Source organism: Strigops habroptila, chromosome 13 (assembly GCF_004027225.2).
Source record: "Strigops habroptila isolate Jane chromosome 13, bStrHab1.2.pri, whole genome shotgun sequence".
NCBI lineage: Eukaryota > Metazoa > Chordata > Aves > Psittaciformes > Psittacidae > Strigops > Strigops habroptila.
In genome coordinates this window covers 6,115,863-6,260,041 of record NC_044289.2, presented here as the reverse complement: position 1 = coordinate 6,260,041, position 144,179 = coordinate 6,115,863, and the positions used below count along the sequence as shown (strand labels likewise).

At 40.3% G+C, this 144,179-nt stretch overlaps 5 protein-coding genes and 1 long non-coding RNA gene across 8 annotated transcripts in view; 3 read left to right on the top strand and 3 right to left on the bottom strand.

Moving 5' to 3' along the window:
• The first annotated feature begins 22,992 nt into the window (after positions 1 to 22,992).
• On the top strand, positions 22,993 to 27,665 carry C13H20orf85 (chromosome 13 C20orf85 homolog). The gene is made up of 4 exons (XM_030503346.1): positions 22,993 to 23,095; positions 23,676 to 23,757; positions 24,791 to 24,889; positions 27,278 to 27,665. The coding sequence occupies exons 1-4, from the start codon at positions 23,034 to 23,036 to the stop codon at positions 27,431 to 27,433; spliced, it is 399 nt and encodes a 132-aa protein (XP_030359206.1). The 5' UTR covers positions 22,993 to 23,033; the 3' UTR covers positions 27,434 to 27,665.
• A 16,706-nt stretch (positions 27,666 to 44,371) lies between these two features.
• Positions 44,372 to 47,131, bottom strand: LOC115615310. Its single transcript, XR_003994016.1, has 2 exons — positions 46,598 to 47,131; positions 44,372 to 45,714 (listed from the first exon to the last, which is right to left on the bottom strand). It is a non-coding gene; the product is annotated as an uncharacterized LOC115615310 (long non-coding RNA).
• A 2,757-nt stretch (positions 47,132 to 49,888) lies between these two features.
• Positions 49,889 to 73,972, bottom strand: LOC115615305 (serine/threonine-protein phosphatase 4 regulatory subunit 1-like). 2 transcript variants are annotated; one of them, XM_030503339.2, is made up of 20 exons: positions 73,765 to 73,965; positions 73,604 to 73,648; positions 68,124 to 68,256; positions 67,669 to 67,775; positions 66,951 to 67,093; positions 66,301 to 66,447; positions 64,470 to 64,577; positions 63,254 to 63,319; positions 62,537 to 62,695; positions 61,848 to 62,041; positions 61,057 to 61,493; positions 59,845 to 60,077; positions 58,746 to 58,838; positions 58,082 to 58,267; positions 57,670 to 57,831; positions 56,924 to 57,024; positions 55,653 to 55,773; positions 54,846 to 54,980; positions 53,996 to 54,137; positions 49,889 to 53,040 (listed from the first exon to the last, which is right to left on the bottom strand). In XM_030503339.2, exons 1-20 carry the CDS (start codon positions 73,769 to 73,771, stop codon positions 52,886 to 52,888), a joined length of 2,874 nt encoding a protein of 957 aa, XP_030359199.1. In that variant the 5' UTR covers positions 73,772 to 73,965; the 3' UTR covers positions 49,889 to 52,885. The 2 variants fall into 2 exon arrangements, with proteins under 2 accessions (XP_030359199.1, XP_030359200.1); XM_030503340.1 differs by lacking the exon at positions 73,604 to 73,648 and having other exon boundaries at positions 73,765 to 73,972.
• Positions 73,973 to 74,116: 144 nt separating this feature from the next.
• Positions 74,117 to 114,980, top strand: RAB22A (RAB22A, member RAS oncogene family). 2 transcript variants are annotated; one of them, XM_030503343.1, is made up of 8 exons: positions 74,117 to 74,199; positions 75,991 to 76,070; positions 79,966 to 80,047; positions 83,750 to 83,821; positions 83,947 to 84,053; positions 85,873 to 85,982; positions 87,215 to 87,345; positions 114,899 to 114,980. In XM_030503343.1, exons 1-7 carry the CDS (start codon positions 74,164 to 74,166, stop codon positions 87,310 to 87,312), a joined length of 585 nt encoding a protein of 194 aa, XP_030359203.1. In that variant the 5' UTR covers positions 74,117 to 74,163; the 3' UTR covers positions 87,313 to 87,345; positions 114,899 to 114,980. The 2 variants fall into 2 exon arrangements, with proteins under 2 accessions (XP_030359203.1, XP_030359204.1); XM_030503344.1 differs by lacking the exon at positions 114,899 to 114,980 and adding an exon at positions 92,862 to 94,244.
• Positions 97,905 to 129,499, top strand: VAPB (VAMP associated protein B and C). The gene is made up of 6 exons (XM_030503342.1): positions 97,905 to 98,264; positions 114,899 to 115,051; positions 122,806 to 122,909; positions 125,165 to 125,245; positions 126,386 to 126,562; positions 128,286 to 129,499. The coding sequence occupies exons 1-6, from the start codon at positions 98,207 to 98,209 to the stop codon at positions 128,442 to 128,444; spliced, it is 732 nt and encodes a 243-aa protein (XP_030359202.1). The 5' UTR covers positions 97,905 to 98,206; the 3' UTR covers positions 128,445 to 129,499.
• Positions 129,500 to 137,837: 8,338 nt separating this feature from the next.
• The window catches only part of APCDD1L (APC down-regulated 1 like), an 18,303-nt gene continuing 11,961 nt past the window's right edge, over positions 137,838 to 144,179 (bottom strand). The window contains exons 2-4 of the mRNA XM_030503341.2: positions 142,993 to 143,122; positions 141,944 to 142,502; positions 137,838 to 139,951 (exon numbers count right to left, since the gene is read on the bottom strand). Coding sequence (XP_030359201.1) covers positions 139,187 to 139,951; positions 141,944 to 142,502; positions 142,993 to 143,122 — 1,454 coding nt within the window. The 3' untranslated portion in view covers positions 137,838 to 139,186. The remainder of the gene's footprint in view (positions 139,952 to 141,943; positions 142,503 to 142,992; positions 143,123 to 144,179) is intronic.

Below are 144,179 nucleotides of genomic sequence, written 5' to 3'. Positions count from 1 at the left end.
CCTCTCCAACTATCACTAAAAGGTTAACTTTGCTGCAAAATGCCACCCATGGTGGATAACAGCATTCCTAACTTAACTCTCAAGACGTATTTTGTGTACTTTATGAGCACACACATTCGGTACAATTCACATACTTTCCTCTGTTCATAAAAACACAGAATTCATACATGCCCTCAAAGAAAGGACAACATATGAACAGCTATTTAGCAACTGTGCTAGAGTGCTTTGCAAGGAGGTGACAGCGAATTCCATGCAGATTGCACACTAACACTGTAGAAACACAGCACTGAGCTTGAGCTCGAGCTCGTAAGCACTGGTGAGACGCATGTTTATTACTTCACATGTGTTCACACAGCTTCTGGCTCTGAAAGTAAAGCGGCTACTGTAACATACAATGCAGATCCACCATAAGCCTCCGTATGCCTCCATACAGAATAGATGTAAAACTGAATCAACAAACATAACCTCACATTCCTATGTAAGTATGAGACACACAAAGTAAATGTAAGGGAATATTTTTAGTTATCAGCATGTCACACAGAGCAGGATATAGGGCAGCCATCATTTTTACAACAGTCTGAAATGTCCTGTTACACAAGAGAAATAACAAATTGGGGGCGGGAGGGTAAGAACTGAAGTAATTCATAACTGCTGCAAAAGAGTTCTTGGATATCTGAATGTAGCTGACAAAAAGGGGGGTCAAGAAGCATATAGCGACAAAGAAATAAATTCAAGCTTGATCCAATGTTCACTGAAACAGTGGGTTGCGCCTTTAAGATCCTGTACCACCATGAGAGCAAACTTATATCAGGCTATTGTTAGAAATATTTTTCCATTATTGCTAGGAAAAAAGAATTAGCCCCTTCAGTAAAGTTCCCTGACTGCTGGCCAAAGTTAGGTCTAACATATGCATCCATTATCTTCCACTAAAGCACACATATGCACTAGAGAATTTGGCTGCTTGTTGTGAATGAGTAAAATGTTCAACAAAAGGAGCTGCAAAAACATTTAAAAGATTATTAGTTCCATATTCTTATTGAATTAGAAGATGAAACATCTCAATTGACAGGAATACGTTAACAGTGACAGTAACTATTCTGTAAGCCCTTTGCTCTCTAAAGAGAAGAATTCCCATTGCTAAATACTCCCTAGGAAAAAAGTCAACACTCTGGGACCGAGTCCCACTTCTACCCTCATCTCATTGGACAGCATTTTAAAGTCATTAAAGCATTCTGTTTAAAATAAAAAGGAAGCCTATTGCCTTTGGAAATATTTATAGTTTATTTCATGCTGTTCGAAATGTTTATATATACCACACCTTATTTCCTAACAAGAATGTCTTGCAATTGTTTGAAAGGCTTTCAGTATGTATCACGACATTGGTTGCTTTTAAATGTACAAGTAGCATTTCAATTAGCCTAATAATGGTTTCCTAGGAGAACTGAAGATTCACTTAGAAACACTGCACAGAGCAGAACAGCAAGTCTTCAAGCCAATGTGTGCATGTAGGCATGCTTCTGTCTTTCTTCATCAGATAGTCAGAATAGTGTTGTTATTTGCCCATGGACATTTCTCTTCTTAATTTAGCCCTCACATTTCACTTCAGTTTCTGTACCAGCCTTTATTTCTTCATGGCAGTTGGACTGTGTCTGAATGCAAAATTTAAGGCCCACCTTTGTTCACACTGCCTACAGAAAATCCTTGTGGGTTTGTTTTTTTTTTTTAAACAGTAGCTGCAACACAGCTGTGCAAACTGATAATTATAGAGATATTCCCCTTGTTCAACTGCTATGTTTCATCAGATAACATTATAATGCCATTTTATTCGTCCAGCCTTCAGGTGAGATGTGGACGAGCACAGCTATTATCAAAAAACCATCATCCTATCCCACTTATTTAACTGCTGTTACACATGATAATTTAAAAAGATGACCCAGCTGAACACGTTAGACTGGCCCCCCAGCTAAGGGGGCAGTCATATCGTCTTATAGGAAAAAAAAAATAAATCTGACATCCAAAGAGCACAAATAGCACAGTTTGAAGCAGCATAGGCAATGTGGTTTTACCCCAGTACTAGCTGCTGTCTCAAGAAAAGCTAATTTCTGTAGAATAAGCCAATCCTGTAATTCAAAAGGTGAACATGGTTCTGTTCAGAACTACTCCAACTCCTCCCTGGAGTCAGAGGGGCATGTGAAACCATTTTCCCTCAAATGCTGGTTTTGAAGTTACAGAACAAGATGTGAAGAGCGAAAGAAAGACCTCCAGGTTCTGCTCTTCTAAGATCCTCCTGGGGGCTAGTCTCACATGAAATGCCATCCCATTTCTTTGAGGGGCAGAGGGAGGCTCTTAAAGCAGCAGCTGCAAACTCGAGTCTTGAACGAACTGAAGAAAAGCTCCCATACAGCATCTCTACCAGGTGGCATTAGTTTCCAGTGAGATCCAGGCATAAAGAAAAGATACATGCTGTTCTCATCAATGGAGCACAGGGAGTTGTATTTAGTAAAAGTTGTAGAATTGTTTGAACAGCCCAGGAGATATTAATCAAAGACTGATTTGTAGCATCTGCTGTTCCCTCATCTGTCTTGCATAACTGGCTTTGAAGATGGAGAGGGACTTTGAGTTTCTGACATTACTTTCCATTTTATGGCATAACATCACCAGCTGTTTCTACCTTCTGGGCTAACACAGACTAGGTAAAACCTGCCCATGTGGAGGCAGCTAGCTAAACAGAGCCTCCCCTCCATTTACATGCTCCTTCAAGCACACATACTGATACATTCCACAGGATGTCTGCTCCAGGATTAATTTCATTCAACAAGCTCTTTTTGAATCTAATGACCTTCTTACACAAAACAGTGAGATTTCAATAAGCTTTTTCATGTATTCAGAAGGTCTCATGATGCTTAAGATGATCAGGTTTTATTAAAACGTTTAAATAAAACTATGTTATGTTTATTTTACTCAATTTCCAGCTTCTCAATAGCCATAAAGGCTAGAAACATAATTTAAAAGGTAAACTGAAACTACTACTACATGAATGCAGGAGGTTAAGATATGAGCAAAACCTCAAGTATACAAAAAGTGTAATGTAATAGTGACATCACCACAGTATGTTCATATCACCTTGATATTAAAGTATAAAAATATAGTTGAGACTTGTCCATACCACAACTTCTAACCAAGTTTGAATCCAGAAACTGGCACAGTCAGTTTTCTATAATGTTACACTTAATGTGCTGAAATTCTGTGTGTTCCACAGAATATAGCCAAAAATAATCAGTCAATTGTGCCTATGGCCAAAGTAAATTACTAAGAACAAGAGCTGGCATTTGTGTTCATGAGGCATCTAGGACAATACAATCTTAATCCACTGCTAGGGGTTCCCAAACATTACTACATCAGTAAAAATTAGTTTTAAAATGCTTGTGAAAAGTCCAGAGTGCAGACAACACAGGATTTTTTTTCATAGGAAAGGAGCTTACATTTATTCATGAAGACTGCATATATACAACAGCTCAGATTTAACAATGAAATAGAAAGCAGCATCAGCAAGACCAGGGGCAAAAGAAAATTAGTTTTAAAACTCAGTATGGTTTTAGGACCTGATTTTAATTTGCATTAAGAACTCTCTGCTTCATTCCAGCACCACAGAGCAGATAGCATAAAAGTGAGAATTTTGTTCCTACTGTTTTCTCTCACATTCTTCTCATGCTGATTATTCGCAGCTCCCTGAGATTTGAACAAATTGTACTCGATCAGAAAATTTCCAGTTTGCAGGGCAGCTTCCCCCCCACTCCAGTGAAAATTCATGACTGTTATGTTTTCCTCTAGCTTATTCCTGTGCAGTCTACACTTAGCTGTGAACCTAGCCTTCTCACCAAAATGTGATGAGTAGGAATGGAATAAATGGGTCAGGTTTCAAGAAATGTCTAGCTTGGAGTGATATTTGAAGCTCAGGAATGTAAACTGGCAGACAAGCTGTCATGGGAGAAACACAGGAATATCTCTTAGCATATTAAGTAAAAGTCTCCTTAACCGCGACTCTTTCTGCTGTCTTCCCTTGCCTCACCTGCAGCTAAGGAGATATGGTGAATTATAATAACCTCAGCAGTTTCATGAGTGTAATTAAACTTCCAAGTTAGGTGACAAACTCAGAGTAAAGACTTCACTAAATTCTAGAGAGCTTTGTGTAAGTATGTGACTTGGGCCTACTTAGGTGAATTTCAAGGCCTTGCAGTTTTGTGCTGAGTGTACACATGCCTTTCATGTGTACACATGCTTTTCATGCAGAATCGGATGGAAACTTAACTTCTCCAGTTGCATTTTACTTTCAGCCTGAGTCCATTGGAAACGACAAATAATAGTAAAATTCGGTGAAAAAATATTGATGCAAAAGGAATTAATTTACATAATACAGAAACTTAAGGCAACATTTGCACAAGTTCCTCTAAAGCCCAAATCCCAAGCATCACAGAGCACCAGTCAGCATGTGCTGAGAAACACAAAATATTAATGACACTATGACAAGGCTTATATATTTCATCTTAGGAACAGGACTCCTACTGTTTACGTTTATATTTGATTTCTAAAAAGTAAGAGCATGCATCACAGATGTTGGAATTTCTCCTGCTCTGATTTGACTTGGAAAGGCACGATACAAACTGATAGATGAATACCCGGAGACTGATTGTCCCACAGAGACATTTGCATTTTTCAAGACCTATCACACTTTATGGTATTGCATTGTGTAGCATAACAATGCGATGTGTCTGAATAACAAATCTCTGGCTTCCTGCTGAACTTGTAAAGAAATAATAAACATACTTTGCCTTCCTTTTTCTTTGGTACATATTCTTGTGAGTGAAAATTATACGACACTCTCTGAAGTCAAAGGACTGACAAACAAGGCTTCTCTGCCAGCATCCAAATTACCAAGGATGCAAATGTTTCATTTGTCTCTGTTCAAACAAGGCCGGCTGTTTTTATTTTTTAATGCCAGCATAGACCTATTTCCCTGCAACTTTCTCACATGGCTCATCAGATGCATGCTCTACTGAGAAAACCGCCTTCTGATGTTTAATATTGATGTCTCTGCAGACTGCTTTCATTGCACCAATTGGAAAAGGAACAACAAAGCAACCCTTAAATTACAGAATAAGGAGTCTTAAAGTGTATGTAAAGGTAGTCTTGTGAACTGAGCTATTGCGAATGTAAGCAGAGTCCTCAGAATATCAGAAAATAGTAGATCATAAAGTATACAGGTACATATGTACCACAGAACTGGCCACAAATTCAGAAATTGACAATACTGACCAACGCCAGTTTTATTTCTTCAGTCCACAATACCCTTGTAAACAATCACTTGCTCCCTATAGCATTACACCAAGCAACTCAGATGTCAAGCCAAACCTCTAAGCTCTACTCTTCTTCCAAGCCTGTCTTCAATAGGTTATCTGCCTAAAATTTACTATATGGCATCATCCCAGCATCTTACGAAAGCTTAATCTCTTAACTGAGCTACTTGCCTCCCCCCACCCCATATTTTTTGTTTTAAATGAGGACCAGAGAACCAATCAATTCATGCCCACAGAAGAATCAGCAGGGAGGCTTCTTATTGCCATTGTAAGGGATAATTATTGTCATTATAGGAATAAGCAACCTATGTGTAAAGTCTAGATGTAACTGGATTACAGTTCCTTACTGCTTCACAAGGAAATCCAAAGACACTACATTTTCAAACAGCAGTGTCCAGTCAAACTGACTCTATTTTCTCTGGCCCAGTTTCTAAAGGCCACAACCAGCCTTTATAAGCACTAGTAATTATACAAGTGATTTATTTTATACAGTGGGAACAGCATTAAAGGCATTCAAACAAAATTACAAAAACAGTCAATATAAAGTCTTTAAATTCTTATTTTTTATACCAACCACCACTTTAAAGAATCACCGGTCTCCACCATCTGACACCACATAGTACATTAGGATTCTATTACTGTGCTCAAGTATTCTCTTCCAAAGAAAAATACACTGGTTGCAAAGAATGCTTTGGAAAAGACCCTAATCAGGAGCATGTAAGTGTCAAGAATGTGCCATTTACACTATCATCTATGATAATTTTCTAGTCATATGACCTTCATTAAAAATGTTTCTACCCAGTCAAGTGATTCAAGTGATGAAAAGTCATTTAGCACTTTCTACTCCTTGAAGGCACTCAGCCACACTTTGTGCTGCAGAGAGTATTTGTCTTCTCTTAAGAGTGTTTAGCGCTACAGAGATGGCAACCAACATTGCCATGATGAAAGAGTTGTTCATTTCTCTTAAATCAATTACACTTTATTACTAAAAGCTTCTATTAGCTGACACTCTTCATTTCTTGATTACAGCGCAAGACAAATCTTATTCATATTAGTGATGAAAGATTTCTTCAAAGATTGAGTCAGTCTGGCCCTCTTTATTCTTCCACTAGCATCTTACGTAAGCTGTCATAGGGCATTTCCAGTCATAGTACCTGTGTTTTAATATACTTTTACAAATATTGATGCAAACTAAGTTTATCTTGCACTTGTTGTTGGTGTCAACTCTCAAAGCTATCACAAACAATTTTAGACTATAACTACCATGCTGTTTAAAAGAAATCCTCATTTCCTGTGACAGAAAAATAGAAGTTAAGGCCCTGTTCAGCATGATTTCCCTGCCTACAGCATGCTCAACTTCACACTGCAGACAGCCACTCTGAACACAGCATAAGCCCTCCAAATAATCTAGTCATTATGCCCAGATAAAACTTCAATGTCAAATAGAGAACACTCTTCTCTCTAGACATGTTCTTTTCTTTTCAGATTACAGAGAGTAATTGCTGTCTGAGAGACTACATTGAGCCTAATTCTATCATAAATTTGAAACGGGATTTTTCCCTCGATCTTTCCTGGTTTAAGTTTCGGGTTTTTTTTAAAGATTACTTCTTATATTTTAGTTCGTGAATCATGGATTACTTTAAAGCTAGATTAAGCTATTTACAGAAGAATCCTGTAAGTGTGGGCTATATATGAGGCATAATCTTATTCACTTTAAACTCAGTTTTGCCAAGTCATCATTCCAATGGGTTTGTTAAGTAACTGGAGGTTTCTAGGACCGCGGAAACTGGTCGTTATGTTTGCTCACTGACCTTTTCTTTTTCTGCACAAACTGTTCTATTCCTTGGAAAAAATTAATAAACAGATTACAACAAAAAAATATATCTAAATCCATGCTTGAGTACAAACAGTTTCTCAACAACCACCACCGACATATGCACACATACACTGACACAGAATCACAATCTCTCAGCAGTTTCCTACTATTGCAATGCAGCCTCTCCTTGTACGGGACACAGGTAGAGTTAAAAACCATGCAAAGAAGTTCTGATGGTCAGAACTCCAATAATCACTATTGCCAGTATAAAAATACTCTCATGATTTCTACGTTTTATGGTACGTTCAATGTTAGCTTTCATTTTCTAGGAATTAACAGCATTGAGCACAACAGCTTGCAGGCATTCATATGTCATGCTTGTAGGTTCTAAACAAGACAACTTAGAGTTAGGTGGCAGACACCTGTATTCGATGCAGTTTTTGACTCCATCTTTCTTAGACTAGACATCAAATGTGTGCATTCCATACTTTGCTTGCATGATGTGGTTCGTATTTTTAAATTTGAATATCCCTCAATAATGGAGAAATTCTTTTCTCTGAAGGATGGAATTCATCTCAGCTACACAGCAGAAAGCTACAGTTGATCTACACTACAAGATGCAGAAGATACTAATTTATCAACAGAAAGTCTGGTTGATTTCCATGAATGATAGACTTAATCAACAGAAAAATTCCAAGTTCTGTAATGTCTTATTCCATAACATTTATTTGGAAGTCGTTCACCAAAAGTTTCATCAAAAATAGAGGAAATCAAAATGCCAAGTGCCTATGAAGACAGGCCTGTGAAGTAATCAGCACTGCAACTGTTACTGTAACCAGAGTTGGTCACAGCTAGCTTGGTAGGGGATAGATTTTGGGTGCACATTGCCTTTACAGAAGAGGCACATTTTGACTCTTCCTACTGCCAGTGTCAATTGCTACCTAGCGCTGTTCAGGAAAAAAAAAAAAAGGAATGAGGAATCAAAAGTTAACAAAAATTCCTGAACTTGCAATGCACTTGCAAGTTGGAATTTGTTGGAGAGGTATAATGTACATGCCATTCAAGAGGTACCTAAAATGTTCACCCATAGTTAATAGTGCTGTGATAAGCACACAAAGAATACAGTTAGCATGATACAAACCCGAGAGTACCCTGTTCCTTCATAATAGGGTTCAATGTGTTGAGAAAAGGTTTTAGTTTTAAATTGATGGTCTTAGTGCATGTCTTCTCACATATGGTAAAGCATGTGTAAGTGCTTTGGAATCATCCAGTTTATTAACTGGCTTGAATCCTAGAGAGTATGTAATTTCCATTACTGCATTTCAAGGCGATCTCCCTTAGAACGGATTTTAAAGTGTTTTATAAGATAATCTTAAAAAAAAAAAAAAAAAAAAAAGAAAAAGAAAAAAAAGAAATAAAACCCCCAAACACAAGAGAAAACCACACACAAAAAAAAAAAAACCAACAAAAAAAAAAAAACAAAACAACAAAAAAAACCACAAAAACAAACCCACACAGTTATTAAAAGAAAAATACCTACCAGAAAACTTGCAAGAAAAACACAGAAAGGAAGGAAAGAACTCATTCAGTTGAGGGTATTTTCATGTTTTCAGATATTTGCATCCTTTCCTACCTGTTGGCTGACTTGAGCTGCAACATTAAAAACTTTGGCAGAAGAGAGCAGTGCAAACGAAATGTCACCTTTCTTATTACTGCTAGTACCCTGTGGGCCGCACCTCACGAGCATGAAGAACCCCATCCAGATGAAGTACTGTCACCATAGTCAATGACAAAAAAGCCACATCACTCTTGCAAATGAAATTTGGCTGGAGTAGTAGCAAAGAACAGAGTGCCAAGCATATTTTTGTTTTGCAAAATTAAAGGACGTTCTATCATTTCAGCTAGAACCCATATGCCATTCATATCAAGAGATATCAGTAACACATTTTCTTCTGAAGAAAGAACACAATGAACTGATTAATCAAACCTTAAAACTGTGCATAAAATTATTACAGCCATTTGCTAAAATACAAAAGGGCATTAAGAAAACAAAGAGTTCTAATGATATTTGCTATGGTTAATGCAATGATGTTTTCAGCAACCTAGGTTTACAGAAAATCAGCACGTTCTTTCCGGGACTTGAGTGCTTTCTGAAGGAAAAAGTTTCTCAGCACTCTTCTCTGAGTCACTAAAAATTAAGAGATTTATTTTGTTTGTATCTACATGAATCGGGATAAGACTACTGAAATAAGTGTGCTTGATCCTGCACTGGCTCAAGTATTTTCTTATAACTGTGTGTGTCTCAATGAATAAGTTTACTTAAAAGTACTTCCGAATAATGTAACAGTCTCAAAACAGGTCTGTGGCATCAAGACAAGAGTACTACAGAGATAAAGAAGATGGAAGAGGGCAGACAAGGCAGGTATAGAGCCATAAGGTTTCACCTCCCTCATGTGATCAGAGTTCATATTTTACCAGGAAGCACAATAGTTTTTCTGCCCTTTTCATTGTAATTTCAAAATTTTTCACTATGTCACACAAAATCCATGCTATTTCATTACCAATCCTTAGATCTTCTTCCTCAGCAGTAGTAAGGTAAAGTTGAAATGCTTAACAGCAACAACAAGCATGGTGCTGTTAAAAGAAGCACTGGACAGGTCACAGCCCACTGCAGATTAATTTCATTTTATCACAACAGTTTTGTTTAGAAACAGGAGGAGCCCTTCCATATCCTAGCAAGCACTCACCTGTAGCGTTACTGCAACCTGCTGGATAGCTTACATGAGTAAGTACTGATCTGGCCCTTGGACAATACTTCCCTTAGAAGAGGGACTTTCTTATAGAGATATCTACAGAAGCAGATAGAAGCAGAAGTAAAATGAGCCTGTAAATTAGTCCACTCCTGTGCACTACTGAGGCATTTAACCAACAGACTTGAGGACCTTTACACAGGTAGACGTATCATAGGTTTCAGTAGAAAGTCCAGGTGAGTGCTAAGGATTCCACTCCAAAATAAAGAAATTCAAATGAAGGCCCTTATTCCAAGCAGTTAAAACAGTTAAGCATCTGCATGCCTGCTTAAATGAACAGTAAAAGTGGCTAAATGAGATTGCTAAACCTGAAATTACACATGAGCAGAACTCTACAAGAGCTAACAAAAAAAGTAAAATTATCAAACTGGAAACGCAACACTCAGTCATTTAAATTACAAAAGGACAAAACACTAGTGGTCATCGGTTTCCTTATTTAAATGCTGTTCTTCAAAGCAATTAATGAACAGAACTCTGAGATCACATATAATGCTGCCTGGGTAGAATTTCTGTTTCCACACCATACACACATGAAATTCAAAGTGAAAGACTGAAAAGCCTAATGCAGTGAAGACAGAAAATATCAAACTTTTCAAATCCTCATTTCTCTGGCCTTTTCCTCACCCCAGTCTCCTATCACTTTTTTTTTTTTTTCCCCTTAAAAGACATTATGTGTTAGGAGAGCAAAGCAGCCTGGGGAGGTGATATTTTACCATTGTCTGTGCCATTAATGCAGTTAAAAAATCCTCAGACTGGAAAAATCAGACAGATGCATCTTCCAGGTTCACATGTGCCAACTCCATCTGTTAAATCATTAACACACAGGCTTGGCAGATTCTGGAGAAAAAACACATTTGTTTTCACTATAAAGAGGAAGAGTAAACTTTCTTTCTCTTCTTATGATTCTCCCCTCCCCCATAATTACTTTAATGTGAAAGCCTGCATGAATGGATACTATTTAACATGCTACTGAAAAAGGCTTTCATTGAATTGGGATACATGTGTGTTAAATCATACATCAGAACGTGGGTTAGTCAAAGACATGGACAGTGGGATTGAGTGCACCCTCAGCAAGTTTGCTGACAATGCCAAGCTGTGTGGGGCACTCGACACGTTGGAGGGAAGGGATGGGATCCAGAGGGACCTTGACAGGCTTGAGAGGTGGGAACCTCATGAAATTCAACTAGGCCAAGTGGAAGGTCCTGCACCCGTGTTGGAGCAATCCCGCACAAATACAGGCTGGGTGGAGAATGGATTAAGAGAAGCCCCGAGGAGAAGGACTTGGGGCGTTGGTTAATAGGAAGCTCAACATGACCCAGCAGTGTGCACTTGCAGCAACCTTGTCTTAGGAAGTATCCTTAAAAGATCACTTAATTCCAACCCAAATCATTCTATGAATCTATACTCTATTAAACCAAAGTTCATAGCTACATTAAGACGCTTCATCATTTGCCTTTTTATTGCATATATCTTGTTACAGCACCTAGTTAAACACTTATTTTCCTTACAGGAAAGAACTTGTTCAGCGCATGTTTAAAGGCGCAGTTTACATAAGGAGCAGCACATCTGATCAAAGAAAGCTGCCAAACCTTAAACAAAGTAATTGATAACAACCTTTTTCCAAACTTGTGAAGAAAAAAAAAATACCTTTTACTTTCAGGATAAACAAAAGCAGCAAAATCCCAAATTCAATACCAATATCCTGTATTTTCCCAAGATCAATACTAAATTGATTTATGCATTATTTTTTCTACTACAGTCACTGTACAACCATTCTTCACTGTGGCAACATTACCTATAGAGCATATGTCTAAATATTTAGCCTTTTGAATGCAACTAAATATGTCTAAGTTCATCCTATATTGTAAGTAGGACAGTGTAAATATTTTAGATCCCATGACCTCCCACAGCTACTGTTAAAAAACAGATTGCTGCTGAATGCATTTCTTTCTGTGTTCTACAGGGGAACAGAATTTCATTCTCCAGACAGGGCTTTGTATTCTGTTGCGAAACAGAATTTCATTCTCCAGACAGGGGCTTACCCTAAGAGCCTTCCAGACATTAATATTGAGAACATTTTTACTTTTTTTCTTTAAGAGTCTTTCACAGCACATCATTCCAAAAATGATCATAGACCAGTCTATAGTTTCTCTCAGCTAACAATAATTGCTAAAATCACCCTTGACTTTGCACAATGCAGAAGCACAATAGCATTTTTTTGAGATGTACATGGCCATTTCACATAGCCAGAAAGGGCCTTTTCATTTCTTTGAGTAATGATAAATAAAATCATCATGATTTTGGAGGAAACCTCTTCCCACAAGACTACAGTTTTTCTAGACAATAAGGCTTAAAAGTACATAGTGAAGAAGTCATTATTTCTGTGAGCATGTATCTCCTTAATATGAGTATCTACCCATATATTAGAAGCAGTAGGATCCCTTCAAGCTTAGTAGCAGAGAGATTTAGACATAGCTGTAGTGGTTAGAGGGGAAAACAGAAGATTTCGGGGATCTGACCTTGCAGAGCCAAGTTGTGGCTAGCTGTGAGAAAAGGGCTTGGACGTTTTTAGCATGAGAAGGAAAACATTTTCCTTAGGCACAGAGGAAATCACCTTTCAGTATCTGAGTTCAAAACAGTACAAAAATTTACTGCCTTCTCAGCATAAGACTTCTCTCTTGGAAGATCTCACAGCACAGTGACAACTGACCCTTTTCCGAGGGAATTTAAATATAATTGTTTCCAGTGCTTTCTTTTGGGAGTTTAAACTGAGCCTGCTATACTTGACAGCTTTTCCCCATAATGATTTACCTATTTTCAAAAGAAAGCTGCTCAAACTATGCCCTGCTTCCAGACCAAAAGAAGGGTTCGGTAGTTTTATTAGTGGATAAATGAAGAAGCACTGTAAGTGTGTATGTTGTGAAATTTAAATTTATGTAAGGTAATAAAAATTCCATCAGCCCAACAGAAGTGGTTAAGATGTACTAAACCAAACCAGATACCAGCTTGGCTTCTTGAAGCTACACTCTGGCTCAGAATCTGATGAGGAAGCAGTAAAGACAGACAATGTAATACAGCAGCAGGATACAGGCAACTCCTACTCCTGTATTACACAAGCTGATTCAATTGGTTCCATGGCTTCTTTTTAGTAGTTCAGAGGCCCTCTGGAGGTTACATTTAAAATTTAGCCAACGGACTACAGCATTTTAATTCCATAGGTTGAAACATCTCCTATCACAGGCAGTTCCACAGACGGCAATATATAGCATTAGATTTTGTCTTGCGCTGCCTGCAAAGGTTAGCTCAAGGCCAGAAGGCTGTTTAGTCATACATAAATCAAGCTGAACTCAGGCAGTATGAAGGTCTCATATAGGTATTCTCCCCAGGATAAATATTCCCTTGTTAGGGACTATAGAAATTTACATGCTGCGGGTGATTATGTTTGAACTTTCCATGTGGGGCTTCATATGTGTGTAAAATAAAAACATAGCAAAAGACTGGCTACCCAAATTTATGTTGTCAAAACACTGAAAATTATGGTAATTTAAAAAAATGCTTTATAGATTTAAGGGCTAGAGCAAGTGTTTTAATTTCATAAATTAAAATAACCTCAATGACTTCTTGATAGAGAAATTACTCTCTAGTAGCCTACCACATCTATGGGATTTTTAGTTCCTATCATGAGGTGCATTTTTTTGAGGTAAATTTAGATTAAGTCAGTGTATAGAACTACTACATTCACAAAAAATGAAAAAAGGATAGATTAAGTGTTTGCTAAATGGCAAATGAGCATGTATCAACATGAGAAATGGACCCACTGCAGCCTAATGTCAAAACTAGACCCTTCCTGTCTGCACACACCTTTCACAGCAGGGAAGCAATTTTATATCCTGCCCAGAAATCAAGATGTCTTAGCACAGTTCTGGGCATACCCAAACCTCTGTCCTTCAGACAACATCACTAGCTAACTCCATTTTTAATAAATTCCACAAAGAATGAAGCACTCTGCATAGATGCTTACTTTACCACAATGCATGAACAGATCCAGAATCCCAAGCCTTCACCATTCTCAGCCAGCAGCTCAGTAAATACAGTGTGTCATTCTAACTTAAACACTGCACACATTTCACTGCTTGAACACAGAATCAACTTCACTGCAATAAATGTCTTCTTGCTTGGCTGTTACCTCAATGTAACTCCATAGCTATCAGAGTGGGCTAGTAAGAAAGAAATACAGCCAGTACAAAATACGGCTATTGTAGTTGTTAATAAAAAAACAGTATAAAATGCTCCTAGAAATAACTGAGCTTTCCTCATGCTTGCAATATATTAATTGTATTCATAATCTATAGACATGTACTGGAAAAACATTATTATCAACAGTCTTCAGATTCTTCTGAATACCAAGATATTATTTTAATACTTTTCTACTGGAAATGCTGAGTATACATCCAGTTGGTGATTTACTTTCCAATTACAGTTTCCTAATTGCTTCTGGTTTAAATAACATCAGTAATTATAAGCATGCTTTGTTGATAGCTTGAAAATTATTTACTGAGAGGTCATTAAGAAAGAGAAAAACATTCCAATGTTTGCCATTTTCCACTTCTTATTACTTGTTTGGTTTGGGGTTCTTTGGATTTTTTTAATAACTATCTCCTTGTCTTAAAACAAACAATTTAAGGAATTCTGGGAATTTTTATAGACTTCATTGACCAAAAAAAAAAAAAAAAAAAAAAAAATTTAAAGAGAAGTATCATCACATTTATGTAGAAGTATTTAGCACATACCCAGAAGTTCCCTGTACTTTGTTCATTCCCATTTAAGATGTACACATCTGTTCAATCACACAAAAAAATCACATAAACAAAAGCTGAAGTAAATGTGACCAAGAGGCATATCTATCAACCATTATATAAAGTGAGCCTAGAGCAAGTATTATGTACCTTTACTGTCATTAATACACGCTTAAACCAATCTGTTACAAGAGTAGGTAAATTATTGTGTTCCTTGTTCTTTAAAAATGCAAAAGAATAATTTTATATTTGTCCATCTAGAACAAGTCTCTATTAATATTTGAATACATGTCAAAACTTCACATCTACTAGTACAAACAAAAAAAAATGCATTAGTGGTTTGAAAAATTTAGCAGTAGGATTATATAAATTACATTTGAACTGGATTTTGATTCAGTTTTAACTTTCAATAATATATATTCTATTTCAACTCAGCAATTGTGTTTGGAAATTTTATCTGACTTTTTTGTGGTTTCTTGCATTTTTACAGCTATTTCATATCATCATTTTCCCTTTAGCATTCTTAACAGCAAAGCGGAGAAATGAACAGCTACTTCACATAAAGATATCTGCTTTTGCAACAGAAAGGATATGCCACTGCACTATCCTCAAGTTTCAGTAAGTCATCATTACCTGCCATTTTGTGCACCAAGGCTCATAAAACAAACTTTAGCCTTGAAACCAAGATCTTGCTTAATGTGTTACACGACTGCAGCCTTCATTTCTGTCAACAATTCCCACAAAATGGCTGTGGGAACTGCAGTTCTTTCCAAGAAGGGGCTGGAACACTTCTTTGGAACTGGTAATTCTCCTGCTTTGTTTTAATGGGTGAACTGCATTCCCACCTTTCACCCCTCTCCTCCTCCAAAAATCTGAAAAATCTGACAGGATTTATTCTAACCAGGATCTTCACATAGATCTGATGATTAACTATGTTCTCCATCATCAACAACTATAAGTATTATCCTTGTATTTATGCAATCCTAGAAGATTTCTTAGAACCTTGGAAAATTGCAGAACCATTGCTTTGAGTCACAATGTCACAGAATGGTTTGGTTGGAAGGGACCTGTCAGATCACCCAGTTCCAACCTCCTGCCATGAGCATGGACACCCTCCTCTAGACCAGGCTGCTCCAACACTTTCCTAAATATTACCTATGTACTACCTAAATATGGCTGGGGTCTATATAGGGCACTAGTTACAGCTTCTCCAATGAAAATCAACCTTGGTTAAGATTAAGTGGAATAGAGTTTCTCCAATACTGAGCGACAGAATATTTACAATGCATTTACAACCTTATCACTTTTTACAGCATCGAAATAACTTCATTGTTAGAGCTGTACTCAGGTAAGACTAAGCAAGTAAGGTACAACACGAGTGTACCAAGTAAAAAAACCAAACACAGGCATATCACAGAACACAAAACAGAAAGTAGTTTCAGTATTTTACAACAATAAAAGAAGGGGGGGAAAAAAAAAAAAGAAAACCAACCTTACTGTAAGTATGTACTTCGTTGAAAGTATTTTAATGCATGTGTTGAGAGAATGCACAGGGAAGTGTATCTGAAAGAGACAGTGACTTCATCATGTTATGGCTGCAAATATGGTTGCAAATAGCTGCAAATTTGAACTAATAACAAATACTCTCCTAAAGTAGAATACAATTAGATGCTGATATCCATCATTGTCTACAATCACCCCCAAGGGAAGCAAAATTAGATGGGACTAACAAAATATTCACTTGTTTTAAAATTTACAGGAGGCTCAGAGAAGTTTCACATGCATTTTACCTCAGAAACAATGTGCTACTTATTCTTCCTAGTGATGGTATTTTACATAGCATTCCAGGATCAAAATGTAATTTCAACAATAACATTGTCTGACATTCTCCAAGGAAAAATTACTAGTTTCTTCCCTCTAAAAGGATTTCGATGGAATAACATCTGTGTTGAGATTATTGTGAATATGTTAAACTGACAGCAAGTCTCTAAGGGGCACTGCTCATTAATGTTTGTGCATAAAATTAAAACTTGAAATATATTTTTCAATCCATTTTGAATCACTTAAGCAATTCTCATGCAAAAAAACTATTCTGCTGCAATAACATATTTGCAGAGTAGGATATGAAAGCTATTAAAATGTCCTAGACCCCCTGCCTTTCATGCAAAAAAAAAAAAGGCAACTCTTTCTGATTGAAACATGCACCGTATTGAAACAAAAAAATACTGTCAAAGACCATGAAGAGTTTAATTTCAGTTTATACGATGTAACAAAATTCAAAATTAGGTCTTTTTCCTTAATTTTCAATTCATCTTGTGCCTCCGTACTCCAGATTGTATCAGCAGGAGGATTCTGGTAAGTGTTGCACGTTGGCATTTACATGGAATTTTCACTCTGAGCAGGCTACAAGTGGCACCCTGGTTCCCTGGTCTTGACATCGCAATGAGGTGGCATTCTGCAAAGTCTCTGCAGCCAGAGCTGTGGAGTAGTGCTCAGAGACAGTGCCTGTTAATTAAGAACTTCGATGAAAACATGTCCTCCAATTTAAAAGTAACAAACCTCTCCACGGCAGTAGCAGAAATACAATTATTCGGAGGGCATGTACACTTGTTCCACAGGGTACACTACAAATATAAGTGTATCCATCAGATGTTATGTAAAGAGGTGTCTCATAAATCCTTAGTTTGAAACAAAAAAAAAGCAATGAATCGACTCAAAACCAAATAAAACTCCAGGAATTACTGAACGGTATCTAAATTCAATTAAGATTGTTCATGCCTTCCAAGCACTGAAATCTGCATAAGTGCCATTTTACAGAAAGAAAAAGAAAACATATTATTGTTGGGAAAACAGTACCACTCGCTGTTCAAAAGTTACTGGATAATTACAGCCACAATAAGATGACAGTTCTAAGTTTTGCTACAACATATAATGGTTCTAGCCAGGTCATTGGGTTCCTTTTGTAAATGGAAATTCAGGAACTCCAATTAACATACTCTGCATGTGACAGACTTTAGCAGGGGTTTTTGGAACGAAGCCAGTCTATAGTGTCAATTGGACTTTGTTTACTTAAATCACTGCAATCATAAGAAAGCAGTCTACCCTTCAGGCTGCCTACCTCTGAAATACTATTTAGAAACATTAACAAAAGACACTAAAGTTATATTTCCAATATCCTCTATTAGACTTCCACACCTAATATTACAAACCACGGAGCAGCAAGCACAAAACTGCCAGTACTAATTAATATTTTTTGGCAAGTATTTTCAATGCAAGAGCCTAAGCACAGATACACAATTGGATATACAAACGCCTCAGCAAACAGCTTCGTTTTCAGAGGTTCTGAATTGCCGACACTGGAGGGGAACAAGCTCAGTGTAGCTGAAAAAAATATTGAAGCTGCTTTGCAAGTTTTCAGGTGTGAAGATGGCAGTGGTTAGAGTGTGAAGTGCAGGCCTTCGCAAAGCAAACTAGAGAACATAGACTGGTGTAAGCCACTGTGGGTTTCCTTAGGAACATTAGCATTCTCCCCTCCCTCACTGCTATTATGTCCCATCAGTGCAGAGCATTTGTTCTACTTTTCCAGCCATCAAACAACCTAGTCAGAGCCCTGAGAGTTGCCTCTGCAGAGCTGCCAGACATCCTGCAAAAGCTGTAGCACAGCAGGAACGTATAGGACTTATTGGTCACATCCGAGTTAGCAACACAGCTCTGGGACAATTCCCCAAATCACTAGCATGTGCTATTCATGGCACATGTATTACATTGCACTGTCTGAACCTCTCAGATAGAATACAGCATTTACAAACCTCTATCCCAGCAGGTCACGCAGCTGCAGAAGCTGCATGGCCCCCTGTGCTATAGCTGTTCCCATGAAGAAACAATCACTATAATGCTTATGTCTTCACAAGAAGATATATTTCTTTTACATCAGATCTTTACAGTTGCTACTGTGTTGCAAAAGCTTTTAGAAAACAAGTATACAATTCAAAGCTTCATTTAGTGACAAACACTTCTCAGCTTGGAAGCCTTTAGCTCTCAAAGTTGAAAAACAGTGACACTTTTTCATTTGCATTGGTGCTTTCCCATTGACTACAGCAGCTACTACAGTTCATGATACAGCACATTGTTATAATGTGGGGGAAGGACAGAACTGGATGAAGAGTCTCCCAAGCACTTCTATGCTGCTGCACACCTGAGTCTACCAAAAGCCAAGACAGTCCTCACATGGATAAGACGTCCTCTACTAAGCCCAGCCAAGATTAGATGCTCAGGGACCATCCCACTCAACCACAGTATTATGTGCTATAGTGCCCCAATCCAGCCCTGCCTATGCTTACCTTCCATGCATACAGGGCAGTAAAGTAGCAATAGTTTTTTTATGTCACACTGTACTTCTCAGAGAGTATTCTCACCTGTCTTTGGGGGCTGAGTGTGTTTATGTGTGTGCAAATGTCTAATCCAAACAACACAGAGCTCTTCCTAAAGAGATCAAGGATTTAGATCTAATTGTCATTCTGTGATGAATAATATAAAATAACAACTTATGGCCTAAGAACTAGCAAATATAAAAAACCACTCAAAATTCTCTTTACAACAAAAAATAAGCTTTTCCTTTAGCTTTCCTACCCATTCTCTGACAAAAGGCAGAAGGTTCTAGTCTCTAATTGGCAACAGCGTTGAGTGCAACAAACCTGCATAGTTCATAGCATAATGCCGGAATTAGGGACAGCATCTAGGTTTGGCCTTGTAACTGAAAATTACAGAAAAGCTAGTTTAGAGCACCACAAAGCATAAGGTATTTTATTCTTACATCTTAAGCACTTGAGCCCAATTATCATCTAGAATCAAATCTCAGCATATTCAGTGGGAGTAGAGATGCTCATAAACAGCACTTACAAATACTTACATAGAGCCAAAAGAGAACAGATTTGTTCCTTTCAAACAACTTCAAAGATTATCACACAGAAAGCTATTGTGTGCTAATTTGGACATTTTTCTCCATAAATAAGCAATATAAAAATCCATAACATTTTCAGATCAAGGTAGACACATGAGATTTCCAGAAACCAAAAATTAACTCAAACCTTGAAGATCACGAATGACACTAACAAAGCCATCATTGCATGATACAAAGTATTTTGCAGCAATAGAGGTTTAAGATCTCCACCTACCCTGGGTTGTTCATTTCAGCTCACACATTTTTTCCTGTCTCCATTCTGTCTGCTGTCTTGATTGCAGAAGCACAACTGCTTGTGGAGTGTTCTGTGAAACAGATTAAAACAGTGAGCTGACTTTCTCTTTCTGCAGAGTCTAAGTCACTTTGGTTCTCTGACCTATTTTGCAAAGCAGCACCACCTGTACTTGTGTCAACACAACATCCTAAGGCTGTAGCTTTGTAAAAACTAGGACCTAGCATTATCGTCCAGAACTGCCCTCCTCCAAACCCTTGTGCACTGCCCTGCCATGTGCTGGGCATGTACAGCCATGTACAAATGTCAATGGAGGCATCTGTACAGCTACACAGAAAACTCTATTTAGGGTAAAGCAGCTTGTTTTCCACATCGGTAGTTTTAATCTCTATCAGTACCCTAGCCTGCATCAGAACATAGCAACACAAGCACTTCTATCTGCTGGGAGAAGGAAGTACAAGGTCTGTGAAAAAACAAGACTGAAACCACTTCCCCAGTGGCAGGGTTATGTCCTATGCAAGTGAAAGGATATCTGAAGCTTCAGATACTAATCTGCAGCTCTCAAGATGTAAACAGGTTGTAAAATCCTGAAGAACAGTTGTGAGTTCTTAAAGAATAGCCACGTGATCAACAGCAGCACTACTGAGCATATATATTGGATACTGAATAATTGGATAATTCCTAATTGGAAGAGAACAGGAAGCATTAGCATTTCAGCATTTATGGCCATATCCAGGTTAGAATTTACCCATCTTAGAAGATCTGAAGCATCAAGTATTTAAACTTGATTCTGTTTAAACATGTATCTTGAGTGATGAAGTATCTACTTCAACATTTATCATGTGATGACAAATGCTGGTGTAGGTAAGCTACAAGATCCAGACTTTCAGCAAATGACTTTTGAATCAAAATGGACCTGTATCCCCAAGTCATTCAGTATAGTTATTAGCTCATTAAAATCCTATTTCATTTCTTCTCAGCGTGCAAGAGCAATTCTAATATTGTCTTGTGCTCATAAGAGCCTGATAAGACCTACAACTAAATACTGATTTACTGCATCCTACAACTAACTACTCATTTACTGAGTTCCCTTAACTGAAAAATAATTCAGTTAAGTACAAAAAGAGAAAGACTGAACATTATAAAGCTCTATTTTCACAATGTTAGCTTAAGAAGTTTCATTTTCTCTTGACACATACTAAATCCCAACACATACTAAACTATGGATTTCATTGTTTTCATTAACAAACTATTTTTTTTTCCACAGAAAGCATCAGGGCTGTAGTAAGTGGGCTCCTGATACAAGTGTGACTAAGCAGCAGGAATTAATTAAGTAGGACAATGAGTAAGCGGTTCTGGGTGTGAGAGGAGACCCAGCTGATTTAATTGCAGTCTAATTATCAATTACAGCACCAAGAAATGGCATGTGAGTGAAATATGCTATCTGTTGATAGTTTAATGATGTTGAGAGACCCAAAAGCGCAGCATTAATAGCTATTTTGAGACTACAGGAGTTTTTTCTTCTTACTCAAATAGAAGTTCTTAGTACTTCAAAAATGACTAACAAATGTATATACAGCCTTCTCCTACTCGAATGTTTTAGGCCTGTATAACAGATCCTTTGCTCTATTTAAAAAAAAAAAAAAATAATAATAAAAAGCTAGCAATTAAGCATTCAAACACACCACCTATAAAACACTCAGCTTAGGTCAAAACCTTTCTGCATTTATTTTATAATAAGGATAATGACTGTCCAGTGGTGTGAAAGAGTCACATTAACTATTTACAGTGTGTTTGCACAAGCCAGTTTCCAGACAAAAGGAAAGGAAAGGGTCAGGGAACTATTTAAACCCGTAAGGGAAAAGAGCCAGTTGGCTACACTGATTGTTGAAATGTTTTATAAAGCAACTGCAAGAAAATAAAATTACAAAAAAAATTGATGGCGAGCCAAAAATATTAATATATTGGAGCATAGAACTTTTTACAAACTGTAAATATTTTTTTGGGTTCTCACATATAACACATAAAGTATGCTGAGGTCTTTCTCAGAACTTCCAATATTAGCATGCAGCTTGTAAAGGACAGCATCTGCCAGAAAAAGGAGATCACAAAGACACTGTATGTCACAATACCGATGTTATTTGCCACTACAAGTACCAAAAGATAATTTTGGTGTATATTGAGAGGAACTAGGGACTGGAGATAGGTTAAAAAAGTAGGAAACAGGCAAACACCCACCATAGCACACACACTCTGAGCTTTGGACATGTTGGCAAGCAGATCTTCATAAAAATAAAAACCCATCATCCTTCCACCATTTCTCATGTCCATTACAAACAATTAAAAATACTACTAGTTTTCAGCTGTAGTACTGTTCCTTGTCCAGGTTTAAAAAAGACTCCTAACAACTCAGTATCCCAAAAGGTGTCCAAATGCTCGTTTTCTGCTAAGGGGAGCCTTATAGCGGTAAGCTATAGAGTTTAGACAACGCCTCTTCCTCTGAAACACGGCTAACTCCTCAAGTAAGGTACCAGCTTTTCATCTGCTTAACCGTTGAATCATGGAATCAACCAGGCAGGAAAAGATCTCTAAAATCATCAAGTCCAACCGTTCCCCAGCACTGCCAAAGCCACCACTAACCCGTGCCACTGAGAGCCTCATCTACGCGGTTTTTGAACACCTCCAGGGACGGTGACTGAAAACGCGGTTTCCTACCGAAACGCATTTTAAAAAACAAACACACCACAAAAAAATTGGCTGATTTCCTGGGGGACACCAGAAAGCCCCGCGGGGCGGGTCACCCGCTCATCTGCGAGCCGCGGTGGCGGCTCGGCTCCGCGCAGACACCGCGGCGGACGGAAGGGGCGGCCGTGGCGAACCATCGCCTCAGGGGGCGCGCGAGGGCACCAACGGCCCTTCCCGCCCTTTTGCAACGGCCGTCGGCGCGAGCACTGCCCCCTGCTGCCGTCGCCCAGCAACAGCCGAGCCACAGGGCCCGGCGCGGCGCTCGGCCTGGGTCGGTGCTCGGCCCCGCGGCGCCGGCCGGGCTGCTCCGCGGCGCGGGCATGGCGCAGAGCCGCGGCGACCTGGCGAAGTCGTGCAACATGGTAGCGCGGGACAACTGCTGGTAACGGCCCTGGGCCTCCCCTCCCGCCTGCCCGCCCAGGGGAGATCCGGCTCTCGGGCGGGGTGAGGCTGAGGGAGTTAGTTCGTGCTCACTTGGCGTGTGTCCGCACAGTGCATGTGCTCATTCGGGATATGGCAGCTGCAAAACCCGAGGGCTTAGCGCCGGGTTGGAGCGGCGAAGCAAGGGATGGCCGCGGGCTGCCGCGCTCCCCGCCGGGCGAGGAGGGGCCGCGGGGCCGGGCAGAGGGCCCTTCCCCGGTCAGTAAAACCGAGAGGACGCGTGAACGGGCACTGGGGCTCATCTTCCATGTGTGTCATAGCAAATCTGACCTCCTCCGCTTCCCAGGAGGAGCGTAATTTGCAAGTGTTTTCACACCTACTGTTTCATTTCCAACTCACGGAAAATATTTCCCCGTTACCTCCAAGTCAGTTGTTAACTCATGAGTAAACTTGATTCTGAGGTAAATGTCTCAAGCTTCATACTAAAGCGCTGTGCTTTGTGACAGCAGCAGTTGGGTTTGCATTTTTCCCTTTATTTTAATGGAAGCTTTCAAAGTAATTTAAATAGTTCTCTGTTTCAGGAAAAAATACATTGAAACTGAAGTAGAGGCTGCAAAAAAATGGTCTCACAAATGGGGATTCTTGAAAACACCTCTTGATGAGGTAAAAATGAATGGCATATATATAAACATATGAAATTGTACACAGATTTATGTGGACATAAATTATGAGAGCACAAAAGGCTGGAAGAGTACTGAGTATGCTTTACTAAGCTAAGTTCTGAGGTAAGAAGTGCACTACTTTTAAGATGGGTTCAAAGCTTCACTTTTCCTCTGAATAAAATACAGCAAGTGGTAATTTATATGCTGTGCATATTCTGATATATTTCTCTTGAGAAGCATGACTTCCAATAGTGTTAACAAGTACTAGATGCACACTGACAGGAAAATATTTCCCCCTTGTCTATCCATATGGTAGTTTAAAAATCTAGGGGAGAAGGTTCTAGCTAATTAAATTTTCAGTGGGGGAATTTACAACAAATGAAAATATTTGGAGAGATGTCTATTCTCAGCACTGTTTAGATATTAGAATATAGTAGCACATAATGTACATTTGGAATCACAGTATTTCGTTGCTAAAGAACAGGGTTGATGCAGCCCCTGAGTAATTACAAATGTACTTTCCAGGAGGCTAGAAGTACTTAATCTGTTTTAGTTTTTGAAAATTCCTACAGGCATCCAAGTTAGCACCTTGGAAAACTTTGGTCCTCTAGGCTTCAACATTCATCTGTCATGCACACCTCCTTTGCACAGGCTACAGCTGAAAAGTTGACAAGCTACACATTGCTACTATTGGTGAACATGTGTATTTAGCTTGTCAGTCTTAGTTTTGTGGTCATATAAGATAAATGACAAGATACATTTCTAGCCCTTTTTGGGGCAGTAATGTAGTTAAGAGAGTTGGAATCACTCAGCAATATTTAGCCTTTCATCTGAAATTCAGAATTATATTACTTTCTGAAACCAAAAAAAAAATATTACAATGGTTTCCAAAGCACTACAAGAAGTAGCCCTGTTTTACGTGGAAAGAACAGGAAATTCAGATGCAATAGTGAGGAGAATGGTGTCACTATCAGATATTTCAGCATATTTCAACAGACAGAGTCCAATTTTTAACGCTAATGTTTTGGTTTTAGTTGATTCACGATAAAAAGGAAGAAAATACAAGCCCCAAGATAGAGCTTCCAGAACATCTGCAGGTTCGACCTGTGACACCTGTGGAAAAATACATTAAGGTTAGAAAATTAGATTTTAAAATTGCCATGCAGCAATATCCTTCTTAAGAAACCACACAAGCTCTAAAAATCAGTTGTCTTGTAGAGGTGGGCCTTTAACTAAAGGTCAAAGTAAATTGTATTTGCAACCCGAGCAATGCTTTAAAAGCATTCATTTAAGACAAGGAATTGCCCTTTGGATATGGTTGTTAGTTCACAGAGCTTTCACTGTACATAAATCACTGTATATAATCATCTTTCTGTAAAGCACCTCCCCCATGCACTCCATCTAGTATCAGAACAGCCAACTGTGCAGCTCGGTGCAGAACAGTGCTCACAGAGCCGTTGATGGCTGCTGACGAGTCATTGCTGAGATACATACATCTATATTACTTCAAGCCTTATCACAACCTAACTCAGTTTTAACTATTGGCTAAGATGCAGTCATTTTCTGGCTTTATTTAAGACAGTCTTCTTTTTGTCAGAGATAATGCCACCGTCCTCTTTAGTTGCAAAAATCAGTAAGAAGCCAGTTCTAATGGGCCAGTTAATAACTATCTGATTTTATATTATGTGATATATATTCACATATTCAGAATCTAAAAGTTGTCAAACAGCTGGAAATGAGAGTGCAATGTGACTGATGGTTTGATTTAAAAATACACAGTGTCAGAATCACCAGTGCATAGTATAACTACACAGGCAGCTAAATCACTGACATTGGGAAAGGACCATATTCCTAAAAGGGGAAGCAGACTATGCTAACAAAAAGGAAGGTTAGTCCACTTAGAATAGATTAAGGAAACAAAAGAGATTGGAAATTCCTACTTGCTGAACTAGCTTTCTTTCAAAGGATTCCAAGGGTGGGGAAATAAAGCGAGGAAGTAGTAAAAGCTTTTACTGAGATTAAATTGAAACAAGAAATAAGAGTTAGTGCTGAGTGTGGCAGAGAAATTAAATAGCAGCATTTCTGCCATTAGTTCTACTTGTTCTCCAGTTTTGTCTCAAGCCTCCAATTTCAGTCAAGTTTACCTCTGCTTCAGCACAGTGTCTGTGTTAGCAAATCATGCAGACAGCTATCAGCTGCTAAAGTAGCATGCATAGCTTAGTGCATACTGAAACAGGGATCATAGTTTCCATCTCACCTCAGAATCTTTATTTGCTAAGGAAGATAAAGATTACTTGTGATTTAGGTCCCCCTTACATATTCAGAGTGAAGTTTTCTAAGACCTTATACAGAACTGTGTGCCTTTTTGCACATTTACCTTCCTGGTAACAGTCATCATATCTGTTCTCTCTAGGTTAGATTAATAATTGGTTCTTCATAGTCCCTTCCCCCAGATTGCAAGTGGGACATGGTTTCCTTCATTATCCTGCTCAGTGGGTGGCACTTTTGGCCATAAAAATTATCTTTTCAGAGGAACTGCTCCACCTAAGTATCACAAACATTTTCTAATCTTGGCCAAAGAACAAAGTGAAGCAACTCTGGCAAGAGAACTGAAACATTGTTCTCTTGCTGTGTATTTCTCTAAGTCCCCAGATGCTAAAATGATATAATATGCCCAATTGAGATGATTCAGCCAAAGTAAGCACAGCAGTCGGTGAACAGAGTCTGTTGGCTTTTGTTTTGTTTCCTTTTTAGCTAGATTAGTTGCAGATTAACTTGATGCTTACCCATCCTTTAAAGTAGAAAGAAGGTGGAACAAATAAGTAGTTGTTGATGCAAAAGGCAGCTTGGTCAGTAATATCTTTAGCATTTGGCCCCAAAACTATTATTCTGTAGCTGCATTGCTACCAAATACATTACAGCAAGTATAAAATGCTATTTCTCCTGTAGAGAAGTTAACTAAAGATTAATAAAATAATCAAAGATTATTATTATTTAAGGAAAAAACCTAAAGCTGAAGATAGGATTCTTCTAATAACTTAAAGCCTTTAGAAAGATGTGGAACAAACCTTTTTTTTTTTTTTTAAGCATGCTAACATACAGTACTAAATAATATTTTGTGGTTTGATTTCCTGTTAAACATACCAATTTAGATAGACTGGCTTTTTTTAGGAGGGTGGTAAATGAAAGTTACTACATTGGAATTTGGCAGGTTTACTCCTCTCTTTCCCTGTGCCTTACTATAGAAGGGGACCTAAATTATTCTAATGACTTTCTAAATTATAAACTATTGTGTATTATAAATCAAACTTGCTTGCAACTGGGCTTTCAAAGTTCTTATTTCCTAACACTAATGGCAGTGTGTGCTCAGGATATTAATTCAGCAAATTGCACTTAAAAGTACTATTTTTTAGAAGTTTTCATTTCCATCCACAGTACAGCACAAAAGAGGATGTTGCATGACAGAAACTACAATCAAAAACCTTTCAACCATTGAATTCTACATGTTACTTTTATTTTAGGTGCTTCCATCTCCTCCAGTACCTAAGACTACCCAGCGGTTTATTGGTTGGAGATCAGTTGTGCCAGAGTTGCAACTTGAACGTGGTTTTCAAATCCAAAGCTGCAAGGGTTCCTTTTTCAAGGATTTGAAGTGGCCGTGTGAGCCCTCTGATTGAAATTAAGAAATAGCAGCTGGGCACATAGATCCATTTGCATCCCTAAGGAAATGTTCTAAGGTGGACTGTTGGACTGTTAAACACTTACGCTTTAAAAAATCCACACTAATTTTGGTAAAGCGTGAACATTTTAATGTAGCATTTTACTTGTTAGATCTGTGGCATCCAAACTGTTAACAATGCTTTAGGTTTACTTTGAAGTAACAGTGAATAAATTCCTATAAAGATCACAGAGCATGGACTACTTTTATTAGCATTAGTAAGATTATTATTTTTAAATATTTATTGGAAGTCTTTAAAAAAAATTAGTTTGTAATAACAGCACATTTTTATACTTGTTTCTTCATGGAAACCTCCATTCAGAGTCAGTTTCACAGCAGCTTTTTCAAACATAAATACTGACTGCCATGCTCCTGACAATCCTGTGCTGCTGCTCATTCCCAATTCATCACTTACCAGCACTGGAATCAGTGTTTAGAATTAGTTTTCGATCAGCACTCTGGACTGGCCCACTATTGAGTTGCTCAATCGCCTGTGCTAGCATGAAGACATCTCTTTTGTACAGAAAGAGAATGAGAAGAGACAGAGAAAAGTAGTAGGCATGGCTTAAATTGGCTCAGGCTGCCATGGAACTGCATCCTTGCATTTGGAAAGAAGCTTTCCTCATTAAAAACCAAAATGCAACAAACAAATGAACACACTTGCAAAAAATAATTAGCAGAGTTCATTATAGTGCGTCCACTGCAGCTAGAAAAGAAAGGCAAATCAGAAGTATGGTTAAGTCATAATTATTAAATTCACTGAGTAATTTCCAGTGCAGCTGCTGATTGCTATCAGTAAAGCACACAAAGGCCACAGTGACACCAAGTCACTTTCAAAAATCAGTTTTGATACCAAAACAGGTTCTTTCCAATTAGTTGATCAGAATTGAAATGTGTTAAAAAGTATTTATGTTGCTTCAGTTTTGTTTATACCAGTATTTATACCAACCGGGATTGATGAAAGACTCAGAAACAGTAGGGAATTGCACTGGGAGTTACTGGTGTAGCTACCTCAGTGTTATGGAGCTCAGCCTTGCACTTCATGACCTACCTGAAGATTTGCCAGGACTTCTGGAAACTCAGGAGGAGAATCACTTAGTTGCAGCAACTGTTTGCAGGATATAGTTCCTGCTAACATGTAACTGGCTAACATGTTTAAACTAGAAGATTGTTTAAACAAGGAACAGCCGCCAAGAAATCAACACAGGCAGCTCCTTCTAACTGTATTAAAGAGGAAAGACTTTCCTCTTTAATCCTGCTGCAAGGTCTCCTTTGTATTCTGCAGCTAGCAACATCTATTTCTTGAGTCAGCGGTAAGTCCTTGGCTTTCATAGCAGTAGATCAGCAGCTAGTGTTTGTTCTTTCCTTCTTCCCAAGAAATGACTCACAATGATCAACATCCCACCTTTTTTCTTTCTTTTTATTTAACATCCAGTTCCAAATGCCCACAAAATAATAATATTTTACTTTTTCCATATTCTTTACAACTAATGGAGAAGTGACTCATATCCTTTGGAAAGCTTACCCAAGAATAAGAATACATAGCAGAAGTAACTTCAGACATGTTACTTAAAAAACAGAAGAAAGAACAACTTGGAATCAAAGTCTGGAAATTTAAGCTAAATTGCAGTTTAGCTACTAACTGTAACATGTATAAACTATTCTTTGAACAAGCAAGATAATTGTAAGAACAATATTTTAAATCAGTGTGCTTGCTTCTCATTGCTAGCTTTGTATATGTATTCATTTTAATCACAGGCTTCAGTTTATTTTAAGGTCACGTATAGATCCTCTTATTCTTGTCTGATTTGTATAAACAGGTATTGTAAAAATTACCGTGTGATTTAGTAGCAGCAAAATTACATTAATTCAGGCCAAATGAAAGGGGAGCTTCAAGACCACTATTTTTTAAAACCTGTCGTATTGAAGAACCAGAGCTGGCACCTAATATCCAGTAGAGGTTTGTGTGAAGTGAAATCCAAATCCATGAGAGTCATGGCTTGATTTTGAAAACCAAAATAAATTTTGTCCAGCATTTACAGTTGGACATTTCTGAATCTTATTCCCAATGTCTGAATATTAACTCTGTACTAACAGTAAGGGTTTTCAGTTATGCTGCCCATTGTTGAAGGTACCTTCAGGAGATATTTTGATACAGCCTATTGGGATGTGTAAGGAGTATCGTCTAAAATTTGAACTCATTCCTCTAGCATAAATTTGTCAGTTGTTAATTGAGCCATGTATTTGGGGTTTTGGTGTTCAAGAATATATGAACCTATTTCTTTTCCCAATGCTTTTAGCTTGACCCTTTATATCTGAAAAAATTGTGTAGAAGTTGTGGATTTGTAGCTGGCACAGGACTACCCAATGAACAGCCCCAGTTGTGAGTCCAAAAGGCCGATTACAGAATTATTAAATCACCTCGTAATGTTTCAAACCTGCCATTTAATTTGTGGAAATTAACCTATTTATTGGAGCCAAGTTGGGCACATGAATGTCACTGCACACTGTAAAATATCACACCATTTCCAAGGTCAGAATAGCGTTAGTAAACTCAGTGCACACACCGGGGAAACACTTCAAAACACAATTAAATCACTTCAAAAACGCAGCAAAAGTCAAAACAATTTTAATTCTATATAAAAGTCTTAAACCTGCACTTCTGTGCAAGTCAGAGCAGAATGGGCCATTTCTAAACATACAGTGAAACATATGCAGTTTATTTTTAACCAAAACCTGAAAGCGAGATGCAAGTGTATTTAGATGTCTTCTATGCTTCAATCTAAATTTCATTTGGTGTAGTTTCGTAAAACTTTCTGTGGTCTAATGTTCATGTTAGCAAAGTGGTGTGCATGGAAGTTCCTTCCTAGCTGACTCCAATTTTTCAAAACACTGAAGCCATCTTCTTATTGTTGTTTTCACATAAACTAGTCCTTTGGTAACAGGCTCATTTTAAAGAGGAACTACGGATGGTGCTTTCTGAATTGCATAGGCAAAAAATGTGCTGTATTTGATACGCAGTCACCACAGCAAGACATGAAAATGGGTCAGCCATGCGTCTTTTGCCACCATGCATGTGTGCCTGCATATACTTGCCTGGGTGTGTGATGAAACAAGAGAAGAGGCTTAAACAACAACTGTAGTCAAATGGAAGAACTATGAAATCAGAATTATCTTTCTCACAAGCGCTTGCTTTATAAACAACAAAATTGGGTGACAAAAACCTGGTGCATTTTCCTTCACAATGTGTTCTTTTCTGTGCTGTTAGAACTGGCACAGAACTGGCACTTGCTATTTATAATTTCATTAATGTAAGATATTTTACCAGGAGCTCAGAGTTGAAAGTTTATTATTTAAAATGCATTTTGCATCAGAGAATAAAGGGGGGTTTATTAGATAATAGTGAAATGGTGATGCCGAATTAGAAGCAGTGCTGAAATTACAGTAACCATACAAGTATTGCTGTATGTTTTGAAAGAAGCAAAATGAAAAGCAACCGCAGCATGTGCATAGCCAATTGATCCAGCTACTGCGGAAAGAGGCCGCTTCGAGAATAAAGCTAATCACTATTCTGCATGAGACATGTCTACAGCTCCATGCTGTGACTATCCTAATGGATACCTGCTGCAGTCCTAACTTTGTGCAAAAATTACTGCCTCCACTTCCTGCTATGGGCTACTCCATTAGCCTAAAGTAACACTAATTCCAAACTAAAATCATTGCTTACAAAACAGGAGGTATATTATTGTTTCCTTTTTAGAGACCTAAGGCTCCCCATTCACACACATCATTTCCTCCTTTAGTGAAGGATTCCTTGTGGTTTCTTCCACATTCTACAAAGCACCAAAGCAACAAACACTAGTCTAACATAGTCATTGGCAACCAGACCAGAAATCTCTACTCCCATGTGAAGCCCAACCCAGATCACTTCTTGCATGAGGTTCCTAAATGTGTTGTATTTAGTTCCCCTTGAAACCGTGTCAGTGTAGCAAGACCGATAAGGCCCACTCACAGACTATTACCTTCTTCCTGACTCCTGTGGTTTTCACATCCCATCAAATTGTTATTTAACTAGTTGAAAGCATGTCAAACCATTTCATAGGACCATAGTATAATAAATTTAACTGTACTGGAAAATGATACCAGTGTGCTGTGAAACTGATGAGGTTGCCAGTGAACAAACCATTGCCCCTTCAGTCTGCTCTGTCACATGTAAGACCAACAGTATTGAGAAATAAATTCAAAACAAAATCATAAACTTTGTGAAAACAACACAAATCTGGTTATATTGCACCAGTTAAACAAAATACTGGAAAGGGTCATTATTTTTGTCAGATGAATTGGAGGTGATTTTGACCTGAGGGTTTCAGGCTGCTCTCACATGTCTCAGGACTTGTTCTGTTACACAGAGAACAGTTCAAACATATTAAAGTAATGCTCTTTCCTGTATAACTCAGTGGAGGATTTATTTCCATATGGGTTTCTAACTGGAAAATCTCTGATATAACCTGAAGAGTACCACAGGGCAGGTTTTCATCTCAGTGCAGAAAGATGCAGTGTTGCCACCTTTGAAATAAGACACACTAATGAGTCTGAACACTGCGTTTTACAGGCTCTGACAGAGGATGAAATGTCCAAACCCATCCTAGGATAGCACTAAGCCACTGGACATCTAAGCACAGATGTCTTCTTGCAGAGAAATTGGAGGTTGTGTTAATGAAGAGTGTTCTGAAGCATCTGCATTTTCTCTGCACCATCCACAAACTGCCATGGCTTCAGATGGGCACCGTGCAACACTGTAGCTTATGGACAATATCTCAGCATCTATGGAGCCAGTTCACCAGATATTCAGAGAAGGATGAGGTGAGCTCAGACCATCCAATAAGTGCAAAAGCAAACATAGCAGATTAATAGAATTCCTTATCATTTAAGCAAATGGAGTTGTATTTACCATAACACGTGAGGTTCTAGCTGGTCGTGAGGCAATGTATTCTCCAGAACATCATTATGTCTGATCCTCAGTGTAAGATTTTTCCAGCATTTAATGCTTTAGTTATTCTTAAATCAGTACATTGATCTCAACAGTAACATTACAGAGCCTCAGTAAACCTTCTAAAAGTAAAAAAACATTCACTGTGTGTTTAGCAACAGCACAGGAAATTATAGATCAAAGGCTGGTTGTTACTTCTTGGTGCCTTTTTTTTTCCCTCTTTAAGAGATGAGAGCATATGAAGACTTTGAGTTTGGAATAAGCAGCCTTCCTGGTCTTTGGAAATGCATAATAGAGGTTACATTCTATGGAAGAGATGTGCTAGGTACATTACAATACATCGAAGTATCTTTTTTAGACAGTATCTCTAAGGATAATTACCTATAATATCTTTTATATCATTTAAGTTTATTACTCCTGACTTGTGTCAATAACAAAAACCTCAGGATTTTATTGCTAGCTAAGAAAAAGGTAATCATGTTTCACAGAAGTGGCACGTCCAAGTTTTTGCTTCATTTCTCCACAATTTAAAATGATCCATAATAAATAAATCTCAAATTCTAGTTTACTTTAAAAATAATCAGCATAAAGATATTATATTATTATACATTGTGTAAGCTATGGGATATTCTATCCCATAGGCAGAGGGATAGAATAGAAGATTGTTCAAAATACCCTTCCAGTGCTACTTTCCTGTATCTCTGAAAGACCTAAAAGACAGCAGCATCACAGGGTTCTTTACATATTCCTCAGGCATTTTCAGTGTCTCACTGCAAACCACACCTGAAGCATATCTAAAGCCCTATAGCACCCAAACCTTTGAATACTTGGATGCCCACTCAAACTTTAGATCAAACACAGGCAAAAGCTAAGTTTACTCAGCTAAAGCTGCTATGTCTTGCTCTGAATTCACTCTAGGTCAAAGGACCTAAAAATCTATCACCATTCAATGTCCATTGCACACTAATTCCAATAATGATGCAAGCTGCTGTTTCAGGGATTTTCAAGTTTGTATTTATTCATTTAATTGTTTCAGAATGGAGAGACAGAATTACATCAGTAAACCTGGAGCCCAAGAAGTGAATTCTAATAATGGAGATGCAGTTTTACCATTTTTTAATATAAGGCAGCTCACTAGGTCTGTATTCCAAGCTCTATTGTTCTTTCTCACATGATACACATCCTGTTTTAGGTGAGGGGCACGCTGCAGTTGCGCTATGTTGAAATCTGGCTGAAATTTCAAAGTGATTAGTCAGCACAATGTGTTTTTATCAATGTAAATCACACATTGTGGTCACAGGTTGCCCAAGTTTGACTCACCTTTGTATTTGTCCCTTCCCCTCATGTTTTTCCTCTCTCTGCTTTATCTGCTTCAGTAAAGAAGTGAAATAAACTGAAGATTCATTCAAGATTGAAATAAACTGAGAACTTCAAAGCACAAAAAGAGATGCAATCATAAAGAAATAAACAACAGAAAGGACCCTTCATTCCTCCTCCTGGCCTTTTCAGTTAAGTGGCTCCACTGACACCAGCTTCATTGGGAACAGTTGTCAGCAGGATCAGACCTTGCCAGTACCAGACTGGGATTAAACGTGGCTGGGTAGGGCTCCTGTTAAACTATGTTTTTAACACTTCCGATAACAGCATTATTTATCCTTCTAATACAGGGAGTTAGAAGTGGCCATTTTCTCTCTCTGCCTCCTTGACAAAGCCTCTTTATTTGATTCATTTTTCTGTCTGCTTTCCAGAACGATCATTGTTGTAGAGAACAGCCTTGCACCCAAACAAGGCATGGCAGCCTTCACCCCCACACCCCGCACACACACACTTCTGTCTCTTGCTTTTTCCCAGCGATGCCTCCAGGCTGCCGTGTGGCACCCAGCTAATCTGTCCTGCTGAGAGCTCCAGCCTGACCTAAACCTGACAATGCCTTCTCACTTCTGCCAGCCTGAAAGCAGCCCCCCCTCCTCCTCCTGAAGTGAGAGACGGTTAATGCTTTTATTCCTCACCGGGGAGCAAGATGAACCCAGCTATGCTAGTGAATCTCCTTTGCTTGCTGACATGCGTCAGACACAACATTCTCATCCTTAAAAGCTGGAGCAAAAACAAAAACAAAGCAAGAGCCCAAAAAAACCCAGTGAGCTACAGTCCCTGTCTGGAAAAATTAAACAGCCATTATGCTCTTCTTGCCAGAGCACAGTCATGTCCTTTGTTTAAATGAATGCTATAGTAATTTCTTGCGCTCCCCATTATGTGCATTACAGCGTCCATCTTAGCATTATATTTGCTTAATGAACAAACCCCACATATTTAAAGTCTCTCGGTAGAAGACAAGGTACAGCTGACAGGCTGGAGAGAGTGCCCAGGGCACTGGTTCACTGTTGTCTGTCCCCCACCCCATTTCCTTCCAGGCTATAGTCACAGACAAAGCTGGGAGTTGTCTTTGGCAACACATCCTTAGGGGCAACAAAACAGCCCTTCTTGCTTAAACACAAGTCCTGAGATACCAGGCTGGCTGTGCTGCTTCCGTCACAGGAAGAATGAGGGTATATGAGTGCTGGAGCCACTGGGTCAGGGGCTGACTCCCCCAGCTCTTTCCCTGCAGCACAAAGCACCGGGAGATGGGCCCTGAAGCTTGAAGGCAGGAAAACTCACTTTAGCCTACTCTGCTCTGAGGTTTAAGCCACACAGGGCCAGGGTAAAGGGAGCACACTGCAGTGCAAACTAGACAGTAACCTGGCTCTCAAGGAGCACTGCTGATGGGTTTTTTCCTCCTACAAGCTGTGTCCTTAATAATTTGAGTTCCTTATCTGCAAATAAGAAAAGCTTCACCAGTTCTCAGCATAGTTCTGGCCAAAACAGGTTTTTCAATACATTTGTTTGTCCTTCAATTTGGTTAATGTAGGAGTGCTGAGGAAATAAGCATTTTAATGTGATAGCCCCTAGAAACGGACAGCCCAAGACTAACTCCTTCACCTTGGGTCAGTGCTATTTAACTTGAAAGGGAACAAACGTTCATACTCAGCAAATCAGAGTTAAAGTGTCCCTCCTACATTTGTGTGGTAGGACCTAAAAGCCTCAAGAAGGAGAGAAGATTGCCTAAATCTGTTTTTAATTCTCCTTTCAGGATCAAGTGAAGGCACCTCTCCTGATGACTGCAGACTTCTCTATAAAATTACAGCTTTATTATGCATAATTCAATTTCATCAACTGCTTTTATTGTCACTTCTAATTATGCACACATACTTGTTATTTATTGGAATATAGAACCCATGCCCAAAGAACTGCAGGGAAGCACATACACACTTCCTTTATAAGGAGAATGGAAAAATCAGTGAGGCCAATCAGGAATTTCTTTACTCCTTTGTCCCATTCTGGATTTGGAAGCATTTGTACAGTTTACAAACCACCTCTGAATTCTGTCTGAATCTCTCTTTGATTCTGGTCATTAATTAGCTGTACTCCATAATGTATCACAACACCTTCAAATGGGTTTTCTAGCTGAAAAATGAAGCCAGATGCACAAAAGTTTTAGTGCTTCTAACAGCCATTGAGGACAACACAGTAACTCGTTTTGTTGCTGGATTCTGGCTCAGAGAGACCACAGTCAGTGATGTTTGATGTTTCACATGGATTAATTTTAAACTTCTCTGATCATGATTCAGGACTGGAGTCCAAATTCAGACCTTTAAATGATATACAACAGGATCCTTGCTTTCCAAGAAAGCTGCAGAGGGAGTTTGGGCAACAAGGTCTTATCTTTCAACTGCGAAAGCAGTTGTCTGAACTCAGCCAGTGCGGATAACCCCATCAAGGCAGGAGGCCACGGCTGCACTTGTTCCTCCTGAGCCCATATTTACTGTGCTTACCCCTTCAACAACACCCTTCCCTTCAAGAACATCTGCATAGAACAAAACTAAGCAAAAAAACTTCAAATGTATTTTTCTGCACATACCAAATTACCAATAGAATGTACTTCATCTCATCTGTACATCATATCAGCAAGATGTCGAGATAGCACAGAGTCCAGAGGCACTTGTGTACAGGGAAGATGGAATGCCTGCAAGTGTCTCCCAGAGGAGAGAGGCTCGACAGGCCACTGGAATGGATGGTTTGTTTGTGGTATCGATTCGTTAATTTGTTACATGCTAATCATTAATCAGCATCAAGGCACAGACAATACAAGAGGTCAGACAATCAGCCATGCAGTTTGTTACCCACTGCCCTGCCATCTCTTCTCCAGAACTCACAGAGCATGAGATGAATTGAACTTCCTTCAAGCCCAGAAGGAGCTTTAGTTTCATAAACTAAATGCCAACACTGTTTTGCGCTCCTTGGGTTGCGCCTGTCCACGAAAGCATTCCTGAGTAGATTAGGGAGAGCCTGCCTCATGCCCCTAAGGTCAGAATTTGGCTAAACATATGCAGAACATGTTTGGCTCGTTACACATGTGCATATTAAATCAGCAGCAAGGGAACAGAAAGACAGTATATGGTAAAGATACTGGAATTGGACTTCAAAGATCAGGATGCAATTCCACAGACTCCCAGGGTGACTTTGGCCACAACAGTCACTCTCCCCTGCATCACTTCCCATCTGTAAAAAAAGCAGTATAACCATCCCTCATTTTTTACTTCATCCATCTCTGCAATTTAGACTCAGGAGTTCTTTGTAGTGGTGTCTCTCAAAATACATCCAGCTCCCGGCACAAAGTGTCCTCCTCAGAACAGCCCTATGGAAATGCATCCAAAAAGAAAAAAACCCCAAGCAACCTTATAAAATAGCCACTGATGAGATGAGACCACCAGCACAACAATGCAGGGAACAGCTGTAATCTGTGGGAGGATTATTTCCTTGCCATAAATGCCATCTATTTTTCAAGATGCGAGTTACTCCCTTTCATAGCACAGTGAACTCGGTATCTGCAGACAACCTGCCTCCCAACCAGTGCGTTTTTCAAAGATGCCCAGGAGTTTGTGATATTAAATAGAAGGTGTCACATCTTCATGACAAATATTAGTACCAGCCTGTTTGATTAACATAATTTGTTTCTTCGTTGGATCTTTTATTCCAGATGAGCTGGTTTTCATCCATCCCTATTTTCTGGGGCTAAAAAATATGCATTCTGACGTGCAATGCTAATGTGCCTTCTGCAGTCACCTCTTATCTCTAACTTTTCATTCTCACCTCCCATTCTCTTCAGCACATGAAATGAGGTCTAGCAGCAGCTATTGGTCAAGACTCTCATACACTGGATACCTGCCAAGGCTTTTGGGGTGTTTAGCACAGAAAAAGGTCTATTCCTAGGATACACACATTTAAATTTAGCACTAAACTGGTGGGAAAAAAAGAGAAAAATATGTAAAATGTCACTTTCTGACAAGCAGAAAATTAGAATTCATTCCCCTGAGAATTAAATGGACTTTTTTGCTTCCAGTCACTAGCTATGACAAGGTTAACATTTTTCAGTCTAATGACTAAGGACATTAAGTGTGCATGTGAATAAGAAATAAAATTACTAGAGGGTATTAGTAAAGTGTGTGACAACAGCCCAAGCTGACAACAGAACTCCAGGGATCCAGATCCTAAGTAACAGTGACCCATTTGCTGTGGAGAACCAATGGATAACAGAAACACAGGGGAACCAGTACATGAGGTCATCTTTCACTCATCATTATTATTACAACAACATAAGCAATCACAGGAAGAGTTACCTCTCTGGGTGGGGGTAGAGCGCATCTCAAAGTGCATCCAGCAGGCTACCAGTATCCCAGGCAGGGACACCGAAGTGGGCAGCACATTAACTAGAGGCCACAAAAGCCCAAAGGCTGTCTGAAGAAGAAAAATTCCACATCCATCTTTCATTTCCCCAAAGATTATTTCACCACTCCCCCCTCTCCGTTCATGACTCAATTCTAATATGACGTAAGGATTAAGGTACAACATCAAGTCACCATTTGTGACTTGCCTTAGATTCTGCCCTTCCCGGTTCAGTTCTCCCTGCAGCTCCTCATTGCCTTACTCAACTATGGCAAACATAACACATGCAGCTGTGGCTTCTAGACAGTAGTGGATTTCCATCCAGTGTAGCACGAAGCAGGGAGGACTCAAAGAAAACAGAAGCCTGTGCGTTATTGCTATGCCCTAGGTATTGAGATACTGGAAATTATTAAGTATTGGCAATCTTTCTGGACATCAATGAAATTGGGGTAGTAAAAGGTTAAGACAGGAAGATTATATTTTCAATATCTAATTTGTTACATGAAAAGTGTGAAAATGATGTTTAGAGATATGGGTCACCTTTTAGAAAGCACTTTTAAACAGGGGTGGTTAACATGTATCTAACAGAACGAAGAAAGCTGCAAGGACATCAAGCGACCTCAGCGCAGAGAGCTCTCCTTTTATTATTTCTGCCTTTGATTGGGTTTCAAAAGCTACTTGGCCACAACTGAGAAAAATCTAAAGCTTACAATTTAGGGGACAAATGAAACATTTAAAATTAAAATAGGCATTAGAACTAAAAAGGAGGAAAGAAAACCAGAAGAAAACAAGCACTTTCAAAACCACGGAATCTACCTCCAGATTAGCCAACTGGAAAGATTCATCACAGTTTCTCTCTGCTTTACTGTGGCCCAGCAGGGTGCTCATTAGTCCGAAACAATACAGGGGTTTGTTTTCCTAGTCTGAAGTCAGGGTGATGAACTATTAGTTACAAATAGCCCAGTTACAGCTCATGTTTCCTGCAAGACCAAAAGCTGGATTCTCCTCTATTCATCTGCTACTAACAGACATGAATCTTACAGCCTCTGGAGGCTTTTTGCTCGGTCAAACCAGCATGAGAGGATCCCTGCATGTTTTTACAGCAACAGATAAGGCCTGACTCTGTCCCTCTAACTCATGCCAGCATGGCTGTATCCCCTCCATCTACCCCTTTGCTTTGTTTGCTCCCAGAAAAAGGTGCAACTATATTTGGAGATCTTCAAAAAAGAGATCATTTTGAACCCCACTGTCGTTTAAAAGCCAGTTCATGGATTGACAGTGCTGAACAGGAACCTCCTTAGCCATTTCTCACCATGCAGTGAGCACTGCTGCTGAGCTCTGTAGGAGAAGCATCAAGACAGCTTTCACCTTAGACACAACCTCCCCAGTGCTGCATGTGCCCCTTTCCCCATGCCCTGCTCTGTGTGCCACACTGCCCTCACTGTGACTGGAGTCTGGTTACTTTTGGTCCCTGGCCTCATTACCTCACACTTCCCTGCAATAAACTGCACAAGCCACTTACCTGCTGTAATCCTTTTGAATGAGTTTGGTTTGTTCCTCTGTCCCCTACCCTCCTGCCCCTCCAACTTCCTCAGCCTTATTCTATGTCATCGGCATATTTAAGGCACTTTCAAAATTACATTCTGCTCAGGGTCACTGCTCTGAATTTAATTCCTCCCCCCCCCAGCACATCAACGCTTTAACTCCCATCTGATTTATTTATACTGTTTATTATCAGAGACCAATTCAATCAATACGAGCTGAAATTCAAACACACATGCACACATTTGAATTATACATACAAGCACTCATCACGAGATAGAATGCGACTGCTGTAGCCCAGGTAATTCCTCTAACATATGGGCAGCTTATAGGTAAGAATGCTCATAGCACTGAATTTTTATACCTTGACTTTTGCTTGACCCCAGTGGTTGTTTGGTTACTGGAAACCAAAGGAATTGAAATAGCATCACGAATTCCACAGAAGAGGCTTGGCAAGGGATCGCTGCATTTCTTATCCCAAGCCAGTAGGACCATATTTTAAGATGGGCCTTCTGAGTTGACAGTTTCTTTATTAGCTTCTGTACACACAGGAATTCCAGCAGAACACCATCAAACCGTAGCAGACAGTCATGTCAAGCAAACATTGCAAACAGAACAGTATAGAGAACTGGAACTTGAAGGAAAACCAAAGCACTAACCTTAATTGCAGCCTAGGTTAGGCATTAAACCAACCTAAATGCGACGCTGGAAGCACAGTAGAAAGTGAATAGCTTTTGGCTTCCCTCTGCAAACCACTCTCTAAATGTTAATGGTCAGCAGGATTCTCAGACACGGTTCACAACCAACTTCTGGTTGTCTTTGAACACAGCTGGTGGTTACAGCTCCAGGAATGCTGCAAAGCCACAAAATGAAGGCAGAGAGAGCACGCATGCATGGGTTCTGCTACAGACAGACATCATGCTATAGGCACAGGCAGACTATGCGCACTGGATTGCAGCCTTCAGGGATTTGAGGTACAAAGACTGATTAATCAGAAAATTCCAGTGTGGTGCATGAAGTTTGGGAAAGAAGAGCGCACGCTGTTCTGTACAGAAATGGTTTGCATCTGCTTAGTTAACCTCAATGCTAACAGTCTATCATGCCAAGTAAAATGCAATGCAGTGTCCACCATCATCAATTTGGGGGTCTCCCGGACTAGACAGCAGATCCCTGCATAGTTATTACCTTCACAATCCCAATCCCCAGCTGATCTGCAGTTCTTTCCATTTCTCTCTGTCCTTTACTACCTCCTCATTGCTCTTCCCTCTCCACCCTCTCCCTAGCACCGAGCATTCACAACCACATCACCCTCTCTTCCAATCACTCTTCTGGAAAAGTTGTTTTCTATTTCTCGTTACTGAGACCACATCTTCATCACACCAGAGCTGCACTGGTTCATACTGGACAGAGGCACAGCCTGTGGTGTCAGGGATTAAATCCCAGCCACAATGAACTCCCCTGGACTCTGATGGGGTTGAACTTCACCCCCGCACCTTCCCTGGGCACAGCTATGGGAGTTCCAGGAGTCTCTCTGAAATTTTGTTTTAATATTTCACCATTTATGCAGAGAATATTTTGGCTTCTCTATCAATACATTTCTGCTTGGTAACTCCCAGTTTGAATGCTGATTGTGTTTTGCATAAATTAACTAAATTGCAGCCCTTCTGTTTCATTGGTACTTTTTGTCTGCTTCCTTCGTGAACAATGTCAGGGAGATTGCAAGCTGACTACAATTCTCTTTCCTAAGCAAGAGGAAAACAACATCTAAGAGCCCAATCAGTACAAGTTTCCTGATGTCTGTTGGGTTTTATAAGCTACATTGTACTCTGGCATTTAACAATTTCTGTACATTTGCTTCACTTTAAGGAATGAATGTAATGATTGCCACAGTGTTCTGCACTACTGTCGTCTATTGATAAATATGGAACAGGTATAACAACAAGCTTGCTCTTTTTTTCTGTTTAAAAATTCACTGAGCTAACAAGTTATTTGTGTAATGCCAAAGTAATGACAGGTCCTTGCTCCTGAGTTTCAGTACTCGGTTTCCCTACGGAGTTCTACTACAGGCTGTATTTCACAAGTAAGACAAGACCAACAGTGGTGTTGGGCTTCCAGGAGTGTTGATAAAACACATAGGCACAAAACTCCATTTAGGTGTTGCCTGAGTCTAGAGGGGCCCACAGCCATGGAAGTTCCATCAATAAATGGCACATTTTAAAAGAAATGACCTCTCTGTCCTCATTGAAAGAAACTTCTAACGCCAAAGAAGTTTCCAGGCTATGAACTGGGAGCAGAGGGAGAGGTCTGTCTGCTGCCTTGGAGTACGCAGCTCTTGCAGGTGGGACCCAGATGCTACACAGGAAGACACGTTGTTCACCTGGGGGCTTTGGTATACAAAGCAGAAGGTGCTGAAAGGTAATGCTGCAACACAGACCCTGCTGTACTTTACTCTTTTATAGGCACAACTATTCACCACAAGGCACGTCCTCACAGCCCCTCACCTTGGGCAGCAACACCAAACCTCTCTCTTCCACAGCATCCGCATGGGAGGAGCTCGGTGAGACAAAGTCAGCATCAGCAAGTGTAACTCAGGCGAGATGAGACATTTCTAGAGAAAGCGGAAATGTTTGGGGAACATTTCACTACTGTTTGAAAGTACAAAAGTTGACAGTTCAGAGACATCCGCAGCTCTCCCTGGCTACAGCGACTGTCTCTAAAGAGCAGCAGTCACTGTTTCAGGCTTGCTGAGCCTTGTTCTTGGGGCTCTGGGGGAGCAGCAGCCAGCACAATTGCTGCGAGCAATACCAGAGTCTGCCCAGGCAAGGGAAGGGGGGTTTGTGTGTGATAATGATAAAAAGTGTGTGGTTAATTATTCCTGTGCTTGTCATCTCTATTTAAGCTACTGCCATTTGCATCCAGGGGAACCACAGTCCCTCCAAGAGAGTTGTTCTGGATTTCTTAATATTAGGAGGCAGTTGTGATGTTTGTTCTGCCCTGGGCATAATTAGACTGAAGGCATTTTAGTGCCTTTTCTTCTCCATAATGATCTCCCTGTTTCTTTTTCCGAGGAACCCAAAGTTCATTAACAAGTCCTTGCTTCTGGAGAACTGTGCTGTTCTCCGAGAAGAGAAAGTAATGGTTGCAATGCAAAATGGACAAATCTTTTCTTTGCCTGTGTTTCCTTTATTTGAAAGGGTTGTTATTACAGCTTCTCTTCTAGAAATACCACATTGGTGCAATAGAGAAACAACATTTGCAGGGATTCCTGACACTATAAAAGACAGAAATCAAGTTCTCAAGATCCAGTATGAAGCAGCAACCAAGCTGAGCATGGATTTCAGGAATTCAGAGCCTCCATCTCTTCAACAGACACACTTCTGTCTGAACCCTGCATCACAGTCTGCTCTCTCCCCTGATGTTTATATCTGGTGCACACTACAGCAGAGCTGCTTGCTTTCAGACAGGCAATATGATCTGCTTTGTCTACATCTGACTTTCATTCTTCAGAATAGAAACCCTAAACAACAAATACAACATTCAACAAGTAAAATCAGCATCCAGCAATGCTGCCATGCAGCCCAAACAGTTCTCCAGAACTCACACAACAGCACATGCTGTTGCAGGGCTCGTCTCACGCAGATATTAATTCTCTTCTGATTTGCCCCAGTACAATTTTGGATTGGTGCACACCAGTCCATTTCCAAACTGAAACACATCAGTGACTACTGCTCTGTCTTCCTAAAGGATGAGGCTCCAGCTTCCAGAAAAAGAACCTTGATATTTGTGCCTAGCTACATGGTCACGCATAGCACATGATCACCCCAAAGCCCTTTCAGTTTACAAAAGATGCTTAAGTAAGGGACTATTTTTCTTAGATCACTCTAGAGAATAAATTTGTGTTTCTCATCTCAGTCTCCATTCGTGGTTCTCAGCACAGTGCATAGTCTGGCAGCAGGAACATCCAAGGAAGGTGCAAGCCCTGCTTTCAGACCAGGCATCTACCCAGCCCTCCACCTGAGTAAGGCAGACAAGTGCTTGGGGGGTGCAGCTGCATTTTTAAAGCATTCCAGGTTAGTATTTTAACTTCACTAACATGGAAACTAGGCTTAGGGACTTACTTCCAGGAAGCTGAGGATTGTGAGCAGAGAGAAACAATTCCCTGAGCAGACTAAACTGTCTGAGCTAGGCAGCCCCATGCCTGGATACCCGCCATCTCACACTTACTGTGCTTACCCTGAACAACACTCCACATCTCTGCCTGGGACCATCTGCTTAGAAACATACATGGGAACATAATTCAAATCCCCCGATTTTTCCCTGGAATGCAGGGCGCCTTCGCTTGGCAGGATACTACAGCATCCTGCTCCGCAGCCCTTCCCACAGGACTAGGCCACTGTGACTTGCCTCCATTCACACAGTGCACACAAAGTCAAGCTGGGATGAGAGCATTCAACTGAATTCTTAGTCCACATCATTGGCCACAATCTCTGCCTTAAGGGATTATAAACCAAAGGTATCCCAAGTTTGCAGCCAGCATCCTTCTGATCCTTGTTTCACCTACTCAGACAATGTTGCACAACAGGACACTCGATTTCTATTGCATTCTGGCTATGGCTACTCCCAGGCACTGATCTGGAACACAACTGAAGTTCTGAGGCCAAAATTCACTAATTGCCATATTTATGCAGCAACCTTATGTATCAGTTAAAGAAAATGCTCCTACACAAGGAAACAAGAACAACAAGTTCGTTATTTGTCGAGTCTCCCAGCTATGCACAGGGCTTTGCAAGCAAAAAGGCAGTGGGCCAAGTTCCCAGGAGTGCTCAGTTCCCACTGAGAACCACCTCTTCCGCAGTTAATTGGAAGCTCAATGCCAAGCTCTTTGGAAAGGTGTCTCTAAGCAAAACAATGGAAACTGCTCAAGACAGAGTCCTTAATAAGTCCTCAGAAAACAGACCAGGAGCTCTGTTTCCTTCTACTGATCATAGAGACATAATGAGACCATAAGTAGTATTTTTATCTTTAAAGCATCTAAGGAACCTGAGCTAGTGTGAAACTTTGGAAGCAGATGGGCAAGTCCCTTCACCCCATCGCTGGCTTCAGGAAACCCTGACCTTAAAAGCCCTGAGGCTTAAAATGTTGGAGACACTAAGCAAGCACTGGGCAACCATAATTAGCCGCTTACACGCACATCAACCCTGCCTGCACTCTTCCATAGCAGACAAACTGCCCTACTTACAAAACAACCCTTAACTGATCTGCCAGAGGCAATAGAGCCAGTCAGGGCCAGAACTGGATTAAAGATCTAGGGATTTCCAGTCCCCTGAAACACCCATTAAACTGTATCACCCTGGTCTGTTGCCAACTATTAGGAAATTACCCGAGCAAGGAGCATTCCAAAGAGCACTCGCAGACAGGCTCAAGCTCTGCCACAAACCATATTAACTAAATGGACAGTTTGGCTGAGGAACAATGTTATAAATACTTAAGCTACAAATTAAAAGCGTGTTTGAGAGCTGTGCTGTCAAATTAGTTGTCATCTTAGCTGCAGCATCACCAGTACATGAGCTTATTTCATAACTAAACCCTACAAATCCCACGCAATGACCTATATTTGAAGTGTGGGTCTCTGGGAAAGTTACTGACTGCCCCTTGAAATTTGCCAGAACCAAGTGAGTCCATATGTATTTCAGGACAGGGGACCAGGCACCCACTGCGAGGCTGGATTCTCAGTGCTGGAGGGTGGCACAGCACCAGCAGACCTCCTCCTCCCCTGGAAGGGAACCATGGCTTGTCTGTTCTGCTGCCAGCCCCACGGGCAGGCAAGGCTCACCCCAGTTTGTCCTCCGCTGGCCCAGCCGAGGGGGAGGTCAGTGCAGTCACAGGGCCGTGATGGCAGAGGTGAAGGGCTCTCCTTCCTAGCAGGGTCTGAGAATGCAAATCCACACCTGCAACAAACGACACGCAGTGTGAGCGTGACAAGGCATACGAAAGGAGGTAATGCCACCTGCGGGCCACAAGGCACAATTATTTTCTGAAGGCAGATGCAGTTTGTTTCAGTCACATCTAATCAGTGGAATTAACAAACCTGTCTAGTGAATAAATGCTCCTGCCCTCAGCTCACACTGCAGCTGGATATTCTTTATTCCGTTCAGAGGCATTGCCACTGTTTCTGCACTAGGAGCTCTCACTAGGAGAGGACAGTGTCCTTCAACAGGGACAAACTGAGGAGGCTCAAGAACCTGGATTGAAGAGAGCATGGCCAGACAAGGTGAGATTTCCTCCTCAGCACTCACTTTCAACAATAGAAAAGTGATTAACAAATGCCCCTTCATTAAAAAATGTCCTTTCATTCAAGGCAATTGAGCAACCTCAGCTGACCCAAAGGCCTCTCCATTGTGCAAATGCCAGTTTCTGGGGAAAGGGCTTATTTAGTGGCAAAGCAACAAAAAAGCCTACACGTCAGAGCCACAGAACTAGTGCTTACAACTCTTCCTGTGTTTCTGTGGCTGATAAAGCACTGCACAGGCCTGATAAAAGCATTTCCAGATAATGAGAAAAGAGGACTAACTGAATGAGACTTACAACAGGGAAGTAAAAAAAAAATCAGAACCCTGTTTTTCCAATATTAATTTCTTCTACACCAAAAGTTGGAGAAACACTCATGGTGATTTTTGTTGCCAAGTCTGTATCAGAACTAGTGTGCTGAATACATTTCTCCCCTGAAATATGTGAGACCATTTGGGTAGTATTCTGTGGGCTGGGTAAGCAGGGAAGCGGAATGCTGGGCAGGCACCGCCAGAGAAGATCTGTGCTATCCAAGAATATTACCATATCTCAAGAGAAACTTGGCAGTTTCAACTTGACCTCTATGGCTGGCAACAAACTGTGCCTCGGCAGCCTGGTGTGCTGCCTACTCCTTTTTCTGCTCTGGTCCCAGTAACTGCATATGGCATGGTGTCTGCAAAGTCCTCTGTAGCTCCCAGACAGGTTAGCTGCAGAATGAACACAAACTTTTTAGTCTCTTTCAAAAGAGCAGTCTGATTCTTTTTAGGTATCAAAAGTCTCATATCTGTGCTTACAGCATGCTTGCAGACTGCATGAATCACTCCAAGATCAGCTAAATAAATACCTGCTTGTGTCTTACTCTTCTGCCTCATCTTGATCCTCTTCTATCTAATGATATTTATTCATAGCCATCCCTTGGAGCATTAACTTCGGTTTTACTTTTGTATGTAGTTATTAAACACCACAAAATCTTCTAGAAATTCTCTTTACAATCCTTGTCCTTCTGTTAAGTTTGTTGGAAACCGACCTGAGCTTTTGGGGAAGAGGTCAAAGACAGTGTTGGACACATAAACCCGGGTTCCTCAGGAGGCAGAGACTTTGGTCTCCCACACCAGCAGGCAACTCAAACCCATGCTGCCACGGTATCACATTCTTTCCCAGGAGGAGCTTTTTTTGGTAAATAAACCCAAACACATTAGTTCTAAAGTGTTGCTGAGAGGCCTCTTGGGAGCAATTTTCAGGTGCCTCATGCTGCTGTTCTTCCTGAGAAACCATTTCCATGTTCGGTTACATCTTTTGCAGTGCACTGTGGTTTTCTCATCTAGTAAGTGGAAGCACATTATTAGAACAGCTGGGTGGTTATTTCTTAAAAAGAAGGGTTTTTTCATTCGAAAAATCAACAGTGTCAACAAGCTTCCTGTATGGCTCTTATGCCAATGCACCTTTCATTTCAAAGGAGACCATCTGTCTTTGTGGCACATCCTTCTGTTTCCTGCTCTATACCAAGTAAGAAGAATCTTTAATAAACAAGGAACTCAAAATATGGGAGAAAACCAAGTGAAAGCAAACAATTTGCCCAGTAGTAAAACACAAGCCATTTGCAGCACAAGGCAGAACAGCTGCTTGCCAGTGAACTGCAACACTACACAACAGTTAACGGAAGGAAGCAGAGAACCCTGTCGTATCCATTTGCAGTGGTTGGGGAAACACAGAGGAACAGAATGCGATTAGCCAGGCTGGAATTTGGCCAGGGCAATGGAGATAATGGTTCTTTATGAAAGGTGCCAAAGGATATTTCATGAACACATCTGTTCAGGTCTGAAGGGTTACAGTTCGAATCAGCTAGAGTACCTTGCGTTTCTGCTGAGAAGGTATTTCAGACCTAAATCAAGAAAGCACCACAGAAACTATTTGTTCTACAAAAATCAAAGTCTTCTTACTCAGACTTGACTTACTCAGACTCAGGATCCCAAACTCAAGATAGTCTGTAAACTAGCACCAGATAAAGTGGATGAGACAGGGAATGTCTATCATTCTTGATTTTGGTAGTCATGTATCGAGTTCCATTCTTGCTCTGGAGTCAGTATGGCCAGAGGAGGATGGACTGTGGAGAGAGTTTCTACCTCTGGTTAACGGACAAGTCACTCAGCCACACCAGAATCCCCAACAACAGATAGTTTCAACCTTCTAATGGTGTTCTAAGATAACCGAGAAAAAGGCCTTGTTTACATACAGGGACAAGAAAAGTAATATGATAAAGTACACCCAAATCCGTGCTACAGAAAGTTCTAAAACAGTGAGAAGAACTTGCACTCCAAGTGTATGTGCTGTTTACTAGTAACAACAAAAAAGTCTTCATCCTAAATTGAACAGACTGCAGCAGGGATTGAGTCCTTGGATAACCAGCCCCCTCAAAATTACCATTTTCATTGTGAACTGTTGCCAGTACAAGTAACCTACTATGGCAACTCTTCCATTACAGACTTCCCCACTCTCTGCTCTCAAGTCTTACTTTACAAGCGTTCTTAGGCAGTCAGGAACAGCCTTTCAGCTTTTCCACATGCAGTCAGTACCCCACCCAGTCACAGAAGTAACAGAACCAACCTTCATAGTCTCTCCTGCAGCAGCTGCCTTGAGACGCTTCCAGATGTCTCCTCACCAGATGTGCACTGCAATTGTTCCACCAGGGACAGCATCATTGTCCTTAAACATCAACATCTGGCAGATCTACTGTAGGGACTTAAAAGATAAAAGCAAGTCAACATATCCCCAGAGGAGACATACCAGCTTAAATAAAAAAATTAGATGGTGACTGAATTTTTAGCTGTGCTGGTGTTCTCTGACTCTACTGCCCTAATGCACAATAGACACCTCGGGTGCCATGACTGACTGGTGAGCAATGACAGAAGGATTTTTGTTCCTGCCTACCTTTTGATCTTCGCTTGGATAACAAACTTACTTGGAAGACACAGAAGCAGCAAAGCAAAGTAGTTACTCAGGTAAATACCCAAAGCTGCCTGTATTTTATGTTTGTGTTTGCTTTGTTAAGATCTAGATCTCAACACACATGTTTAGTCTAACGTGTAATAAACAGATCATGTAGCAGTTTAATCTGTGTTTCTGGTTTACTACTCAGGGGTCTTGTGCCTCCACTCAAGGCATGTGGGGGGGCTTTACCAGGGTGTGCAGAGACTATTCTCCTCACTTTTCCATCAGCTAAAATCCTGTAGAGAAAGAGAAGAGAGGTCAGATATTCTCCTGCAGCAGTTGGCAGAAGTTCTAGAGCACAGGATGGAGCAGCCAGTGTCTGAAAAAAGGCAACTGCAGCAGTAGAATATATAGAAGACTCCTGAAATTAGAAGCAAAACCAATCAGCCAAGTGTCAATTATTCACATAATCCCCCCCACCCTTCTCTAGGCCTAACAACTACACAGTTTGTTACTGTAGGAAGTCTAAGAGCAACGCCACACCAAAATACAGGCCAAAATGTTACCTCTCCAGGCCAAAGTCTGGAGAGGTAAGGATTTCAGATGAAGATCTGAATGCCAGTCTCACACAGCACACACGTTTTCTTCATTTAATAAATATCTTGTTTAAAGTTCTGACAGAATGATTTTAGCTGCAAAGCACTTTTGGCATGTTCTCCTCAAGGAAAAAGTGCAGGAGAAGCTACTTCAAATCTCTGAACATCTAATGGATTTTTTACTACACAGCATGATGAACTCCACACTCAACCCTGGTTTGACAGATGACAGGATTTATGCCAGGGGGATGTTTCATTACTCAAAAGAACACACGTTTCACCTAAACAAAAGTCATTTACCACACGTTGGTTTATAAAACAGTCACAGGATTTATTGAGATAAATACAAACAGAAAGTTACATAGATTCTCTATTCCAACAAATGAATGACACTTCCAGAGTGTCCCCACTTAACTGGGCTCTAAACAACACTGTGTACAGACACAACTGCCACTGGGGCAGCATCCTGACAGATGCCAAGTGCATATCATACACAAGATACAAGTGAGGCTGAGTTCTAAGCAACATGACTAACATGCTTTGGATTACAAGTGCTTGATGATTTCCTATAGCATCCAAGCAATATTGCACCCACCAGCATTTTCATGTTCCTTAGCTAGAAATGTTTAAAAGTGAGATTCTAGCAGCTGATGTGAAAGTGGCTCAACTACCTAACTTTGCTCCATCTGGCTTTTAAAATACTTGTATTTGCATAATTCAAACAACCCAGAGAACTGTATGTGAACACACCGCTTTATTCATCATTGCATCCATTGGTCTAGTACAAGATGTAAAGTGCAGCCCTTAAACATGCTGAAATCATTTGGTTTAGTTCTAAACTAGAAAAGAGACAAACCTTGTAGAGGGTAAAGCTGTTTAATAGACCTGCATATTGTATACCAAAAACCCCTCACCCCAAAACTACGATGACCCCATTAGAGCATGCAACTGTAGAGTTTTAATGGAGGTTTTTAAATGCTCTACTGAAATCATATCATTTAAGCCAGACATGATTTCTGGAGCCAGAGAGGTACCAAAATACTGTTAAAACCATAGAACTTTGTTTAGTCTTTTAGTGAACTTCTATAGCTGATGGCTTACTGCTTACACATACTCTAATTAAAAACTCTTAGTGAACACTAACCAAACATGCTAAAACAGATGGAAGCCTGTGTTTTCCAGTGGATTATTGCAAGGAAATGGTAACTATTTAAGAATATCTGACAAACAGAAATCTGGGTTGGGTTAATGTTCAAAGGATTTGATTTATATACAGTACATTTCAAACATACTTACATATACACACACTTAAAAAAACTGGTTCAGTGCTGAGAAATTTAATGAACTGATAATAAAAAACAGAAGTAAAACCTTGTCAGAAAGGCCTTAGAAAAGTTGAACTGTTAGAAAATACCAGTATAATGCCAGCATTAGAAAAAAGATATTAGAACTAGAAAAAAAAAAATAAAATCAACTCGAGAGGTCTTTTTGTTAAGAAATTGCAATCATAAAAAGTCTGTACTGAAGAAGCATCTGCTTTAAATTATAAAAAACCTGTAAAAAATCAAATGTAGAATGTTGCAGTTTACACTATTGCTATCCCAGCAGTGATATACTTCTGCCTGCAACTTCCAAAAGCATTTTGTGATCTCACAAGAAAACAATTTGTTACAAATACTGTACATATTATAATACAAGGCTAGTTAAACTTATACAAAACTGAGCCCTCCAAAAACACAGAACTCAGCTGAGAAACCCATTTGCTGTAACTGCAGACAAGCCAGATTTAAAATAGAACAAAAAGGAAAACAGTAATTTCTGTAAAAACCTTCACCCATGTGAACTACTCACTAGTATAATAGTGAAATTAAGGGAAATACTTACACAGGTCTGTCTATAATAAAGTATCACATTCCCAGAGAGAAAGGAACTGTTATTACATGAAACCATTCTTTAGTATTTAAGCATTTTTGAACAGGACAAAGTTCCAATCCACAACCTAAGAAAATAAGACTTGTTTTTTTCAGGCCCCACATTGTCTGCAGATTTGGGACAAAACAGAAGTCAGGATCCACCAAAAAGTATCAGTTCTGTAATTTTCCAACTGGTCAGAAGCTACCCAATTTCACTAACAGAACTTTGTTCTACCTGTATATTCTTTCTCCCAAAGCACCTGTTTAAACACACAGGAAAAAGTCCTACTTAAGATTACAGATCTCTGAAACCTTCATTTGTCATTTGCCCCAAACCTTGTCATACAATCAACAAGTTCTAGAGCAAACTGCATCACCACCTTTCCCCTGAACATGTTAGTTGGGGTTTTTCACAGTTTAGAGGTCCTTTTTTCCTTAGGAATACAGTAGTGGCCAGTTTGGCATTTGAACACTGGACCAGCTAAAAGGTGGGGTTTTTTTTCAAATGAGGTGTATGTAAAAAACAACTTAATCCTGTAAAATTCTGTAATACCCTTCGACAGACACAGCACATGCACTGAATCCCTTAGACGAGCCGGACTTTGCCAGGGCAGGATGAGGAACTTTCAGTTTGGGAAATGTACAGTGTACCTATCACTAGGAGAGCCAGCAGTCAGGAAAACAGACATGTTAACACCCGTAAGGGCATAGCTCAGAAATCACAAATTAATAGAAAAGTCACAATATACAAAGAATCTTGAGCTTTCTGTGCTTTGAAAAGTATCACATTAAGGAAAAATGAACCATGCCTTAATTCTAGCAGAATAAAACAAAATGACTTTGGAGCTTTTTTCCACCGATACAGAATTAAGTTCTTCATTGTTTTTTCATAAAATTCAAAACTATTTACATATATACATTTTTTTCAGTTAAAATGCAATATTTGAAACAATACAAAAACTACAATGAAAGTGAGGAAAAAGTATCTTCATGGAGGTTTGCTATAAACCAGGTTTTCGGGTTTTGAAACCATTTTAAGCTTATAGTAGACTGCTCTACTACTGGAAATGTTTCGTTAAAAATGAAATATGAATTTCAATTACACTGAAACACTGAGTATGGTGTTGGACTTGACATAAAATACTTAACTGCAGGTGAGATCAGTTGTCACCCACATTTACAAAGAAAAACCAAAAGGAAGTACTCATGCATGAGACAAACACACAACCATAGATGAAACACAGTCATGAAATGAAGACCCTAACAGTTCTAATACAACCTTCCAGCTCAAGTAGGTAACAACCACCTTCTTGTTTGTCCACATTATTCATACTAACTGTGAACATAAGGTGAATAACCATTGTGACGTTCAGCGTTTACTGCAGAACGCCACATTAGTTTTGTTTGTCAATGGTAGTATTGTCCATGCTACCCTGCTTTAGTTTTATGGTGGCAAAGAAGGACACATCTTGATCTCTGTCAGACTGCAGGGCTAAAACGGTCTCTTCTGCAGCTTCTAGATGAGGATTGCCAACGCTTTTAAAATAAGCTAGAAGGAGAGAAGAAAGAATTTTAATCAAAGCCAGAAGAATAAACTCTAGGGCATAAGAAACACAGACGATGCCAAAAACATCTGGGGTAGCTCATCCAATGTATAGGCTCCCTAGAAAAACTACAGGAAGCTAAGTGAGGCGACAGAGAAATATGCTGCTTCTCACTCACCTTATCAGGTACTTAAACATTTCTAAGAGAAGTTGTTTTTGCTGAGACCTAAATCAAAAATGTATCAACAAGTAAAAGCAAGCTCAGAAAGCTCCCACTGTACAATGCGCTATAAAACACTCTCCATATGTTATTCTGGGAAAAAAAGATAGGAGAGCAGATCTCTGTGTATGTTCCTTTGAATAATTTGAGATCAAATGATTTTTTTGTTGCTGTTTTTAAAGAACTGTGGTACAGGAAATTGTAGCAGCACAAAATTACATTATTTCCTAGTACAACTGCTAGCTTAAGACTAAAATGACAAAGCAAACCATTTCAGAAGAGGTGTAACACTTCGCCTGAAGTACCCCAAATGCAATTACTGTGTTGACATAAAGGTTTGAAATACATCAAAATAACCTAATGTGATGTTTAAGAAAAGCGTATTTGCCAAACACAGGCTGGATGCCCTCCAACCCAACCCTCGCCAGTAACTGCAGTGCTTCTGGCTCTAAACAAGGCCATAACTGCCCTCTAGAGGATGAAAACCCGGCTCTCTCAGATTATCGATGCCAATTTCCAGCCCTTTAAGGATGACAAACAAATATTCTAACACAGAAAAACCACAGTACACATTCCTAAAACTAAATTTAAATGCAGTATCCCAGCTTACAACATATAATTCCATTTTCAGTAATAACCGAACCAAACAGCCTTTTAAACCAATTGGTAAAGAACTGCAGTTGCAGAAAAGCCAGCATTTGTTAGATGTTAGCTCTTTGAAAGAACATTGATGACCATACCTTTCTCCAATAATGTCTGCCTTAGAGCCTTGGCCAACAGAACCCTTACGTTTGGCACAGGATCTGAAGCAAGACTTAACAGACTGGGGAGTAAGTGTTCAACAAACTGGTCGACAGGCATACATTCTTCTTCTACTACAGCCTACAAGATAAACACAGAACAGAATCAAGCAAGATTTATGTTAATAATACGCTATTTGCCATTCCTTCCTACACTGTCCTTAATTGGGCCTGGCTATTAAATATATAAAGCTACATTGGTGAATCAAGTACAACCTTTGAAATACTGTTATGAAAACATGTCTTACTGTTCTGAAGTTCCCCTAAAGATGACCCAACGAGAGCAGCTAATTTTCTCTCAACTCTATTTCAGGAAATATAGTTCTTTTGCCTGTATCATCCTTTCAACATTCAACCCTTACTCCTCAGTGCTCCCAAAGTAAGCATTTTTGGTTTGGAGGCAGGTCAGTAAGTGGCAATAAGGAGGGAAATAGTTCTGGCACCCAACGCTCATGGGTAGTTTGAAGAGCGCTTGTAAACCTTTATTCCAGCAAGTCAAAGTATTACAAAATTCATCTTTATTTAGGACTTAATTCTTGACTTTGCTACTGGGGTACCAGAAAGTAGAAAAATCAGCTGTTCCAGCTGGGGGCACAAACCAAAGCAAGGACCGCAGCTTCCAAACTGGAGAGCCACACGCTAGTACTGAGACCAGACCAACTCTGCCACCATTTTCTGTGAACCCAGAGTCACAGAACCCAAAAGAATGACAGAAGAAATTGTGAGCCCAAACTTCACTTTTGTGGCTCCAAATTAGATATATACATAGAAACACAGAGAACGTTCCAACCTGACAAATGAAGGCAAAAGCTTGTCTTCCAACCCACTTGGAGCAGTGGCGAAACCGCACCACAAGTTCATTAATGAAATTTAATCCCAGTGCATTTGCATTGTTTGCATAGAACTTCTGTAGTATTGCTACAACCTGGGAAGCAAAGGGAGGGGGGAAATAATAAAAAGAGAGATGAGACTTTAGTTGTAGCCCTTAAAAGGTTAGTAAAAAAACATTATTTCATCCTCCAGAGGGATAGAGTATAATCAGCTGCACTTGCAGGATTTTATGAAATACTGTGCTTATTCTGGAGAAAACAAAGTATAAGCTTTAAAAAAAGCTGTTTGTTCAAGTGAAACAAAAAATACTAAAAGAACTTAAAACAACTGCTAAAATAATGCCCCTTTCCATGGCACCACGAAGAAAAGAAAGATTGAAGGAATCTTTCTTCTCATTCAGGATATCTATGGAATGATGGCATTATTATGAAGTTCATAACAAATTAAATTAATTTTGAGGGAAGGTCAGCAATTTCTTTTTTCTCCAGAACTGGGGGGGAACCTCCCAAATGTTCTATATCCTGGTTTTCACCCAGTTGCAACCACATAATTCAAATGCAATGAACAAAGAAAGATTTTAACATCTGTGCAAGTCTGACAATTCAAAATACTTCAGAAAGGTTTCACTTTTTCCCCATACTGTTAATCCTGTTTATTAAAATCCATCTATTTGCCCTACTTGTCTGAAAGAAAAACAGTAATTTCAAGTATCCCTCTCAAGGCTCATTCTCCTCATCTCCTGTCAGGAAGTGAACCAAGTCCCTACCAGTTTGAAGGAGATCCACCGGACTTCTGAAACTTTATCGGAGCAGAGAGTTAATGCAATATGTCTTAGGTAGTCATAGACATCATTGGGATTATAGAGCTCCAGTATCAGGATCAGCTGCCTGGAACACAAAGAATGTGGTTAACTCTAGCAAGTGCAACACCAACCTGCTCTGACTACACCACCTATTAAACACTGGGAAGGATCATTTGGAGCCTCAAAAATGGCACAGTTACTATAAAGAACTTGAACAGTTTGTTCTTCACTTTCTAAAAGGTGCACACACCTACTGAAGAGGTACATGCTTTAATCCCTCAAGGAGTCCACGAGAAACTTTTATCCAAACTAGGTGCTCTGATGAATCAAAATTATCCCAAATAATAACAAAAGCTACAAACAATGCAATGAGAAGCTTCTTTGCAACTTCAGACCAATATTCTTGCAAAGCAAAAATAAGGGTTTACTTTGGTGTAGAAATCTACAGTTCACGAAGTAGTTTATATCTTTGAACTGCACAGAATTCATTCTAGCCACACCACTGCCAGTATGTTACCAGCCGCCTGCACAAACCAACTACAAAGCAACAGCTCTCCACTAGATGTCAGGGAACTGCTGTACAACACTCCTGCGCCACCACGGTGAGATTTAGTTTGTTGTGCCGAGCTACAAAGTGAGGGTAAATCCTCAACAGCCCAACAAAGAAATGAGATAAACATGAAGGTCAGATTTTGACTGCAAACTATGCCCATGAACATTCTTTGAGTGCTTCAGATATCAACAGGGCTTGTAGACAAAGAACTGTGGGATATTACTTTATCTCCATTATACACAGTCATGTGGAAACACCAAATCAATAAACTATTTTTAAGAACTCTTTTTTTTTTCTTTCATACACATAAGAATGGCTTTCTACATAAGGTTTCACTTACTGTTACAAGGCAGTCTAGAACTAAATAAAATCTGAAACCTCACTGAATAGCATCTATCAGATTGTCATATTTCATAAACTGCAAGTGAACCAGCTCTCCATTTTAGTATAATTGCAGACATTTAAGTTTGTCACGCTTGACTGCCACACAACTTGCCAAAAACCCCTCAAACAGCAACAAAAAAACCCCAACAGACCATGGCTTTGAAATTCAGTTCTTCAATAAAGAAGGGTTGTAAACTTTTACATCTTAAATATCAGGATGTGCTAACACCTGAATGCAATTACCTATTTCCAGATTAGTAATATAGATTAAAAATCAGAAGTTAACCAAATTACATACTCCGCCAGCTCGTAACGAAACCTCCAGTTCCTGCTGTTATCAGTCACCACAAATTCTTGAAGTTGATAAAGATACTCTCTCCTTTTGTCTGCATGAAGTAACTAAAAGAAAAACATCACTAGCATAAAACTGATAAAATTCCATACTTGCAGTTCTCTGCTATATTACACTATTCATACTTATGTGCATTTTCCTACTTGAAAGCAAGCTATCACTGACAAGATGCTTACTGAAAACCATGCACAATCAGCTGAGTGCCCGGACACACAGAACCTCCAAAAGAACCTCCGCAAGAGTCCTGACTTCTGCAAGGATACCCATCAAAGCACCATCTCTGGGCATAAAACCGAGCAACCAAGCACTAAGGATTTGTGTGTGTTATGCAGCAGCTCACCAGGATCTGTTCTCTCCCAGCCCCAAACACGAATTATTCATGGTCCAACTTTACAGCTGGGCTGCACAAAATACTAATTCCTTTACAGGAATTAGTAACAGCTAATTGTGTTAGTAAACAGCTAGGAGCATTTACAAGCACATTTACAAAGTCTTTTCAGTCTTCATATGGTTTTGGGATACAAGACAGAAGAAACGTGAGAAACCATAAACAAGCCACAGGCACACACACAACGGCAGTAGTGTACAAAACTAAACTAGATATTGGTACCTGCACATCTCATTAAATACACTCTCTTAATATAACAGTCAGAAAAAAATTTATCTTGAGAAATTAAATTACACTTTCCTACCTTCAGGAAGTCATACAGATGTTTAAGGACACCAATACGCACTTCATCCAGATCTTTCAAGAATCCATTGAAAATTGGCACCAGGTCAGCAGCCGTTAGCTGATCCCCCAGGATAACTGCTAGTTCATGTATGGAGAAAGCTAGCGTCCGACGTACCTTCCACTGTAAACAGTGTAAGAAGTGAAGTAGATTAGGCACCAGAACTAAAATAAACAAGCTTTTGAACTAGACCTGTGTGAGCATTGAGAGAGCAGAAGAAACAGGGCTAGTTACACAGCAGTAGAAAATCGTATTTATGAAGTCTGACTTAAATCTGGAATTTCACATTTTAAGTGCACATTTAAACCCTTACGTATACAACAAACTGAACAAAAAAGCTACACAGGGTTCTGATTTATCACTATTTTTTTACCTGTACATCCGAGGCCAGTGTCTCATACGTATCTTTCAGGCAGTGCCAGTTCTGCCTGCCCAGTGTCAAGGCCACTCCAGGAAGGCTATATGCACAGTGTTTGGCTATTTCAGTATCAACAGTCTGGGCTCGAGCTGGGTCGGTCATTGACAAGTACTGGTCTAATAAAGGCTGAGGTATGATATCCTACAGAGAAAGACAGCAACACACACTTTAAGAACAGAAAGAAATACACCTGTTGTGCATTCTCTTGCTACCAACCAGCTAGCAGCAAAACAGAGAGTGGCAAGACCCACCCTTTTGTGGGCCAGCTTTACCTTATTTGCCCTCTCACTAGGATAGAGCAGTCAGCAATGAACAGTAATTATTACTTTATTAATATTTGCATCAAGCCAAACTGAAAATGTCTTCTTTGCTGAAGATAAACAGTAAATCCAGTGACAAAATAGTACAGTCACTGCCCACTTTGGCTGCACAGATTGCCTCCGTACACCAAAAAGGCAACAGAATTTTTCTCGCTTTCCAATTTAAACCAGGATTTTGCTCAAGTGCTGAAAGCATTCCTTCATGTTCTGCAACCAATCAATTGCAAAAGATGTCACTGTATTAAGCATAAAATGAACTTTAGCCAGTACTCCAACAAAGCAGTTGCTATTTTAATCACCTGTAATTTTGACTTGTCATCATCCACTGGCGAATTATTTTCTTGCTCTTTCTTTAAAAATACACTGGTTCCTCTGTGCTGTTCCTCTGAGTCCTGTAAAAAGACACACTAGCTAGTGAAATTAGACTTACTGCTGGTTAGGATATTTCAAAGCATCACACTACAGAACAATGCAATTCAGATACAGAACAGCCTTTTACAGACAAAGCCTTGTACAGGCAAAGCTTTATTCAGTGTGTTTATACAAGTACAGAAAGACAGAGTTGTACACTAAGGAAAACACTGTTAAGACCACAGCAGCAGCAAGGGGAACAGTAGTTAGATTCACTTCTAAAAAACCCCATCTAATTTAACACAACAAACCCAAACATTCATACAGATTTAGGTTACTTTTACTATATTCTTAACTTTTTTTTTTCTTAGCATGAATTTAAGTTTTATTAAGACATTTTAGCAGCTGCTCCAAGTCAGTCAATATCATGAAAGAAGCTTTACTTGGTTTTGATACTGCTGAACCCCCAAGCCTATGAAGTTATGCAGCATAGACCTCTCTCCAAAAGAATTCAAAGGTTTAAAACTTCTAAAACATACAAAAGTTCAAAAAGTTCACACACCATTTAACATTTGTTTCTAGACAAGAAGAGCTTTTCCTTATTTTTCATTATTAGCTCCATCAACACTAAATACTGTGCAAACCATTCTTTTTACTCCTGTCTGTACATTATAATCAAGAAGTAGTAACCAGGAACTGTGTATGTGTCACCACCTGATTCAGCCTCCTCTCTGGTGATAAAAGACCAATTTTGGATTCATTACAGGAAGAGGTGAGACTATTTGCTACATTTCATCTGAAAAAACCAAACAAAATCACCTACCAAACTACTGCAAAAATTTAACTCTTAAGTGATCTGTGTGCAAACAGAAATAACCCTTGATAGCTTTCCTTTTTTAATTAAAGTAGCATATGACATTTCTGGACTAGTAATGTTCAAAGGCTTCAGATCAGAAGCAGACAGGTTATGCTAGGGGCTACATGAATACTCACAGTATTAAAGCAGGTAAGAATTCATTTTAGACATGGAACACAACGCATACTTACTGTGCTTTTCAGTACACAGGTGGGAGACTGGTCACTGATGTTATCCTGGGAAGCAGGGGATGAAAGCGTGTCCTCCTCCACCTGGCTGCAGGTAGCATCTGAAACAGTGGTTTCATCTGAAATAGTTTTGTTCTGGAGTTTGCCACTGCTTTCTTTCATTTTTTTGGTCTCATAGTCACCAACAGAATCAAACTGAGCAGCTCTGAGAGCAGCAGACAGCACTTGGACCTGAGCTGTATAAAGCAAAAGAAGACTATTTACTCTCTTCTGCACTTAAAAGCATTAAACTTGTAATTAGTTAATCTAGAAATGGTGTATTAGCAAACATTTGCTCTTAGAAAGAGGCCGACTACTCTTCCACAAAACCAACACAAATTAAAAGAAATTATTTGGAGGTATTAACATTTTCAGCAGAACCATTCTACCAATTTCTACTACTGAAAGATATGTCCAGTAATCCCCTGTAATGAAGCATCAGAGCTTACTGGCTCGCCTCCCATTCTTCATACTGTCAAACTTCAATACAAATTCTTCTGTTCTATTCTTTAATTGATTCTAGTGCTTGGAAAAGGCATCAATATGCATTTAAACATTTCTGAGAAAAATATTATGCAGAGGAAGGAATTAGTGAGACCATATCTGTATCATTTTGCAGAAGCAGATAGAAAACAAAAGGTCAGGTTTACCACTATCACCAACATTAGGACAAACTGTATTTGCACGTCACGCTACACTGCTGCTAGGAATGTGAAGTTAGCAAGAGTTCAGGATGGAAAAACCTTGAGGTAACTACATCTGCACAAACCTATGACAGGTACAGTCTTAAGAGGAAACACTGGAGCATACTTTAAAGATGAAGAATACTAGATGAATTCAGCTGATAACAGGTAGCTCTGCCTCTAAATCCATAGTACTTGGTTACAGTACTTATAGACAGTTTGAACAAATTTCAACAAGCTCTTTTCCCTTTTGTAGTTAGATCCAATTTATTTCTCATGGGAACAGGGGACAGGAACACTTCCCCAGTTGTTCTAAAAGGAACTCAGGTCTTGTGAAAGACAGCTGTTGCCTCACTTTCTACTTTAATTTACCACCGAAGGAAGTCTCATAGCCTTGTGAATACCAAGCCAATTAAAATGCAGTCAAAGGCTTTGTAAAGGCCATGAGAAAACCTGCTCAGAGGAACTATGATTTTGCTGTTAGGAGTCTCACCTTGAACATCTGGATCATCTATGTGCTCTTGCAAGCTTTCTAGAACTTTTTTTATTTCACTACTAGCAACACAGCTATTACATGGCGCTGAACAGCTATCTTTATGCTTTTCAGTCTTGAACTGAAGCAACTCCAGATCCTGACTTATATCAGGCAGAGGAGGGCGCCAGTATAGAAAAGTATTAAATACGTCCTCAGCAGACTGTAGCCTTGAGTTCATTCCAGGAAAACTGCTGTCCTTAGTGACTTCTATGACACTAGCAGCAACTCTGTCACCCTGAGACAATCGAGACGCATCTTCTCCAGGACTGATACAACAATATGAACATTCCTCCTGTGTATCTTTATTTAGTTTCTCAACAGAGAGCTTTGTACGAACTTCAGCTGAAGTCTCTTCAGTCGATGATTCTGGTTTGATTTCCTTTGGTTGTTCTGAACTGGTAAAAGACACACAGAGTTATCCAAATAAAACTGAAAATACTCTAACAACAGTTTTCAGTGAAATACTTTATAAAAACCAGCATCAGCTACCTAAGTTTATTTTCTCTGCAAAAAGACAGAATTCGTTACGACTGTGCTTTACTTCACCAGTTTTCCCTTTACCATCCTGTGAAGCCAAAGTGAAGTTTTCAATGAAATGGCTACACTCAAATAGAGACAAACGTGTCCTCACCCTTCACACCTTTTCTGGAACTATATTCTCAAATTGAGATTTTTAGCCATGAAAAGCAACAAAAAGAATTATCTTTTTCTTTTCCACTACACCACATCTTTCCTTCCCATGATTTTACCTGGGCAGTGTAGCATTTGTATTGGAGGACATTGAAGTTTTGTTGTTGCTTGGCTGACAAGAATTGGAATTCACATCTCGCGCTGACTGTTGGATACTCGGCGTCCCATCTTCTTGAATGTAAAGACCAGCACTTGAAGGGTTTGCAAAGGTAGAAATAAATGGGCCAAGAGACTGAAAAGCAGCCTGACGAACCTGTGATAGGATAAAGACAAAAGTCAGGATTCATGCAACTCCCACAGTTAATGCTGGAAAATAAAAATTTGGTTCCATTTTTTAGTAAGAACTAATTGGTTCGTACTGCGACAGCTTCATTTAATACCAAAAATAACCAATTACCAAGTGACACCTAAGCCAAGAGTGTTAGAATATTAAGCATGTATCTACAATCACAGAAACATTTTAGGGATTAATAAATTTGAAGGACATCACTGTCTACTTCAACTAAGATGTTTAACACAAGCAACATTCTCAGAAGAGTGTTTACACTTGCAGAAAGAACTGTTAATGGAAATTTTAAGTAGTGAGAGGAAAAACAAGTTACTACCTTATTAGAGGAGATTAGATTTCAGTAGATTAGACTCTAATCTCAGCAAATTTAGAGAACTTTTACAGCACACTTCTGACTTGCCCATTATTTGTGTATGATCTGTGTAGGAAGACGCATCAACTATAAAGCAAGTGACTTACCCATCTGCAAGTGTCACTAATAAGACTGATAAACAGTGGGGATAGTTTGCTTCTGCGAACTTCTGGGGATGTGGTGTAAGACACTGCCATAAAGCATTCAGCACAAGCTTTTCTCATTCCCCAAACACTATCAGAACAGAGTTCAAAGAATTTGGGAATCTGCCAAAAATAAGCAAAACCAATAATTAAAAGCGAAACAGACTGCAGCAACTTGCTATCAAGTTATTTGTTTGGAAACTGTAGACAATGACAACTCAAGAGAAAATAAGTGAAAAATAGAAGAAATAAGGACAGGTTAAAAGTATAGATTAATTGGAGAAAACAGAAAAACTGTCTGTCTCCCATCTACTTCATTAGGATTTTATGTATAACTATATGCACTAGGGAAGAGTAGAAAGAATTATTAATGGCCTATTTTTCCTGAAACTGGAACTTTACTGATCATCTAGTTCAGGGAAAAAAAGAGTCAGTAGTTCTAAAGTGCGTGTATATATATACTGTCAATAACATTTTAAAATACTTTGCAGAACAAGAACTTTGCATTTTTAGTCATTCCCAATTTTGCTATCTAATTGCAACCAAAGCTTTAGCCAAATCAATTAAAAAAAATTGCATGTACACTGATTAATTTACAGAGAAAATAATAAAAAAACTCATTACCAAGCCTTTTGAACTGAGAAATACAAGCCGCATCAACTGATTTTGATTTTTACGTACCAGCAGTCTTTCTGTGGCTTCTTGCCCAACTGCATTACAAATGTCACCAAAATTAGCTGCACAAATCTAGGAAGTAAAAAAAACCTCATTAATAACATTCTGGCTCTTTCAAGTGCATTAGTTTTATTATCAACTTCACCATGCATTATTTATCCCATGTAACAACTGCACATATTTGACTATTCAAATTTCAGCCGTGTAACTACAGCCTGTAATATTAACTCATCCCAAACAAAGACTCATTAGAGCAAGCTTCCATAAGCCACATGCCCTTGAAATCAATAGTAATAAAGGTTTCTGCATGAAGAGCATCACCTAAGTCAGTAATCACTAAAAGGGACAATAAGCCTCCTGGAAAGTTTAAATTACTTCGAACAGCAGCTGTCAAAACCAAAGAGACTGAATATGATACAGAGGTCAGGACTTATGTGTACTGACAGAACTATCTTTGCTATGGCTGAGGCTGGCTTAAGTACTTTGCTGAAGCAAAGATTAATCAAGGTCTCAAGTTTGTGCCATTTACGGTACATTACAAATGCTATAATTAAGGCAAAAGGGACATCCCCTCATGCTGGAAAAACATGCTACCAAAATCTGAACTCAATTAAGATAGGGCTGTGTTAATATAGGACTTATTCATTCTTCTTTGGAAGGCCATAATGCAGCTCAAATTCCAGAAAGTGCAGCTTATGTTAAGGACCAAGCTGAAGCTCTGCATGACCCTTAAGTCTACTAAATATTTTAAGACTTCTTATGCTACAAGTTTCCTTTTGTACTTGACCATGAATTAGAGTAAATCTTACACTTTGGAGATTTCTCCTTTTAATAATACAGACTATTTATATATTTCAAGGAAGGATGTCTCAAATATCTATTACTTTTGAATTTCTGGTTTTGCAATAAGATGGTGGAGATCAGGTAACTTGTTTGCACCCCATAAGCATGGTTGCTTAAGAAAAAAAAAAGAAAAAGAAAAGGTTGTGCAAAACTATTAAATGTACAAGATCAGTTTAACTGCTACACCAAAGCTATTCACCAAGGACTGCTATCTGTTTCTTTACTAGACAGCAGAAACTATAACCACGTCAATAAAACTGCTCTTCCAGATGCTGTCAAAGTTCATCAGCTAAAGTTATGGCTAAATTATTTGGGAAGCTATTTGAACAGCAACACACGAATTCATTTTTAAGTGCTTTAGGGCTGAAAACACACCAACCTTTCGGACTTGAAACAATTTCCCATCACTGCACAGTTCACAGAAACGAGGGAGCAGCATGTGCTCAACTGTTGTTCTGCTCAGCATAGAAGCCATTTTACAGATTATCTAGAAATCAAGAAGGGAATATGTGTAAGGAAAAGAAAAATACAAAGCTTGTAAGCACAGCCAAATATTCCTCCTACAAATTACCTCCAAGGCAGCAACTACCATCAAATGTTTAGCTGCTACTCATTATTCAAAGTCATACACGTTTGATGTGAAGCACAACTATAGCTTTTATTTAAAATTATTCTGTGCCTGATGAACATCACATTTCTGCATGTAATTCATTGTCATTTTTATCCAGTTAAATACTTTCAATAAATACATTTTCAAGCTGCTTTACAATGTGGCAGGCACTGGTATTTTGTAGAGAGAAGACAAAAGTTCCATTGCACTCGCCAGTACACAAAATCATAAGCTTTAAGCATATTAGAAATATCTCAAGCTTAACCATGCAAATAAGCTCCTTGGCTTTATCAGGACTATTCAGATACTTAAAAACAAGCACAGTCACAGCTCTTTATAGGCTCATACAACACAATAAAATACAAGTTTGCCATGCAACAGGAAACAAAGTGGAGTGTATGACAAACTAGTTATATATGTGAGCTAATGCACTCCTTACAGGAATGATCCTCAGAAATTTTAGGAGCCACCATCGCAGCATAACTAAAGTTAGTAACATGGTCATTAATTTAGCTTTCTCTGAGGAACTGTCAATTTCAACTACCATTAAAAACCATGTTTCTGATGTGAAAAATCTGGTGCTTTGGATTGCATGCTTCCTTTCAGCTCTCACTTTGAGATAACTTGCTGCAATTCTTAGATTTGCAAAAGCCAAAAGAAAGGAGCTCCCATGCACCTTTCTATCAGCTGCTCTGCCTGTAGCACCAGGAGTTGAACACTTACAGAAGTGCTGTCAGATTAACAGTATTCATATTTAGTCTTTCTACCTCCACAAAAATAAGCTTTATTCCTAGAAGCATTTGCCTTTGTAATAGAATGCTAAAGAAGAACTAAGGAAGACACCATTTAAGGACTTTCCTACAAATCTTCAAGCTCTTAAAATGCATCTGGTGCTCAGATGTCACCCTGGAAAATTGCCTAAGCAATACCCAACTCCCAAATAAGGAAGAGGAAAATGTAGCTGGTAAAACTGTTTTGCAGGTCAAGTGTCAGATACCCATGATGAAATGTAATTACACACCAGCACTTTTCTGTGGAGTCAAGTGATTTCTTGAAAGAGAACAGGGCTTGTTTTTTTCAAATGCTTATGAATTAAGATCAGGTCATCACTTACACTTTTGCTCTACCAAGTTTCACAATAATGTTTTAAATGTAAAGAAACTGCTGGAGAACATAATCTTAAGAATTTAAACAAGGCTGCCAAGAACCAGCTGCATTTTAAAGCTATTTGGTGCTCAGCACTACAAATGACTAAGAAACCTACATATTCAAGGCTTAACAGCTTAGCATTCTTCAGGTTAAACTGTATCACAACAGCAGGCTCTCAACTCCCAACACAACAACTAACAAATAGGGAACGAATAAAACAAACCAAATTAGGAATGGTATAAAAAGTTTAAGTTCAATGATTCATGTAAAGCTCTCAGGACACTAAGACTGCAAGTATAATTTTTATTTTCTGGGCTTTATGCTCATGAGTATCTCACACAGTTGGTATATTCTAAGAGTTTCACAGTAACACTGCTAAAAGATAGAGAACAAATGTGACCAAAAATGAAAAAAAAAGTAAAGATGTAAGATTTCTTCCAAATTCACTTACATTCACAGCTTCCACCTTGTACTCATCATCACTGTCAGGAGCAGAGAGGTCCAACAGAATTGGACACACCTTATTTTCAATGTCGCTCTGAGCAACAAGATCTTGTTCTAGCAGTATAAGCAGTGCTTCTTGACCTGCCTTTCTAACCTATTAACATGAACAAACAAAAGTACATCACTATGAAAACACTGATGCAAGAACCACAAAATGCATGTTTTCAATGAACACGCAGATGCAAGTTAACAGAAATAAACCACAAACAGAAAAAGCTCTCAGTTTTAACTCCATAAGGAACTAGTAATAAATACTAAAGTTTAACATAATCATTAGATGACTTTTCCTCAAATTCAGAGGAAAAGCCAAAAAGACAAAGTAGAAGACAGGACTTTTAAGTCATGCCTCCTGTAACAGACTGCATCAATATGCTGCTAGGCAAATCCTCTAAGTTTCCCATTATCTGCTAAGGAAAGTATAAAACAACCCCTCAGACCTCCCCAGCAGAATGTGCTGAAACCAATACAGAAAGCAATGCACAAAAGCTGGGTACCAATCAACATGGAATTTTCTATTATCTCTTCCTCATGCCTTAAATTCACTGAACCACACAGATTTTTTCCAATGATTCAACTCACATGGTCTGGTTTTCCTACCTGATTGTTAACATCTGTGAGGTATCTCACTACTATGGGCATAAGGTATTCAAAAAATGCTGTTGGGAATTTTGGTCGATTTTCTTGCAGAAAAATGGCAATAGGAGGTATTTGTTCCATCAGCTCTGTACGTACAGTTGGTTCTAGTAATAAAAGGAAAGTCAAAACAACATCAGTAAATATGAAATTAAGATCAAGTATCTTAAAAAATGTAGCCTTTTTTTGTCTAATGTTTTCACAACAGGGGAAAATGAAAATACTCAAAACAGAGAAATATCACCATTGAGATTGCCTGTTCTTATAGCAAAACTGAGTAAAATAGAACAGCCTTACATACATCACAATCCAGATACTTGGGATCCCAAGTAAACCAGAAAAAAAAACCAAGAGCACTAGCTAGAAAACCCAATCACCATTAATGTATTCACATGAAGTATTAAAACACACAACAGCTCTGTGCCCGACACACCACATATTCAGGTGTAATTAATTCCTTGAAAAATATTACTTTGGGCCCTATACCAAGTAAAAGCCTTCACTTACACACCTACCATGCAAATACCTCAAAAACAGAAAAAAAATAAAATCTCAATTTTCATGGGCAGATATTGCTGTGAAATTATTTAGTTTCTTCTTTCAAAAAAGAAAAAGTTATTGCCATCTGTATTTCAGCTAATGTAAAATAAGATGATGATAATAATAACAATAACTTTCAAACCTGCATCTTCAGAGAGCCTGACCACTATTTCCATTACAGTCAGGAAGTCTTCTTCATTATTACTGAAATCTCGAAAGACATCCAAAAGACCTCTGGCAATAATTTGCCTGTGAAGGGAACAACATATTAATTGTTTTAATATCCTGCCAATGACAGGTAGATGGGATGCGAGGGGAACTTATCGAATGTAAATGGGCACCATAAAGACCACCAGGCTCTTCTCTGAACATGCAGACATACCAGTTTCTCCATGTCCCAATAGAAAGATAGAATTGAAAGATCTTATTCAGATAACCAAGAAGGAAAACCTCTTTTTATGGAAACGTTATACAAAAGTTATTGAATCATAAATAATATTAGGCATGTGCTTAGGATGCAACAACTACAGAAGTAGTGACACCGTAACATCCACGATGCTGTCAGAGTCAGTTATCATCAAACTATTGTACCCTTACCTGTTAAATATGTTATCACTGAAGGCATATTTTTCTAGACGAGCCAGTGGAGTTAAGTTGTCCTGTCCAGGAATATCCAAAAATGCTGTTATCCTCATGCTATCACAGTCTGGTCCATAATCTTCAAACCCGACTTGAAAGACAAGAAGAGTAACCAAAATACAATAAAAATGAATCCAAGAGTCAGCAAGAGATGTAAAACACATTACACCAATAATTATTTCTTTTTAGAATGATTCTTCAAAGGCAAAGCATCTGTATAGCACTGGAAACAGCTTACAAAAAATATAATCTTAGGTGGTTGTGCTTAACCAAGTCAAGAACAACACTTCCACATAGACCTGTAAGTTCAAGCTTTGAAATTCAGTTCATTTCAACTGTCAAAATCTTTGGCTTTTAACACTTTACTTCATAATCTGAATGGACTAACCACATGCACTGAGTTAATAGGGCTCAGCTGACAAAACCACATGCCGCAAACTGACCAACACATTCAAAAGGAAAGTCCTATTAAAAGAAACTGAAATTTTGACAATGACAGAAAACCCCAAACTGTATTGTTTTAAAATAGCAAATCCTTGGGTCTGTATCAAAGTTACTGGGATACACTTTTCTCACTGTAGTTACTGGGCCCCAGGCATCTATCGACTGGTAACTTTGGGAAAAACTTCAGCTTTGCCTTACTTGTGAATATTCTGGGAGCTTTCTACTGCAGACCTACCAACTACAGACTTTACCATGTAAACCTACTCCTTTGGAAGGGGGGCGGAATCTTTTTTGTATTTGCAGCTTCAGCTCTGACAATAAACTTTGGCTTTAAACCACATTAATATTCATTATTAAACACTTTTTTATTAAAAAAGAAAAACAAAACTCCACTTGTTGAGAGGTATCAAGCCTCAGCTTTTTCCTATAGAAAAATTTCCTATTTCACATATAAACCTCTGCTTTCCAATTACTTAACATGAGCCAAAACAGTCTCAGAAATACAGCTTATTTAAAGAAGAAATCATCTGAACATATTTAGAGCAAAATGTTATACCTGAATAAAGTAGATTGGTTTAAGAAAGCAGAGTCTCCAAGGACTAAAAGACAGGATTAAAAGACTACAGCAATTCTCAGTTCTGCTGTTCTTGCAGACAACATGCTCTGAACAACAAGTTAAAAAGGATGCAAATAGAAGAAAACTGGAGGATTAAACGTTCACATTTCAATTGTTCACATAGATGCTACAAGTGAACTCACAGCTACAAGATCAGAAACATACATCAATTATTCATGGCTTTTTGTAATTACTATGCATTGTACTGGCCCCCTTATTTCCATTCAACTGGGCATTATTATTTCTAGTGGCTGCTCCTTAGACAGTTTTAAGTTCTGTCAGGTTCAAAACATTTATCTCCATGAGTGCATATAATTTTAACACTCAGATCTGCCTGGGATTGATTTGTCCACATGCTCTAGGGCAAGCTCTCCTACCGAGCACAGTATCTGAAGATACATCCAGCATTTGCTACTTTGAAGGAAGCCTAATACATCACTAATACAGCGTACACAGGAGTGTGAATTTCCTCTCTGAGGTTCCCACAAACTCACTATATCCAAACCCAACTCTGACCATCCTTATATCTATGCAACTGTAACACATATTTTTGAAAATGCACACAGGTTGGACACTCTTTCACTAGCTGATTTTTGAGGCCAGCCATGTGTCCTACACAGCACCATTTATTAGGGTTAAATAAAAGTATACTTGCCATTAACTTTCTCTAGTGCCCACCTATTCCTGAATTAAGAAGCAGGTTTAAAACTGGAGACTCTTACAAGTTCACTTCAAATATTTCAGACTTCCTACCAACTCAGACAACAGTGAAGTAAATTCCAAGTCTGACTACTATACTACACCTGGGACTAATTCTGTAAACATGATGAACATGCTTTCTTTTATTAGAGTGGTTCTATTACTCATTTGAATTATCTAAGCACACACCAGTGCTGCTTGGAGCAGAGGGAAAACAGAGCAACTATTTATGCTCACAATCAGGAGAGTTAAATACCTCAAATTTTTCCATACACTCAGTACATGTAAGTAACAGTCATGGCAGAATCCATTTTGTCCTCTCTCAAGAATATTAATTTTCTCTTTCCGTGCACAAAATAAGCAGCCATAGCTATTTACAAGTGTCAGAATACACCTGAGTGCTAGAAAGTAAATTGTATAAATAATGAACCAGTATTTCTTAGCTAACATTCTTTCACAGGTGAATCAAACATCCAGTATTTTTCCTTCTAACATCACCAAACAAGCAAGCTTGAAACCTGTTCACCTGTAAATGGGAATAAATGTGACAGTATTCACAGCTGAACTGGAGTTCACCATGCTTTAGTGTGACCTACACTCAAAAGCTGCTTAAATCCTGTGACCACGTAGGTGTTTCTTACAGGCTCTAACTATGCGATTCAGCATCATTAGCTACTATCACTATCCACTTTTTCCAATACAAACCAGAAATACTAGTGCAGAGTGCAATGATTTCATGAACTTAATGGGGTCATTTTCTCTTCCACAGTTTCTAGAAGGAAAAGCAATTTTTAAAATACATTTTCTTTCTCATACAGAGGGTGTAAAGTTAGTTATTTTTGCAGGTGAACCAATGTCTCACCTTAAAAGTTTCAAACTGTACTCAATTCATTTAGGCAGATTTTACTACTGCTTTTCCCTGTATTCAGATGAATCCAGACTATCCGTTTGTTCCAACGGAATCGATTTTCAATGTGCATAACACTATTTCAGCAGTTTAGTTAGGAAAGTAAAAATCCAATTCCAGTGATTTATTTCACTGAGATTTTCCTAAAAGGCATCATGAACTCTCTATTAAAATGGCTACCAGATTAGCACAACAGTATCCCAGTCTAGATGGGACACCTGAACTCTGCTGTAACACAGTAGAAGACAGCTTTCAATACCATAACTCTAACTACATTGCCAAAATAATGAACTTAATCACAAAGAATATCTTAAAGTCATAAGATTTCAATAGTATTCTAAAATGCACATTTATAATGCTCATCCTGAAACTGATAATTTCTTTTACACAAATTTTAAGTGCCCCATGTAAAAAGTTTATTAATCACTGCTTATGGCAAAATTTTCTCCATCTGAATGTTTTTATTAGCTTAATGACTCGAACTAGAGTTTTGCCTACTAGCACTGAACCTCTCAATCAACTTACCACAAAAATGATTACTAATAGAAAACAAAAACTTAAGTCATCATGATGGTCACCCCTGGTTCAAGGCCAACACAGAACACTACAGGAAGTTTGCGTTTATTTCCACTGCTTGCACTTTACTCACTCAGCAAATAGAACTCAAATGACACTAGTTGTGGTTGGGAGTTCTTACTACAGAGAGAAGAAGATTAGAAAGATCACTTGGAGTCATTCAGAAAGACCCAATCAATTCAAATCATTAGCTGATCATAAGCACTATCAAGAGCTTTGTTTGGGATGTTTTGGTTGGTTGGTTTGTTTGTTGTTTTTTGGTTTATGGGTTTTTTGTTTTGTTTTGGTTTTTTTTTTTTACTTAGGGCAGAGGAAGAAAGACATTTTCAACTCTTAAGGTACTACAGCAACAACTGTTGCAGCTCTACTGCTAGAGAACTCACCGCAAAATAGGATTTAAATCGGCATAAGCACATTGAAATGTATAAGCTAGTGTCCTCCTCACTTCAATCCTGTTCACCACATACATGCTTTTTGTCATCTAAGGCGATGACTTCTTACAAACTGCTTACTGCCGTAAGCAAATGTAAGAGATAACCTATAGTACGTCTTTTTAAGCAATTTTTTAGTGTTAAATCCCTACCTGTTAAATTAGTGTATTTCAAGTACTACCATATACTTACGTTTTTTAATTTCTAGATTTTCAAACATATAACTTCATTAAAGGAGGATGCATTTTAAATAGTTTTAAATTCATTAAGACCCACATAGTTTATCTGTATAAGAAAAATGCTTAATGTATTTTCAAATACATAAAAATACAAATATAAAGTGAACCAAGAACTCTTATATACATGATCTCATCATTTATACAGCACTTACAACCCAAAAGATCCCAAACTTCTTTTTCTGAAACTTAATCAAAATCCAAAGAACACTTTTTTTTCCTGCTACCAACTAGTGAAATGCAGAAACTTTAAAGACTGAAAGCAACAACACGTAAGAGCAGCAACTAACAAAATCCCACAGAACAACCTGGCTGCTGAGACAATGTCCCTGCGCATCCTTCCAATGGAATACTTTGCATCTCACTTGTATTCTAACACCTCCCCTGGTGCTCTTGAATACTCCCCCTTCCCTAAAATAGCTTATTCATGCTACATAGGGGGAATCTATCTCTTATACATTTTCAAGTACTATTAAACAATAATAGTCTTGTGGTAAACAGTCTCTCACGAGAAACAAATTTAAGTATCAGCTTTAATTTTATTTAATAGAAAAGTCAATCCAGCATCCAGAGCACCAATGAAACCACCCCACATAACCAGCTGCTTCCTGAAGCAGTACAAATCCATAGAATTATTAGTCAAAGATTCATTTCCTTGAGCCAGAGCTCTTGCCAAGCTGTCTGACAGGTGGTCAGCTCTACTCCTGTAACACAACTCTGTGCGATACCGGCTTAGCGTAGTATCTCCGACCGGCACTTCCACTAAAGCCAGCGACGTGTTAGTCAACCGACCACACACAAGGGCGGCTTTTCTTTTATGCCCGCTGCCAAGGTGCGCACGGAGTCACCTCAACAACGTCCTGCCGAGCGCCTGTGCCGCAAAGATGCGGGAACTGCAAAACTCACGGTGTCCTCCGCAGCCTCTACAGCAGTTAGAAGTCTCACCCGTTTGCGCTACCACAGCGCGGAAATCCCTCGGCTAATTTCCACCGACAACAACAACGGAGCTAATCCACTGAACCACGGCCCGCCAGACCCGCTTCCCTTCCCCAGAGATCCACCACAGGCATTACCAGAGGTGCTGTTTGCACCGAATCCAGCACTTCAGCGGGCATGGGAAACAGCGAGAGTGGTCTCTCGGAAGGCCGCGGGTCCTCCTTCCCAGGGGGACAGAGCTGCCCCCCAAAACCCCGCTTCAGGAGGCTGCCCACCCGCCCTTGAGCGGCTCCAAGCGCCAGCCAGCGCCTGGGGGCTTGAAACGCGCCAGGTGAGGCGAGAGCCCGCAGCTGAGGCAGGGAGCGAGCCCGCTCCGCCTGTCAGCACCGCGCTCCTGCGGGCACACTAATACACTCCTAACTCTTGAGCCTTAGCGCCCTGAAAGCCCTCACCACAACAAACAGCCTCAAAAATCCTCCCCTCACCCTAACCTGAACAAAAACGCGGAGAGAGAAAGAGAGCGACGGAAGGACCCCGGGATGGGAGAGCGAGGGAGGGCCTAAAGAGCAGAAAAATAAAAAACAGTTACTCACAATCATCTAAGTCATCCTGCAAATCCACAAAATACAAAGGGACCCCTACAAACAAAAACAGAAGAGAGATACCGGGGTGTTGGTTTCAGAGGACTACGGCGAGGACGGCGCCAGCCCAGGGCGAAGCGCCCCAGCACCCCCCGCCGGCCAGCCCCACTTACCGGCCATCTTGGTATGGACATGGGCGAGGAAGAGGAGGGGAGCGGGAGGGCAAAGGGAGGAGCCGCCAGGACTTCCTGCCTGCGGGTCGGCCCCGGCGCAGCCGGAACGCGGCCGCTTTGACCCGCAGCCCAGGAGCGAATCACCCCCCGACACCCGCCGCCGCCTCACAAGCAGGACAAGCGCGGCGGCGGGCGGGGGCGCGGTCAAGTGACGCCGGCGGGCCGCCCAAGATGGCGTCGCGTCCGCACAGCCTGCGGAGGAAGGTTGGCTGGTAACCACGGCGTGAGGGAGGCGGGGGGCTGCCCCCGCGGGCCTCGGCGGTACGCGCGGCCCGGCAAGGGCTATGATCGCTCTGGGCTGTGTCTCCGGTGCTCGTTAAAGGCACAGCCTGCCCGGCCATGGCTCTGAGGGAGCTGAAAGTTTGCCTTCTGGGGGTAAGTGCTGTGCGGCCGGCTCTCCGCGGGCCGGGGGCGGTGGCAGGCAGGGAGTCTGCTGAGGGGCTGGCCTGGAAAGCTTTCTGCGGTGGTGGAGAGCCCCTGCGTGAGCCTGGAGAGGCTCTGAGGGGGGGGTCCTCTCCCTGGGCAAAGGGTAGGCCTCGCTCCCGCCGGGGCTGCCGGCGCGCCCGAGCTGTGGGGCCGCGTCCCGCTGAGGAGAGCGGGCGGCCGGAAGGGCCTTCCCCTGCACCGGGCAGGCGTTCTCCGGGGGCAAATATCGCTGCTTTTATTCGATCTTTTCCTTTATGAAAGAAAAGAGGGGAAGCAGGGATACTTAGCGTGTGTTTCCCTCTTCCTCCTAAGCTGTTTCGGGCTTGGAGCTCACAAAATAAATAAAAGTACCTGAAATCAAACTCCGGGGGGGGGGGGAAGGGCTGAACTTTTTTTTCTTAAACGACATATGTAGGCTTTGAAAGTGTCCGAAGTGTTGCAGGTGGTGGCAAAAGGAGACATTAAGCAAACAGAGGTAGACGTCTAAAAAAGTCAAGGCTATAAAGCTGTGTAGTTGGTTTGGTTTGGTCTGAGCGCTTCACTGGAGAGCCTCGCGTTGAAGAGGTGGAGTTGTCCCCACCTGTATCTAAATCCTGTGTTGTACAGACTATGACTGGCAGACTTTTCTGCTTCTAAATGGCCACATTGCACTTTAGAGGGAAAAATTGTGTGTTTCTGTTCTCTTTTTGTTATGAAGGCGTTTGAGGTAACTACTAGCTACTGTTTGCGTTCACCTGACCTGAGAAACCTTTCCTCATGTGAGAAGAGGAGAATAAGCACCCAGGAAAACTGGTCATTGAACTCCTGGAGCCAGGAACTGCATCAGTGTTCTGAGATAATAAGCTTTTCTGTGAGAGGAAAATAGCTTGGAAAGATAAACACAAGCATGCATACTGTACCCAAATTTACTGCAGCATTTAGAAGATTCACGAAAATGCATGAATGATGTAAAACTTTGTTTTCAATGAAGCAGTTTCTCAGAGTTTTTTTCCCTTTAAATTTTAAGGACTCTTGAGATGTAAAGCAAAATGTTTGTCTTCACCTGTCTTAATTAAATGACCACTTAAAATGTCCAGCTGCTATTGAGAACAGTCTTACTGCTAGTAGTTTGTTGACTTCTTTCACTCCTAAATATGCTTTTTAACCATGGAGTCAGTGGTGCAAATACATACATGACCCAAAATTTTCATGTTGCATTTCCTCTTTTCCTCACAGAGCCATTTATAGCTCTGTGGAGTTCCATTAGAAACATGTTTCAGGTGTGTCACAGAAGAAATTGCAAGTCTTTCATTAAGCAGGGTGGGACGGCATTAGTCAGAGGTTGAAATGTGTGTGTCACTCTTATATAATTTAATGTGCTTCATTGGCTTGAAAAGATGGAATACTGTACTCGCTGTCTATTTTACTAAAAGTGGTAGATGTTTTTTTCCCTATTCTTGTTCAAATGTAATTTGTGCATAGCTTTGGAAAAACAAAAGTTTGAATAAATGATAATAAGCATAAATGCAGATATCTAGTCCTTCATAAAAATATCTTAACAATATTGTTTAGAAAACTAACTTATCAGAGACCTTTCATTTCTACCAAATTAATACCTGAAGTATTTCGGAATTTAACTTCTCTGAGGTTCTCTGCAGGAACATATTATTCATGTACATGTACTGCAAGATTTGAGGACAAAAAGAAACGTCTGGTTATAGTAACTAATGTCTCTTTCAACTGTTTCTGTTCTTTTTTTAGGATACTGGTGTGGGCAAGTCGAGTATTGTGTGGAGATTTGTAGAAGATAGCTTTGATCCCAACATCAACCCAACAATAGGGTAAGAAACTGAGTAGAAGTGATTTGTTCAAGACTAAAAACAAATTGTATGAATATACGTTTGTACCTCCTGAATAGATCACTCGATTCTCCATTGTGGCAGCTAAATGTGGTGAAAAACACGACTGCAGCCTTCATTAGCTCATGAACTACCTTAGGAAATGTAGAAGTGTATGCGGCACTCCTGTAACTCCATTTTCATGAGTAAGATCTGGACCCATTTTGTGTTGTTAATCTAAGATAGCAAAATCCTGCTAGAGATCCTGGATTATGATGCTTCTGTTAAAGGAACAACATGCTTTTCTCGTGTACTACTCTTAAATTTTGAAGTCTATTATATGACTACACGATTTTATTTTTTAAGGTTTCTTTTAAGAGTTATGTACAAGGACAAGTCTGTTTTGAAGGTAGTTAACATACTAATTCAGGCTGTAGTTCTCTTAATGAATTACTTGTGATTTTACATGTCTATACGTGATACACAGGCATAAGTAACTGATGAAATTGTTAGTGCAGTTGGTGTCAGGGGTAAGGATGGTTAAAAGTTGAGCCTCAAAATAACAACATTGCTGAGCTCAAATCTTCAAATGCATAGAAGGAAGACTGAATACGAGGAATTCTTGGGGTGGTTGGATCTTTTTGTTTCCTTTGCTGTCTTTTTTGCTTTGCAAGTGTCTTATGGGCTGCTTTTTTCGGTAGCAATTCCTTACTTTACAGGAGGACATGACTTCATTTGATGCTGAGAAGTGTGGGGGGGATGTCAGTGCAACTTCCTGTCTCAGGTGGTGCACAGGCTGTACTACTGCTTTGACCAAGAAAGATGCTGCTGATAAAAGTCAGCTGTGTCTCATCCTGTCCTTCTGAAAGAAAAACCCAACCCAAACCCAAATATGGTTCTGAAGATCTCTCTCTCTCTCTCCATTCCCCCTTGTGCCCCCCACTTTTTTTTTCCCCCCTCTTTTGTTTTTGCATGTAAATACTGGTAGTGCACTGCAAGGTACTCTGCAGGAAATATGCTTTTTTAATAAATTTTCCTGTTAACAAAGGTAGCTTTAGAATGAATTTCATCAAATCTTGCTGTCTTCCCTCCAAAGTCAGTTTATTTCAATCTCGTAGCTTTCTGACTGTGTGCTGTGTTAGCTGATTTCTCCTTTCTTTTTTCTTTTTTTTTCCCCTCCTCCCTCCAGTGTAGCACCAATCTGTTTGGAGACAGGAACAAAAAGAGATCACAGGCACATGTCTTCCCCCAGGAATGTCTGTAACAGATGCTATGTAGTAACTTAAGGTGCTGTTAGAAGATGCTAGCCATTGTACTAATGTGCAGAAGAGAATTTGTCTTCATGAGTTTAGTGACAGTACTGGGATTAGTATACTTGCTTGAAGTGACAGACTAAAAGTCTCTCTTTTAGCTGTCTTAACACAATCATTCATTGGTCTGAGGATTTGATATCTTGGTAGCTTGCTGTAGTAGTATAAATGAACCAAAATTTGTCTAAATAGCAGGGATGCCGTCCCAAAATTCTAAGCAAATTAATTTTGAGACTTTCTAGACCTTGTTTTTATTTTAGGAGGTAGGAAGAACAAAGTAAGGATTGGAGGAGTTTTGATCATCCTAAAACTAAAGCTGAGAACATTTCTATGTTTACTCCTGTGTTTTTGAGTTCATGAGATACAATCTTGTTTCCTGTCCTGTTTCTATTCCTGTTAGAATTATCTGGGCAATCGCACTTTGTTATCATGAATGCTCATCATTCAGGTTCAAATATGGGCAGCTGTAGAAATCCTGTCAGAATTCTGCAACTTTTGTCATCTCAGGATGCTGAGGACACATTCTGCTTTGCCTGCCCCAGCATATATCTGTAGGCACTGCAGAATATCTAGTCTTTCATTATAGCATCGAAAGGAATTATGAATGGGTATAAAACTACTTCAGGTGCATCTTGTTCACATAGTTATAGTGCTTACTTAGCTGGTAGAAGCAGCTTGGAAATTTAGTAGACATAATGCCTGTTTTCTTACTACAAGTGATTAAGGATAGCTCTAATTTGGAGGGTTTTGTTGACCCAACAGTGGTTTGTCCTTGAGCTGTTTTTCTTGGGGTTTTTTTTAATTGACATCTGTCACAATGAAAGCTTCCATTTGTCAAAGAATTTCAAGAAGCATTCAACCTCTATTGTCGGCTGCCATTTGGGATGTTTAGTTGTGATGTGAATTAGAGCAACACAGCTGTTCAGTTCAAATTGACTGTACAGGAATGTTTTGGTTTATAGAACCAAGTAAGATAAATTTTCAGAGAGAATCTATGATTTAGGGAATTGTTTACTTATTGGCTAGAGAATTCAGAATTGATGCTTAATTTGTAGCAGTCTTATGGAAGTGGAAGTCTTTGTAGTTTACAACAGATGCTGCTATCACTTTATTTCTTGTTACTCTCTGTTAAAATACATCATCTAATTAACTGTGTTTAAATGTATTGCAGTTAGGCTCTTTTTAGGGATGCTGCAACCTTTTATTTGGCCTCTTAAAAGAATAATGAGCTTTGGAGATTGAGATACTATTTGGCAAATCATCTGAGCTTGAGGATGGAAAGAAGGTTACCTCTTAGTATCTGAAAGCATTGTGTAATTGCTCCCTTTCCTTTTTAAAAATGTCAATAGCTGTTTTGTCCTCCTATATCACTGAAACATCCAAAGAGTTATAGTAACTACAGAAGTGTCACGGATCTCATTAAAATCTGTGCCCTGGTGGTACTTAAGATCCAAGATAAACTGAAGTTCAGAGTCTTGGACTCAGGTATTTCATGTTGTTTATCATGCTGAAAGATTCCTGCTCTCTGAATCTATGACAAGCTTAGTGTATGCTAGGAAGCTCCAACACGGGCTACCACCTGCATTCTGTCCAGAATTGACAGTAGAACAAGTTTGGGAACCTGCAGTATTGTCAAGTGACAGGAATTAAGCATGCAAAAGATATTTAGGATCATAATGTAGGATCTCATATGCTTAAAATAGTCATGGCATCTATAGTTCTTACTCAACAAGGATTTGAATTCAATGTGTGGCTTCTATAGTAAAAAATGTGCCTACAGGTAATAGAGCAAAGAACTCCCCCTTGTAAAAGATTAGCTCTCAGAATTCCTGTTCTTGTGGAAAACAGTGATTCAGGTAAAGTAGATCAAGTAAAACACAAAAGTTCTTTACAATATATTTCAATATGTTACTGTAAAACAGCTGGAAGTTGGGTGGGGGCAGCTGGAGCATAGGAAGAAGCGGAGGGGGGGATTGTCTTCTGAAGCACATGAGCCTCTGCAGACAGAAGCATTCAATAGCCAGGTTTTGGGAGCTGTATGGAGTGCAGAAAGCAAGCAACTTGCTCATTATCGATTTCTCTCTTCTTAACACCTACCAAACATGATATGAATCTCCTGTGTCTTATTCCGAAGTATGGACTTGCCAGTGTTTATCTGAATGTTAGGACAGGGATAGAAAAAGCTGGTACAAAGGGGAAGGATTTGATCTTTTTCCCTCTGGAAGTTTCTGGTACACGCTTAAGTGATTTGCTGTGGTGATTCCTCCATTTAAGAAGAATGCTGTTAAAAAGGCTGACCTTCCTGATTTTTTTTGGTCATACAGCCTTCATTTTTATCAAAAGCTTATGAACAATGAAAGCTCATAATTTGCATTTGTGTTCCTTCTGTTTTCTGAGTTGAATTTCATCCTCTGAGGCCCTTTGCCTCATTAATTTCAGCCTTTATGTATGAAAATCTGTGCCAGTTTTGTGTATGTGTGTGTGGGAAGCACTTTTATTGAAATGCAGACCTTTTTGAAAGTTCATGGTGATAATGTTCTAAGAGTGCGTTTATATTCTGAAAAGCATAAGCTGTAATTTTTTTCCAGAGCCTCATTTATGACCAAGACTGTACAGTATCAAAATGAGCTGCATAAATTCCTAATTTGGGATACAGCTGGACAGGAGCGGGTGAGTAGAATCAATATCTGTGCTGATAGTTCTGGATAGAGATTGGGTCGCTTTTCAGCCCTGCCCTTGAAAGTCACAGTGTGATCTGGTTTTATGAACATGGCCTAGAATGTTTGTTTCTAGGCAGGTTCCTGCAAAGATATGGGCACTGTAAATATATTTTTATTTTTCATTGTTGCTATGGTTTAAGGACAAAGCTAAGGTGATTACCTAAAAGGAGGAGCCTATAAAAACAAAAGACTGGGTTTAGATTCACTAAGAGTGCCATTTCAAAAGAAAACAAGGTGGAGGGGGAGCCAGCAGCTGTCTCTAGCACCTTTTCTAGTTGAGTTTTAAACATTCAGCTGGAGTTATTTTGCAGCCAGTGCATCTGGCAACATGAGAATCAAAGTGAAATGAATAATTGTGTTTCAGAGTTATGAGTAAGGCCCCAATTCTGGGAAAATATACAACTGCTAACACATTGTTAGCTTCAGTGTTCGGGTTATTAATGTGAGTAGGGTATGGGCTTAGGCTTTAGAAAGCAATGTTTCAAGCAGTGTTATGGGTGATAACTGATCTATTATTTTATAAAGTTTTACTTCTCACATCTGGTAATGTTAGAAGCTATGTCAAGAAATCTGTTTTGGTTGTTTTGATCTCTGCAGCATGTGTAGTTCTGAAGGGAGGCAAGAGAAGCTTTCAAGAAAATGACTAGTCAAATGAAATCAGTTAATTTGCATGATTTTTACTTAGAATTCAAAAGGAAGACTTTGCTAGTGAACTTGCTTGTTTATGGATTCCTAGTAACAGTGGTAGAAATTATAGTAGCTGTATTAACAATGCTATGTTGCAGATTCTTGACTGTTAACTACTGGCAATTGTCAGTCGCTCATGATGAGTTTATTTAGGATGAGAGTGAACTGTAACAAAGATAGACACCAGAGCTGTCCCCCACAAGAGTCAGTTTGATCAGGTTGGGTTATTATTAGTTTAGAATAATTACTGGAAAATGCAGCTGTACTATTTTTCAGGTTTGGCTCTAGAAAGTAGCTCAACTATATTTGTATTGCATTTCAGTGTCCTAGATTTTGAATCACAATTTAATTCCATCCAGCAGCACTATATGAAGCAAATTTATGTTGCCAGGGATGTGTCCCAGGGATATGTCCAATAGTATCCATGTTACTAGAAATACCCAAGTCCTTCCATTACCAGCACTCACTCAGCATTTCTGTGAATAGTTTGTCTTGAGTGAACATCCTAGCCCATTTGGAAATGTTAATGCTGGAATGTGAGTCTTCTGAGAGATAGAGTATGACTTCTGAGAGGCTGGTACTCTTAAATGGAAAGCTTTATGAACATGCCTGCCACAACTTGGCAAGAAACTTCCAATACGTATTCCATCCTGTTCACTTTAACTGTGTTTGCAAGCCATGGGAGAACATTGTAATGTGGATTCAGCACACTACAATCAGAGTAAGCATCTCTGCACATGACCATCATGTTCCTTGTATTTGTTTTTAGACTTTGAATGATACCGCTTTAATTTCCTTCCACACAAGCTGCATGGTATCTTTCTTGAAATAAAAAAAGGGAAAGATGTCTTACCTGGTCTCTGACGTGTGAGCTGTGATATCTGGGAAGCTTATGATGCCAGTATCTTCATAAATGTTTCTTTCTTCAAAACAGAGCAGCACTGTCACTTGCTGCTAGTCACAAATGGTCTGTGTACCTGCCTTGCCCTGAAATCCATAGCAGAGTTACATCTAACAATGAATTACGGAAGGGATTTCCTCTGTGATATCTGGAATACCGTAAATATCCACCCCATTCTTGGAACTAAAATGTCTCTGGTGAGCTATACCTAATGCGCAGAATTTGTAATCCTGGCTTCTTGAGGAGCATTCGCTCTTTTCCACTTCAGAAGCCCAGGAGTGAATAGTTCTATGCTACCCTGGGCAACCCCTGTGTTCTAAATGACTTCAGGGAGTGGAGGGCCTGCTTCACTCCAGAAGTGGAAATGTACACTAGCTTACTTCACACAGCTCATTGCCCAGCCTTATTTCTGCTCTCATTTCTTCTACACAGAGTATAGTTGATAGGCGATTAGTTGTAGCAGATTACTTGCAGCAATCGGGGGCTTTGCCTTCTTACCTAACAATTCTGAGTTTCTCTGGATAATTATGTCTTAATAATTCTGTCAAAACACTAATTGGAGACTGGAGGGTAAGCTGAAGTCTTTGGAAAAATAGCAAAAGGAAAATTCAGTGTTTCTGGTAACATCTGTTTTGTTAATGTATTTTATCTGCCGGCTGCTCTTAGGTGGAAAAAAGTATCTAAGTGTTAGCAGGCAGGAAATGAGAGTAATACAAAATCAGCAAGTGAAAGTTGGTTTATTCCCAATGTAAATAGTCAAATAATCAAAAAGCCAGGTTGCAACCAGTCCAAGTGGTGGTTTACCAAATATGCTTCCCTTTACATTTTAGTACTCGGGAGGAAGAGAGGGATTATGTCCCAACATGAACTGAATCCCTGCCCGTGTCTCCCTTTCCCACTATTAAATATTTTTGTATCCTGAACTTTGTGTTCAAAACCCTGTTTTCAAAACAGAATTTGAGAGCCAAATGTAAATGCTCTGGAATTCTGCTTTATGGCAAGATTTTTATGATTTATAGTATTGCTCTCTGTTGAACTGTACTAAGCAAAAGGAAATTGGTATTTTATTAGACCCGAATAAGCTTTTATGAAAAACTGTATTCTGGTCATGATTCTTGCCCTGAGTAATAAGATGCACAAAAGCACTAAATTGCATATGCTTACGAAAACAGTATATGCAATTTACTCTGTGCTTTGACTGAGAATTTTGGTTGCTAGATTAGTTGTCTGTTTCTTTTTACATTGGCAGAATGTCACATTGTTTTTAAGAATGCTTGATTTTTGGTGTAACTTAATCATATGCTTTATCACTTTTTTCAGTCCTGGATTCATAACACTCTGCCCATGCAAAGGTACAGGACTGGTTTATGTACTGCAAATGCACTGCCAGCCAAATATACCTGCTGTAGATTTAATTTTGAAAATTACAATAGAATTACTGTAACCTTTTACTATCTAGCGTGTTCCTTAAAACTCTGTTTGCAACAGGTCGCATAGTTGTGGGCTTTTGCAGTTTTCGGTTTTAAACATGCTTCTAACTTTTGAGGGGTGGGGAAAAAAAGCCCTGAAGCAAAATCCCTGAAGCTGTAAGGTTGACGCCAACTTCTGAACGTTTCAAAGCAGCGGTACTATATGCTAGTTTTCTTGAAATTACTTCTTGTCCAAAAGCATGAATGTCTTGGAGGAGGAAGCTAGTTCAGTTTTGACTATTTTCCCCTTACGTGGAGTTTAAAGTTGAGCATATATCCTGTCTGTGCATATAATCTACAGTCTTTTGAATGAGAGATTCTAATCTAGTCAAAGTAAGGTCAAGTTTGGCTTCCTGCTTTTTGCGGTAGGTGTGCTGCTGATGCCTAAACTATGTATTGGTTGGCCTTTTGTAAAACAATACTTGAATGGAAGCTATGTATGTTATTGCACAGCATCTCTGTAATTGTAAAGAAAAGTTTTCCACTAATGTGGACTTTAAAGTTAGTTTTCACTTCTTCATAATATAATAATAATAATGAGATCATGGAGGTCAGTAGAAGATCAGATTCGTAATGTCTGGTGTCTTTCTTCCAGTTTCGTGCTTTAGCCCCAATGTATTACAGAGGGTCAGCAGCAGCCATTATAGTGTATGACATCACAAAGGAGGTAAGAAATGTGATATTTTCCCAGCATTACTATTTCGGGGTGGGGGTGGGGGGTTTCATGGGCCAGTTCTGAGTCTTTAATTTCTTCTTTTTCTTTATTTTACTTTTTTTTCCCCCACACATCAGGAAACTTTCTCAACATTAAAGAACTGGGTTAAAGAGCTTCGACAGCATGGACCTCCAAACATTGTTGTAGCTATTGCAGGAAATAAGTGTGATCTTAATGATGTAAGGTAAATAACTTGCTAACTTGGAGATTTTCACTTAAGCTCATAGTGCTAAATATTTTCACATTTCAGAACAGGTAAAAGGTATAGAGCAATTTAAGCTTTTTGCACTAGCATTGTAGTTTCAGAAGTGGTCTGAGCTGTTTCTGCTGTCAGAAGACTTGGTTAGTCTGGCCTTGGACAGTCTTGCCCACTTCCTCCCCTGCGTTGGTGTGAGTACGTGTGTGATGGGGTAGTAAATCAGGCTGTAAAATGGATCCAGATTAAAACTAATCATTTTAAAAAAGGAAAACTCATCCAAGTATATTTACGTTTCTCACTCCATGAACACTTGCTGGCATAACAGAGGTGGGATAGCAGGGTCAGGAATGAGCAGGTTACAGTGAGACAGGATTACCTTTTCTAGTGGCAGTGCCAAGTTACACAAGTCTAAACTGCCTGTGAAACTACAGTGTAATACAAGCTGTTTATCTCACTTTATAAGGAGTACTCCTGTCAGTCTGTAGCACCTCATTTTGTTCAGGAAAACATCAAGCCTGTTGGAAAGCATTGTGTAGGTTTTTCTAACTTGCTTGTTCAGGTGCCTTCCTTCCCTGCTTAAATACTGGGGTGGAATTGGCTCGTAGCTGAAATGGTTGCAGGGAGCAGGAAAAGTTCTTGAGAAACTTTATGAACAGCCAGACTTTCAAGAAGGCATGCACTAAAAACAAGCCCTTTTTCACTGATGTTCTGGTTGAGTAAGCCAAATTCAGAAAGAAGGTGTGTGCAAACTTCTTGGGTTTAGATTTTATTGGAAAAGGTACCACAGCTGTTGTCTCAAAGGAGACAGATGGTTATGTGTTTAAAGAACCACTGCAAAGTTAGTTTTTAGTATATTTCTACAAATTGTTAATATATAGGAGTTATCTAGTGAGCTCTAATAACTTCTGTTAGAAGTAGCATGTCTCTTGAAAGAATTGATGACAAAATTAATTAGAAGGCAAATACAAAGTATGTAGTATTTGTCTCAAATGTGTGTTTCTTGGTGCTTAGTCGACATAAATTATGCAAACATTGTTATTCAAGCTGATGAGCAAGATTCCTTGTGCTTCAGTCAGAGGCAGCATTTGAGTCAATGATCTAAAGTCTGCTTTTGATACCCTATATCCCTTGTTACTGAAAGTAGCCTATATTTTCTAGAATTTGTATGTAAAGTGATACAACATATAGTCCAGTCCTCTCTCTGCTTATTGGGGTTTGTTTTTTCATGTTATTAAGGAAACGTTATCAACTTGCCTACTTAAGGGTGTAGAGTAACTTTTTCACTTCTTGACCCAGTGCTCAGTCTAAATATGTTCCTGTTTATAGCTACATTTTCATGCTTAGTGTAAAGCAAATGCTATATGAATGATCTGTGCAGTGTTGTGAGATACTCATTTTTGTAAACAGCTGTAGGAAATCCACTGGATTAGTGGAATTAATGCTTTAGGATCTTTTCAGTACATCTAAAACTGTGCGCGTCAAGATTAAAGGACCCTGTAATGACTGATTGCAGACCTACACTTAGAGCACTCAAGAAACAAACTCCACTGTAATGCTGTCAGAGGGATTAAGGCATTGCTTAGTTTATGATTGTGCTTCAGCAATGCTCATACCTCAAGGCAGGGAGACAGCATAGAGTAAAGAATGAGCATTAACTTCAGGATGAGGGAGGGCTGTGATGCCAAACAGGTAAAATACAAAGTACTCCTTAATGAGACAGTTGAAAGCTTAATCTATCCCTTAAGGTTTTTGACTAATGGTGGAGTTTTGCATTCACAGTTTTTTCTTTGCTTTATTTTTGCAGGGAAGTCATGGAAAAAGATGCTAAAGACTATGCAGATTCCATTCATGCAATATTTGTAGAGACAAGTGCGAAAAATGCAATAAACATTAATGAACTCTTTATAGAAATTAGTAAGTATCAAAACAGTTAATATGCTTTCTTCTGAAAGAAGTTCAAGTAGAGATTTGATTACTTTTTGTGGTACTCAGGTGAGAGTATACTGGCTTGAATTTGTGACAGTTGGGCATGAATACAAACTGCAAAATGAGCTGTATGAATTTTTGGCCATCTAATGACCTCTAAATAGTCCTTTTAGAGTTTTTAAGCCTACTGTGATGTTGCTGGATAAATAGCAGCAGGCACTCATGTCAAGTCAATGTCATCTTATTATACCTGTTATTGAATGCTTCAACTAGTACTTCCAAGGTTATAGAAGAGAAAGGAAATGGTGTGAAGATGATCCGGACTTTATACAGCTGAGAAAAGGAATGAAGTTCTCACTCTTAGTGTTTGTACTTAGTCTAAAATGGTGCATTTTCAAAGATAGGAGAATTCATAAAGGCTAGATTACTGCATGGGAAATGACAACTATTGTGTGTAGATTTTCCACGAGTATTTCTGTGATACCTGGAGGTTTTTAAACTTAAATTGCAAACCTTTTCTGATTGCTTCATGGTGCGAATGACAATAAGTTCTCTTGTGTGAATGCAAAGCAGAAAATATTCCAAACTGAATTCCATTCAAGATTATTTGCAGGATGTTTCAGGCAGTAGCACGAATGTATAAAAATAGTCCTTATAAGCAATTGAATATATTGAAGCTGATGTGAAAAGTATGTGCTGTAGAATAGCTTTCTGATTTACTGACTTAATAGCTGCTCTCTAAAATTGATCTTGAATAAATTATGGAAAAAGTATCATAAATCTTCCTCAGAAAAGAATACTTAACCAGGAATAGTCGATTTTAATGACTGATTAGATGACTAAAGCAGCTGCCTTTACGAGCACTTCTGTGCTAAACCCGATGCAGGTGATGTACTGTGGAAATACAGGTCAAGATGGTAGTTCTTAATGAAGATATTCCAGATGGTATTGCATCCTGCAGAGTATATTCTCTGGGTGGTTTTATAGCTTAGTTCTCCAAGTCTAGCTTAGCCTGAAGTGTAAACACTGCAAAATTAGCTTAAAACTGCCTTTGCTTTTTTGTGGAACCATACCTCTTGCAGACTATTAACTGCCGTCCTCCTGTTATGCAGGAGTGTTGTCACTAATCATGTATGACTAATCCAAAACATAGACTGAATGCTTAGAGTTAGTTTCAAGTATAATGTTTGCTATAATCTCTTTTTTCTGCCTCCTTGTAGGTCGCAGAATTCCATCAACTGACACCAACCCCCCGTCTAGTGGTAAGGGCTTCAAACTCAGAAGACAGCCATCGGTGACAAAGCGCAGCTGCTGTTGACTGATCCCTTAGAAAATCAAACTTGTCTATACAGTAGGTGGTCTTGGAAGTTAATAGTTCACGTTGGGTTTATATTATCAGTCTTAGATCTTTATCTGCTGGTGTTAATACACACAAGGTCCTGCAAAAATGGACCAGTTCATCTGACATCTGTACACTCGCAGAAGAGACTGCAATCGTAATGTCAGCCTGTTTACTTACAAAAAGTGTAGTATCTCTTGCATTCAAAGGGAATCCATCATCACTTTTTTGGCCTTGCTTGACAGGAAGGTGACTATATGGATGGTAATACTGAAATGTTTAATAGTTTTGTAATCAAGATTTTAGGGTGGTTTTGTGTTTTTGTAAAAAGGGAAATGAGCACTTTTGTGGGACTTAAGGGTGGGAGACGTCTGGAAGGTAGATGTCACTTCTTCCTTTTCTTCAGTGAGCCTTATTTTAGCTAAGTAGCTAAATTGTAGCTAATCCAAAGTATGATGGGACAGTTGATGTGAGGTGGCTACAGAATAAGCAACTGAAGACAAACAATAGGCAAATCAGTCCATCCAGTCCCCCAAATCCCATTTGCACTTTTTATTTAAAGATGATATGCGCCAGGGGCGGGGACACAAGCAACAGCTCTTAAACCACAGACAATCTTTTTTTCATGCTGACTTTAATCACTTTAAGGCAAACTGATATGTCTGTAGGCATCTTTTTGTTCCTACAAGTTTTTTAATATTAAGATGTCGGTTGAATTAAATCTAGTTGTAGTTCTGACTAAATTAAGTGGTTACTGACTAAAGCCAGATGCTGTAAACAGATGCCGTCAGTGGTTCAGGTAAGACCTAAAAGTTCTTGGGGAAAGCTTTTAATTGCTTGGCATGTGTAAAGTGTTCATATTATATTTATGAGACCAGTGTTTAAAGTATTATAAATTAAGTAAGAGAAAAAAAAAAAACAGTAAAAAAAATAATGCAATCTTATACACTCCTTCCATTCCATACCTATGGATAAACTCCTGGGATATTTCCATCAGGTGGTTTTTCCTGCGTTTTAGGTATTGCCACTTTGAGCTCATCTAGAGGCAGACTGAAATTCTTTCTCTTTCAATCACGTTTGAAAGGGCCAATAGGGAATGGTGTTGGTGTAGCACGAGGACTGTCTGTTGAAGAAGTTTTCATCTGTGGTGCACCCGATCTTTCTTGTTTTGGGCACAAAAATACAAATAGGAAATAACCTTAAGACACGTGGTAATGTAGATCGTTACCTCCTGGTTCCTGGGCTTTTTCATCTGTGAGGGTTTTTAGCAGATCAGTGTTTAGTTTATTCTGTATTGGTTTTAGTATTGGTATTAGTTTCAGTTAAACTGTAGGTTGACCGTACCCCTTTGTGCTATTTTATTTATTTTTACTTTTTGTTTCCTACCAGAACTAGTGAGAAACTTTATACTCGTGAAGAAAAAGAGCTTAATAGACTTGAGTATATACTAAAATACACTGTTTAGCTTTAGTATCAAAATGAGGTCACGTTGGTGATGCTTATTCTTTATTTGTAATCTGGTTTTCTATCATCTCAAGTATTTTCTCTGAAGGAAATACAGAAAAGTTGGTAAGAAATGAAAGGACTTGTACTTCAGTTTAGTTTGTATCAGTGAAAATTCTTGGTTTGCTCCAGGATAGCTCTACAGGTGAACTATTAGAGTGAGATTTTGAATGGGTCAGTATGTTTTAATGCGACTTGGTGACTACATTTTTATCATGCCTTCTACCTACCTGGCGATGTCATTGTGCCTTCTTTGCCACAGTTGTACAGGCTACATGCTTATAGAGAGCCCAAGAAGTAGATCTTCATCAAATGAAGGCTGTTTGAAGCTTCTTTTAAACATTGGTCCTTAACAAAGCATCTCATAGTAGAGAGAGGTTTAGCGTTTGGCGTTTAGCCTGATGTATATTTTTTTTCTGTCACTCAAAGCAAGTAAATTATTAACAGAAAACTTCAATACTTCTACAAAATGCTTGATGGAAATAAAGGACAGAGTAAGCTTGCTTTTGGGCATGTTTTTAATTACAAAGAGGCTGGTTAGTAATTAAGTGTAGCATTTTCACAGTGGCAGTCATGGAAATCCCTGATTGCTTTGCAATGTCTAAATTCTTACTCTTGGCAATTTTTTTTAAATAAATTGGTTATCTAATTCAGCAAGGTTTTAAAAACATTTTGTGTTCACAGTGCTTCAGAAGTCTGTTCTACAGCAAGATATCAGGTGCTTCGGTATCTTAACTGCGATACAGAAATTTCTGCTTTTATTAAAGTTGGTTAGTAATGAATCTGGAAATGCTTGAACTTGGAAAGATGGTAGTTGTAGAAGGAAAGTCTCAGTTATTGGGAATATCTTTCTTGTAGATTAGTAGAAAAAGGAATTTCAGATTTTTATAAATTATTATTGCCTGTTAGCATGTGGTAGAAATGGAGTTTAAATCTGTTTTTCAGTAAGATAACAAAAATGGCTTAACAGTATCCATCCAAGATTTATTAACTTGAAAGCAAAATACTGGACTCTAGGAAGGCTGAGAGCTAGGCTAGTACTGAGGTGATTGTGGTTCTCCAGTCAGAGGAGAGATCCATATATCTTAGCAAATCCTTATCAACTGCTTTCTGATCTATACTATTTGCTGTACACCAAAATTAGACTTTAAAAAACAGAGAACCCCCCTCCCCCTCAAAAGAGCAATCTGTCTCTTCTCAGAAGTAGCGAAGTCTTACTGCCTCCGGCTCCTTTTGTCTTGTTACCAGTCTGAGTGGAATGCCAGCAGACTCCATACCCTTTTTGCAGTTCTGATCTTGCATTACTGCAGTTACTGAAAACACAGAAATAGCCAGTGTTTGAGATTGTCCAAATTACAAACACAGAAGTGAGGCTGCCTAACACATGCCTATTTCAAATGACAGACTGTTGATTTAAGTTCTCTTGAGCCAAGATAACTGTTTATTGATCAGTTGGCCCTAGCCGAAGCCTGGAATGCGATCTTCCTTGGATGAGATGCACATGTTCATTGTTTTCATTTCTGTTGGAGAAAAATGGTTACTTCTGTATTAATAATTTCTTAGGCCATCTGCTTTCATCTGGCATGCTGAAATTGATTGTAGTTTGTCCTAACATAACTTCTCTATTTGGAGATACATTAGCCTTTGAGTGTTTGGAGTGCTGATTATTAATCATTCCAGCTAAATTTTTAATAACTTTTTTTCTGTTAAGAAGTTATTGAAAAAGCTCAGGACTGATGTTTTCTTCCACTATGCCTTTCTGTTTAGTGAATGGAGCTTATCATAGAGACTAGACTTACAGATACTCCTTAAAGGGAATTAATTGCTGCAGAACAAGTTTGGAAGGGTGAGGTATCTTGTATGTAAAAATGTAATGAAGTGCATGTCGTATCATTGATACAGAGCATGTTTTAACTGACAAAGTATGACTATTTCAGCTTTTAAACACACAAACTCCTTCCCATGAAAGTTATAGATTTGTACAAAAATACCATTCGATAAGTATTTAGTTCTTAAGCTTTGGAGCAACTTAAGTATGCTCCCCAAGTTTTGGAGGGTATCTTCATCCAACCCTCTAAATTACAACAGTGTCTGAGCTGACTTGCGAGGCTCCTAATCTGTGCTGTTGGTAGTTTTGAAGTGTATTTTATATACATGCTGAAAACTGGCATTCTAAATGCCTAAGTAGCTGAAATCTGGAAGCTTATGTTTAGTAACAGAAGCATCTAGTGGTCAAACTACTGAAAATTGTTATAGGTGCTTTGAGAAGTTCTAAAACAATTCTAACAACTTTAGGTGTTGCCAAGAAGGTGAAAACTTTGTTACTAGATCCATGTTGAAACAAATCATTGCACCTCAAGTCCCTACTGACATCAGCGAGGCCTTTCCTTTAAGTGCTACAGGATCAGACAGCTAAGAGTTTAGAGCGGTGTTTTATGCAGACCTGGGTCTTTGATGTGTTGGTGCACGTAATACCAGTTTAATGGTACCAGCTTGCTCAAGAAAGATTATGTACATACTTGGGAAGAGAGTAAGAGGAGAGGAGGCAATGCCTACTTACTGATTTGAAAGTCATATCCTTTAACCTGGTTGAGAGGTGTCTACATTTGTGGTTAAAGCATCCTTTTAATTATCAAAAAATAATTCAGGCTGAATATCTTGAATGGTTTAAAAGTTGGCCTCAATAAGATTTTTCTTACAATGTTAATCCTAAATTATTCCTTAATATTAGTGTTAAGTTCCAGCATAACATATTGAGTGTTAGTTGGAAAAGGAAGCTTTAGCAGTGATGTCTGAATGACTTGTGAAACAGTCTTTAGTGTTTATTGAGGATGGTGTAGTCTATTTATGGTGTGCTATGTCAGCAAACTGCAGACTGTCTTGGGAATTGGTGAATGACAGGACAGAAGTTGTCTGAACTGTGTAGCTATTCACCCTGTAGTAAACTTCACTTACAAGCAGCAATAGCTACCTAGAAGTAGAAAAAAAATCATCTTGAATGTGAGGAGAACCTGAATAATTCATTGACTTAAACTTCTGCACTGCTTATTCATTTTCTAAAAGGCTTCATGTATCTCTCTAACACTTTAAACCTCTAAAAAAGAGGCTCTTCATGGATGAAAGAAGGACAAACTTTCTTAACATTTTTAGCAAGAAGTCGTTTTAAAGTGACATGAGACTGTTTCTAGCCACAAGTCAGTTACTTGAAGCAGGAGAATTGTGTGCTTGGAATTAAGCGTCTAAAAAATGCACACAAAATTCTCTAAAGAAAATAAGTGCCAAAACACATTTCCCTAAAATTACTAGGCCTTCTGAGAACAATGTTTGTTTCTGAAAAATCCCTTCTATTATTTTGGAGGTCTCAAAAGTTTGAATGCAAACCCTTTCCTGGTCAGCTAGAATCCAAAATGCACGACTTGAAAAAATCAAGCAAGCATTATCGAACTTTATCCTTTAAGTGTCACAGATAATAAATCTGTCAAGGGATATAAGACTATTCTGAAACACAAGAGTACTGATGGGGTTAGTCTTTGGCATGCCAAAATGATCCTAGGGTCAGCTTTTTCCTCCTTCCCCTTCCCATTTCCCCCCATGCCTCCCAAGTCTGAATTTTGAACATTGTGTTGTTGGAGTGTACATGCTATAAACAGCTACTTAGAAATATTTAGAAAAGTTCTTGTGGCTTAGAGTTATTTGGTGCTTCCTATTTTACATGGAAAAATCAAGGCAGTAGGATGGTTTGTTCCCCAAAAACCTGGGACAGTGTTTGCTGAAACTGTTCTTATTCTAGAATAAAGATTTCTTAGAAGAAAAATTCTGCTGTTCCCATTACCTCCTCCTGCAAGTTGGGCTTCTACAATTTTTACTGAAACACTAACAGTGAATTTTATTCAAGGAGCTAATTACCTTTGTGAAGGTATTCTTCTTTTAAGAAGGTTGGGTTTTTCTTTGCTTAATTTCTGTTAATGTTTTCACATATGTATTATTGAACAAACCAACTGCTACTTCTTTTTCAAATCTTGAAGGTTACAGACCAATTTCTGTCATGCTCTTCATCTGTGTGTGATACTCCATCCAGTTGTTGCACTTGGTTATGCTGTAACTCTGACACCTAGATGGATTTCACTGCTACTATCTTGCCTCACTTTTACTCATGTTACAGTATGTATTTCCTATTAAATCCATTATGTTTTCTTGACAGTTTGTTCATTGTTTCCTTATGGGATTTAGCCAAGAATAGGTGGGGAGTGTCCTTTTCTCCTCAAAGGTTCTAGAAGTATGTGTCACAGTGGCAAATGTTTGTGAACAAAATGGTAATTCATGAGTACAGCCTTATGAAACTGTTATGAAGACATAACAGCTGAGACATGTACCATACTGTATTATACCACATAACAAAGGCTTTAAAAGCACATTCACTTGGGGGAGCAAATTATTATAAGGCTCTAGTGACATGACAAACTCTTGTGTACTTTAACTTCCTTTTTTTTTGTACTTCCTATTTCTGAATATTGTGTATCCGAAATTGAAATTGTGACAGTGAATTGATTCAAGACACAGAAATGTATTGCATTTCTGCAGCAGAATGGAACTAGATGATCTTAAGGTCCTTTCCAACCCTGTTATATGATTCTATGATTCCTGGTGATCTTCCCCCTCGTACTCCCCACACCCAGTACAATAAAGAAATGAAGTTCTGTAGGTTTCTTCTAAATGAGAAACTTTGCATTTGCATTTGTGTATTCAGGGCACAAAAATAACCTGATATGCATATAGCTCTTGCAGTGTAATAAATGTTTGCCTGTAAAATTAAGCGTGAAGGTTAACCTTTGTATCAGCAATTCTTGTCCCTCGTAAGAATGTTCTGCCTTTTCATTATAGGATTGGCTTAACCTGTTACAAAGGTTGAAAGGTCTGTGCCTTCTTATTATAGTATCTCTTGTAAAACAAACTTAAGCCGCTCGAAGTTACAGAGCATTTGCAGCACTGTAAACTGCACAAATTTACAACCATCGCTTCACTGCATGACATGTAGTCAGATTACTAGTGATGAAATATTGTAGTGATGAATTCCCAAGCTTATGAATGTTTCGAGACATTTTTTAGTCTTCTCTTGGGCTGGTCCTGAGAGTGTGTACAGGTTTGTCTGTATTGTTGGTTTGTAGATGTTAATGAAGAAAACCAGGCTTTTGTTCTCTCCTTTTTGTTTTGAATTGTTACACTCCCATATAGCGGATAGAATGCAAATAAGGAAGTGTTGATTTGGCATAATGTAAACAGCCTTTTCAGCCTAAGCATTCATAATAACCTTTTATAGTGTAATAACATGCTAAATCACTACCAGTCTGATGTATTGTGCAAAAAGAAAAGGTGTAAACATTTTATTAATAAAAAGCTTTGTTTATAAATGTGCTGGCTTTGTTTATAAATGCTTCCAAAACTCTCAACATCTCAAAAAATAGTCTCTAAGGTAATAGAATTATGGAGAGGAATATAAGCAATACCATGGCAGAGGAGAATTTAAGTAATGGTTTGAATAGCTTTTTTCTGAAAGTGGTGACTGCTGGTCATTCAGAAACTGAGGCTTTTCCCTGCTTTATGTATACACAGACAAATGCACAAGACAAACTTGTACAAAGAAGGGATGGGGAAAAACAGCAGAGAGAATGCAGCTTTTGTGTAATGCTTCCTTTCTTTGCAGCATGATGTCTGAGAAACTGCAGGCCACACACAGTCTTGTCAACCAGTGCAAGGCCTGACAAATCCTGCCAGAGTCAAGTTATTTAATATGTTGCTTTTACCGTAAACTGCATGAAACATAAAATTCGTGACTGCTTAGGCCAGGTTTCTGTCAATCAAAACTGCAGAGTGCTTTTAGTATCTGCACAATGTTTTTGGAGCCTGTCATGCTGGGAAGGGATCCTTTATTTGTTAATACATCCAGCTGGTTGGTAGCTTGCTTTTTGTTTTTTAAAGCACTGCTTTGGTGGTTATGTAGAGCACAAAAATGTGGAGCTGGCCGCAGTTAGCTCGCTTGTCTTCTGTGAGGCTTAAAAGGTGTAATTTTCTTGTTTCAGTGTGTGATGTGAGTCTAACATGTTCAGTTAAAAAGCAGCCTTCAAAAGTGTAAATAAACAAAGTCCTGTTTCTGATACTGCTGTTTCACCTGAAAACGTTGGCTACAAGTGCCTGCTGAGCCACTGGCTGGAGCTCATACGCAGGAAACATCCTGTCATCCTTTTAAGAGACCTGGAGTAACTTAAAATTATTGCTCAGTAGCTGCTGGTTTTCAGTTATCCTTAGATGTGTGTAAATGGCTTTTGAAGAGCGTCAAATACATTTGTATAAGGGGGTAAGAATGTGCATCAGAAAATAAGAAAGGTAAATGCAAGGAATGTGCTAGAATAGAGAGAAAAACATTTACATGTATTTGCATAGGGAATCTAGATAAACAAATGTAAACCACCTAATGCGCACACACACAGTGAGAATGTTTTCCTTGCATAAAGTCTTTTATAGCTTTTAAGGTAAAAGTCTTGCAACAGATTAAACTGTTCTTTGTACTGGAACACTTTCAAAGCTTTCAGGTGTTCTTCAGAGTTGCCCTGTAGTGTTCATCTCTCTTTCCTTCTGTTAATCAAACCCTGACCTGGGCAACAAGTTGTCCTCTAGTCTTGTTAACAAAGTGAGGGTGGGTTTATGTATGTAACGAGAATGTAGTATTGCAGGTGGCCTTCATGCGTGCCTGTTTCAATGAATCTGATCTGCACAATGTTGAATGTACACACATTATTTACATATAACAAAAACCTGACAAGCTGCATTCATTATGCTTCATAAATTTCCAACTTAAACAATGCTGTGCTTTATAAAAACTTCAGCCTGGACCAAAGTGTGGGCGATTCCTTCGCATACAAACAGGTAGGTTCAGAGCTGCCAGCTGTGGTAAGATGATATAACTTGGCAAACCCTTTAAGATGTGGATCATCAAACACTTTGTACTTTCAGGAGTAGAACCTGGAAAGGGCTGGGCAGCAACACTGAGCAGTTGTTTACTTTAGGGGTTTTTATTATGTATGACTGTATGTTGTATAAAGTTTCCTCTGCTTTATTCCTCACCGTTAGTTTCCAATTAACTTGCAGATTCGTATAAAGCCTGTCTTTTCTACTAATTGCTGAACTGAGAATGCCTAGCTCAGTGAGAGAATCTGTTTAGAAAATAAACCCAAAGAGATCAGGTGAAAGAAGATAACCTTTCCAGAATATCAGCCAAAGCAAGCTCTACTACAAAGTGTAAGTGAAATCAGTTCTCTTCTGCTTTTGAGATCTAAGTAAAATGTTGTCACATCATCTCTAGCTTATGCTATAAATTAAACCCCCACAAGTAGTAAAAATAAGAAGCTAAGGACATCCTAAATCTAAGTAACTACGAAAAGTAGAACAGCAAAGACCTGGAACAGAAAATGCACTCCTTCACGACTTTGTGTGACCATCTTTTCTTGAGCAGAGAAGCAATTTGAGGAAGAACAACACAGTATTTGAGGGTGTTGCCATATATTGCTGAGGCTTCTAAAAGTTAGTCCTGATGTCTTGTCTAGGAGTTGGCAGGTTTCACTTGCGTTATGCAAAACCAAGAGCTATACTAAATGTGTACGTGGGTTGGTTTTGGTTTGGCATGGAATGAAAGAACAAAACCAAAAGATGAAGTGGGGTTGGAGGTGGTTAAGCAGAAGAGCTGGAAAACGGGGATATCGTGGACAAGTGCAGCTGAAATGTTGAGATGTGGTGTGAATGCTGCAGATGTGCTGGGAGCACTGAATGTCTTCATCCCTTTTAGTGCTGTTAGTTTTAACATCTGCATCAGCCATTTGCTGTTGCCTTTATCACCAGTAATCCTCTTCTTAGGAATTCAGATCTTTTTAGCTACCCTATACGTTTTTTGGCAATTATGAAGTAAAACAACACTCATGATACAAAAAACTTGTGTGAGGGTGAGGCACACTGCATCACCCTGATTGTATCGGTGTGATAGAATGAGTTTTCTCAATGTTTTACCCTATCTTTATTCACCTTGCCTGTTTGCTAATCAGCCCTGATTAGGACTTGCTCAACCTAAACTGTGTGCTTTGAGCTGCTATGCTTTGGAAGCCAACTGAAGTTGATACACTTGCTTTTTATCTCTGCAAATGTAATCTCCTCCCGAAGTTCTCTATGTCTGAAGTTGCTGAACAAATACTTTTTGGTGTATATCACTTTTTAAGACCAGTGTGTTTCTGCTGGTAAGAAGGGCATCCCAAACTCCTGTTTCATTGTTACTCCCTGCTGACTTTGATGTAACCAATGTTTTATACATTTTGAGGAACTTTTAGAATGTTTAAAACAACTGAGGGGAGAGAGGAAGGAAAAGAAGTGTACTACTATTGTAACTACACTGGCCTAAGGCTATCACTAAAGCAGTGCTTCGTATTACACCAACCTGTACGTTTAAAAAATATTTGGAGTAAAAAAAACCCCAAACACCCCAAAAAAACACACTCCCAAAAAACTCCAACCCAAACACCCCAAAACTTTGGTTACAGTTTACTTAAGGGGGGTGGTGTCTTAAAATCCCTGAGCTGACCTCAACTTGTTTTGATTTAATAAAAAGTTAGTCTTCCCTGAGGCTTGACGGCGGTTACCGGCACTTCCCCGCTCCTGTAGGGCCCCGTTTTCCACACGGGTGGCCGCAGTGTGTCATTCCCCGGTAGCTCCAGGCGGAGGGTGAGTGTCGCCGCGATGCCAGCCGCAGGGACTCGGCTCCGCGGTGAGCCACGAGGCCGAACAGATCTCGGTGGAGAGACTCGAGGCCTGAAATAGCAGCTGCTACTGGGCAATACGGCATTTATCCCCAGTCGTGATTTCCAGCGGTGATTGAGCTTCATTAATATTATTAATTAGACCGGTTGTGGGTACCTCGAGCCGGACGAGGACCCTGAAGCGCCCCGCGCCGCCCGCTCGGTCCCGGCGCTGCCGGCAGCGGGGCGGGCGGAGGCGCGGCGGGGGGCGGGCGGGCGGCAGACGTCAGCCGCAGCCTCTCTCTGGGCCCCTCCGTGCTGCATCATCCCGCCTCCCGCCCTCTGCCCGCGTCCCCGCCCGGGCACCGTGCGCGCCGGCAGCCGCCGCCCGCCTTCCCTGGCTTGTCGCCGCTGCGCCACCCGCAGCACGTCTCCCTTGGCCGCTCCGGGGCCGCTCGGCGGGGCTGAATCAACCAGCCGGGCGCGGCCCGCCCGCGCGCCTGCTTTCCCTCCTCTTCTCCCTCCCCCTTTCCTTCCCCTCCCTCCCCGTCCCTTCCTCTCTCCGCCTGGTGCCGCCACCGCCGAGGAGGAGGAACATGGCGAAAGCGGAGCAGGTCCTCAGCCTCGAACCGCAGCACGAGCTCAAATTCAAAGGTACGAGGCGGCCGCCGCCATCGCCCGCGGCCTCCCCGCGCTGGGCCGGCGGCGCGGCAGCCCTGAGGCACCGCTCCGGCGGCAGCCATTTTCCGGGGGCCGGGGCTGGGCACCAGCCGCTAAAATGTCCTTCAACGCCGTGGCCGCCGCCGCCGCCCCCCACCCTGCCGGGCCTCTCCTGCCCGCCGTGGGGCGGGGAGGTGCCCCCAAGCCCGCTGGGGCTGCAGCGGGGTGCCGGGCCCCGCGCCGGGCCTGGCCCCGCCGCGGCTGCGCCGCCCGCCCCCACCCGTGCTGCAGGGCCGAGGCGGCCTGAGGGAGCGAGCGGGCGGGGGCCCGGCCGCCGCCTGCTCCGGCCGGCAGCGGGGCAGCGCGCCCCGGAAGAGCCTGCTTCTTTCCCGGGGTGGCTTCACCGCACCGCGGCGGAGGCTGTGCTGCGCCCGCCGCGCGTGGGCTAGGGGCTGCGGGCTGCGGCGGGCAGCGCCCGAGCCCCGCGGGGCCGCCCGGAGCGGGGAATGCCCGAGGCGGCGGGAGCAGCCCCCCGGGTCCGCGGAGGTGCGGTGGCAGGGGAAGGGGTTGGTGCCTCACCTGGCCCCGGGGCAGCGCTCGGCGGCTCCGAGACCCATTCCCGGCCCTGGAGCTGTCAGGCAGCCGGGGCGTGGGGCACCCGGACGGTGTGTGCGGCTCCGCGGGCTTTGCGGAAAACACGGGGCCGCTGGGCAGCCTTTCGTGGCTCTTTCACGTTATTACTGTTACAATTCGAGAAGCCAGTTAGATAAATTAATCGTAGATACTCTGCTTGTGCAAAAATCCATCCTTTCTTTAAATAAAAATCTTGAATGGGTTTGGATTTTCGCTAACATTGAAATTCCTGCCTTGTAGCCTGATGGTACTACTGTAATACAATATTCTTGGATTACAAATAAGCATTCAGCAGGTTTATTTATGCTACGAGAGTCAGAGGTGATTTATAGCTTCATTTGACTATCTGGCAAATAGGCTTTTTAAAAAAATAGTGATTAATCTACTGGCTTCTGCTAAAAATACTCCTTTAAACAGCTTTCATGTGCATTTTCAAATGTAGGGGAAGTCTTTACCTCGTTTTGTTAGTAAATATATTGCAAGTAATAATGTAAGGTGGGCTTATCAAGAAGCACGGTAATAAACACTGGGTGGAATGAATGTATCTTTGTTGTAAGCTGAAGTATTCGCATGTTGTTATGGCAGCAGCATCAAACATACTTACGAAGGAAACTACTGCTGTTTTAACATTCTTTATGTTAGGTATGATTAGGTGAAAATCAGCTCTTGTTGTGAATAATATTGTGGTCAACAAGCGATCGCATCCACACTCAGGTGGGCAGAAGGTGGGGCCTTTGTTGGCACTGCCTTGCTAAGGAGACAATTGTGATTCAGGGTTTGGTTGGTTTTCACTTCATCACAATAGGTATAAAACAAGCTAAACTCTGGTTTTTGTTGAAATAAAGATAGCTCCTCAGACCACTAGTCTTCCAATTGAGGTTCTGGGCTAGATAATCAGTAGCTGTTGAAGGTAAATCAACCAACCATATAGATTTTGGTTGCCAAATCTTTAGCCAGCAACATATACTCCTTATAATGTAAAATATTACTTGAGTAACTGCAGCTATTAAATGGTTTGGTTTAAAAGTATGTTTAAATATTAATGTTCAAACACACTTAATGCTATGGATAGCATTCATGTGCCTTGGCAATATGTTCTAACGGTCCTTTCTAACAACTAGTGCTGACCGCTGTCCTTCATTCAGGAAAGGCCAATTTGAAATATTCATGAAGTAAATTCTGCTCTAAGCATTTCTTGTCCTACTGGTTTTGTGACGACATATTGCCTGGTAATGTGGCAGTAATGATTTTCTCACCTTCCTAAACAGCAGCATTTATTTCCAAAGCGTTGCTCTGCGCAGTAGATACAAACTGGCAGAGGTCAGTAGCGCTGCTCACTGGTAGGCCTGTGCTTCCTCACTGGTGTGTGCTGAAAGATCTGATGCTTAGCGTGGGGCAGCGATGTCAGTGAGGTAGGACTGTAAACCAAGTTACAAACACTGGAAATGGATAAAGCTCATAGTCAAAACGCAGGTAGAAAAAGCAGAAAATAGTTCTGATGCTGTTAAAATGCTCTGTATAGCTCTTAAGTATAAAATCTAGTGGGAGGTATGATGTTTGCAAAATGACTTGAGGAAATAAGATACCCCAGCGAGGATTCGTTCTGTCCCAGTCACTATGTACTTGCAACCATCTCTCTCTTAGCCAGCACTTTCACTTGTAAAGGATGAAGTTCAGCAAGGTCGAGTGCAAAGTCCTGCACCGGGGTCAGGGCAATCCCAAGCACAAATCCAGACTGGGTGAAGAATGGATTGAGAGCAGCCCTGAGCAGAGGGACTTGGGGTGTTGGTTGATGAGAAGCCCAGCATGACCCATCAGTGTGCGCTTGAGCCCAGAACCCCCCCGTGTGCTGGGCTGCACCCCCAGAGTGTGAGCAGCAGGTCAGGGAGGGGATCCTGCCCCTCTGCTGCGTGAAGGGGAGACCCCCCCTGCAGTCCTGATCCGGCTCTGGGGCAACAGCACAAGAGGGACGTGGAGCTGCTGGAGCAAGTCCAGAGGAGGCCCCGGAGCTGCTGCGAGGGCAGGAGCAGCTCTGCTCTGGAGCCAGGCTGAGAGAGCTGGGCTGGGTCAGCCTGGAGAAGAGAAGGCTCCAGGAAACCTTACAGCAGCTCCCAGTGCCTAATGGGGCCGACAGTAAACCTGGAGAGGGGTTTTTGACAAGGTGACAGGACAAGGGGAATGGCTTTAAACTGACAGAGCGGAGATTTAGATTAGGCATAAGAAAGAAGTTCTTCCCTGTGAGGGCGCTGAGGCGCTGGCACAGGGTGCCCAGAGAAGCTGTGGCTGCCCCATCCCTGGCAGTGTTCAAGGCCAGGTTGGACACAGGGGCTTGGAGCAACCTGCTCTAGTGGAAGGTGTCCCTGCCCGTGGCAGGGGCTTGGAACTGGTTGAGCTTTAAGGTCCCTTCCAACCCAAATTGTTCTATGATTGAAGACCTTTTTTTAAGAAGCTTTTGCAAGTTTGCAGTGAATCTTCTAAATTCATTTGGCACTCTGCTTTAAAATACTGTGTGTGTGATTTGTTTGTCAAAATATCAAAGGAGTTTTTCATGCTAGAATTCTTTTTCATGGCATGTGAACATGAGCAGGGGTTGTCTTTCCTCCCCGCCTCACAGCTCCTACACCATAACGCACATGCTCCAAAATAGCATCAGCATGTGCTGTACTGAGATGCAGCTGTGAATAGTGGGAGGCAGGACACCATGATGTGGCCGGAGGTGCATATTTCCTTGCTCTTGTCTTTGGTGCCATGTGAAACAGGAGCTTTGCTTTTTTGCCAGTGATTTTTCTCCTCGTTGTGGTTGTTGCAGGCTTGCAGCCTAGGTGAGAAAACATCAAACTAATGGTTTACTGCTTGCTGATAATGAATAGTGAAAAAAAAGTTGTTGTTGTTACACATGACATTTCCATTTATGTTTCCTTTTTTTTTTCTTTTTTAATCTAGGAAATAACATGCAACAATCTGCCAAGAATTAATTAGATTATACTATTCGAGGCTATGACTTTACGTAGCTTTAAACTTAGACAAGGATGTAATTCTGTCTCCTTTTGCCAGGTGCTTTTTGACGTAGCTGGTAATTACCGTGCCACACTTGTGCTTTTGGGTGCCGCCTCAAGCATCTCACAGGGTGGCTTCCCAGTGAGGCTGAGCATTTCAGTGTAATGTGCCTGTCTGGAATACATACTGTTTGTTTCATGTCAGCAAGCAAAATTTTATTAGGATATAACTTATTTTAGGTGTTTGAAACGCTGCTGCATTCTCTGCAGATGCAGAGTGTCAGGGGAGTTGTGTTTAGCTGGGGGGACACACAAAAGCTGAGGTAGCACCGTTTTTAGAGGTTTGCTACAGGTTAGGATGGACTTATGACTCAGCACTCTGTTGCAGTGCTCCCCAAGTGGCAAAGAGCAGTACTGTCAAACGCAGGATGAATTTCTCGCAAAACTGTGTAAGTTGCAGCCAATTGGAAATGCTGTTTCCTGTTCCCAGTATACGATTTTGCACCTGCACGTATGCAATGTGTCACTGTGTAACTCTGCCTTCTCCAAAGGGCACAATAAGCCAGAACAACCAATTCTCTCCACTCCTAATAGTACTGACTCAGACCTGGCCCGAGGCCTAGCAGCGTTGTTTCCAAGCCATCACCTGTCCCTGGCTCAAGTGAATCCCCTGGGTACATCAGAGCTGCCCTCGGCCCCTATAGATGTGCTCAGCCTACCACTGTTTGTGCAACGCTGTGAGGGAAGTATTTAGTGTTTAACCACAGCCCTGTGCAGCTTGTGTAACCTGCATTACCGTGGTGAGGTGGCTGCCGCTCCCGAATAAGGTTGTTTGTGCTCCTTCAGGGAAGTCTGTGTATTGAGATCTGTTGCTGCAGTGTAGATGTGCAAAACTCCCTGTATCTGACATGAATGTCCAGTTCTTACCAGATACCAGGCTTAGGTTCTTCAATCCAGCACTTCAGTAATGTTCAGGATGTAAGATTAGTCTTTATTGAACCTGCAGCTGTCAGGTCTCAAAAGAGAGGTTAAGGACTTAACTGGTCATTGTGACTATGTAGTTACATCTCTGTCCCTGTCATCATCTGTCTGTGGTGAGTAAGGCACTCTTGCACTGAAGGTATTTGAAGGGATTTCACTCTGTGCTCGTTCTGTTCTGATCAATAAGGATTTCTAGTCACTGCCACTTGAACAGGCTGTATTTAAGAATGTGAGATGCTGATGGTGTTGTGAGAAGTTGCCTGTTTAGTATAATCAATATGCATCTTTTAAGCTGAACATTTACATTTTCTTTAAACTGTCTGCAGCATAATGGCAGTTAGTGCTAGGATTTCTTTACACTTTGAAGGCTGCTGTGTCAATGGCTATCTACTTTTCTGCTGGAAAATGTACCAGTGCATGCTTCCCTTTGTCTAGCCTGATTACTAGTAAAATCATTGTCCCTGCATTAAATGTGAGTAAACCTTCACATCTCTACATATTTGAATTCGATTATTAAATTCTACACTCAAAAAGAGGACATAGTATTTAAATAACAGGCAGGCTTCCTAAATCTAAGCAAATCTTAAGTATGTAGCCCAACTATCAACCAGAATAGTCATTTTCTGGTGACACTGAAATATTTGCAGTTTATGTTGTGCTCACTATTCTTGCAGTTTACGTAAATCAATAGCTTAGCTAATTATTAAGTATTTGTTATAGTTGCACAAATTTGCTGCATCTCACTGAATTACTCTCATCTCACGCGCACCGTTAGTTTTATAATTGCATCATTACTTTGCATAGACTTTAAACTTTGGTTTAAAAGTGCAGGGTTCACAGGAAAAGACCTGGAGATAAATGGCACATCTCATCTTTTGAAAGGTAGAATAAGTTAAGCTTCTGTTGAGCTTCCTTAACCTGATGTCCTGTACACTAGACATGACACCAGCAGCCCCCCTGGGAAAGGGAGGAATTGTATGTGTGGGGCTAATGGAAATTTGAGATTTTGAACAGGCTGGTTAGAGAGCCAAATAACCATTATTTGAGAAGCAGTCAAGGAGGTTTAGCTGCATTTTCTGTTAAATTAATGTATTTAGGTCTCCCAGGACTATTTCAAAACAATCTCCCAATTTGCTTGAAGGCTTTGGCCAATTTGATTTATGGGTTAAGGGCTTTTGAATAATTTTGTACTGCACAGACATTAGGAATTGCAGTTGGAAGTAATGAGCATTAATGCGATCAAAGTATTACTATTTCAAGGAAAGTCCCAATGCAGTGATAAAATCAGCATGAGCAACTGTTATTTAGCAGTTACTTCTTAGTTTTGTGGGATTTTGTTTTTAATATGATTAACTGCTTGCCTTTATTGTAAAGGATGGGACACATACATGTTTAACTCCCCATTCCTCGGGAATCTCAGATTTTTGCACCAATTTTCAGCTCACTTTGAGTTGTGGAACCAACCGTGGATACATGAAAAAGTTTGTCAAGTTGGTTATTTAAAGCTCATCAGGGTGGTGGATTGCCAGTCTGGTTTGGTTGATGGCATGTGTCCTCTACTCATTGCTTCAGAAAATGTATCAGAATGAGATTGAAACAAATGATACTGAAAATACATAAATAAACATAAGGGGTGGCTGTTTTAACTCCTAGGAGCATGGCTATCATGTCAAAGTAAAGACATGGGTAATGTATCATAGCGGGTGCAGGTTCACATGGATGCTTAGCAGTAAATTGTATTTACCAGCTGCTTCCCTGCATGCCATGTACAACGTCTTATCACCTGTGAAAGAGGAATATGGACTAGAAATTTGCACAGGAGTTTCTGATAGTTTCTTCTCACTGGAAATGAAATTGCCTTTTTTTTTTCCCCTCACTTCACAGGTTTTCTAAATTGAAAATTTATCAGTAGTCATGCAGTGCTTTGTTTGGCTCAAAATAGATTAGCTACCTTTGAATACAAGGCTGAATTTTGTTTAATTGCACTCTAATTCAGAATTAGTATTGTAAAAATGAGAGTACAGCCCTTTAAATGGATTGTCAGACCTGTTTTGAAACTCAACTAGAAAAAAGGCATCATCACCATAGTGAATGATCCAACTTTATGGGCTCAGGTCAGCTTACATCTATGAACAAATACCCAATTTTAAAAGAAGCTTAATTTCTTGTGTGCACCCAGCTCTGGAAGCTATTGATTGCATCAAATGAATTTTGAATGCAGTGAGCAACTACATACATTACAATGCAATATTTGTAGACAACTTAGTGACTGAAGGTTTGTCTTGTTTCTTGCTTTTAGAGTGCCTCTAACCAGTTTTCTGCCTACGTGGAGACAATGCAGGAATCAAATGACCCTTGCTAATTCTGCCAGCATCTTGCAGTGACACTCATTTGCTACTATCTTGTTACCATATTGGTCGTATGTCTGTTCCCTGCTGGGAACAACTAATAACTACTGAATGCAAATGCATTTCATAGTTGGTACAATAACAGCCTTTTTACTTTTTCTGTCAGTGTAGTTGGTTGGCTTAGAAAGCTTTATTGATGGTGTTTGCAACAGTTTTGTTTGTGGTAACAGCTGTTATTTCAGACTTAAATTTCATCATTTCTTCCTTGTAGGGAATGTGATCTTCAACATTACCATCCTGCTGCTGCAAGCTGGTTTGTTCTTTTTTTTTCTAACTCCCAAGTAAATCCTCACTGAGTTCAGTGAGAATCTGGTCCTCTCCAAGTACGGGACTTGACAGTTTCTACCACGAGTAACACTGAAGCCTTCTTTAACTGTCTTCCTATGTGATGACAAGATGCAGAAAGGAATAATGCTATTTTACCTGTATATATTTAAACACCATTTTATCTAAACTAGGAGCCAGATTTATGCCAAGTCTCTTCCTTTGTCATTTAACCCAATATTTATTCAATATATAAATCATTTCATACCTGCTTTGTAGACTGAGATGTCCTTAGAGGCATATAGGGTACGTTCTGAGATGTCTGGGATGTTGTTGAATTTAAAACTTGGCCTGCTAGGCAACCTTTCATAAAGAGGGATTTGTGCCATCAGTATGGAACAGCTGTCACAATCTTGCTGTCATTGAAAATGTATGCAAAGTGAATCACCCTTTCCATGTTTAATTCAGTGCAGGATTAAAATGCACATGGATTGAAGTGATTGAGTGTTTACACTCACTAGCAAGACAATCCAGACTGAGTTGACCAAGTCTGTCCTTTCTGTCTTATAGCTGTTCTGGAAATTGCTTACTTCAACTGTAATTCTTCTGGCCTCAAGAACATTAGTACAAATTGGGTACTGCTGCTGTCTGCAATACTCTATCCCACATTGTTATAAATACTGTATGAAAATAATCTCTAAACTACTTCAGTGTTTAGTTCTCTAAGCTGTCAGCGAAGTCCCTCATACCATGGTGCTATGGATTAAAGATTTTATGGTTCTAAATTTAATCCTGTTTTCTTGGTTGGTTTCCATGAGGGATGGAAAAAATAAAGAAGGGGGAGGTTTGCCTGGTGATCTAGTTACTTATGTGCAAATTATAAAGTCATGTAGGTGTGGGGCTCACTGTGGAGCCAAACTTGTGTTTTTGCAAACAATTTTCAAGACCTAATTCAAGTTAGCTGTGCTTGTAGAAGGCATGTCAAATGACTGTGTAATTCTTTAAATTTAAATAAATTGCGCTTTTTTGTTTTTCCCGTGACTGTTCCTTTTCATCTGACCAGTTGCTTCATCCTTACTGGTGCTTCTAATGTTTCTCACAAGCAGGAGCCGAGCCTCCCGTATGCAGTTTCATGTTTGGACTGCCACTGTTGCCTGTTTATATTTGCAACTGCTGCTTCTTGTGATACGTGAATTAACAATATATTTTTGCATCTTCTCCAAATGTTTGCATGCATAATTTCCTCTGCTTTGCCATGTCTCCTCTTCTGGCCTTCCTACATTTTTACCAGACTAGGAGCAAAGGTATAATGGCAGTAAGATTTTCGGGTTTATTTTTGTGTAGCTGTTTTTACAGTGTGCTTACTGGTGTCATATGATGGTGCAGATAATACTTATGGAAGTTTATGTTTGGAAGAATGCAACTTCACATATTTCTGATTTGGTTTTGGTTTGGTGGTTTTGTTTTTTAACTTTGATCCTGAAAGCACAGTTAATAGACTAGTTTTTAAGTGGCTCCCTCGGAATGTATCTTGCTAAATTCAGGATTCTTTCCTTATTTGTAGCTATAATTAGTATCTCGCTGCCTATTTAACATGGGGGTTTGTTAACTTACTCAAAAAGCAGCTACTCATTGTGCATCCCAAAAATCTCTAATTTAGCTTGTTTCTTCTGATATTTCCAATTTATGCATAGTTTTGCAACTTGCTCAGTTACCCTTTAAGTTGCACATCAAATTTGTCTATTTGAAGAGTATATATGAACATAAAATCAGAGTAGTTGCTCCTTCCCTACCATTTTAATGTGCATTTGAAATGGAGATTAGATGAAATCAGACCAGGAAAAATTACTTCACAAGAAGTACAAAAAGTGTAGTTTGGGATCATGATTAAAATCATAATGCTTCTTCCAGGGAGACACTTTACTTCGGCTTCAGTCTGTAGCACTGTTTTTGCCAGGGAAGCTTGCACATCAGGCCACCATCATTTTCCACTGCTGCATCCTCACTTCTCCTTGGGGACCTATGCTTTGTTTCAGTTTTCTTTCAATACCCACACAGCAACCCCCATGAATCACAGACTGGTTTGGGTTGGAAGGGACGTTAAAGCTCATCTAGTTCCAAGCTCCGTCCAACCTGGCCTTGAACATTGCCAGGGATGGGGCAGCCACAGCTTCTCTGGGCACCCTGTGCCAGCGCCTCAGCACCCTCACTGGGAAGAACTTCTGCCTAATGTCTAATCTGAATCTCCCCTGTGTCAGTTTAAAGCCATTCCCCTTGTCAAAAGCCCCTCTCCAGGTTTCTTGTCGGCCCCATTAGTCACTGGAGCTGCTCTAAGGCCTCCCTGAAGCCTTCTCTTCTCCAGTCTGCCCCAGCCCAGCTCTCTCAGCCTGGCTCCAGAGCAGAGCTGCTCCAGCCCTCGCAGCAGCTCCATGGCCTCCTCTGGACTCGCTCCAACAGGTCCACATCCTTTTTATGAATGAGGTTTCTAGCCGTGTAGAATAAGTAGGTTTCTTATTATAAGTAGGTCTTGCTATGTCATGCTTATTGAAAGAAATGTAGCTACTATTCCACTATCAAAAGAGTATACCACTATTTTCTGATTTGTTTTCATACATGGAGAGAGTTGATACATGTGGTATTTGTGAGTGGAATGAGCAAAGTAATAGGATATGTTTGTCATTTGGTTCTAAAAGGATATGAAAGCACAGTTGAAACAGAGATGTACCTCTAAAAGCTAGCAAAGTCTGCTATCAGTCTCTTGTTTATGCAGTTGTGTACAGAAATCCCTTTAAGTTTGGGATGTAGAGAAAATATTTCATGTGTGATTTTGTTGCTGAAGATTGCTGTAAGCAATGTTTGGGTGCAATAAAACTCTGGCAAGATCAGCTGGAAAAAACAAATGACACTGGTACCAAAATTATTTGAAGGACATGCTCCTCCATTTATCTTGGCAAGCTTATGTGTGGCCTCTCAGTTCTTACAACTGTGAAGTCAAACTGTTAATGATTCTCTGAGGAATAAAAGGTGACAAGAATTACATACTAATGGATACCCTGAAAGTAGCCTTCAGTCTTGTATTTGGTTTGGATTTCATTTTTTTTCCCCATCAAGCATCAGGCATACTCTGGGAAAAATGGTTTGTGCCAAAATAGGCCAGAGAAGGACACTGATTAATCCACCCAAATGGAACAATTCACTGCCAGCCTTGCTCCAACTTTGGCATCTGGATCATGTAATTTTGCTGGGTTTCTACGTGCTTTTTTTTCTCTTAGATCATTTTATTGATTACACACTTATTTAAAAAATTACTCCATTGCACCAGCTATTGCGTGGGGAGGGATCTGGATGGCACTTCTGGTTTTGTTTGATGCAGCAGAAGTGGAAATGACCACTTCCCTCCCATCACTTCAAGGGCTCTTTTGGGTGGTGGTAAGAGTAAAGAAATTGATGCCACAGGGATGGGGTTTTCTGGCTACATCCATTTAAAATCTGAGCTGAGATTGAAAAGTTTGTGAGTCATTTACACAAGGATTAAGAGCAGCCTAAGTTTATTCTTAAAAATAATTACCAAATCTGGGGGTCTTGGGTCCTCTCAGTGAGTTACTTGTGAAGTCAGATGTTTATGCAACACAGGCTCTTCTTGTTTCTCGTTCTTTGACTTCCTTGGTTTCAAAACTTGTGGATGCTCACTTAATTATGGATATCTCCAGAGCCAAATGATGATGATTAAAACTTGGCATACAGTACTTTTTAAAACACTAATCTTCACAAGATTCTCTGTAATTAGATAAGTATTCTTCTGACTTCACATGGAAGAAAACTGTAAGGGTCCAAGCCTGCTTCTGTTTTGCAGTTGCTATCAACTCCTAAGGCTCTTAAGAGCACAAGATGAAGCCCTTAAGTGATTTGTCTAAAGACAAGTAAGATGGTTGGAGAGTTTGATTGGGTGTTGGGTGTTCTTGATTCACAGGCACCTGGCTGAGAGCTCAAGATGTCTTGCTTGACATTTCAGCTTTCTTTATTTTAGTGTTTATTTTCAAAGGTCATCAACTTACAACTTTAAAAAGTTTACAGTAAGACAAACCCTACACCTGGTGTTGAGTCTTCTTGCCCATCACTAGTGTTTTTATTTTTCCTACCTCTACTGGTGGTAGACAGCCCCAGAAATAAAATGGGAGAAATCGTGGAAATAAAATGAAGTCAGTTGGTACTGTCAGAGGCACTTCCCTCTGTGAGAGCAGGAGCCAGCGCAGTGTGTGACGGGGAAGGGAGCCTGAAATAACACACTTGGCCACTGCCCTCCACATTCACACATGCAGGGTCAGTGTGGCTCTTCCACTGCATGAATTATTGCTCCATGTGGACATCTATTAGATGGGGCATCTCAAGGTGGAGGATTTGGGCTCTTGAGAATAGCCACAATACAATTTAAGTTTTCCCCCTACTGCTTTCCACCATCTCTTACTAAAGATTCCTTGGTTACCTTTCTTTGGCTGATTACTATACCAGGTGATTAATGACTTTCACCTGATGCATCGATGGGATTAAACCATGGTGCAGTACGTCCTTCTTCTATTGTTGCATTCCGCTGCTTTCCACAAAAGAAGTACAAGAGGAGTTGCCTCGCTAGAAGCTTTGCCTCTATTTCTGCCTGTTTCAAGTTACCATGCCTTTGACTACGTGTCTGTGGTGCTGCGTTAGAGTGGCAAAAGTTGTGTATGGAAAGATGATGAAAGTGCATCTAGAACGTTCTGGGAATACATTGATGAGAATTTTTTCTTCATCTTGTTGATCAACACTTGCCAGTTTAACCTCACTATGGGGGCAGGAAGTGCTCCTGCAGTGCGTTTCCTCTGGAAAGCACCAGTTCACTAGTTTTTTGAGGGATGCCAGGCTTTAAACAGATGAGAATTTGCATTAGATTTAAGCACAAAAAAATGGGCATGTGCCTTCATTATTTTTTAACAACTATGCCAACACTACACGTGTGACTGCAGTGTGTATGCCTCAATGTGCTAGCTTTAACCTACTAAATATGAGACCTTGTTGCCTTAATTTGGCAGAATGCTGTGCAGAAAGATGCGGTTTTCCTGATGCCCGTGTCTGAGTGCTGCTTGATCTGGCTGAAAACTGGTTCTCCTTTTTCTCTTCCCCACTGCCTCGTCCCTCGCTCCTTGTCTTGTAAGTGGATTTATTTTCAGCCCGAGCAGCTCCCTGGCTCAGCTCTCAGTGCAAGCAGATGAACATTGCAGCTAGCACAAGCAGTTGGTGGAAATGGGAGGTCAGACCACCTCCCCTTTCAGCAGTGAGAAGGACTGGTACAGAATAAAGCAACCCTGGGACTGTGGCTCATCTAATGTGTGCAGTTAATTATAAACTTATAGTAGTATTTGCATGTACAAATCTGCAGAGGACTGTGCCTCTTCGGTTTGAATGCTCCTGTCCAAGCTTTTGTCATCAAAGCTTTACCTCCGCTGATACTTGCACTAACTTCTTTGTCATGCTGAAGAGAGCTACAGCAGTGTTCTTGCTGCACATGTGTATGAGGATTGTTTATTTGCCAAGCTAAAATGCAGAATTTTGGTTAAGGTGAGAAATTGTATGAAGATTCAGTTGTGATATAGGTGTGTAATGTGATTTCTGTGAGTAGTGAGTGGCAAGAAACTTAAGCAAGTACTGTGCTGATCAAAGTTATCTGCCCGGATTTGCTGGTACAATTACGGGCGATTTTTATTGCAATGAGAGTTATATAAAATTTAAATTGAGTTGACATCATGTTCCTGTGACCTAATTCCCAGGCTTTTGTATTATTACTAAAATGATCCAGGATATTATAATGCAGTACATTGCAGAATGACACTCTTAGGAGATTGATACAGCACTGGTGTTTGAATAGGAAATGGAGCGTGGCAAATTATGAGATAATGCTGGGATCTTCAAATGTGAAGGGCTGTGTGCCTGGGTGGAAAGCCACAGCTGTGGTTTGAAACTAGCCCTGCTGATGTTTCTTTTTCTTCAAGTAGTACTTCTAGTTTGTATATCACTGGATGCCCAGTTTGCATTAACACAAGTTGACTTTATTCTAACTGGCAAGAAAAAGTCATCAAGCCCCTGTGGAATATTCCAGACTTTCACTGCCGAATTCAATTTACTACATTCTTCCTTCTGGACAGCTTGCTCCCATGACAACCCTATGTCAGATGATGCATGTACGCACTCTGACGCTCCCATAACTTTGTCCTTAGGGTGACACCAGTGGCATTTTTCTTATCTTTAAAAACACAGGAGAAAAATAGTTCCCTTTTTGTGTGTGTGTGAATTGTCATTTGGAAAGCACCCTGCTTTAATATGTTTCACTTATCCAGAAATACGAAGAGCAATCAAAATTACATTATTTTGTTTTGAATATTATGAAATGAATGTGTTTGAGTGCAGTTTCTGTTCAGGCACACAGTAAGAGTCAGTCTTCACTGCAGAGTCAACTTGCTGCTTTTACCCAAGTACCATCCAGATGCATCAGTGTGAGTGACTGTATGTGTGCTTACAGCCCACCTTGGGAGTATAGGCATTATCCACGTGATTTGTATACTTAGTCCATCCACTTGCAGTGAGGACAAAGGCATTGGAAAGAAGTGTAGAGGATTTTATCTTACTGCACCTGTGGGTATGATTCCACAAGTCCTAATGCCTTGTATTGATAAGTGAAGCTCCAGGGTAGATGTGTGTCTCGTGCAATTGTTAATACCCAAGCCAACCTTACCTGCAGTGCTCAAATCCAGATGTAGAGAGCAAGGGTGTATCTTCAATGCAGCATTAGCTTGTATTTATACTGGGATCAGTTCCCCCACGTACTCCAACCTCCCCAAATGTCAGACCTAGGCTATAGTAATCTAACAGCAGGCTATCAAGGTTTCATTTCAGCCTGAGTTGGCAGTCCATGGGCCTCGCGCTTTAAAAGACAGGCCAGCCAAGCTGTTAATATTTCACTGCCATGCCCTGATTACCCTGAGTAATGCTCTGTTGTCTATTTCTTTTTTTACACACTTCAAAACAACTAAAATGGCATTTTAATCCTGCATTTGTCTGCCCTGTTTTGCTTTGCTACAGTATTTGAACAGCAGTGCCCTAAGGAGCATGCCTTCACACAAGTTTGCTGGAAGTAGACATCAGCCTTCTAGTACAATTGTGCTGGCTCATCTGTAAAATCTGTAATTTGGGGAAGATAGAGCTAAAACTGTTTAAAGTTTAGTGGACAGAAAAGAAAACGTCAAGCAGTCAAGAAGAAATGAATTTGATCTGCTAAAAGGTTTTGCTGCCAAGTATTTTGGTATGATCTGTGTTAGCACTAAGTAACTCCATTTGGAAGTTATTTTACACACAGAATTGTTGTTTTTACCATTACAAACAGCAGCTCTATGCTGGGGTGCACAAATCCCACATGCATTCGTGGATCAGCCAAGTAAAAACATGGTATTTCCCGCAGGATATCTATCCCAGCATGCAGACTAGTAAGGCACTACTGAGGGTGCAGCTGCATATGTAGGGCTTTGTAGGGACGACTCTGCCTCTGTGCTGGAATAGCTCAAGCTGTAGTTTTTTAGTAAAGGCACATCCTTCGTGTTTAGGCATCGAGTAATTTCTTCTGAAATAGTCTTCTCCCAGTTACCGCTATCTTGAAGATCTGCCACTGTCTTTACACACCTGAATGTTTGCTGGGTTTTTCTGATGGTTTGGCTTGTTTAACTTCTCCAACAGCTCATGGCTGTTCCGCCCGGTATTTTCCATTACTCTCGAAGTCTCTGCATGCAGAATACAGAGAAAGCTCAACATCTGTTTCATTCTCTTTTGCTCTCAGTGTTTCATCAGGCACAGGTTTAGTGAAATCTTTGTCATAAGATCTGAAAAATTTATTGCTTCAGGTTTTTTTTGCTACCAGATTGCATTGTAAATGCAAAGCTGGCCTGGTTGGAGCTCAGGCAGAAATGATGTTCTGTTGTTGTCTGGTTGGGTTTTTGTGCGTGTGTGTGTGTGATTGTTCTGGGTTTTTTCCCCTTCCACTTATTTAAATTAGATGAAGGATAAAGGTTGCAGGACTGCAGTACTTTTACAGCTGTATTAAATGTTATCTTAGGAGGTAAATTTGTGTGATAGATTTGTAGAAAAGGAAGTGAACTTAAATTACTTTAAGCCAACCATGCTGCAGGAGAAGGATGGTGGAATGCTGCCTGCCACTGTTTTATCATCGTCATCATTCACCCTTTTTAAATTTTAGGGCTGTCATTTCTGCAAGGAAAAGTTCAATACTCTTTTTTACCAATTTGCTTTTTTACTCCTGAGGACAGATGAAGATATTTTATTCAAGCATCAAATTAATTACTTTTATGCAGAAGACAGTTGATCAAAATGTGCTTATATATCTGTTATTTCTACTTCTCTACCATCTGAGCACACACTGCTGTTGTGTGCTACCTGTCTGATTTATCAGGGTCTTGTAGAGAATCAGTAACTTGTCTTTCCTCTAACCTGAGGGATTTTGGCAGTTTCAACTAGGTAGGGAGGCTGTGAGAAACCGATTTGCCTGCACTTGGTATGGCAGAGCTTGATAATGGTTTGGTTCTGGCTTTTCTAACACGGAAATCTTTGCTAGCGCTCTCAGCATCCAAGAATTTTCCTATTTCCACATGGTCATTTCCTGCCTTGGGTGAGGTAGGCTATTTTATGAAGATTTCTTTTGGTTTATCGTTTTTAGTAGCCAAGAAATTTATTTAAGAATTAAAAAAAAGACTTGGTAGGCAAAGGGGATGCCCCCTGAATGCTGATGGGGCTGGTTTTGGTGTGGCATTTCTGAATACCTGGTGAAATCCTGCTTCTGTGGAGGCACAACTTGCATATGCAGGTGAATCTGTAGTAGCCACTTTGTTACCATTCCCTTTTTAGTTGATGTACTCTGGTGTACTCCCCTATTTATCACCTATAACATACACGATATCTCTGTAAGCCTGGGTTTACTGGCATTCAGTAGTTAGAACAGAGTAACTGTGATACAGCAGAGAATTTGGCATCGTTGGAATGTTGTGTTGGAACAATGTATAAATGATTTCCCCTTTTTGTTTTGCTGTTAATCATCAGCTTGAGCAGTTGTGTTGGACATGCTGTGTGTGAGGATGCTCAGAGGCCTTGCTGCACCCGCAGCTTTGCGTGCACGATTATCTGTACGTGCCACAGATGGAAATTGAACATCTAATTACTTTATAAGATTTGTGAACGGAGATTTAGAGCCTGCTTAGCCTCTGCTTGAAAAGTCCTTTCTGTGTGATTTCAAGTCTGCTTTTGTTCTCCTCCTCAGGTCCTTTCACAGATGTTGTCACTACAAACCTGAAACTCGGCAATCCTACAGACAGAAATGTGTGCTTCAAAGTTAAGACCACGGCACCGCGTAGATACTGTGTAAGGCCTAACAGTGGAATTATTGATGCAGGAACATCAATCAATGTTTCTGGTAAGCCATTCAAGCAGATTTTTGGTAATCGAAAATAGCTTCTTCTAATCGATTATTTCTTGGAATGCTTTGCCATTTGGAAGAATTACTGAATGTCTGTAAAAGCAAGAGGTTGTGATTTCATGTAGAAGCAGCCATTTCATATATCCTTACTTCCCTTATTCCTGGTCTAGCTAGCAGTAGTAGGTTTGGTTTTGTATCTTGTTTTGGAGGAGAAAAAAGGGAGAAATACATAAACCTATAGTTCATTAACAGCCTTAGCCAGCCTATCCAAACCAGTACTGCTGCAGCCCTGCCCTCCCTGTGGGATTATTTTAGTACAGTTAGCTTTTTGCCAGCTTAACTTCCTGAACCAGCTCACTGCAGGGTCAGACAAGTGCTTGGACGGGTATGTTGAGGGAAGAATAAAACTGAGTGGACTGCAGACATGCCAGTTAAGACTGGTGTTGGCTGTTGCTGAGCTGCCTAATATAACCAATAATGAAAACATTCACTTTCAGGCCACGCTTGTGTTGTGTTCTTTGAAGATGCAGTGTGCTTTGGTGTTAGAAATGTGAACTGACTAAATCTTTGTGGTTCCATAGGAAAAACTAATGTTTTTCTCTGGCTCGGTAGCTCTTGACTTGCCTAAGTTTTGGTAATGGAAAAGCAAGGAGTGGCTTACTTTGAAAGCATAAAGAGCTGAGTATTTCTCATAAGCAGAATGTCTGTATATTATTAACTTGCTGATGATACATGCTTGAAAAGAATATTTTCTCATGACTTCTCCAGTCCATGTTCTCAATAATAAATTCTATCAAAGCATGCAGTAGTGGCAGCTGCATGAGTGAAGTATGACTTCTTAGTTAAGAAAACGATTTCTATAAAATACATTCAGATCTGTTTCACTATTTAATAAGTTTTAATATTGTCATGATAAGAAAACTTACTTACAGATAGGTTTTACAGTCTGCTGCTAGTCTCTTACCAAACTTTTCTAGCCTGGAATAAAAAATTTGGGGAGCTAAAACTACTGCTTGGAAAAAAAAAGAATGTAAAAATCAAGATTTCAGTTTTTTACTTAAAATGTAAAATATTTCAGCACCTCACCCTTGGAGAGTTTGCTTCAACAAAATAAAAATTGATCCCAAATATACTTTGCACTGTAACAGTAAGAGGCTCTAATCCTGTAAGTCCTCCTGTGCATGCCTGCATTGGCTCACTCATTGATCTGTTGTCTTTGGGATTTCTATTGTGCCAGTTGAGCGTGCATATGATTGCAGATTTGTGCCCTGCTTGCAGTTAATCTCTGGGAAATGTCAGAGTGAGGAGATAACCAGTGCAATGGGGTAGCTACAGGTGGGGCAGCCAAAGCACTTGTTCTTCAGGAGAAGGCTAGCACGTACCCAGTAAGCTCTGAAATGCCTAGCATGTAAATGAAAAAGCTCTCTAGAGAGAAATTTTGATCTTTAAAACTCAGGACAACTCCGCACTAAAGCTGTCTGTCATCTCTGCTAGCTGCAGGCAAGCATATTAAATGCGTAGAAATCAATGAAGTGATAATGAAAATTAGCATGGTTCCTAGCTACAAATTATCTTCATGCTATAAAGATGTGGATTCTTTTAATCTTTCAAATGAATTTTTGAAATTAAAAGCCCACTTCCTTTGCAGGCACATACCATGCTTTTTTGATCTCAACATTGAGTGTTTTCTTAAACTCCTGCTTGCAATGACCCTTCACTCTACCTTGAGCAGAATATAGTATAGTAGAGTGTGGTATGAACCATCTTTTGTTATGCTACCAGCATGCCTAAATCCTACTTGCTTTTCCAGCTCAGCTCTTCCCAGCTGCCTACCAGATAGAATATGGATCTAGTCCAAGACTTGACTTAAAGTATCCTGTTATGAGAGATTGCTGTGCTAACCCTAAGCTATGCTTTGCTCTTGCTGACATAGCTTTGAAAAATTTCCCTTTTCTGACAACTTCATTTAGAGTGATTTATGATTCAGTTAGTTTTGCAATGGCTATGGTATATTTAATCACAAGTTCAGATTTGGGTTCAACATATTTTCATGCTGATAACAACTTAGTAATAATAACACTCCTAAATTGCCATTCCTTACCTTAACGTTATGTTTTAAAATGCAGGTAGTACCCATTCATTATTTTTTAAGTAATATATTAAGGTAAATTTATAGGTAGATGTGTTACAGAATTCGGGGGTTATAAATGTTAATTCTTAATTTCCTAAAACATTCTAAACTGAAGCTCTTTTTAGCTTATGCTGTGGTTGAGTTTGTCTTTCATAGAGCTGTATACATTGCAATCCTGGTAGCTCTGGACCTTATTTTGGACTCGAAGATGGCAGTGTCTTTGGTTCTTATTAGCAGAAGAGATCTTTTGGATAGGCGGGGATCGAAGATGGGACTTTCATTAACTTAAAGAACAGAATTGTTTCCAAATTCCCCAAAAAGGGGGAGATGTGTTTAACCTTTGCTTTGGAGTAATGTTGCTTAAGAACAGAAGGCTGATTTTGGAGTTAAGTGGAAAATAAATAGAAGTTGTTTCTTTGCCTCTAAGGCGGTTATTTTTCAGTCATGTAATTCAAGTCTTGCACGCTGCATATAGGACTTGAACTCCTCCAAACCTAGTAAATACTACTGATGAGAAATTATTAGAATATAGTTAATTCAGTAGTAACTTCCAGACACTTTAACTGGGCTGTATATACTATATGCTATCTGTCCTCTTGAGAATTGCTGCTAGGTTTTAACACAGCCGTTTGGTAGCACTGCATTGGTACTCCACCTTGTCTCTGGAAAAATCACTATAATGGCATGAAGCTCTGGAACAATTTGTTAGTTTCTTAGAATATTACTGAGTGAAGCTGAGTTGGGGGCAGCCGTATCTTCCTTGCACTATAGTAATCAGTTACCTTTGTTGCATTCCTGTGAAACTATGTCTGTGCTATTCTGATGTAAGTATATGAGAGAATATTTGCCTTAATATAGAGGCAGGAGTGGGAACGTTACTCCACTTTGTTTCATACTAGTATGATGGTTCATTAAAAACATACAGAAAGCTAGAAGAGAAAAGCTTGCTTTATTCTAGTGGAGTCTGAGATACTGGCTTCTCACGCAGCTTTTCCTAACTATCAGGATTTAAGGCCCTGTCAGCATGCACTGCTTGCTGCAGTGTCATGTTTGTAGCCCGTGTTTTCACCTGTTACGTAAAGGCATGTAATTTTAACAGCTGAGTTTATGTAACTATTGGGAAGCGTATGTGTGTGCTGTCATCTGATTTCATTGCATTTACTGTGAAATACGTTGATGAGTATTTGCACACATTCCATTTTTGTTAAGCATGTCTTATTTCAACAAAGATATCTGATTTTGTGGCTTCTGAGAGGTTGAAATCTAAATAAAAGGCATGAATGGGTTATAAAGAAAAAGTGAAAAAATATAAGCTTATGCTGATAAGTCTGCAGAGAGGTGTACAATGGGAGGAGAGAGGAAGTACAGATGGTACCATCTGTGCACACTGTCCCGCTGAAGAGAGCAGTCTGCACGTGCTTCCTAAAAAATTGGGAGAAGCTGACATTAGCCTTAGGTTGCTGTCGAATATCCTTGGAGGGGAGCTTTCGGTCTTTTGTAAACTTACCTCTCTTCGGAAAGGCAGTTTTACTGCTTTCAGGAGGGTGCTTCTGCAGCTGCCGTTCTCTTTGGTCACAGCAGGTCTGCTCCTTTCTCTAAGACACCGATCATGTCCCACTGACTGCTGCAGCCCCCAGCTCTCCCAGGGCAATGTTGCTGCTGCACCCTGTTCCCCTGGGCCTCCCAGGACTAGGGAGCAACTGCCAAGGTTTGGTTTTGTCTGCTTGTTTTAGAAGAATCTATCTTGATATTCACAGATTCGGCATATTTTAGTATGACTGAAATGTTTACAGAAAGAACTATGTAAACATGGAACAAATGTGGAATGGTCCAGTGGATTCTGCCTGTTCCTGTAGATACGAGTGTCCTTCACTCACCTCTAGCAGAGCTGATCGAATTGCACTGTTCATGTTGAGGCTTGCTCCTGTAGCTTGTTGGGGTATTTTATGTAAAGGTGACCTGAGTGTGGTAGATTTGATCTATCCAGACCATAAAGAATTTCATGCAGTGCCATTTGGGAAAATTCTCAAGAAAGCTGGAAAAGAAAAACAGATTCACAGGCTATTGAATGGGCTACTTAAGAGAAAGTGAACAGCGATATGGTGGATAGAAACGTAATAGCAGGAAGTTCCTAGTGACGTTTCTTCAGAATGTTTCTTAGTACTAACCTTGTTTAATGCTTTTATAAGCAATTCTGGCACAAAGAGTACACTAAAAACCCTGATGATGATGCGAAGTTGGGAGGCTGAAGATACACAGGAGAACCGGGTGTCCTTGAAGGCTACAGTAAGAGAAACTGAAGATGAGTTTCATCAGAGAAACTGCAAAATCATGCACTCGGAGAATAAAATACTCCTGCTATAATTGCAAGCTTGTTTAATGAAGGGGGTTGGCCAGGGTGACCAGAATGCTGACATAATGAGGCTGGGAATAAGGCAAATGTTGTATGTCCAAACAGGCTGGGTAATGCAAGAGAGAAGAGGGTATGAATGCTCTCGTCCAAGGCACTAGTAAGATTTCCTGGATGTATCATGAGAGTAGCTCGTAGAGAGGAGTTGAAGCCAGAACAGGTGCAGGGAATGAATGGGGAGCCTGGCCCGGAGAGGACCCACTGGGTCTGGCTTTAGTTTACCAGAAGGCCAAGAGTTACTGTGATTGATGTCTTGGAGTGCGCCAGAAGTGCATGACTCTTCCCCTTCCTTGATATTTAAGCGTAAGGGCAGTATTGGTCCAGGACCAAGTAAACAGGCCATTAATAATTTTAGATGGAAACCAGAGGAAGGTTGCTGACTATCTGAGCAGGGAGACTTTTCTGTTCCTTCTGCTCTTGGAAGGGAGTGCCAGCTCCTAGCAGGCATTATGGGTAGAGTTTAGCCTCCCTCCATGTTCCTTGCTTCAAATTTCCTCTGTTGCTTGAGAAAGCAGGTTTACTCTAGGAAACCAGAAGAGTTTAATGCTTTGACATTGTTATTAACATTGCCAGTAACTGTTCTAGGAAAAGGAAAGAGCATATTAGGTGGTCACTGCCTCTCCTTTGCTACCTACAAAGCGTTGTGTAAAATACCAGGGGTGTAGCAGCAATGTGTGCGAAAACTGGTATCCATTTCTTTGGAAACATTTCAGAGCAGGATGTACATAGCATCAGTCCTTCGTGTTTGAATTTTGACAACACCAAATGGGGTAACAAACATAACCTGTGTTATTCCTCATTCCATTGTCTCTCAATGCCTTCACAGTCTTTGCTTGTGGTAAAATACTTCTGGTGCTTTATCTATAGAGTGATCAGTTTAAGAAAGTGGTTAAAAGACATATCCCTGCCTGGGGGATGCTGGTGCTAGTAAACTTGAAGTTCATGTTAATCGTTTTGTTTCTTGGAACTCTGGGTTCTGATGAAAGCTGGTCAGAAATTTTTGAGTTGAGATGACTGATTTGATAAGGCATTTTGTAGGAAACATACACTTCCCACGTAGTTCTTGTGTGAGATATGCAATTTCCAGTCAAAACAATGAAGCCACATTCACAGTAGCCAATTCTCCAGCAATTAGGGCAGTTACATGGAACTGATCTTTCACCGAAACCCCCAATAGTATGTGAATAAATGTTGAAATGGTTTGACTTCCTCTTGAACAAAGTACGTATTTTTGAGCTTCCCATCTGGCTTATAAGACGTTCACTGAATAATTTGTGTCAATGTGACTTTCATGTATTGATCTAAAAATATAAGTGCTAACAACATTTGTACTGTCAAGCCCTCTCTAGCTGCTTGCTCTTATGATTCAGTGAATGGAATTTAGAGCAGCGACTGTTTAGCGTTTGAGAATGGGTTCAGCACTACCACTTGGGAAATAAGGATTTTCAAATGAGCTTATAGTTGCACTCAGCAAAGCAAACTGATCTAACTGCAGATCTAGAGAAGTTCCATAAACAGTGAATAGGTTTAACTACCTAGTTGGAGTTACACATTTTACACGTTATGTGAGCTTGGAATAAGATAGGTGTCAACTACAGGGGTGAAAAACATACACTGCTGCTTTTCAGTGAGGTATCATGCAATTTTGAAATACGTATGATTTCACGGTGCAATCACTTCTGTTTGGAAAAATAATTTTAAAAGCAGCCTGTTAATTTGCAAACGTTTCTTTTGGGCTAGTGTTTGATTACTGAAAGGTGAGTTAAAAATGTATAATAATTTTTAAAAGACCTCATCTGAGAGAATTTGCTGCCTTCCATCTTGTGGGGCTTTAAAATTCTTATGGTTGTTGATAGCCACAGATTGTGTGCATAATAAAAATGACACCGCCATAACATATTTTGCTTGTCGAAGGAGGCAAATTGGTTTGACTTGCCTTCATCAGCAATAAATGGGATCTTTTGGATATTGCTTTTATACGACAAACCCCTGCAATTAGTGCATGTGAATTTGGGCACATAATGTCAATGAAAGTAATCCTAATTCTTGAGCTACTTCTCTTCTTAGCCATTGAATTGAGGGACTGAAGTAGCTCACGGGTTGTAAAAAGTGAATTTTAAAACCTGCCACCATTTTTTATGTTAGCAGTAATTGCAGTATATGCAAGCTTCATTTTAAACTTGAGGGGGTGGTAGCTTTCTGCAATATCTAATAATGAAATGTATGTATATGAAATACATAATTGCCCCTCATCAAGTTGCTTTAACCTGTTAGTTCTTTACCCAAAAAAAGATGAGACATGGAAATTCCTAACATTATATAAATAAGTTAATATACTATCTACTATATACTATAATACATTAGGGTTTATAATATATACTATCTATACTATAATATATTAGGGTTATATATGTATTTATATACTATGTAAATAAATCAAATCTTAAAAAAGCACACCTCTTAAACCTTCTGTTCCTTGCTCTCTGCCCCTGAACACAGTCATTTTCTCCATAAGCAAATCTGGAATGTTTGTGATTTTCGAATGGGGAGAAATAGATTTCTTGCATACCTTTCAGAAGCTAAGTTTATATAGCATTTAGCCATAAACTTCCAGCTATAAATTGGTAACAAACTTTCAGCAACTTATTTTTGGAAGAGAAATATTTGTACTTGATAACACAAATACCATGAGACTCTTAAACTTTGTAGAGGAAATTTCCATCCTGAGACTTGAACCTCAAGGTTTAAAATGTTTGAGGTTGTCTCTGTAGTTTTTCTCAGGAACCACCAGCAATACAATGTGTACAACTATTTAAAATGCCAGCTTGTTACTTCTGCCCCAAGGAAGAAGGAAAAAAGATGCTTTCTTGGAGGATATTTCCCTCTGTCCCAGAAGATATGTAAATTACTCTATTTACTATGAATTACTATTATTATCTCACCATAGTTTGTATACGAAATATTGTAGCATGATCAGCACTTCCAAAATTGTCAGACAAAAATCTAGGCAGTTTGAAGTCTGTTTCTCTCACCTCTTGAAATTTGGTTTCAAAGTGAGGTTCCCAATCTCAGTGTCTGTTTTGGTCATAATGTACGTACAACTTGAAACCATTTGAATGTTTCTATTTCTCAAATCTGGTAACTGTATCATCAGTGCATGTCTGCGTCAGAGCAATGTTAAGATAATGTATTTTGGGGTTTTTCTTGCAGTGATGCTACAGCCTTTTGACTATGACCCTAACGAGAAAAGTAAACACAAGTTTATGGTTCAGTCTATGTTTGCTCCAGCTGATACTTCAGACATGGAAGCAGTAGTAAGTATTGAAATGAATTAAAATGGATTTCTTTACAATTGTGTAATTTTATAAGACCTTTCATTGTGTTGCCTAAGGGCTGTTGTCAGATCACACTGGAATGATCCTTGAAAGCTTTGCCAGATTTCCATCTCTGCCTGGCAAGGTGTTTTCTCTTTATTTCGAGCTCCAGGAATCTTGCGCTGAAAGACACAATAGGTATCTGTAGTTGCTTCTTTAAGACAGTGCTGTCAGTAACAAGATACCAAGCCATGAAAAAGAAACCTAAGTAGTTGTGTTTTTTCCAATACATCATTTTTTTAGAAAGGACAACTTGAACTATATATTCTAAGAATATGTAGAATATATTCTACGTCTGTGGCATGTTTTTACATTTATGCCTCTACTCTCAGACTTGAGTCTTCCCTTGAGCAACCCCTTTTTCCAGGAGGATGATTTACAAGTACTGCTTTTTTCTTTATACCTACCTATGTTTGTTATGGCTTAGGTAAATGAAAGACCCTCGTACATTTTGTCCTGTGGATTAAAATGAGAGTAAGAGAAGCATGTAGGTGCTGAAGCAAGGAAGGGCAAAAGATGTAGAAATAAGATGTCAGGCTACATTAAGACAACTTGGAAAGGAACAAACCACTATGTCAACTGATGGCTTTCCTATAACAGCAAAATTTGCTGCTGCAAGGCGGCACAAGGAAGCTTTTCTAGTCTGGCTTTTGGTGGCTTGAGAGAATACTCCGTAGCTAGTGAGGACACAATAAAAAAGAAAAAAAAAGGGCCATTGCTCTAAAGTGTGGGTCTTGTGTGTGTTTGTATGCATGCGTATTACTTTAAAAAGCTAACCCCAAAAACCTCAGAGTACATATCATGGCTTTTTTACAGTAGTCTTTACAATATGTATCTTCTTTGGAATAGCTTTTTAAAGCTGCGGCACTCTGCAGGGTTAAGAATTTCCTTTCTGAAAGAGATTTATGGAACTATACTTGTTTAATGGCCTCAAAATAAGATCCAGTGGGAAAAACAGCAGTAGTAATAAAATGTCTGCATCACTAGAAAGATAAGCCAGACTGCCTTTCTTTCTAAACCTTTTAATTTTTATGAGTTACTTTATACCATGAAAAATGTTACTCTGCTAGCAAAGAACGTTTTTTAGGACCTAGGTGGCCCTTCCAGTTTTCCAGAGCTCTACAGACCAATATGATTTCTTTTCCTGTACCACTTTATCAGTTCTCAGCTTTGTTACCACTCTCCATGTCTCTCCCTATTCTGGATAAACAGGTGAGACAAATTACTGGAGTACTATAAAGCTTTCAACACCTCACAGGCAGCCAAGGAGCTCGAAATACAACTCTGACTTCAGCCACAGAAGATCTGAAGTACAATTCCGCTATTTAGGATGAGTCAAATACTTGCTCAGGTTGCACAGGGGTTAGCCATAATTTGACACCTACTTGAGATATGCTGAGCAATACCATGCTACCAGAAGTATGGTCAAAGTGAAGAGAAGCATGTGAGAAATCCAAGATGTAAATGTGGATGCTGCTTGCTGTGTATCACTACAATGAATCAGGCTTTTCAGTTCAGGGTTACAGCTGATACTGAGCAAAGATTTATAACTGTTAATCCCTATTAAAAATATTGAAAGGGAACTTGTTTATGGTAGACTCCCTAGTTGAAGGGGAGCGAAGGATGAGAGGGGAAACTATCCCTTTCTATGTGTAGCACATCTGTTAGTATTTAGACATTGATGCTGAAAAATAGAGAGGTGGAAAACAAGGAGGGGGAAGAACAGCCTGTAGTTCATACCAGTCAGGAAGAAAACCTCATGTGGAATTTGAAAAGCAGGAACTCTGCTGAACAAAGGCTTCAAACCTAACATTTACTGATTATGGGTTTTGTTGCCTTTCCCTTCCTTTAATGCGCCCCTCCTTTTTTCTTTTATTCCCCCCCCACCCCCCCAAAATCAGGACCATAGCTCCCCCTATCTATGCTCATTACTCTTGCACAATTCCCAGTTCTCTCATAAATTACCTGTGGTTTTTTTCTGACTACTTAGAATTATTTCCTTCATAGTATCTGGTCTTCCTTTGATACCTCTCAGTTACACATTTGGTTTAATTTTCATCATCTAATGGTAACATGGTAAACACCTGTGGGTTTTTTGTAAGATGATGGTATTTTCTTACATTATGAGCTGCATTTTTCATCTGCCTTTATTATACTAATATGTTTAATATTAAATTAATAATAAATTATTCTAGTGGAAAGAAGCAAAACCGGAAGAACTCATGGATTCGAAACTTAGGTGTGTGTTTGAGCTACCAACGGAAAACGACAAGCCTGTGAGTATTTCAAACTGCATATTGAGTGTTTTAACATAATACCACAATAGATCATGTAAAATGGCATGTTTATACGGACAGCTATATAAGCAAAAGACAGAACCCTCTGTTTCACTGTCGGGATGGCATCACCTTTTGAAAACACAATATAAGCTATTTAAAAATCTTAGTGATGCTTTATGTAACGAGCAGCTAATTTGAACAATATAAGTGCAACGCTAGCACAAATCTTTGAGGTGATCTGTTTTCATTTAGTGAAAGATTGCAGGATAAAGAATATTCTTTTAAAAATTGAAAGATTGTGATTGATGGTCATAAAGCTGAGAGTTTATCCTGAAGCAGGTATAACTGTCAGCAATATTAATTTGCCTGTCCAACACTCCCTTTTGCTTCCTTGATACAACAGTGATTTTAGCAAGTACATAAGTAGAAAGCTAGTAAGAAAGACACAACTGCAGTTAGGGATTATGTTGCTATTAGCAGCTGTAATATTGCAGGATCCATTTTTGTTAGGGTAGTGAATGCATTAATTTTTAACGGAAGTATGTAGTGTCAAATGTAGAACTGGTAATGGATAGAATAAACTGGGAAATGTTTCCTAGTAGGTAGGTGCTGAAGGCACAATTGTTCTATCTTGCACTGGGCAACTTGTGATTCAATTGCGTATTGTTATAATGTCACTAAGGTGAAGAGGTGATAGCCAGCTCTGGGAAGTGAACAGAGAGAGAACCGTAGCACAGCAGGCGGGTAGCTCCCGGCAGTACCCTGGTTCCTGAAGGAGCTGCTTTTGTGCTTGGGGAGGGAAGGGTGAGGAGAGCACTAAAACTCTGTAAGAAGACCATGAGCAAATAAGTTCCCACTCACATTGTATGACATGGTCTAAGGATATTTCGTCTTCTATGTACGCAGGGATTGAAAAGTCGAGGTCATTCTGTCTGCACTTATTGTTACTGATCTGGTGTTTTTTGTGAAACAGAAATGGGAAGTAAAGGTTACAGAAAGAAAAATGTTGTTTATTTCTTTTGATACAGGCACGTGTCAGGTGTGCAAAGGCAATTTTACACAATTCTCCTCCTAAATATCAGGTGTGTGGTGTGGTGTTAACAACTAACCAAAAATCACTCTATCCTTTTTTAACAGCATGACATAGAAATAAATAAAATTGTATCCACAACTGCAACAAAGACAGATTCCTCTGTAATGTCTAAATCAATAAGTTCTTCTTTGGATGACACTGAAGTTAAGAAAGTAATGGAAGACTATAAGAGGCTTCAAGTAGAAGTTCAGAGGTTACGGGAGGAGAATAAACAGTTTAAGGTAAAGATAATTTTTATTTTTTTCCAGATTTACCCCTTTCCTGAAAAAGAAGCTTCCAACTTAAAGGTTTGGTTCCCTGACCTTGGCATGATACTCTAATATTGTCTGTAAATTAAAAGATAATTTAGGTTTTTCCTCTATAAACAGAGAAAAAGTGTTGAAATCAATGCTCCCTTTGAAAGGGGCATCCAAGTCGTGCAGTCACAGAAACTGAGTGGATAGCAAAGTCATTAATTCCTTCTCTTTTTTTTTTCTTTTTCCACCTGTTTTTCTCAGTCTGAAGTAAGCATCCAGTGTTGGATTTGGCCCTGTTCTCTCAAACCGATGGGAGCTTGAGGGCAGTGTTGTGCAAATACCGTTTTTAGTAATTGCACCTACAACACATATAATACAATACAGTTAGAATGACCGAAGTGAGACAGATTAATAGGAAATATGCTTCCTATCAAAGCCAGCACATTGCTGTGAAATCAAATAAATGGGAAGCCTTTAACACATGCTGAGAAACTCTCTTTACAGCAGTTTCATTTGTTGTAAATGCCTAGATCACAGATAACCAATGAAAATTTGGAGTTTGTGCCTATTGGAGCTCAGTGAAAGGAACTCTCTTCTGGCAGCATTGGTGCTGCTTGGCTTGGCTGATGCGTAAAGAAATTCTTCAGACATTTGTAAACCAGTTTTGCTCTGCACATAGAATTTACAATGTATATAGCTGAGACATGACCTTCTCTTTGTGTTCTTGCCTCTTTAAATTCAAAGGTGAGAAACCCTGACATACTCTGAGCCTTTAGAATTTCTTATCTGACAATTTTTAAGGCTGCAGTAACTTTTATTATCATTTTATTAGGTATTTTTTATGTATAGACTTGAGGCTTTTGCTTCAGTATCTTACGCTTTTGCACTATAATACTGTACCACATAAAGTCTAACACTAGTGCTTTGGCTGTGTACAAGTTAGGTCACAAAAGGCTCATTTTGCTGTCTCCTAAAGTGCTCTGTGTGTGTGTGTAATGGAGTGTGCTAACACACAGCTGTGCTGCACAACAGTTTACATCAAGATGTGGGGAACGTGGTCTCCACTTGAAATGATACTATCTGGTGTTACGATGTTGTTTTATCTGTTGTCTCATACATCTTTAAATTGAGAGAGCTGTCAAACTCATACCAAGAATATATCCTAATTATTGCCATTAGTTTCATGTCAAAATGTCATCATTAATGTGATGGGGGAAATAGATTTCCTTTCAAATGATGATAAAATTTGCTTGTGACATCTAACTAGGCAAATGATGAATATAACTGGCTTAAAGTTGCATATTTTTCACAACCGATTTTAGTTATACTGAAAAGCATTCTCCCCAATAGTGCTGTATTTGCTTACAGAGCACAAAAAGCCCCTTCATGCCATTCCCTCCATCATTGCTTTTGAAGATCTGGAGCTCTCTGCAGACTTTGGACAAGGCTTCCTCATTGCTTCCCCTGTTACCTTAGTCAGCAGGAGAAAACTTCCAAGAGCATGTGGATTTTGCTCTGCTAGTCAAGTGGATACAGAATTCTTCTCCTACCTCGCTACCCTTTCCTTGTCAGGATTATCGAGGAAATAAGAGTTCTAAATTAGCTGTAAATTAGCTTTCACCTGTTTTATTATGCACACCTAAAATAAGTATGATAAGGGAGAATATTTCAAGCTGTTCTTCAGTAGAAATAATATCTCTTCCTTTAGGAAGAAGATGGACTGCGGATGAGGAAGGCACCTCAGACAAACAACCCAATATCTGCTTCTGCAGCTGCTGTCAAGGACGAAGGGTTCAGCTCCAGACTACTTGCTTTGGTGGTTTTGTTCTTTGTCTTTGGTGTAATTATAGGAAAAATAGCCTTGTAGAGGCAGCATGCTGGAAATTGTAAATTGGTTTGATGGTTCTGCCATATCATTGGATTAAATTTATTCATAACAATGTTTAAAAAAAAAATTAATGTATGACATCTCACAGGTCTTGCCTTTAAATTACCCCTGCACAAATACTATGTAACGTAATCTAGAAAGTTGAAAATGTACAGTGAGTGGATGAATGAAAGAGAATATGCTTCAGTGATGAAGGGGGGAGAAAATCACGATTTAACACTACAATGGAATATTGTATATGTCGTTTTAAACATTCTTAGACCCTGGTACATGTTGCTGGATGACCTCTTTCTAAAAAAAGGAAAAAAAAAAAAAAAAGAAAAAAAAAAAAGGAAAAATAGAAAAACTCTTCCTCCACTGCTGGAGCTGGCCCTATTGGATGTTTGGAGCTGGGTTAGGCAGGAGGTGTTGATAAACTTCTGTAAAATACATTAATCCACCATTCTGCTCATAAATTTAACAGTTTCTGTCAGTGTCTTCAACTCTGTGCAAGTTACCAATTTCTTGGCACTTAAATGAATCGTGAGAAACTGAAAAGAATTGTATGTGGCAATGCTGAATGTGCTAGACATCATTAAGAGGCATATATTGACTGGTATGACGCTCATTTGGAATAAAGGTCAATGCCTTGTTCTCATAAAGGGACCAAGCTACATTGCTGTTGGTTCATTTAGTTGAATGAAAATGTTATTCAGAGATGTTTAATGCATATTTAACTTATTTAATGTATTTCATCTCATGTTTCCTTATTGTCACAAAATTGACTAATACTATATGGTATGAAAAGGCACCTGTTTAAAGCCAGTGACTAGAACTAAAAATTTGCTGCTGTAGTGATGCGAGATTCTTCTGCCTCCTGGTGTTTTGGGCACTACACCATTGTTGGGAGTTTTGATTATCTGAGCATTGGAGAAACAGTGGTCAGGAAACTGGTTTTGTATGTAAATAAGTCTAGGGGAAAAAAAATATTAGTAGTAAACTAGTCCTACGCCGTAAAAGACCAATCCTGTTTGACTATGTAGCATCTTAAAAAAGAAAAAAAGAAAAAAAAAAGAAAAAAAAAGAAAAGAAAAATTAAATAAAGCCCCCAAATTAATGTTTCCTTTGTTACTTTTGTCATGTTCTCACAGCTTTAGAGGGGGGGAGAAAACAGCATGTCAACTTAGTTTATGGCATAAGGAAAGCCTTGTTTCAGGATGATTTATTTTTTTTTCCAGCCTAATCTTAAAATCCATCCAAACCACCCCATCCTGAGCCTGATACACGTAAGTGTTGTTCAGAGTAACCGTCCTGACTGCTGAGGTACAAGGTAACTTCCCATTTTTCAGTTTAGCTGGGTGCAGTAGTGAAGATGCTTAGTAACATGTTGAAAGTAAGGTTAAGGTAATCTTGTTCTAAGCATACTTTTACTACAAAATACATACACTTAATGTGTTTTAACATGTTGAACTTCAGTAGATGACACAGTTTTTGAGCAGGTAAACTCCTGTATATTCTTAGATTAGGTCCAAAAACCATCAGTGACAAGTTTTCATAGCACCTTTCAGGTTTAAGATAGGTCTTTTAGAAGCGACTTCTTTCATTCCTTCATTATTCCTGTGTTTTCTTGGAAAAGCTGTTTGGGCTGCAGCCTGTCTGCCACACTCATTGACCTTTATATTTGTTCCACTTGTGTCTCAAGGGTTTCCTGCTTTGCAAAGAAGTGAAATGTTATGTGATGTTTAATAAGAAAATAGGAGGAAAATAATCTTCACTGGTGTGTTCAGCTTATGAACACAACTCTGGCAGTACCTCCAGAAGATTCAGCTGAAATGAGAGGGGTATCTTCAGCATTTTAAAATGCGAGTGCCTTGTCTGCTCAGGATGGAAGTGACAAAGCTATTCAAGTATGCCTGTAAAGGGCAGAGGAGATGGGAGATGAGCTGGAAAGAACGAACCAGCGAGTTCAGTATGACAAATTGGGCACAACTGATCAAGAAAAAGATGCTTTCTGGGCAGTAGAAGCTAAAGAGAACTTTTATATGAAACACTTTAAAAGAACATTTTCAGAAAGATAAGGTTGTAAGTGATGTTGCAAAATTAGTTTCGATGGCTTTGAAGAATGTATTTGAGGGAACCTTTACTGAAGGGAGTCGGAGCTATCCAGTATTTTTTAAGAGGCTGTAAATATATTGATATCACTAAAATGTGTTATCAGAAAAGCTGAATCCCTAATTTGCTTTAAACAAAAAGATATTAACTCCTTTGAGAGCCCTTTGTTCTGCTGAAAAACTGCCTCCAAAAAGTTGGTTTGTTTTTAAAAAGAAGGCTGTATGCAGGGTAAAGGGGGAGGATTGAAGCTTTGAACTGGCCTCTTGTGAGTGTATCTGTAATAATGTTGCAGGGCAATTTTACACACACTGTTCGCTACCACAGTGGACTTGGCTGGCACAGGCAGCTCCCAGCTGAAGGGGAAAGCCAGCAGAATGTCCATTTTCCTTCCCCTGTTCAGTAGTCACTTAGTGATCTGTGATAGCTTGGAACTTTAAATCATTTGTGAGCAAAGTAGTCCCTGTTGTTTGCACTCCAGGGTTATAAAGAGGTCTCAGAAAATGCTCTCATGCTTTGCTAGATGCCTTACAAACGTGTAATCAAGGAGACCAGCAGAGGACTGTAGTTAAGGATCTGTTGGCAACAGCTGTAGCCTGCAGTTGGACTGACCCCCACTATCAGTCCTAAACAAGACTGCTAAATTAACTGCTCATCTTCCAGAACTTAACAAAATTCTGAGGTCTTTCCTCACCATTTCTGACAACAGGTGACCAGACAGTAGCACTGAATTGTCAGGGTAATGCTTTGCTTTTTCTGAGCTTAAAATAAAATGACTTAAGAGTGGAATCCTTAGTACCTATCTGATCAACCAGATACTTCTTTCGTACACAGCAGGAAGAAATCTAAGGATGTTTTTTCTTGTGAAGTTCCTAAAAAGCCTGTCTGTAGATAGACTACAAAACCATACTGGATGGATGTTGTAAAGCCACCTGGATCCTTTGTAAGTTGTTCCTTACACCGTGACACCAGAGCAAATGTTTTCATGAAGTATTCACAAAAAGTGAATTATTCTGAGGGCATTGTGTATCTTCAGAAGTTACACATGAAACATAGAGTTTCTAAATAAGATTGTCTGGTATCCTTGCACAACACCAGAGCTTAGAAAACTGTAACTGATACATGATAGTAGAAATCAAGATATTCCTTAATCTAATTGTTGTCCTTACTCTTATTTTAAGATGCCCAGTTGCATATACACTTACCATGAATTTTTGTAGGATCTGGTAGAAGCTGCTTATGTAGTCTTCATTTTATGGAGCTGTTCACTTCTGTCTGCACTCTCTGGCCAAATTTGGTATAAACAGATACCTAAAATGTCTTGAAGCCTCATACTGGGAAATGAGTGCAGAATGGTTTCTACTATTTTTATGTAGTTATCCACATCTTAAAGCGTATATTCCATGCATGAATGATCATAACTATTGCTCTGCATTGGCATTTGTCTGCTGTGACTGCCCAACTGCAACAGTTGCATATGCAAGCCAAGCACCCAGCTTCAAGTTAGTGTTGAATAGCCTTAGGGATTGAAGAGCAAGATAATACCATGTGTGTCACACTGAGAGGGTTTGATGTACCAGAATGTAATTTTCTGAAAATACAGGATTGTAATAGCTTGATGGTGGTATTCCATGTGACTTTCTTGTCCTGAAATGCTGTCGGGGATAAAGTTGGAACCTCATTTTGCAAATGGCTAGAGTTTCTTCTCACCAGTAAACTATACAGAGTTCCTATTCACTGCACATGTAAAATTGCAATTCTAATTGTAATCTTGACTTAGCAGTCAGCATATTTACATTGTGTATATTTACATACACAAGAATGGATTGTTAATGTCTCGAGATACTTGGTGTTGCAGTTGCCTAATGAAAGAAAACTGTCATCCCTTTAGCAAATGTGTATGACATTTTCATCTCTTCATCAGAACACCTCCTTAATTCTCAAGCACAGCAGTGACTTAACTGTAGTATTCTAAGTTTTTGAAACTATACTTCTCTTGCTCTACATGATGTCCTGAAATGCCATATCCTGAGTTCTGTTTTCTGTATAAAGTAACTGAGAAACAAACACAACCAAAATCCCTCTGTTTGAAATTAAAGAACATGTGAAACAGGCGCGCTGAACTTCGTGTTTGTTGTGGCTGTGTTACAGCTGCAGTACTGCTTCACAGCAGCGCTGGAGCAGCCTGGGGTGGGAGAGCTGCTTTTTCATTGTTTGAAAATGGGTTAGATCCATTACCCAAACCCTCAAGTGAGCAAGTTGAGAAGGGACAGGTGGTGAGTGAATTTCAGTTACATACTTGAGATTTTTTTTTTTGGAGCCAGAAACACTAATATAAAAAGAAGAAAGTAATCTTTAGAGGAGTGAGATTAGTACAGTGCTGTACGTGGAAGCTGCTATTCTTTGTAAGCAGATACATACCTACAAATTAATTTACTAATTAGAAAATATTCGTGTAAACCAATGTTTAGGCATTTTACAAAGAAAACCAAATACTGAGCAAGGCTGGTTGCTCATAGAGTGAAACCTAGCAGTTTTGTAGATACACTTCATAAAAGGATGACAGTGGGATGCAATGCTGGTGTAAATCATCTGTTACTGTTAGATAAATAGGGGGATTTATTGTTCAAGCAGGGCAGTGCTGATCCTTTGACCATGTCCAATTAAGATTTCTTTATGTTATGCTGACAGCCTCGTGTGTACTGAATCACTTTGTCTAATGGGTCAGTGCAAAAGTGACATTACTCATTGTGCTGTTATTAACTTCTGTTTTGATAAGCTTCAGAGGACAAAGTAATTGTGTGTTTCCACTACTCATATTTGCTTAACTATAAAATTTGTTTGTTTTATTAATGGGTTGATTTTTTTTTAACTGGATAAATGTAGATTATTTTTTAAAACAACACAAGTACCAGCCAGAAATCTCTTACATGTAATTCTCTACTGAGCGTGCACTTGCGCACTTCCACATGCCTGTATACCTGCCATGTACTCCGCTGTTTCTGTGGTGTATTTCCTTTCACAGAACTGCTTTCACGTGTATTTTGAAGAGTAAATCTTTTGAAAACTTCGCTAAACTTTCATGTAGATCTTTTTGCCTCCCAGCCCAGGCCTAAGTTCGTCCTGAAGCTTCTGCAGGAGAGAGAACTACAACAAGGACCACTGAGTCCATGAGCACAGAAACAAGGCTGCTTTTCCTTGAAGCAAGCTTGAACTTTGGATCTTTCCTCCTATGATCTGTCATTAGAAAATGGCCTTTTCCAGATGGCAAAACAAAAGAAGTTAAGAAAACAAATGAATTAAGAAGAATTAATTGAAGCTGCATATTATAAGTTGACATTCTACATCTGGCATTTCTGTTTATGTTTCTGCATCGGTACATTTCATTCTTCTTTAATAAGTTCCTAATTTTGTGATTTTTTCTTTTCCCCCCACATTTTGAAGTGCCTATGAAGAACTGAAGAACAGTCTGTAATATTGGTCCCAGTTTAGCTGTGCTTCATTTTTTTTAATCAAATCTTTTTCTTCAGTGGATAAACTCACAAGATTAGAAAAGCCTCTTGAATTCCCTCATGTTTGAGTTGGCAAAGTTCCCACACGCAATTATCCACACACAGCTACTTTTAAGAGACCTTTATGAAGCCTGCACAAAGTCAAGCACTCAAGTTAGGAAATGGCAAAACCAAGTTTGTGCACTGTTACTTTGGCCGCTTTGTGTGACTACAGGGCAGTATCTGATCAAGCCTTCAGTGCCAGGTCAAGAAGTGAGCTAAGGCTGCCCAGAAATTGTCTAAAACTGCCCCGCTTCGTATGCCTGACCTTAAGTTCTCTTAAAATACATATAATTAGGTTTATAAAAGCTGAACTGTTGAACTTAAAAAATGGCATCATGGTATTAGGTGTAACCCACGTGTGTGCCGGGATGGGATCCTTTATGTCCTGCTTACGGACATCCATTCTTGACCCAAGCATCTGATGTAGGAACTCTGAGCTGAAGCAGCAATATTAGCTTTCACATTTCACTGAGAGGCCACACGCAAGCATGATTGGAGCCAGGAATTTTTGCTTCAGTTCTGAGTCCAAAACAGTGTTTCTGTGAAGGCTGCAGACTCTCCTGCCCAATTCCTTTCCTGATCTATCCTGTCTGAGCTGTCTAATCTCACTCCATTCCCTCCCTCAGCCATTTGGTTCAATCTAAGTCATGCTTGTTCCTTCCCTGCTCCTTGGCAAAGAATCCGATGTTCAGATGAGTGTCACTAACTGGCTTCTCTGCTGCCTGTTTACTTTCACCGCAGTCTCTTTGTTCCCACTGCCCTTCCCGTCCTGCCTGTCCTGGACTCCTGGCCAAGCGGGAGCGCTGGGTGGCTGCACCCAAGCTGCCCCTTGGCGCACATGGCCAGTCTGGTTCCCAGCCCAGGCAACCACTCACCTTCCTGCTTCCTCTTTGACAAATCTGTTCCTTCTTACTCTTCGCTCTGTGCAGAGTTTGGAGCAATGAGCCTTGTCAGCCACCTCCTTTCTGTCTCCTTTCTGCTGTTCCAATGCAGCATAGTTATAGTAAATAACAGGCTCGTATTCAGTGTGGATTGCTTATCAAATGAAGCACTGGCTCAATGCTGTTAATACATCCAGAAGTGATTTAATTTTTGTGTGTGTGTGTTTTGTTTCAGTTTAAGAATTGTTTAGGAAATGTAAAATCCAGAATACATTCTAAGTATTTAAACAGGGGGGGGTGAAGATGGCTATCCAGTAGTCAGGACTAATGTTCACTGTGTGTGTCCCAGACCTGTTTTTCTAATGCAGTGTTAGACATGAAACATGCAGCTATTTGGATTTGTCTTGTTTATGTCAGATAAAGATAAATGAATTGAGAACTAGAAGTTGCAATCCTGATGGTTGAGTGATGTATACAGCCATGCAGGTGCTAACAATGGAACTGGTACTTCAAAAGGCCATAGATGAGCAAATTTCATATCAAATCTGGTACTGAAGAAATTGGATGGAAAACTGAACTAGATTTGGCAGTTTTTGAAGAGAAAGGCATTAAAGGGCCAAAAATACAATAATTTTGCATCAAGAAGGGGGAGAGCTTTGGCTAACGGCCCACACTGTTTCAGTGGTGAAATGAAGGAAAAAATTAGATGTAAAGTCATATAAAACAAATAAGGAAAAGGGAAGCAGACAGCAATCAACTCAAAATGAATTAAGGAAAAAATTAAGGAAAGCAACTGCCAAAGGAAAAGAAAACTATGGGTTGGAGTGGTCAGAGAGGCTGATAAAGAGCCAAAGTTCAGAGGAAATCTTTGTGGTAGGATAAGGACCATTGCTAGCTGCAGGTGATGCTAGTGCTAGTGATGACGTGAGAGAACTGGAAAAGTGATGTCATTCATTAGCAATGTTTAGTATTAAAAATTAACACATTTAAGGTCAGTGGGTGTAGAAACCTTGTATCAGTATCTCTAAGGGCAGCCTGTGACCTGCTGATGGGAAGGATGGCAGATGGGACAGGATGGCCCAGTGCAGTTTTCAGCCAGCTTGGCACCCAGGGAGGGGATGAAAAAGGAGATGGGGTGAATGAAGGAGCACAGTGTAAGTCATCTGATTCTTTGTTTTTCAGTTTTCTTTTTAATTAGAGCAGACGGAGTATATCCACCCCCCGCAAAGCTTGGTGTGCTCTGACAATCACATTTCAAAAGTGGGTATTCAAGGAGAACCAAAATGAAATGGGGATGCTCACAGAAGGGTCCTACTGGGACCCGACATGACTCAGTGGTTCCAGATCACTGCTGGAAACATCCAAAATCCCTACTGATAAAATGTTAACGTGACAAAAATACCCATACCCAGGCCCAGAGTGAGTAAGAGCTTCACACGTGTTCCAGCGCAGTCCCAGGGTAAAAGACTAAGGAGTAAGAATGTGTTCTTGTCTTTAATTACTGTTAGCAGTAAGTGATTATGCTTGTGTTTGTCTCAGCTGTGAGAGTTGGGAATTTTGGACACAGTTTGGATATTTACGTTTTAAAAGAGAAGCTGAGTAATTGGAATGGATGCAAAACAACAAAAAAAAGATTCAAAAATGACTGGTGGAGTGTGAAAATGCCTTAGAGAGGCTGAGAGAGAACTCAGATGGCTGAGTTTAGCTACCAGAATTGAGAACACCTTCATTACAGTGCACAGGTACCTTCACGGCGAGGAAATACTGAACACTGCAGCTCTCTGATCCTAAAAAGAGCAACACAACGCCAAGCACTGACTGGCAGTGGGAGCCAGGCCAATTCCAATTGGAAAAAGGCACAAATTCTTATCGAGAGAATAACTGTGTAATTTAGGAATGTTTCTTCAAAAAACTGTGAACAGAACAATAAAAGTTATGATATTTATGCAAATAGCTTTTTCATGGCTTTTTTTACTTTCAGAAGTATACTTAAGCGGGGGGAGGACAGGACAAAGAGGCTCCTGATGAGGCTTTCACAGGAGATTCAGCAGAGCCCACCCGGGCTGCAGAGCTGTGTGTGAGCATCTGGAGCCAGCTGTGGGAGGAGGTGGGACCTTTCTCAAGTGCTGGTTGCGTACGTTGTGATGTTGTCTTGTCACTCCTTACATCATGTTAATCCCATCACCACACCGAAAGCATCTGTGGTCTTGGAGGAGTTCTTTACACCACGTGGTATCTGAACACTTGCTTTGTAAATGAAAAACAAAAAAGTATCTGCACACAAATCTCATTCTTGGGGGTAAATACAGGGCAGGAATTGCCTTCCCGCCCTTCCACCCACCCTCCAAAGACAGCAGAAGGCATGTTGTTGCCATGGACATCTTTGGGTTCTGCAGAAACATGTAACCTTGCTGACTGGAGCCGCAGGAACCTCTGCTCCAGGCTGCGGCGAGCACCTGCTCTGGCACGGTGATGGGAAGCTGCTCTGCTGTAGAGAAAGTGCTGCCACGTGTATGGGTTATAGAGATGTGGCTGTGCTGCCCCAGACATGCCCCAGCTGAGAGCATCTCAACAGGGACATCCCAAAGGAGACTCCACATTCTACAAGATTCACTTCTAGGTCATCAAACGTTTGCCCATGGATCTCCACATGGCAGCAGGCAACAAAACCCAACAACTCTTAGAAGCAGGGAGATATTTTGCCTGCTGAACTAACCCCTGGAGAAGTCTCCTCCTCCACTGATAGCAGAAGGAACCAAGGTGAGGTAGCCAAGCTTGGCCTTTGTGTTTCACCTTAAAAGTAATGTGCATGATTAATATTTGATCATGCCAGGAACATGCTGACAACATTTATGTCACAATTGTACGCATTTAATAAGCATCTCATTTGAATTATTTGTTAATGTACAGATCCCTCAGAAGTATTTTTGTGTTATAAACCCCATAATTTATCTAAGTATACAAGCTTCAAGTTCGTACATACAGCATTAAGAAGGTAGCTATTGCATAGCTGGTTTAACAAAATACCCTTTGTGAGTAAGATATATAGGCTTATTTGGAAAGGATTTAGCTACTGGGAGGAGGGCTTCTCCATGTAAGTTATATGCTTCTTGGGTGCAGCAGACAGGGAGTTTAATTTCTTAGTTTGTCCTTCTTGTCAGTAGAAATCGTTTGGACCTGACTGTGCTATTGACTCGAGTATCTGCTCAGCCCATCATTCACTAGAGGCAGATTTATAAAGCATCTCTACAGGAATGAGGCTGGAAGTGACATTTTGATTGAAAGGAGAGCTGGATTAACAACTGCTATGCCAGTAGACTTACTATAAGGGAGACTGTAAAATACCATGGCCTGAAAGACTTGTAAGTGATCTACTGCTCCGCTTGGTGCGTGGCGAGTGGAGTCCCAATGGCCGGGCAGTGCTGAGGTACCGAAGCCCAGGCCAGTCCTGCACTGGAAAGCCAGGATAATGCAGCAAGGACGCAGTGTCTGCAGCTGGGTAATGCTGAAGGTTGGAATGTTCTCCATTTACTGTGTCTTCTTTTATGACCAGGGTCAGGCGTAACACTCTGCTGAGGTAATGCTCTGCCAGGGCTGCTTTCTGTGAGTGGGAGACTGTGTGTCGCATCTTTGTGTGTGTGTACATGCACACAAGAACTGCAGAAGATGTCTGCAAACTGAGAAAGGCATGATTAACTCCACCCTTATCAAGAACCCTTGCCGACTGCTTTATCTATTGCTGCCTGACTCTGCAGATTACATTTGCAAGAGCAGCAATAAGGAGCATGATGGGAGGGAACTTAAAGTCAGAGAAACTCAGCAGCCGACGCTGTGGATGTTTGGATTACATCTGAATCAAGCTCTTGATTAAATCTTAGCAATGTCAAAAGCTCAAAGCAGCAATTGTAATTGATGTCGCTTTTTCCCCCCCTCATATTGCTAAATTATCTATTGCAATGTGCAGCGCATCCATGTCACTACATTAAAATTGTAGGCAAAGAAGGGAGATGAGGCAATAAAGCCACGGGACAAACAGCATGTAGTCAGGCGTATCTGCTTGGCTTACTCACTGTTGTTGGTTGTTTTTAAAGAGTTTCCAAATCTGAAAAAACTGCTTCCAGATGTGCTCATTTGAAGGCTATAAAAATCACACTAGCACCAAGACTATCTGAATTCTGTGCTGTACCTCAGTAGATAACTAGTCCCATCTTAAAAACAGAAGTGCTATAAACAACAAAAAGGCCACAGGCAAAGGTTTTAGTGCTTCATTCCCATTAGCATCCTTTTTTCCCAAGTATTTTAGACTAACATAGTTAGAGAATTCCTCTGGTGCTGCAGCGCACTGAATCAGAGGTGCCTGATAGGAGGTGGGCCGCTTGTCCGGGCGGTCGGGACTGGAGCCGTCCGTGGGCCTCTCGCCGATGTACAGCAGGCTGCGCTCCTTCGCGTCTTGCTCCGTTTTGAATAGTTCATACTCCGTGTGGGGCAGCCTGATGCCCAAAGCCAAGCACCCATTCGTGGGTGTTATATCCTGCTCCACCCCAGTGCTCCAGGAGCCGGCCAGCCCACAGCTTCCAGGTTCGGAGGAGTTCAGCATCGTCGCCGTCACCTGGTCCATTGGTGTCACCCGAGCCCCGGTGACTTTAAAAGCCAGCTCTGTGCCACCTCGCACTTTGGAGGAGGGGATGCCTTGCGTGTAATGCCCAGATGCGTAGATGGTGAAAGTCGGCTGTTTACAGAGCGGGTCGGAGTAGTGGTAGTAGTAACCTTCCCAAGTGTGGTTGTTACCATGGAAGATGAAGTACCTGGTCAGGAACAGCACCGCGGGTCTCACCTCGCAGTGGGTGCTCACCCAGCTGCCGCTGAGCTGCATTGGCAGCTGTGCTCGGACAGGCAGTATGGGTGGGTGATGCTCATCTGCTCTGTAGATAATCCCACAGGCAGGGCAAGGATGCACGTGGTGCTGTACAGACAAAAAAAATAAACTGGTGAGCAAAAAACCCTTTCAGGATATTTAAAAAGCTCCAACTTCCCTTTTCCACTCGAGGATGTTCAACAGCAGTGAACCTGGCCCAAGGCATCCAAGCAGATTAAATGAGATAAAGCGCTGCCCTGGCTCTTTGCTATTCTGGTCCGCTGGGAAGGACAGCGAGGTCTGTGCCCTGAGGCTGTGCTCTGCCCTGCGAAGGGCTGCTGAGGACAGGCTGCAGGGAAGAGAGCAGGGTGAGGACAGAGCTGCTGTGAGGGCAGGGAAAGCTCCCTCCGGCCAACCAGGCTGGTCCCCAAGCTCACTGCAGACTGCTGCCCTAACCATGGCTAGGTTTTAGTGCTGGACATGTCAGCTACACCACTGCGTTCCTGCGCCAGTTCAGAAAACAATGCAGCCTTTTTGGTGATCCAAAAGGTGAAATCCTACCGCAGGGAGGCTGCTGTGGCCCTGTGCTGATGGCAGCCCCTCTGGGACAGCCAACAGCACAGAGCACTCCTGTTGTAGGGAGGAAGGCAGGGGCTCTGCCAAGCGGCCACAGCAGCGGGCACTGCACCTGAGAGAGAAGGAAAGGACCTACTGCAAAACGAGGACCCTACCTTTGCTGCCTCGTGCAGAGGTCTGAGTCAAACCAGCCCTGCAGCTGAGCCGGTGCCAGGAGGGGGTTTTGTGTAGCTTGGAATTTTTTCTTATACTTCATATATCACATGTGATTTATTTTTAAATAAGCAGGGTTTGACCATTATATCGTTTTCTAGAACACGAGCTGATCTTTACTGAACTGTCGTACGCAGCGAGGTTAAATAACTCAGTAGTTAACTGTAGGGTGGGTAATTTACATGCGAGTTGATTGGAGTCTACTGTAATTTAGTCATTTTCAGCTTGCTTTACTGCTACTGTCACGTTAATGAGTGCTGACAGTACACAGTACATTTTGGCTAAATAATCCCAGAAGTTGGCAAATATATATGCTCTGCTTGGGCAGGAAATTCTTTGATAATGAAAGGTAATTTGGGGAGAATAGGTTTCTTTAAAACAGATATAAATTCAAGGGAAAAAGAGTGATATTTTCATAAAGAGAGTTAAAAAATAATTCCCAACATAGCTGTGTAACTCACCCACACTGGCAAATGGATGTTGGTTCAGAGAAAAGGGAAAAGAAGAAGAAAAATCCTGTGCCCGATAGAATTATCACTATAGACATGGAGCCAAAAATCTGACTTGCTCAAGCCAGTTGTGTGAAGTTATTTCTAATATATGGCAGCTTCTAATTATCGCCAAGTGGTGACATCATGTGCTGGTCCATTGGAGAGCTGTTAGCTGATTAATTACAGTGCTCTATTCAGAGAGTGCACTGCAGTATCTTTAGGGTTGCTTTTAAATTAACTTTTAAAAGTGTTTATGTTTACCATCTGGTTTTGCTCATATATATGGTTTTGGCCCAAGATAACACAAGTTTAACCAATTTGAGAATGTTACTTTCAAGGGGAGGGGGCTGCTGCTCTGTGGTTTTCAGAGTTCACTTGGTGGCGTTTGAGGTGTGGGGAAATGTTGCCCCCCAAATAGTATGTTTTTCAGTTAATTCAATCCTATCTGGTAAAGTTCAGAGAGGTTTCTTCACCCCATCTCACTGCTCAGTCGTCCCTGAATTGAGTAGCTATGATTCAGATTGAAACATGCTTGTCTGGAAATCAACTAACCTGCTGCAAAATAAAATAAAATAGAAAATTAAAATAAGATATAAAATATAAAGCAACCAAGTCTCCTGCTCAGTCTTATTTATGTCAAAATGAGTAGGAGCACCCAGGCAGCACCCTGGGGACCCACACCTCCAGCCCCACACCTCCTCAGCCATTGCCCTTGCACAGAAGTGGGCTGACTGCAGGCAGGTGGTATTTTAACTGCAAGGAAATAACAAATGCTTCTCCATGAACAAGTGAGGGGACCACATAAAGGCATCACCCTTACCATGGCGCTCTGCAGAGGTCGCTGGTAACCGGTGGGTCGGTAGTGGAGCCTCTCCAGCCACTCCGTGTGAATGTCCCCCAGGTACAGCTCCTCCACCAGCCGGCTCCCGCTCTGCTGTGGCTGCAGCAAGGGCTGGTAATGCTGCTCCACACGCACGAGGCTGAGCTCGTGCATGGCGAAGCCCAAGGCGGCCGTGCAGTCACGCTCAGTCTTGGCGCTCAATAGTTCATAGAGGGCTCCGGGAGCCCAAGTGCGCCCTGGGGGCAGGAACCCGCTGCAGCCCTCGCCGGAGGTCTGGTTGATCCAGGAGGCCACCTCCTGCATGGCTTTCTGGCTGTGGAAAACGATGCCGACTTTGTGCAGGTGGTAGTCGGCCTCGGTGGCCCCGCGGGTGATCCAGGAGGCCTGGCGCAGCCGGAGCTTGCCCTTGATGACCAGCGAGTAAGAAGGGTCGCGGCAGGAGGGGTCCCAGTAGTAGAACTGGTAAGCCTTGAAGAGGCGGTTGGCGTAGAAGAGGTAGGATCGGGTGAGGAACTCAGGTCCCGGCCGCACCTCGCACCTGGGCAGGAAGGCAGAGCTGAGCCGCTGCAGCACATGGGGGGTGTATGGAGGGCGAAATCCGTCCCCAGGGCACCCGGCACGTGGGAGGAGAGGGGCGAGCACAGACAGGAGCAGGGGTCTCCCACACCCAGTGGCCACCATTGGCTGATTTTAACGCATCTGCTACCAAAATGCAACAGTGCCAGATGGAGAATCTTGCTTTGTGCCACATCCCCAGGCAGCAAAGGAGGGTCAGGGGGGATGCCGAAGCTGCTCTGCCCGATCGAGCCGGGTGTGCTTATCAGCTGCACCTAACGAAGGAGGGAGGCGGGAGGCTCTATGGGCACTGGGGGGACCTCGGGCCTCCCTCCGGCGTGGGGCGGGCGCTTGGGGAGGGGCAGAAGGGAGCAGCCTTGCTTGTCATTGCTCAGCCCCTTGCTTGCTCCGTGCCGCCCGGCACCGGGTGGGGGCCGGGTTGGTGCGGAGGGGCCGGTCCGGGGGTGCCTTACCCGGTGGAGACCCAGCGTCCCTCCAGGCGGGGCGGCAGCCGCGCCGCGATCCTGGCGCCGTCCTGCAGGTGGCGGAGCTGCTGCCGGCACCGCGGCTCCCAGCGCAGCGGCGGCTCCGCGCCCGCGCAGGCTGCGGGGGGAAGAGACAGACCGTCAGCGTCAGCACCGCGGGGCTGCGCCTGCGCCTGCGGAGAGCTGCGCGGGCTGCGGGTCCCACAGGCACAACAGGTACAGGTACAACAGGCTCAGGTACAGGTTCAACAGGTACAGGGACAGGTACAACAGGTACAGGTACAACAGGTACAAGGACAGGTACAACAGGTACAGGTACAACAGGTACAACAGGCACAGGTACCCAGGTAGAGAATGAAACCCCAAACAGGTGAACTAAGCAGCGAGCTCTTGGTTAAGGATACAGCGGGTTTTTTTTTTATTCTACTGTTTTCCAACTGGATTTTCATCTGAATCCAACTATTTTTTAGATTTAATCTTCAAATAAGACTGAGTGCTCTTTGTGCATGTTCTCTCTCTCTTGAGCTATTGTTGAAGCAGTAACCGAAACAGGGAATTACAGCATGGGAACATTAGACTCGCCTGTCGCCCGCCATAAGGACAGTAATTCTGTCACTTACCTCATTTCCCATAACAACGGATGTTATTGGCTTAGGGAATGTGTGAACACTCGGCTAAATCCTGAAGACCTTTGCATGCACACATATATATGTACACATATTCCTATATATTATTCACTCTTTACTTAAGCAAACTTCTGCTGCACTCATCACGAGTTTGCTTCAACAAGAAACTTGGGATTTGCCCCTTTTTAACACCACAAAATGAGCCCTCAGTGAAGCTCCTCCTCAAACCCCACCAATTTTCTGCTGTGGAACAACTGCAGAGCCCAGTCCCCCAACCTGGGGGTGTTCAGCCCAGCCTAGGGCTGAGGGGGGTTCACTTGCTCCAGCTGCCCTTTGCAGTTTACCTAGTGGTGTACTGGAAATTTTCAATCCAGACTGATCCCTGCATACCAGTGGTCAGGGCACAGGTTGCTTCCCAGCCTGCCATTCAGTTGGAAAGAAAGATCTTACGTGTATGCACTTACCGCCTTCCCACAGAGCGAGAATGCAAAACATTTGCACACCCTGTGCCTCAGTCAAGGGGACCAAGACACAGGGTCACAGCTGCTC

What these genes read in the sequence shown, in the direction of transcription:
- LOC115615305 (XM_030503339.2), bottom strand. An exon ending in TCACAGATGTTAACAATCAG is followed by an intron (nt 66,448 to 66,950) that starts GTAGGAAAACCA and finishes TCATGTTAATAG; the next exon opens with GTTAGAAAGGCAGGTCAAGA. An exon ending in CTTTTGCCTTCATTTGTCAG is followed by an intron (nt 54,138 to 54,845) that starts GTTGGAACGTTC and finishes TTTATCTTGTAG; the next exon opens with GCTGTAGTAGAAGAAGAATG.
- VAPB (XM_030503342.1), top strand. Translation starts at nt 98,207, where the DNA reads ATGGCGAAAGCGGAGCAGGTCCTCAGCCTCGAACCGCAGCACGAGCTC. An exon ending in AACATCAATCAATGTTTCTG is followed by an intron (nt 115,052 to 122,805) that starts GTAAGCCATTCA and finishes TTTTTCTTGCAG; the next exon opens with TGATGCTACAGCCTTTTGAC. An exon ending in AGGAGAATAAACAGTTTAAG is followed by an intron (nt 126,563 to 128,285) that starts GTAAAGATAATT and finishes CTCTTCCTTTAG; the next exon opens with GAAGAAGATGGACTGCGGAT.
- RAB22A (XM_030503343.1), top strand. Translation starts at nt 74,164, where the DNA reads ATGGCTCTGAGGGAGCTGAAAGTTTGCCTTCTGGGG. An exon ending in TGAAAGTTTGCCTTCTGGGG is followed by an intron (nt 74,200 to 75,990) that starts GTAAGTGCTGTG and finishes TTCTTTTTTTAG; the next exon opens with GATACTGGTGTGGGCAAGTC. An exon ending in AACATCAACCCAACAATAGG is followed by an intron (nt 76,071 to 79,965) that starts GTAAGAAACTGA and finishes ATTTTTTTCCAG; the next exon opens with AGCCTCATTTATGACCAAGA.
- C13H20orf85 (XM_030503346.1), top strand. Translation starts at nt 23,034, where the DNA reads ATGGCGCAGAGCCGCGGCGACCTGGCGAAGTCGTGCAACATGGTAGCG. An exon ending in GTAGCGCGGGACAACTGCTG is followed by an intron (nt 23,096 to 23,675) that starts GTAACGGCCCTG and finishes TCTCTGTTTCAG; the next exon opens with GAAAAAATACATTGAAACTG. An exon ending in CTGTGGAAAAATACATTAAG is followed by an intron (nt 24,890 to 27,277) that starts GTTAGAAAATTA and finishes CTTTTATTTTAG; the next exon opens with GTGCTTCCATCTCCTCCAGT.